Source organism: Balaenoptera musculus, chromosome 4 (genome assembly GCF_009873245.2).
Source record: "Balaenoptera musculus isolate JJ_BM4_2016_0621 chromosome 4, mBalMus1.pri.v3, whole genome shotgun sequence".
Lineage (NCBI taxonomy): Eukaryota > Metazoa > Chordata > Mammalia > Artiodactyla > Balaenopteridae > Balaenoptera > Balaenoptera musculus.
In genome coordinates this window covers 46,339,904-46,484,082 of record NC_045788.1, presented here as the reverse complement: position 1 = coordinate 46,484,082, position 144,179 = coordinate 46,339,904, and the positions used below count along the sequence as shown (strand labels likewise).

The 144,179-nt window shown below is 39.0% G+C and overlaps 1 protein-coding gene and 1 long non-coding RNA gene across 5 annotated transcripts; one reads left to right on the top strand and one right to left on the bottom strand.

The window, feature by feature from the left end:
• Positions 1-20,010: 20,010 nt before the first annotated feature.
• On the bottom strand, positions 20,011-29,321 carry LOC118894183. Its single transcript, XR_005019664.1, has 3 exons — positions 29,194-29,321; positions 21,608-21,682; positions 20,011-20,226 (listed from the first exon to the last, which is right to left on the bottom strand). It is a non-coding gene; the product is annotated as an uncharacterized LOC118894183 (long non-coding RNA).
• Positions 29,322-43,917: 14,596 nt separating this feature from the next.
• GOLIM4 (golgi integral membrane protein 4) lies at positions 43,918-124,470 on the top strand. 4 transcript variants are annotated; one of them, XM_036850068.1, is made up of 16 exons: positions 43,918-44,140; positions 91,455-91,529; positions 92,811-92,860; positions 94,572-94,625; positions 95,961-96,111; positions 99,886-99,968; positions 100,812-100,895; positions 104,095-104,253; positions 106,460-106,792; positions 108,640-108,884; positions 109,355-109,434; positions 111,290-111,399; positions 114,112-114,279; positions 114,608-114,676; positions 122,241-122,321; positions 122,661-124,470. In XM_036850068.1, exons 1-16 carry the CDS (start codon positions 43,954-43,956, stop codon positions 122,808-122,810), a joined length of 2,079 nt encoding a protein of 692 aa, XP_036705963.1. In that variant the 5' UTR covers positions 43,918-43,953; the 3' UTR covers positions 122,811-124,470. The 4 variants fall into 4 exon arrangements, with proteins under 4 accessions (XP_036705963.1, XP_036705962.1, XP_036705965.1 ...); XM_036850067.1 differs by having other exon boundaries at positions 109,355-109,437; positions 122,661-124,355; XM_036850070.1 differs by lacking the exon at positions 100,812-100,895 and having other exon boundaries at positions 122,661-124,355.
• Positions 124,471-144,179: the final 19,709 nt, after the last annotated feature.

The window sequence follows — 144,179 nt, the reverse complement described above, 5'->3', positions numbered from 1 at the left end:
CATCTAAAGCACTTAGAGAAAGAAGAACAAAAAAAAAGCAAAGATCTATAAAACTGAAAGCTGGTTCTTTGAGAAGATAAACAAAATTGATGAACCATTAGCCAGACTCATCAAGAAAAAAAGGGAAAAGACTCAAATCAATAGAATTAGAAATGAAAAGGGAGAAGTAACAACTGACATCACAGAAATACAAAGCATCATAAAAGACTACTACAAGCAACTCTATGTCAATAAAATGGACAACCTGGAAGAAATGGAAAAATTCTTAGAAAAGCACAACTTTCTGAGACTGAACCAGGAAGACATAGAAAATATAACAGACCAAACACAAGCACTGAAATTGAAACTGTGATTAAAAATCTTCCAACAAACAAAAGCCCAGGACCAGATGGCTTCACAGGTGAATTCTATCAAACATTTAGAGAAGAGCTAACACCTATCCTTCTCAAACTCTTCCAAAATATAGCAGAGGGAGGAACACTCCCAAACTCATTCTAAGAGGCCACCATCACCCTGATACCAAAACCAGAGAAAGATGTCACAAAAGAAGAAAACTACAGGCCAATATCACGGATGAACATAGAAGCAAAAATCCTCAACAAAATGCTAGCAAACAGAATCCAACAGCACATTAAAAGGATCATACACCATGATCAAGTGGGGTTTACTCCAGGAATGCAAGGATTCTTCAATATATGCAAGTCAATCAATGTGATACACCATATTAACAAATTGAAGAATGAAAACCATATGATCATCTCAACAGATGCAGAAAAAGCTTTCAACAAAATTTAACACCCATTTATGATAAAAACCCTCCAGAAAGTGGGCATAGAGGGAACTTACCTCAACATAATAAAGGCCGTATATGACAAACCCACAGCCAACATCGTTCTCAGTGGTGAAAAACTGAAACCATTTCCTCTAAGATCAGGAACAAGACAAGGTTGCCCACTCTCACCCCTATTATTCAACATAGTTTTGGAAGTTTTAGCCACAGAAATCAGAGAAGAAAAAGAAATAAAAGGAACCCAAATCGGAAAAGAAGAAGTAAAACTGTCACTGTTTGCAGATGACATGATGCTATATATAGAGAATCCTAAAGATGCTACCAGAATACTACTAGAGCTAATCAATTAATTTGGTAAAGTAGCAGGATACAAAATTAATGCACAGAAATCTCTTGCATTCCTATACACTAATGATGAAAAATCTGAAAGAGAAATTAAGGAAACACTCCCATTTACCACTGCAACAAAAAGAATAAAATACCTAGGAATAAACTTACCTAAGGAGACAAAAGACCTGTATGCAGAAAACTATAAGACACTGATGAAAGAAATTAAAGATGATACAAACAGAGGGAGAGATATACCATGTTCTTGGATTGGAAGAATCCACATTGTGAAAATGACTATACTGCCCAAAGCAATCTACAGATTCAGTGCAATCCCTATCAAACTACCAATGGAATTTTTCATAGAACCAGAACAAAAAATTGCACAATCTGTATGGAAACACAAAAGACCCTGAATAGCGAAGGCAATCTTAGAAAGAAAAACAGAGCTGGAGGAATAAGTCTCCCTGACTGCAGACTAAACTACAAAGCTACAGTAATCAAGACAGTATGGTACTGGCACAAAAACAGAAATATAGATCAATGGAACAGGATAGAAAGCCCAGAGATAAACCCACGCACATATGGTCACTTTATCTTTGATAAAGGAGGCAAGAATATACAATGGAGAAAAAGACAGCCTCTTCAGTAAGTGCTGCTGGGAAAACGGGACAGCCACATGTAAAAGAATAAAATTAGAACACTCCCTAACACCATACACAAAAATAAACTCAAAATGGATTAAAGACCTAAATGTAGGCCAGACACTATCAAACTCTTAGAGGAAAACATAGGCCAAACACTCTATGACATAAATCACAGCAAGATCCTTTTTGACCCACCTCCTAGAGAAAGGGAAATAAAAACACAAATAAACAAATGGGACCTCATGAAACTTAAAAGATTTTGCACAGCAAAGGAAACCATAAACAAGATGAAAAGACAACCCTCAGAATGGGAGAAAATATTTGCAAATGAAGCAACTGACAAAGGATTAATCTTCAAAATATACAAGGAACTCATGCAGCTCAATATCAAAAAAAGAACAACCCAATCCAAAAATGGGCAGAAGACCTAAAGAGACATTTCTCCAAAGAAGATATACAGATTGCTGACAAATACATGAAAGGATGCTCAACATCACTAATCAGTAGAGAAATGCAAATCAAAACTACAATGAGGTATCACCTCACACCAGTCAGAATGGCATCATCAAAAAATCTACAAACCATAAATGCTGGAGAGGGTGTGGAGAAAAGGGAACCCTCTTGCACTGTTGGTGGGAATGTAAATTGATACAGCCACTATGGAGAACAGTATGGAGGTTCCTTAAAAAGTAAAAATAGAACTACCATATGATCCAGCAATCTCACCACTGGGCATGTACCCTGAGAAAACCATAATTCAAAAAGAGTCATGTACCACAATGTTCATTGCAGCTCTATTTACAATAGCCAGGACATAGAAGCAACCTAAGTGTCCATCGACAGATGAATGGATAAAGAAGATGTGGCACATATATACAATGGAATATTACTCAGCCATAAAAAGAAACGAAATTGAGTTATTCGTAGTGAGTTGGGTGGACCTAGAGTCTTTCGTACAGAGTGAAGTAAGTCAGAAAGAGAAAAACAAATACCATGTGCTAACACATATATATGGAATGTAAAAAAAAAAAAAAAAAAGGTTTTGAAGAACCTAGGGGCAGGACAGGAATAAAGATGCAGACATAGAGAATGGACTTGAGGACACGGGTAGGGGGAAGTGTAAGCTGGGACGAAGTGAGAGAGTGGCATGGACATATATACACTACCAAATGTAAAATAAATAGCTAGTGGGAAGCAGCTGCATAGCACAGGGAAATCAGCTCGGTGCTTTGTGACCACCTAGAGGGGGGGGATAGGGAGGGTGGGAGGGAGGCTCCAGAGGGAGGGCATATGGGGATATATGTATACGTATAGCTGATTCACCTTGTGATACGGCAGGAACTAACACACCACTGTAAAGCAATTATACTCCAATAAAGATGTTAAAAAAAACCAAAAAAGAAAGCATTGGAAATAGAGCAGACCATATGGAAGAGAATTAGTGAGCTCGAAGATAGAAATATAGAAATGATTCAGGTAAAAGAGGAGAGAGAACTATGATTTTAAAAAGTGAAGAAATTCTACAAGAACTATCCAACTCCATTACGAAAGGCAACAGAAGGATAATGGGAATCCCTGAAGGAGAAGAGAGGGAGAAGGGAGAGAGTTTATTTAAAGAAATAACAGTTAAAAACTTCCCAAACCTCATGAATTAACTAGATTTACAAGTCCATGAAGCTAAGAGATCATCTAATTTTCTAAATGCAAAAAATAACCTTCTCCAAGACATATTATATTAAAGCTGTTAAAAGTTATTGATAAAGACTTTTCAGTTTGGGGGTGGGGGGAAGGCAGTAACCTACAAAGGAACCCCATTAGGCCATTAGCAGATTTCTCAGCAGAAACTCTACATGCCAGGAGAGAGTGGAATGACATATCCAAATATTGAAAGATGAAAACTATCAGACAAGAATACTCCCTCCAGCAGTTATCCTTCAGATATGAAGGAGAAATAAAGGCTTTCTCAGACAGACAAAGGCTGAGTTCATCCCCACTAGACCTGTCTTACAAGAAATGTTGAAAGGAGATTTTTTACGGGAAATGAAAAGGTAAAAGTACACAAAACTATTAGTAAGTTGATAAATAGACAGAATCAGGAAACTGCAATTCTATATCAGAATAGATTGTTAAACACATAATTACAGCATAAAAGATAAAGGGAAAGAGGCAGTAAAAATACTTTAATTTGGTAACAAATGCACAATATAAAAAGGGATAATTTGAGAAAACAAAAACTTAAAGGGGGAAGAGTTAAAAGACAGAGCCCACTTGCCAAATGAATACACGATACTATCTGCAGAAAAGGGACTATTTTATCTATGAGATGTTTTATACAAACCTCATGGTAACCACAAAACATGAATTTAGAGCACAGACACAAAACATAAAAAGAGGAAACTGAGAAAAACATCATGAGAACCACTAAACTAAAAAGGCGGACAGAAACACAAGGAAAAAGAAACAATGGAGATATGGAGCAACCAGAAAACAAAAGATACAATGACAGTACTAAGTCCTCATTTATCAGTAATCACCCTAAATGTAAACAGCTTGAATTCACCAATCAAAAGACATAGAATGGCCGTATGGATTAAAAACAAGACCCACCTATATGCTGCCTCTAGGAGACTCATCTCAGCTCTAAAGACAAACATAGGGTCAAAGTAAAGAGATAGAAGATGATACTCCAAGCAAATGGCAGCCAAAAGAAAACAGGTATATCCATACTCAGACAAAATACATGTCAAGCCAAAACAGGTAACATGAGACAAAAATGGACATCACACAATGATAAAGGGGGCAACCCATCAAGAAGCCATAACATTTATTAATACATATGTACCTAACATGAGAGCACCAAAATACATAAAGCAATTATTAATAGACCTAAAGGGAGAAATTGACAGCAACACAATAATAATAGAGGACTTTAACACCCCACTTACATCAATGAATAGATCATCCAGACAGAAAGTCAACAAGGAAACAGCAGCCTTAAATGAAACATTATACCAGATGAACTTAATAGATTTATACAGAACATTCCATCCAAATGGAGCAAAACACGCATACTTCTCAAGCACACATGGAACTTTCTCAAGAATAGACCATATGTTGGGACAAAAAACAAGTCTCAAATTTAATAAGATTGATATCATATCAGGCACCATTTCTGATCACAACAATATGAAACTACAAATCAACTACAAGAAGAAAGCTGGACATTACACAAGTACATGGAGACTAAACAACATGCTATTGAACAACTACTGGGTCAATGAAGAAACCAAAAGAGATATTAAAAAAAATACCTGAAGACAAATAAAAATGAAAACATGATATACCAAAAATCTATGGGATACAGTAAGCAGTACTTAGAGGGAAATTTATAATAACAGGCCAACCTCAAGAAATAAGAAAAATCTCAAATAAACAATCTAACCTTAAACTAGAGGAACTACAAAAAGAAGAACAAATGAAGCCCAGTGTCAGTAGAAGGAAGGAAAAAATAAAAATCACAATGGAAATAGATGAAATAGAGACTAAAAAGACAACAGAAAACATCAATGAAACTCACAGCTGGTTCTTTAAAAAAAATAAACAAAATTGTCATAGCTTAAGCTAGACTTACTAAGAAAAGAAGGGACTCAGATAATAAAATCAAAAAAAAAAAAGAGGAGACATTACAAAGGATACCACAGAAATACAAAAGATTATAAGAGAATACTATGAACAGCTATATGCCCACAAATTGGACAACCTAGAAGAATGGATGAATTCTTATAATCAACCAACCTCTGACGACTGATTCATGAAGAAATAGAAAATCTGAATAGATCAATCATTAGGAGATTGAAACAGTAATCCAAACCTTACCAAAAAACAGAAGTTCAGAACCAGATGCCTTCACAGGTGAATTCTACCAAACATTCAAAGAAGATTTAATACCTTATTCTTTTCAAACTCTTCCAAAAAAATTGAAGAGGAGAGAACACTTCCTAACTTATTTTATGATTTATAACAAAATCAAACAAAGAGAACATGAAAAAAGAAAATTCAGGCCAATATCTCTGATGAACATAGATGCAAAAACCTCAACAAAATATTAGCAAACTAAATACAACAATATATTAAAAGGATCATACACCATGATCAAGTGGGATTTATTCCAGGGTTCAATATCCACAAATCAGTTAATGTGATACACCACATTAACAAAACAAAGAATAAAGATCTTATGATCATCTCAATAGAGGCATTGATGCATTTATGATAAAAACTCTCAATAAAGTGGGTACAGAAGAAATATATCTCAACCTAATAAACGCCATATATGACAAACCCACAGCTAACATCACACTCAAATGAAAAACTGAAAGCTATTTCTCCAAGATCAGAAACAAGATAAGGATGCCCACTCTCACCACTTTTACTCAACATAGTATTGGAAGTCCTAGCCACAGAAATTAATCAAGAAAAAGAAATAAAATGCATCTCAATTGGAAAGGAAGAAGCAAAACTCACTATCTGCAGATGACGTGATTTTACATATAGAAAAAAATCTAAAGACCCCACCAATAAACTATTAAAAATAATAAACTAATACAGTAAAGTTGCAGGGTACAAAGTCAATCTGCAAAAATCTGTTGCATTTCTATACAATTACAATGAACTAGCTGAAAGATAAATAAAGAAAACAATCCCATTTACAGTCACAGCAAAAATAATAAAATACCAAGAATAAATTTAGCCAAGGAGGTGAAAGACCTATACACCAAAAATTATAAGACACTGTTGAAAGGAACTGAAGAAGACACAAATAAATGGAAAGATTTTCTGTGCTCATGGATTGGAATAATTAACATTGTTAAAATGTCCATATTACCTGAAGCAATCTACAGATTCAATGCAATCCCTATTAAAATCCCAACAACATTTTTCACAGAAGTAGAACAAAAAATCCTAAAATTTGTATGGAATGATAAAAGACCCTGAATAGCCAAAGCAATCTTTAAAATAAAGAACAAAGCTGAAAGTACTACACTTCCTGCTTTCAAATTATACTATGAAGCTATAGTAATAAAAAACAGCATGGTATTAGAAGAAAAACAGACACACAGATCAGTGGAACAGAACTGAAAGCCCAGAAATGAACCACACATATATGAATAATTAATTTATGACAAAGGAGCAAAGAACATACAATGGAGAAAGGACAGTCTCTTCCATAAATGGTGTTGGGAAAACTAGACAGCCACATGCACAGGAACAAAACTAGACCACAATCTTATACAATACACAAAAATTAACTCAACATGGATTAAAGACTTCAACGTAAGAGCTGAAACCACAAAACTCCTAGAGGAAAGCATAGGCAGTATACTCTGACATTGGTCTTAGCAATGTCTTTCTAGATATGTCTCCTCAGGCAAGGGAAACAAAAGCAAAAATAAACAAATGGGACTACATTAAAATAAAAAACTTCTGCAGAGAAAAGGAAGCCATCAACAAAACAAAAAGACAACTTACTGAATGGAAGATTTTTGCAAATCATATATCTGATAAGGTGTTGATATCCAAAATATATAAAGAACTCAAACAACCCAACTAAAAAATGCACAGAGGATCTGATTAGACATTTTTCCAAAGAAGACATACAGATGGCAAACAGGCACATGGAAAGATGTTAATCATCACTAATTATTAGGGAAATGATAATCAAAACCACCATGAGATATTTCTTCACACACGTTAGAATGGCTATTATCAAAAAGTCAAGAAATAACAAGTGTTGGCAAGGATGTGGAGAGAAGGGTGCCGTCATACACTGTTGATGGGAATGTAAATTGGTTCAGCCACTATGGAAAACAGTATGGAGATTCCTCACAAATTAAGAATACAACTACCATATGACCCAGCTAGTTCACTTTTGGGTATTTATGCAACGAATATGAAAACACTAACTTGAAAAGATATATGCACCCCTATGTTCATTGAAGCATTGTTTACAGTAGCCAAGATACGGAAACAACCTAAGTGCCCATCAACAGTTGAATGGATATAGATAGGTAGGTGTTATATATACATATACACACACACACAATGCTACTTAGCCATAATAAAGATAAAATCTTGCCTTTTGCAGCAACAGGGATGGACCTTGAGGGTATTATGCTAAAGTCAGATGGAGAAACACAAATGCGGTATGATTTCATATGAGGGATATAAAAATAAATAAATAAATGAACAAACAAAATAAAACCAAATACATAGATACAGAGAGAATATAGTGGTTACTAGAGGGGAAGGGGAATGGTGGGGGAGGGTGAAATGGGTAAAGGGGGTCAACTATATTGTGACAGATGGAAACTAAGCTTTTGGTGGTGAGCACACTATAGTGTATACAGAAGTCTAAATATCATATTGTACATACGAAACATATAACGTTTAAACCAATGTTACCTCAATTTAAAAAACTGTAAAAGAAAATCTTTTGATATTCTATTTATTTGGGGGAGAAAATTATGACGTCTTATACTGTGGGTAGGGCTGCACACTAGTTATAGAGATTGGGTGGGTCTGCTCTCAGGCAGCTCTAATGCTAACTTCTCTGAGAGTGGGCTGGCTCTGGCCCCGACATGTGGTGACTTACAGAAGAAGCACTCCATGCTCACGGGGGGGTCACATGAATACGGCATTTACCGTCAGACTTAGTTCAGGATCCAAGAGGTAACAAGTTGCGATTCATGACAAGAGTGGGTCTGAAGTCCAGGGCCGGAAGCTGGGTCAGGAACCAGATGAAATGGTCAGAAAATCCAGAGAGTATAGAGGGAAACCAAGCACAAAAGAACTATAATAGCCTTGTGTGGACACTAGAGTTATCTGCAGAACATAAACAAAGAAACAAATGTCCAGATCTCCTCCCAGACTAACTAAATCAGTAACTCTGGAGGTGGAGCCATGAATAGGCATTCTGAAAGCTCTCCACATAATCTCGGCTATGTGAAGCCAAGTTTGAGATTCACTCCTCTAAACATCTCCTTTCTCTGAATAACTTGCGGCGCTGAATGATGATGTTCATTGGCCTAGTTGCAAATGAAAAGGCTCAAATTCTAGCGCCTTTGGTTAATACCTATTAATCTTTCAAGACTCAGCTCCAATACTATGTCTGTAATAATGTCTTTCCTGATCCCCATCCCAACCTCTTTGTTCCTCTGTGCTCTATTATACACAGTATATATATATATGGTTGTATCATAGCACCTATAAATCGCATGCACTTTATTTGTCTCTTCCATTTGGCTCCCAGGGGATATGATTTATGTGTCTTTGTATCCCCAGCCCACTTGGCATATAGTCTGGCACGTGACAGACCCTCAATAAATGTTTATTGAACTCTTAAGAATTTATTTATTCTTAAATACATATTTAACCGCCATGTAACTCATTTTCAACAATTATAAAAGGAAGAGATTGAACTGCATTGTCTTTAATCTTAATCCCTTTGAGATCTAAAAATCCTGATTGTTTTCCTCCCTATATCACACAAAAAATATATATATGATCCCAGAAATAATGCTTTAGGCTTGTGTTTCCCAAACTTTAATATGTATGACACTTACCTGGGGATCTTCTTAAAATGCAAATTAAAATTTGGTAGGTCTGGGGTGAGGATGAGATGCTGTATTTTTCATAAGCTCCCAGGTGATGTCGGTGCATCTGGTGAGTAGCACAATTTTAGGAGATGGAGACTGATTGTAGCCCTTACTGGTGTGTTCACATCATACATTAGAAGGCGGATAAGGTTCTCCTCAGCACCAGACTCCCTGGGTTCAGATCCTGGCCCTGACACTTCTGGAGACAAGGAGTCATCTTAGCATATTTGCACCTCAACTTCCTCATCTGTAACACAGGGACAATGAGAGAGTTTTTGTGAAAATAAATGAGATGATTCATGCAATCCTTACAATGGTGCTTCAAGCATAGTAAACACAACACATGTGAACTCTACACTTTCACTCCTTTTCAGTCTGCTTGTTTCAGTAGTGATCAGTTCTATAGGCTCAGGAGCCCTGATATTTTTTAATCTTGAAAACAGTAGAGAGAAAATATTTTCCCTTCCTTACATTGAGTAAGTAAATACATCCACATACCCAGAAAGGATCAGAAGACAGAAGAAAATTTAACTTGTCATTCTCCAGTAACATCATTCTCTGCCTTTTTACTCCATCGCTGCCCGGTTGCAGCATTGAAAACATTGTGACATTTTACCATTTCAGAAAAGATAAAATGCAGGGATTAAGATCCATGATAAAAAGAAATTTTGGCCAGAATATATGAACTGACAGTACAGCATAAATATCAGCACACGCACACACACACACACACACACACACAAAGACACTTTTAATAGCAAGAGGCAAGGCTCATTTCCTGACACTAAGATATAATTTAATAGCAAGCATAGGGTTCAGTTTCAGAGACAGAGGAAAGGAGAATCAGAGAGAAAAAAGTAAAGAACAACAAAAACAGAAAATCTGGCATTATTAGTAGCCCTCTGTCACCTTAAAAGGGAGAAAGAGAAAAGGAAGAAAGAGGTTCAGAACAATCATTATTGAGTCCTTACTATGTGCCAAGTGCTTCAGTATATGAGTTTTAAAAAACCAGTAACACTCTCCGTGGAAGATGTTAGGAACCTCATTTTAGAGATGAGGGACTTGGCGTAGGAGGGTTACACCTGCCAGACCTAGATTTGGCAGAGCTGAGATTTGAAACTGCTGCTAGTGGATACTCTATGACTCTAGTTAGTCCCTTCTCCTGAAACAAACTTTGAAAGAATCTCCAGATCTGAGCTTTCTCAAGTTTAAATCAAGTTTAAGGTCACATAATAAATCACAAGCTAGGACAAAATGAAGTAGGAATGAATACATAAAACAGCTGAAATTATGCCAAAGGTACATTCCACCTTTTAATAGCTTTCACCAAAAGAGTAAGTTCTGAGACCCAAACAAGTTAGTCAGCCTTGTTACCAGTCGGGTCAGCTTGGTTTACATTTCCCCTGGATTCCAACCAGGTGCAGAATGGTATGCACTGTCCCTTCTTTTGCTTTAAAGTATATTTTGGAGAAGAATGTCTGCCCTGCTGAGTGGTCCAAAGTACAAGACTCACCAGTAACTTGTATTCTGCCCCTGGCTTCTTGTATTGAAACTGAGGCTGTTTGGTTGCCGGCACTGCTTTGATTAGTGTAAATTCCATGGGGCCTCTGAGCCCTTGTTAAGTGAAGGAGGTTAACCCGGTGGGGAAAATGAATTCAGGGGCTTGAAAGATGGTTGATTTACACCCAGAGGTTGGTTAACCTAAAGTTCAGCCTATTTACTTATTTCTAAGCAAAACAGAATAGAGAGCCTGCCCTATTGGTTTGATCTCTATCTCACTATGAGTCAAGATCCTATTTATATCCTGATTTATATACATTCACTGATTATATTACCTGCTTTTAATGCTGAACCTAACATGTTCCTTTTGGTTTTCACTACATTGAAAAAAAAAACTTAGCCCTAGTTAAGATTTTCAGAGAGTCTATTTTTCATACTTAGAAAAGTCCAATTATTTCTTATTCAATTATAAGCTCCTGGATTAGAAGAAAGTCACTAATAGTGATACTGTTAAGGGGATCTAATAACTTGAACAATATTTCATTATTTGGGGTTCTCCTAAATAGAAAACTATTCAAATCTTTTCACTTTAACTTTGTTTCCCACAGAATATATGAATAAAAGGAAAATAAGTTAGTCATATTCTATAATAATTAGTATGTCAGGAATTTCAACATGCTGTAAAGAAGTACTTGAAATGGAAAATGACTGCAAATTCCAGGGTTTCTTTTTTTAACATATGCTAGGAATAAGGTATTCTAATGTATAGAGGATTATTGTCTATATTATATAGAGAGTAAATATTGTCAAAGAATTACAATTTTCTAGATACTGAAGTGCCTTGGAAAATATAAATAATTAAATCTTTCTTTGATAAGTCAGAGGGTATTTAAAACTCTTACACATTTTGGGGGTCACAATAATAAATACCAATTATCACATTCTATCCTATTACTGCCAAAACACAAATGTCATTATTAAGAGAAATGCCAGGTTAATAGAGTGGCCAATAAACCATATTTTACTGTAACACACAATATTTTGGAAGATGTGTCCACTCTTTGTATTTTCATTTAAACTGTACTGTTAAGAAATAACTATTTTAGTGGTCATGAACCTCCACACTTTAGAACTAATCAAATGCAATTGCATATGATTTCTTGCCCCCTGCATGTTGTCATTACAAAAGGGGGATTTGGGGACTTCCCTGGAGGTCCAGTGGTTAAGATTCCATGCTTCCACTTCAGGGGGCATGGTTCGATCCCTGGTCAGGGAACTAAGATCCCACATGCCGTGTAGTGCAGCCAAAACAAAAACGGCGGGGTAGGGGGAGGATTTGGCATGACAAATATATTCCTTATTCTTTACTAAGACCCATGTGACATGAAGAGCCAAACCAGTTAAAAACCACGTTTCAAATATACAAATGCAAATCTAAGAGATTCAACGATTTCTCATAAACCAATTCTCAACCTAAGAGGAAACTTCCCATTCAACTTATAATTTGTAAGGAATCAACCAATTTTTCTATAGAAACTGGAAACAAACAGGTATACTTTTTTTTTTATTTTTATTTTTTTTATTTTTGGCTGTACTGGGTCCTCGCCTCTGTGCAAGGGCCTCCTCCAGCCGCGGCAAGCGGGGGCCCCTCTTCATCGCGGTGCGCGGGCCTCTCACCATCGCGGCCTCCCCCGTTGCGGAGCAGAGGCTCCAGACGCGCAGGCTCAGTAGTTGTGGCTCACGGGCCCAGTCGCTCCGCGGCACGCGGGATCCTCCCAGACCAGGGCCTGAACCCGCGCCCCCCGCATTGGCAGGCAGACTCTCAACCACTGCGCCACCAGGGAAGCCCAAACAGGTATACTTTTAAAATTATTTCAAGTCATTATGACTCCTGAGAGAAATGTGCTTTTGCAATATTACAAAAGGAACCTCAACTTTCTCATTTGGAGGATTTGGAGGATTTATCTGGTAACTAATATTGATATATTGACTATAAAGGGCAGCTCTTTTGTAAATGGACTGCATTAATGCAACCGGTAGCATTCGTTGAATGCATTAAACATCCACCAAACTTTAAAACAGAAATACTAACTGGGACATGCTCATCCATTATTTTCACAATAAAAACAGGCATAGTCTTAACATTTCAGTCATAGAGAGATTTCTAAAATGTTAAATGCCTTTGTAATAAAAAATAATTGGGTGGGAAGCTGTTTTGAGGGTGGAGAATAATAAAAACATTCTGCACATCAAATGGACCAAAGGGAAAAACTCTTGAAAACCACAGCCTCTAAATTATGGAACAATGATAACAAAAATCAGAATTGCTACATAATCATGGAAGAACTTCATGAAACCAGCTATCTGGAAAGTAGTTCTATAACTGTGCTCTCAGCAAGGTCTTCACAATTTATACAAATGTGTACTGGTTACGGTTCCATCATCCCCATTGTCATCTACACTACTTATTTCTATCTTAGCTTCCTGAAGCCAATCTTCAAAATATATATATTTAAAAGTATGTTTATAATTTCAAACATCATCTCTAAGAATATAACAATGTTTATATAACCAACTTAAAAAGATGTATTAGTTAACCAAAAGTTAAAAATAAAGCATATTAATATTATAAAGTTTTCCCTATTCTTAGTTTTATTTTTGAATAAGCAATTCATTCACATAGTATAAGATTTAGAAGTTAATAATATTTTACAAACTTCTATATATTGTTGAGAGACATGACTATGCCCCAAGCAAGTCCTAAAAATAGTAAACTTCCACTAATATCATGTCTTGCTTTTCTTCCACATCCTGTTATAATATTTCAGCCCTCTAGTTTTAACTCTGCATCTGTATCTTCAGTATTTTGAGGCACTGCTTTAGCCAATATGCAGAATTTCATTATGACATGCTTTATAAACTGTGTAGCATTTAAATTTATATTTACAGACTTTATGCCATCTCTAGGAACTAAAATGACTATCAAAATAAATTGCTTCTCCATCTCATTTGTGGCTAGAGGACAACAGAATGGATAGTACAGCTCTACCACATTTGTTGATTTGTTTGGTATTTGGCGTATGATGGCTTGAAAAGTTAATTACTTTTCATGAGTAGATGACTAGACTCTAGACTGTCAGCTCCTATGTTATGGGAATACTTGCATAGGAGAACAAGTATTCAGTACTGGGGCACAAACAATTTGATAGAAAAAAGCATCATGTACAGAGGTTATCATAATACATTGTTATTAGGGTTAAAATAGAAATGCGAGCCCAATGCTGGGTCAGCTCCACAGTGCTCTATTCCTCTCATATATCTCAGACCTGCTTCTAATTACATTGCACCCAAGGAAGAAGGTAAGATACTACCCAAATAATTGAGAAATTATTAATAATTATAAATATGCTAAGTAAAGTAGAAGTGTATTTGGGAGTTCATAACTGAGAAAAACTCACCTAGTATGCCAGTGAAATTTAAAACAAGACCTGAAGGGAATGTAGGACAAAAGGAAATAGGGGAGAGAGGAATGTTCTAGGCAAAAAGAAGAGCCTGTGCAAAGGCCCTCAGGCAGGAAGAAATGAAGAAAGGGCCCTGAGAAGCTACCTAGGAGCCTAAGGCTTGGCATATCCTCAGCGCAATACACACGGCTTCATTTAGAACCTAAAGAAGTGAAACGCAGTGAAAACGTACCGTGTGCCTATCAGGGAATTTGGCCACAGAGTCCGGGTCTGAGGTTTGACTAAACCTCTGGGTCTGGTCTTAATGAGTTTTGGTGGCGGTGGGGGGTTATACTCTCTTCAATCCCATAATCTTTGGGAGATGTGACAGAGCTAAAATCTTCTGCATTCTCTCCCTAAAAATAGGATTTTATGAGCAGACATCTGAGGGAGAGTGAGGTCAGTCCCACTTGCTTCATGTTTGAGAAGTCAGAGGTGCTAGAACATCATGTTTAATGATGCAATCATTGATGAGCAATTCCTTGATTAACTGTCTTGATATTAAGATTAAAACAAACTGAAGGAGAGCTACCTTCTAAATAGGAACAGGAAGCCTAAGAATAGAATGAAAGACAAATAAAGCAGCTATATCAAAGTCCTAAGTTGTCCAAACTTCCAATTAATTAAATGTGACAGAAAAAGTCATGGCAATGCTGTTACAGTTATTTATTTTTAATTTGTGTCTCCTACACTCCCAAAATCAATGGAAAAATCTCTAACGGCTGCACTGGTGTGATTACAGCAGAAAGCAGTTTCTAGTTTTGAGTTCCTGCTTCCTATTATTCAGACATGCTTTGGAATTTTTCTCCACAATTTCAACCTTGGTCGCTGCCCTGTTACTTAGCCAACATTGCATGATTTTAATTGAGTATGGCTGTATCTAAGAGGGAAAGGGCACCAACTTTGAAAAGCAAACATCATACCAGCGTGGCTCAAGATTGCTAGCTGTTCTGCTGGCTGATATAAAATTTCTACAGATGTCAGAAACTGAATTATTATGGAATCAAAGTCCCCATTAAAATGCTCTATTTATCATGCTGAATCAATAGGATGCAATAAGTTAATACTGGTTTCCCAATGCAATGAATCATGAAATATTTTGAGGTTATATATTTAATTTCTTGTTCAGTTGAATTGTGAGTTTATCCAATGACTGCATAAGCACTCAATTAGCCTACTATTCTGCGTCCAGAATTCCTGGGACACTCTCCAACACATTTTTCTCTCCCATCAAAATAGTTTATTACTAGCAGGTTATATAACCTAACAGCTTAAGTGATTATTGAAACAAATTTCTTCTTTATGGAATTTAAAATATAAAAATATTTAAATTAAAAAAACCTTTTCTTTTCTATAAATAGGTCAGCACCAGTCACAACTCCAGTACTGTTAACAATAACAACAGTGACAAACAAACCTATATTGCATGGGATTCAAGAGCTTGCTACTGAAAAGCCCTTCTCTCATTCTTCTTTGCCAATGGGATCCCATTTTGGGGGGCTTGCCAATGAGCCTAAAAGGACACCTACTTAAACTCCCTTGCACCTGGGGGAGACTGTGTGACCGGATGCTGGACAATAAAATATAGGCTGAAATTCTTGGTGTGGTTTCTAGGAAAGCTACTGTTTTCTTAAATGTTAAAAGAACAAAAAGGGAAAGAGAGGGGTGGGGGAGGAAGGAGGGAGAGGGAGGAAGAGTGAGAAAGAAGGAAGGAAGGAAGGAAGGGAGGAAGGGAGGAAGGGAGGAAGGAGGGAGGGAGGGAGAGAAGGAAGGAAGGAAGGAGAGAGAGAAGGAAAACAGACTTTTCCTTCCTGCCTGGTGCCCAGAAGTGGAGGCTGGCTATGAAGCAGCCATTCTGCAACATTGAGAGGAAACCTCCTATTACAGAAGACTGAAACAAGATGATCCGTGTCTTTGATGATTCCCTTTGAGCAGCTGTACATCAGTTCTGGACTGCCTCCTCCCAAATTTCTTATTATCTGAGAAAAAAAGTAACCCCTTTATGGTCAGGGAAGAGTGGCCAGGATTTGTGACATAGCTAAAAGAAATCCTCACTGATAAAATACCACTCTATGTGTCCAGTGTGGTTGGGTTACACAAGTCCAGTAAGCATCATTTATTTGTATCCTACACCAGAGGTCCCCAACCCCCAGGCCATAGACCGGTGCCGGTCCATGGCCTGTTAGGAACCAGGCCACACAGCAGGAGGTGAGTGGCGGGTGAGTGAGTGAAGCTTCATCTGTATTTACAGCTGCTCCCCATTGCTCTCATTACCGCCTGAGCTCAGCCTGCTGTCAGATCAGTGGCGGCATCACATTCTCACAGGAGCACGAACCCTACTGTGAACTGAGCATGCGAGGGATCTAGGTTGCATACTCCCTATGAGAATCTAATGCCTGATGATCTGAGGTGGAGCTGAGGCAGTGATGGGGAGCAGCTGCAAATACAGATCATCGTTAGCAGAGAGGTGTGACTGCACAGAGACCATAATAAATCAATTGCTTGCAGACTCATATCAAAACCCTATCAGTGAGTGGCAAGTGAAAACAAGCTCAGGGCTCCCACTGATTCTGCATTATGGTGAATTGTATAATTATTTCATTATATATTACAGTGTAATAATAATAGAAATAAAGTGCACAATAAATGTAATGTGTTTGAATCATCCGGAAACCATCCCCCGCACCCCCAGATCCGTCGAAAAATTGTCTTCCACGAAACCGGTCCCTGGTGCCAAAAAGGTTGGGGACCGCTGTCCTGTACAACCACATGGCCCTATAGCTGTCAGATGCTAAGCATGTTCTGAGGATTCAAAAATTAGTGAAATATGGATTCTGCCTTTCAGACGCTTACAACCTACTGAGACGAATTTGTAAACAGATAGTTAGAAAATAATGTTACCTGTGAAGTCAGGGTCTCATAAAGGGTGTTCCCTGGGACAGCACTCAATTTAAAAAATGGTCTGTCATTATATCAGTTTGGGAAATGTACTATATCTTCCCAATGCACTCTGGCACATTAAAGGCTCCGAGGAGTACTGTAAATAGCCTGTAAGGACATTTAACTTTCTTTGACATACTGTTTCTTAAAGCTATTTAATAATAAGACCCTTTTTCCCCCCTAAGCAGTACTTCCTATTATCCCACAGACTAGTTTAAAAAACACACTTGAGGAAATGTTATACTAAGTGATTTAATAAAGTTATAACCTTAGTCCTATGGCAAGTGTTACTTGTGGAAATAATTCAACCATATTTAAATTATTCACATATTAGTCCCTTTTTAAAAAATCATCTGTTGTAGTTTGAATTGTGTTCTCCCGAAAGACATGCTGACGTCCTAACCCCTGGTACCTGTGTATGTGATCTAACTTGGAAATAGGGTCTTTGGAGATGTAATTAAGATACAAGTTAAGATGAGGTCACACTGGATTAGAGTGAGCTCTAAATCCAGCCACTGGTGACCTTATAAGAAGAACAAAGGATACCAGACGCATAGAATAGAAAGCCATGTAAAGACAAAGGAAGAAATTGGAGAGATACAGCTGCAAACCAAGGAATGCCAAGGATTGCTGTCAACCACCAGAAGCAAGGAGAGAGCCCTAGAACAGATCCTCCCTCTGAGCTCCCAAGAAAGACCCAAGCCTGCTGACACCTTGATTTGTACTTGTGGCCTCCAGAACTGTGAGAAAATAAATTTCTATTGTTTTAAGCCACCTAGTTTGTGGTACTTTGTTTCCTCAGCCCTAGGAAACTAACACACAATCATACTTCCTATTTGGCTTCTATCAATTCTATTTGTTTGATAAATTTGTTTTCGTATTTTCTCCGCAGTCTAGCGGCTGGATTGCTTGAAGTCCAAAAGAGTTTGAGCCCTGACTCAACCTATTTTGAACTCTGAATTTAGGCAAGTTACTCAGATGTTCTGATTCTCGGTTTTCTCAACTATGAAATAGGGATAGAAACTTTCATTCATTCAAGTCATCCATTCCTTTGGCAAGTACTGATTCAACAGATACTGTCTGCTAAGCACTGTACAAGGCACACAGATAGATATTAAATAGGCAATTACTAAATTCTGCAAAGGTAAATCAGGTGCTAAGGGAGGGCATAATTTGACCACATAAGCTAACCATGAGGTGGTTATGAGGATTCAATGAGAAGTATGTGAATGTGCTTTATAATCTGTACTTTAAATATAAACAAAGGTATTATTATAAGTATATAATAATATAAGTAGGATCAGATGGATTAAAGAGAATGCGTATCTCTGTTCCCTCTGGTCAAACTGGTAAATATTAAGTAAAAAAAAAAAAAAATGTGTTGGTGGGATTTCAGAGGACTGGCCGGAGAAACTGTTGGAGATCATAAGAGGGAATCAAAGCACATGAGAGATTTGTGAATTTATTCATCACTCATTCAACAAAACAGACCCGGTCATGCTCCTCATGGAGTTTAGCCAAAGCCCACCAATCATGTATTGCAATTAAGTGAGATGGTTGATAATTGATCCTTTTTCCTTCCAAAAGGAGATAAAATGGATGTTCATGTTGACTCATTAAGTGGTATACATATAGGAAATAATATCAGTATATCAATAATAGGAAGGTAAAGTAGCTATTGGTGTTACATTGTGAAAACGTGTAATAGAACAGAACAGAATAAATTGTCTTATATCAAACATCTCTGAAGTCAGGCAGCTAAATATTTGAAAGTTCAAGCCACTGGTACCTGCATGATGATGGTGCAAAAATCTCCTCAGTAAACATGTCAGGGGTCGTCGTCTGATTTCTTTTGAAATCAGCCAGCCACTGGAAAGACTCCCCCCTTGGCATTCAGAACACGTGACTCTCCCACTCTCATAAAGTAAGTAGCCAAGAGTTTTCCATGCAAGCACAAGTACTGTCCTATTAAAACTTTATGAAGTGACATACAGTCATCTTTCAGAAACCAGTCATGTAGCTACTCTATATTAAAATTCCCAACACAAAGGTTCATCCTCTAAATGAAGATGATACTGGAGTACAGAAAGAGTCACAGAGTCGGGGCTCTGGATACAAACACTGAGCACCTCAATCTACTGGCCCAACTCTCGGACTTTCCAGCTCAAGGGTCAATAACTTATCTTTCACTTTTTCCCCCCAAAGTTAAAAAAAGAACACAAGAACAAATACTAAAACAATGATAATATGTGTTGGTGTAAATAAATATGCAAAAGTTTATATTCCTACCTATTTCAAAAAAGGCTTTGGAGCTGGGTTTTTTTTTAATACTTTTGATAATAAAATACTTAATTCTGCTATTAGAGGACTTATATTAAGTCCTATAATATATTATAGGTTTTATTAAGAATATTAAGTTTTTAATATCACATATAAAAGTTTTAATATTACAACTAACATTTTTTCGTGTTAATTCATGGTATAAATTTCATTTTAAAAAACTCATATTGGATTTCTTTTGTCTATTCAAGGTTCAAAGAAGAGTAACTGTAGCTCCAAGCCTTGTCAGCAATAATTCAAAATAAACTACCTAATCAGCAAGAAGAGATTTGTTTCATGGACTCTGAGGGAATTCTAGTTAACAAGGCTCATACCCCTAATGGGCATCAAAAAATTGTAAGGAAAATATAGCAGCATGAATAGCATTTTTGTTATAATTATATCTACCTTAAAATATCTCAATTATATTTATTAATTACCCTAAGATCATCCATACTTCTGAAGCTCTTCTGCTATCATATATTCTGGCCTCTAGATCCTTTTCTTTAACACTTCCATGGCACTTCTCATAGGGTTGACTGGTCCAGCTGAAACTGAAGTGGGCAAATGTGGTTTGAATATGGGAAAGATATGATTGAACAACAAGAGACAATCTGAGAGCCTGAACATTCTACTCAGAGATGGCAAGTGTGTATAAGAGAATATGGACATTTAGAGAAATCACAAGGAATCACAACAGGACCTAGAAGGATCTAGAGACATATGTATATACATATACACACACATATATACATTCAGCTAAGAGGCAAAATATGATATCTAATTACTGTTTCAAACCTCTAACTTCAGTTATAAAATGTTAGTGTTGAAAAGGTATAAGAGGTGATCTATATACCTCATTTTTCTCATTTTACAGTTGTCTTAGTCATTTCAGGCTGCTATAACAAACTACCATAAACTGGTCACTTAAACAACAAACATTTCTCATAGTCCTGGAGACTGGGAAGTCCAAGATCAAGGGACCTACAGATTCAGTTCTGGTGAGAGCCCACATCTCGTTTGCAAAAGGCTGCCTTCTCACTATGTCCTCGCAGGGCAGAGAGAGAAGGCTCTGTTGTCTCTTCCTCTTCTTATAAGGGCACCAATACTATTGGATTAGGACCTCACCCTGATGACCTTAATGAGCCTCCTCACAGTCCCTATCTCCAAATACAGTCACGAGGGGGGTTATGGCCGCAACTTATGAATTTGAGGGGATACACACATTCAGTCCATAACAACAGGTGTGTAACCAAGAACAGGAAAGGTGAAACTGCTTATTCAAGGTCACAGAGTACGCAGTTGGTTGGAGGTGGGCAAGCCAAAACCTGAATAGCCCATGGTTAGGACAGGAGCCTAGACGTCACTGAGCTTGGAGAAGAGGGACTGACCTGGAAAGATTATGCTCCTGGAGAAAATCCTCCCCTTCTGTTTCCTTTTCTCCCTTCCATGGTCTAGGTGCTCCTCTAAAACTACATCACCAGCCACTTAGTTTCACTCCACATTGTACTTACTGACAGTCCAAGGGTTCATGTTTGTGTTTTTTTTACTGGAAACTAGCACGTCAATTAACAGTAAATCTCAGCAATTCTTTACTCATCTGTGTATGTCCAACAATTATGAAGACATGCTCTTTTATTTATTTGATTGCGTGATGAGAATCTAGAGGTTTTTCATTTCCTTTTTTTTCCTCTTGTGCATTAAAATTGTGCACTCTTCAAGGGGAAACGTAACTGAGAATGTATGTGAACAAACTAAAGTTTGATTTAAACACTACCATTAGTTTTCTTCTATCCACTACCCATAGCTGTTTTTTTTTTTTTTTAAGTAAGTAATTTTTGAACTCAGTATCATCAATATAATAAAATAAAGGCACAGGGCTGGCGTGTTTTGTGGCCCTTCAGCTGGAAAGGTGTCTTGTCTTCTTACTTCTTCTCCTGAGGCTCAGTCTTTGAAGAGAACAAAGTAGTTCTGGAGTCTCTCTTCCTTCCCCAAAGTCATTATCTGAAGAGCAAAGAAAATAAAGCAGAATGTTGCTTCACCAAGGCACTCCTCAATCTTTCATGCTTGTTTCGTCTTGTGATAGTGGTGGCATTGTTCCAGGCTATGGGGAAAATAGGCTCTTACATGAAGTGCTTAAGCAAAGAGTAATTTATTAATACTAACACAGATGAGTACATAGGCACTAAAAGAAATAAACAAAAGGAAGAAGCCCTTTAGGCATGCTTGCAACAATAAAGCACTATTCCCTCAAGGGCCACCCTAAGAAACAGTATTTTCTCTCAGGCCCTTGTCTCTAAAATTACACACCTTCTACTGCTTTTTCTCAGTGCCCCAGTTTATTCCTAGGTGAACTAGCCAGTCTCTGGTCAGTCACAACAGAAGATTAGAATTAGAAGTATGTAAGATAGGTTATTTACTGCCTCACCTCAAAATGACATAATTGCTCCCTGAAGATTATCAAATTTAAAACTGGTTTAGTTTTTCAGCTTGCAATACAAATTCAATATAGAAATGCCTATCTGGTGATTTGTATCTCATCAATCACCAAGGACAGAAAATTAGCCCAGCTATTTTTTTCTCAGATATCGGACAACTATAATTTCCACACAAAATTTTCTATTTCAACACATTTTAAGTGGAAATCTTTCTAAAATGCATAAGAAGTTTTCACAACTCTACCAAGAGGGTAAATACAACGTAATTTAAGTTGTTACTAATCTCAGGATTATCCAAGTGGGTCTTGGTCTTCCAGATTAAGACACTGCTTTGTCAAAGAGCAACATGGCCTCTCCTAAGTGAACTGCAGCAAGCCAGGCAGCTGCTAGGTAGAAAGGACTCCTATGAGTCTAGGCCAGTGGTTATCAGATACTTGGCATCAGACCTTCAACTGACATGACTATTCTCAGAAGTTCTGGGAAAGAGTCCTATTTAACTCTTCCAGAGCAAAGACTTGGCATGAGACCACAGCTACCCCAGAGTTACAGATGGGGCTGTCTCGTGATTCTGTGGGAAATTTGCTTCTTTACTTGGCACGTGCTGCACAGTATGTCATTTTCTGCCCACAGTTGGGTGAAAAGAGAACTTCTCTAAGCTCCTCTTTAAGCATGTACATGCAATGCAAAAGCTAGGCTTCTGAGTGCCAAGTATAACTGAATAAAGGACAAAGGAATAAGATCATCTATTCTCTAAAAATACCTTGTGTAATACAACCCAAAGAATGCACTCTACTTTCAAGCCTATGGCTAGTTCAAATAAATGTAATCATCACTACCCTTGAATTAAATGGATAATAAAACATTATAAACATGTTGTAAAATAATTCAAACTCAGTCATAGCAATGATTTTTCTATGTTTTGGGCAAAGGGTTAATCTCTGAAGAATACCAATAGTATAAATGGTTAAAATATCTGTAAGAAAGATACTAATTCAAACCCCTTCACCTCCTTGGATATAGTTTGCTAGAAATAAGTTTTGTTGACAGATGTTGATAAAGATACTTAAGAAAACATTATGAACAAAAAGAGATGTATAAATGTTATAGTTCAAGTATAATTCATACACTTCCTTTCCCAAGTTTCTTCATTATACACTAGCTTCAATTTTTTTAAATAGTAGGTGTATTTTACAATACTTTGATCCTCTTCAATATTCTGGCATGACTCCCTTTTTCCTAATGAAGCCCATATTTTAGCATTCTTAAGTTTATATATTACAAATGTAAGAGTCAGGTCTCTCAGTTGCAAAATAACAGAAACCCTCCCAATTCAAAGTGGCTTAGTTCCTAAACAGGGAATTTATTGACTCATATAAACGGCCAATCCAGGGGTGCAGCAGACCTCAAATATAAAAGGATTTACGGGCTCAAAGAATTTCATTACAGTTCTCTCTCTCCATCTCTCTACTCTTTCTATATTTCTCTGTCTTCATTATTTAAGGAGATGTTTTCCCCATGGCAGTCCAGAAAGGCACCAGCAGCCTCAGGTCACAAACTCCAGGAAAGATAAACCATTGGCTCTTCTTGGGTTTCATAAAGTCATACCAGATACAGAAATAAAAGCATAGTTTCCTAATGGAACTCAAAGACAATAGAAGCATGCTGGACAGTAAAAAAAACCCTATGAAATTACACTGCAAATTACAAATTAACTTTTTAAGAATCTTACAGACTAACATAAGGGTTAGCTTTATCATTTTTAAATTTTAGTGAAAATATCAAATCAACAAGCAAATATTATATGACTGTGTATTATGCTCAAGGGATATAAATGTTATAAAAGCCAAAGTTTCAACCACTGAAGAATCATAGTCTAGTTGGTGGTTGACAAAATTTGATGCATGACAAATGAATGAATGGAAGATGTGATTTTAACCAAGTGCTAAATATTACAGCACATATTATAACCTTAATACTAATTCAGGAAAGAAAGGATGATTGTGGAGTAGAACAATCATTGAAGGTTTATAGAGATGGTGAAAACTATTTTGTTTCATGAAAGATGGATTGTCTTTGAATTGTTGGAAGAGGGTGGGAAAGAGTGAGGGTTGAAGGAAAAAGAATGAAATGGCTCAGAGGTGGGCATTCTATATGTAGAGACCTGATGGTAGACAACAGCCCACTCATAATGGAGAATTCATGTTGAGGATAAGGTAAGAGGGTTACAGAGAAGTTAGCTGATGGAGGATTTTGAATACTGGGTTTGAATTTGAATTAGTTATAATTTCCCTATATGTACGTTTGCAGAAGAATAGAGAGGGAAATCCAGAGGCAGGTCATGATATAATTGGAGTTCATTAGTTGGAATAATATTTCTGCTCTGTGACAGGGGCCATCACATCCATTTATGCAGGTTGTAAGCTGTACAACGCTAGTGGGCACCAACCACGTTGCAGTGTGAACGGTGCTTCTGAAAGTTGGGAAATACACAACCCTTATAAAAATATACGGTCCAATAAAAAAAAAAATACGGTCCATCTAGATGACTTCAAGAAACAAAACATATCAATTTGAAGGGGGTGGAAGATAGGTAGGTACTAGGTAGAAGTTAGAGAGAAGGTTAAAGAGAAAAGTGGAGACCAGATTATGGAGTGCCTTGAATTCCAGGCTAAGAAATACAGACTTTATTCTGCGTTTAATGCAGGGAAATTGGGGAGCTATTGAAGGATTTTGACTAGAATAGTGAAGTAGCAATCAGTGTTTGAGGAAAATTAAATTTAGGCTACAGGTCCAGGATTGATTCAAGGGGGCAGAAATTAGCAAAATAGAGAACTATGAAAAGATCATTAGAGCAGTGCAGGAAAAAACTGGACCATAAGATAGAAAGCAAAGAAGATCTTTGGGAGGTATTTTAAAAAGAAAAAAAAGATAAAAAGAAAGAAAGTGGGATTTTGTGAACCTCTTACAAAAGGAACATATGCCCTGGGACATATTATTATTATTTAGGTAGAGAATAAAGAACAGAAATTACGTTTCTTTCAAATCGCTCCCAGTGACTTTACTGCTGGCAGTTATATAGTTCTTTAGAGTTTACACAGTAGTTTCAAATATATTATTCCATTTGGATAAAGATATTTTTTGAAATCATGAAACTAAGCACTGTACTAAGGTTATATATAAAGGTAACATCTAAAATACAGAAATTTTTATTCATCACCTATGATAGAATGCAATTTAATATTGTAATGACAAACTTCCATGTGTTTATTTGGACCAGAAAAGAATGGGCAGTAATACCAGCATTCCTGAAACCAAACTTTCCATGTATTCTGGGTCTTATTTCTTTCTGATCTCCTTCTTCTTCAGGGACCTTGTTCCCTGTCTTTCCTCTTCCCATCCCTGATCTTCCCTTCAGCATTTTAGAAAAATATTCTTTAACCTATTTCCATCCTGGGTCATCTCTTCACTTTCCATCAATCTAAGCTGCTGACAGCGTAAGTGTATGTTTCATGTCTCTACCTCCTCTGTATTGGCACTTCTCAATCCATTCCACCTCTGTAAGGTTTTCTCCCTGGAGATAACACTAACCTCCTATTTGCTATTTCTGTTGGACGTTTTTCAGTATTTACCATATTTGACCTCTTGGCAGTGGATGATAGTTTTCCTCTTCTTCATTCCTGAAACTCCTGCCTTGGGTTCCTGGTCTCATTCTGTTATCTTGCCTCTGTGACTTTGACTTTCTCCTGTCCTTTCCTATTTATAATCCTCCAGGGTTCCATCCTTCACCCTCTACCCTTTCTTTTTATACACACTTTCTCTGGGGAATTTCATCCTCTCCTTCTAAAGCTTATATACTGACCACTGTCAATTCTGTATCTCCAATCCAAATCCAAAGCAGTTTATTTACAATTGGATGCCCCATATACGCTCCACAAAACATGTCCAGCACTAAACTTCTCACCGGTACCTCAAGTCTGTCCTTCTTTCCATACTCTCTTCAGAAATTATGGACCCACTGTTCACACAAGGATCTAAGGTAGAACACAGAGAATTGTCTTTGATTCCTTTCTTCTTCATCCTCCATGTGATGGTTAATTTTATGTGTTAACACAATTGGACCACAGGGTGCACAGATTTTGATTAAATATTATTTCTGGGTGTGTCTGTGAGGGTGTTTCTGGATGACGTTAAAGTTTAAATTGGTAGTCTGAATAAAGCAGATTGAGCAAAATTACTTTCTATGGGGCTGCATGTTTGCCATCCTTCCTGAAATTATATTGATTTTTCACAGGAATTCTTCCTAATAACACTCTTGCACACAAATCCTTTTTTCAAGGTCCCTTTCTGAGGATTCCAAGTTAGAACAACAAGTTTTAATGGCTGGTTAATATTTTTTTTATACCATTTATACCAGAATTTTACTACTTCCCAATAGTTCAGTGTTTAGATTGTTTCTATTTTTCTCTACAATAACTAGCTTTGTAATGATTACAAATAGTTCAGTGTTTAGATTGTTTCTATTTTTCTCTACAATAACTAGCTTTGTAATGATTATCTTTGTATGCAAAAATGTTCTCATGTGTTCTAGATTGCTTTCTATGGATATATTCCTAGAAGGGAAATTACTACATCAAAAGGATGTGTTCTAGATTGCTTTCTATGGATATATTCCTAGAAGGGAAATTACTAAATCAAAAGGCATGAAGGCATATTTTACAGTGCTTGATCTATCTGTATTGCTTTAAAAAATATTTTTACCACAATAAGCCAATCTTAATGTAAACATTTTAAAAAACTTATTTTATTAGTTATGAGATTATTAGCATTGTTTTCTTTGATCACTGAGATTAAATATTTTCTTACATATTTACTGGTTGTTTACCCTCTGTTTATAAACTTTGCAATTTTAAATTATCCTAGTGTTTTTTAACAATATACATACAATTATACAACTTAAAGTTGTTAAACCTATACAACCTTAAAGTTGTTTAGGTTTAGCATTTATGCAATCTATTTAATCTATGCAAATATTCTGTTTGCTTTTAAGTGTTTAAAAATTGTTTAAAATACAACAGTTTTGATTTTTGGGTAATCCAATCTATTTATTTGTTTTCCTTTGTGATTTCTTCTAATGGTTCCCTACTCAGAAAGTTGTCCTGCAATTAAAATCAGATAAATTTTATCTTACATTTTTTTCTCGAATTTTTTCTCTCTTTCCTATGTCTCTCTTTAACATTTATCTTGTGAATCCCTCTGTTATTTACTTTGACATATGGCAGAGATCGAAAATAGATTCCATCTTGTGTGCCAAGTTTATTCACTCACTCAATAAAAATATATTCAATGTTTACTATGTACCAGGCACAGTGTTAGGCATCATTGTTAGAGACAAATGTTGAGAGGGATACTGAAGTCACATTTGAAGTCACTCAGTGGGAGAGTGCACTTAACTGATTGCCAATGGGAGAGAGAAGAGGGAGGGGAAATATGTGGCCCCTTAGCCTAGTGCTAGGGATTTTGCCCTCTTTTTGCATGTTATGCTATCAACTCATTACTTGTAGAGAAACAGATCTTATGATCAGGGGATATGCTCAATAATGTTAAAAAATGCAAATGAGTCAAAAGCATACTTATCCTGAAAAGAATAAATAGGTTTTCAGGAGTAAGTAAAAATATCTGCTCCCCCCCACCCCACTGCTTCATTTAATCACTTAAAAGTACTAAGATATAACAAATTGCCTTTTATATAAGTATTTTAACATGGTTGTAATCATATTGTTTGTACAATTTTACATTCTACTTTTCCCATTTAACATTATAAAATATTTGCATATGCCATAAGCTTCTTAGTAAACATAATATCTGATAGTGATACCTAACAGGTTTTAATGGACCAATTACTCTTTTCAAAGCAGAGTTAGTTTCTTTTCTTAAATAAATAGACATTTTTACAGATTCTCTACTTGAGATATTATCAGACAACCATGCCCATTTTTTCAGGTGTACACATTTAATCCAAGTGAATTAATATAAGCACACACTACCTTACATCCTCAAGCAAATTTCTTTTTCTATTAGTCAGGCAGTGTTTTCAATTTTCTTCTTTTTGGTAACTCTGAAGACCATTCATTCCATAATTTATTGAGCCTCTAAAATGGAAAATGATCTATAAGAGGGCACTGCCTTAAGAAATCATGTTCCATATATTCTAATATATTTAAATGTAGCCCTTTACATTCTTAACCTACTCCTCTCTACTAGCTCCTTTCCAAAATGTTTAAGTGTATGCTAATCCAAAAACAAAACCCCAAACTCCAAAACCAAACTTTTTCTCAACCTGGTTTCTTCCTCAAACTCCACCCAATCTATCTTCCTTCTCAGCCAAACATAACAAAAGCAGAGTCCACTCTTACTACTTCCCTTCCCTTAATTATCTATCACCCATTTATTCCCCAAGTACTGCAATCTTCCACCCCACCCCTAATCAGTTAACTTTACTTGACCTCTCTGTAACTCCATCAGTTAAGACTCCCCTCTCTCTGCAAAGTACTCTCTTCCAAACACCTTTGCTTTCACTGTCACTCCTCTCACATACCTTGTTCTTAATCACCAATTCCTCCTTTTATCTCACTAGCCTTTGAATGTACAGTAGAAGCCCTTAACTCCAGGTAACTAATTCACAGGATTAGGGGAGGCTCTTCCCCTCTCTGTAAATGGGTTCCTTCCCCACCACACTTCAGGGCTGAAGGCTCCTGGCACAAAAAAATGAACCTCCAATCCATCTGTGTATACTTACTGACCTATATGCTCAGTCAGTAGAGACAAATAGTTTATTCTAAAAACTGTTTGTGCAATTACACTTGCTGTTTTTATTATGTAATTTAATCAAATGTTACATAAACTAACAAGATATGAGAGTAAAAAAAGAGTTGTTTCTATGAAAATTAATATGAGTGGTTTGGAAAAGCTTCATAATGGTTGGTAGCTTAAAGAAAAATTGCAGTCAAATTAGGTGAAAAACAAGGCCAAGAAAAATATTTTTCAAATCTTGACATATTTTACATTGAGTGACCTTACCATGCACGTGTCTTTAAGTTCTTGCACCACTCAACAAAGCTAAAACTGGAATATGAATGATGCTCTATGGTTTAACAGACGAAGGTGAGCTCCAACCAACAACAGATCCACACACAAAGCAAAGACCTTGACCCGGCATCAAGAGAGAATTAAAGGAAAGTAGATTTATATGTTTTAAGATGTTTATGCATCACTTATTTTTCCCAGCTGTAACTGACTCTACTGATTAATCTGTCCCAGTTGCCTTGTCTAAGAGGCATTCGTCAGAAATATCTTGATTACATCATGAGGCCTCTTCTTTCCTTGCTTTGCTGTCTCCTTGAGAAATTTAATTTCCAACCAGAGCTTCAGTGTAGCCTTTAAACAAATAACCACCACATCTGCAAGCTCTTCACAGAGGGGTCCAAGGTTCATTCATCATCAAACCCTCACCTTCTGCTGCCCTCCCTGCACTGTGCCTTGCCCACAGTAACTACTTCAAAAATTATTGAGATTTAAAACATAATGAAAATGTTAGTCCATAAGTTACAACCCAAGAATTAGAAATCTGGTTGAAATTGGTGTATTACAAGAAAACTCCTCTGTTTTGAAGTCATAATTTACCCCCCTCTCAACAATTAAAGGAAAGAAACTCAATCGACAATTATAATCGGAAAACTATCAGTTTTAATTGGGTAGCTGAAGCTAACTTTAAAAATCAACTATAGTTTCCCAGAAATGTACAAATTTAGGTGGACAATGGCAAGTACCACTACAGCTTTCAATTTTATCTAAATGAAGGCTAAAGTTTTGCTAATCTCTTGAATCCTGTGGGTTTATTCTCTCTGAAGCAATTGCCTCTAAGCTAGATAGGACAGATATGATTATCTCTTCCATTTGACAAATGAGAGAATTAATGACTCCTGACTTACCCTTGACCTTATAGATGGTTTGTGACTTAAATGGGATCTGTACCCAGGCATTAGGCATCTTGAGTCACCTTTTAATTTTTCCTAAGCTCCTTCACAATTGGGCAGGAGAATCAGGAACTAAATAGCGAAAATCCAAACTTTTCTATCCACAATTATCACTCCTCTTTTTACCAGGCTGTCTAGGATTATGCCTTTAGAGTTCAGCCCTTTAACACATTTTCCCACAAAATTCCTGGGAGGAATAATAAGTTAATAATGCATTCTTTAACATCTTTCTATTAATTAATATATCCAATTTGCTTTCCTTTGATTAAGTAATTACCTGAGGAAAAGGAAAGGAAAGGAATGGGCATTTTGAGAAAGAATTTGTTTCTTTTTTTTTTTTGCATTTTTAAAAATTGAGGTTTCTTGTCCCATTTCTTTTCAAACCCTCATCCTGATCTCCTGTTGAAGACGGAGCCATCTTTGGCTTCCAGGCATCATTCTCCATCTAAGATCGACAATGTGTTTACTAAAAAGAAAACTAATGTTAATTGAAACTGTTTTTTGTTTCGTTTTTTTTCCTTGCTATTTACATTTTGCCTGTACCTGTTTGTGACTATCGTTCTGTCCCTAGTCCATGAACGTTTTTCTTATGCTTTCAACAGGGAACTCTCATCATCATAATACAATTCCTAGTCACATATCGCCTTTTTTCTGGCATTCCTTTAATCCAACTCTTCCCCATCTCATAAGCCTAAATTTACTTATCACTTGTGCTAGAATAACAAATACATCACACAAGCCAAAACTTAATTAGCATATTTTCTGAAATAATGTGATGTTGAATGAAAAATTCTGCTAATGCACATAAAAATTAGTATAACTATTCAGACCACGAAGTTGTTTATACACATTGTCTCAGAAATAGCATTCCTGGGAATTTATCCTTAAAAAATATAATTAGCAGATGTGAAAACAGACAAAAAACCAAATACAGCATTTATAAAATATTCAGTTAATTATTTAAAAAAAAAGCTATCCAAATGTCCAAATATAGGAGACCAGCTAAGTACATGTTACATCATTGAACAGGATAGATAGGTAGACATTTAAAAGTATAATGATTAAGACTATATAGGAAACCAAAATATTATAAATGTAGTGGTAATTAAAAAGCATTATATAAAACAATATGCTGTTTTATAATTTTAATTAAATAAAATATAACTATGCAGATCAGAAATAGATCGTAATATGCAAAAGTGGAAATAGTTGCTGTGCTAAATGAAGGAGTTGTTAGTGAAAATTTTTTTCAGATATTATTATTGTCACTACTTTGTTTTCTGTTTGTTTGACTTTTAGTTTTATTGATATTTTAAATTAATAAACAATGTTAATTTCATGTAAAAAATTGAGGTTTAATTGACATATAATATTAGGTTCAAGTGTACAACATAATGATTTTATATTTATATATATTGTGAAATGATCACTGCAATAAGTCTAATTATCATCCATCACCATACAAAGTTACAAACTTTTTTTCTTCGTTTGATGAGAACATTTAATATTTACTCCCTTTGTGATTTTCAAATAAATAATACAATATTGACTACAGTCATCATACTGTACATTACATCCCCATGACTTATTTATTTTATAACTGTAAGTTTGTACCTCTTTATCCTCTTTACTTACTTGCCCCACCTGCCACCCACTTCTGCTCTGGCAGCTACCAATCTGTTCTCTGTATTATGAGTTTGGGTATTTTTTCTGTTTTGTTTGTTCATTTGTTTTATTTCTTAGAGTCCATGTGTAAGTGAAGTCACGTGGTATTTGTCTTTCTCTGTCTGGTTTATTTCACTTAGCCTAATACCCTCAAGGTCCATCAGTGTTGTCACAAATGGCAAGATTTCATTCTTTGTTAGGGCTTAGTAGTATTCCATTGTATATGATACCACATCTTCTTTATCCATTCATCTATCAATGAACACAGATTATTTCCATATCTTGGCTATTATAAATAATACTGCAATTACAGTGGGGTTGCCGAGATCTTTTTGAGTTAATGTTTTTATTTCCTTTGGACAAATACCCATGAGTAGAATTGCTGGATCATATGGTAGTTCTATTTTTAACTTTTTCAGGAACCTCCAAACTGTTTTCCATAGTGGCTGCACCAATTTACATTCCACCAACAGTACACAAGTGTCCCTTTTCTCCACATCCTCACCAATACTTGTTATTTCTTGTCTTTTTGATAAAGCCATTCTAACAGGTGTAAGGTGGTATCTTATTGTGATTTTGATGTGCATTTCCCTGATGATTAGTGATGTTCAGCATCTTTTCATGTGCCTATTGCCCATCTGTATGTCTTCTTTGGAAAAGTGTCTGTTCTGGTCCTCTGCTCATTTTTTAATTGGATTTTCTTCTGCTCTTGATTTGTATGAGTTCCTTATATATTTTCAATATTAACCTCTTATCATATATATGATTGGCAAATACTTTCTCCCATTTCATAGGTTGCCTTTTTCTTTCGTTGATGGTCTCCTTTACTGGGCAGAAACTTTTTAGTTTGATGTAGTTCCACTTGTTTATTTTTGCTTATGTTGCCTTTGCTTTTGGAGTCATACCCAAAAAATCACTGCCAAGACCAATGTCACTTATGTTTTCTTCTAGAAGGTTTATGGTTTCAGGTCTTACATTCAAATCTTTAATCCATTTTGACCTAATTCTTGTATATGGTGTAAGATAGTGATCTAGTTTCATACTTTTGTGTGTTGCTGTCCAATTTTCCCAACACCATTACTTAAGAAATTGTTTTTCCCCATTGTGTATCCTTGGTCCTTTGTCACAAATTAATTGATAATATATGCATGGGTTTATGTCTGAGGTCTCTATTCTGTTCCACTGATCTATGTATCTGTTTATATGCCAATACCATACTGCTTTGATTACTAAAGCTTTGTAATATAGTTTGAAATCAGGGAGCATGGTGCCTCCAGCTTTGTTCTTGTTTCTCAAGATTGCTTTGGCTATCTCAGATCTTTTGTAGTCCATACAAATTTTAGAATTGCTTTATTTCTGTAAAAAGTGCCATGGAATTTTGATAGGGATTGCAATGAATCTGTAGATAGCTTTGGGTAATACGGACATTTTAACAATGTTAAATGTTAACATCGTTAACATTTTTATCTTTTATCTATTTTTATCTTTTTATCTTTTTGGTTAAATTTATTTGTAGGTATTCAGTGCAATTGTAAATGGTACTGTTTTCTTAATTTCTCTTTCTGATAACTCATTTTAGAGTATAGAAATGCAACCAATATTTGTATACTGATTTTGTTCCCTATAACTTAGCTGGATTTGTTTATTAGTTCTAACAGTTTTTTTGGTAGAGTCTTCAGGGTTTTCTACATATAAAATCATGTCATCCACAAATAGTGACAGTTTTACCTCTTCCTTTCCAGTATGGATGCCTTTTATTTCCTTTTCTAACCTAATTCCTGTGACTAGGGCTTCCAATATTATGTTGAATAAAAGTGGCAGGAGTGGGCACACTTCTCTTGTTCTGGATTTTAGAGCTGAAAGCTTTTCACCTTTCAGTATGACGTTAGCTGTGGGCTTGTCATGTATATGTTTAGGAACGTTCCCTCTATACCTACTTTATTGAGTTGATTTTTTTAACCATAAATGGGTTTTGAATTTTGTCAAATGCTTTTTCTGCATCTATTGAGATGATCATATGATTTTTATCCTTCATTTTGTATCATGTTGATTGATTTGCAGATGTTGAATCATCCTTGCATCCCTGGAATAAATTCCACTTGATCATGATGTATGATCCTTTTTATGTATTGTTGAATTCAGTTTGCTAGTATTTTGTTGAAGATGTTTGCATCTATGTTCTTCAGGCATATTGGCCTATAATTTTCTTTCTTTGTGGTGTCCATGTCCATTTTAGGTATCAGAGTAATGCTGGCCTTGTAAAATGAGTTTGGAAACATTCCCTCCTATTCAATTTTTTCAAAGAATTTGAGAAGGATAGGTATTAAATCTTTTTTGAATGTTTGGTAGAATTCATCAGTGAAACTGCCTAGTCCTGAACTTTGTTTTTTGAAAGGTTTTTGATTACTGTTTCATTCTCCTTACTAGTAATCAATCTATTCAGATCTTCTATTTCTTCATGATTCAGTCTTGGAAGATTGTATGTTTCTACAAATTTATCCATTTCTTCTAGGTTATCCATTTTAATGGCATACAGTTGCTTGTAGTAGTTTCTTATGATACTTTGTTTATTGTGGTATCATTTGTAATTTCTCCTCTTTCATTTCTGATTTTATTTATTTTGGTCCTATTTTTTTTCTTAGTGAGTCTAGCTAAAGGTTTGTCAATTTTGTTTATCTTTTCGAAGAGCCAGCTTTTAGTTTTACTGATTTTTTTAAATTGTCTTTTTAGTTTCTGTTTAATTTATTTCTGCTCTAATCTTTATTATTTCCTTCCTTCTACTAACTTTGGGCTTCATTTGTTTTTCTTTTTCTAGTTCCTTTAGGTATAAAGTTGTTCGTTTATTTGAGATTTTTGTTAGCTGAGATAGGTCTGTATCACTATGAACTTCCCTCTTAGAACTGCTTTTGCTGCATTACATAGATTTTAGTATGTTGTATTTCCATTTTCATTCGTCTTAAGGTATTTTTTAAATTTCTCCTTTGCTTTCTTCATTGACCTATTGGTTGTTCAGTAGCATGTTGTTTAATCTCCACATATTTGTGATTTTTTGCAGTTTTTTCCTTGTAATTGGTTTCTGCTTTCATATTATTATGGTTGGAAAAAATGCTTGAAATGATCTTCTTAAATGTATTGAGACTTGTTTTGTGGCCTAAAATATAATCTATCCTAAAGAGTGTTCCATGTACATTTGAGAAGAATATGCACTTTGCTGCTTTTGGATGAAATGTTCTCTATACATCTATTAAATTCATCTGGTCTAATGTGTCATTTAAGGCAAATGTTTTCTTATAGATTTTCAGCCTGGATGATCTATCCATCGACATAAGGGGGTATTAAAGTCCTCTATTCTTATTATATTGCTGTCAATTTTGCCCTTAGGTTTGTTAATATTTACTTTATATATTTAGGTGCTCTGATTTTATGTGCATAAATATTTACACATGTTATATCTTCTTATTCAATTGACCCCTTTATCATTATGCAGTGCTCATCTTTGGGGCATTAAAAAACTCTATTTTGTCTGATGTAATTATAGCTACCCCAGCTTTCTTTTAGTTTCCATTTGCATAAAACATCTTTTTCCATCTGTTCACTTTGAGTCTGTGTGTCCTTACATCTGAAATGAGTCTCATGTAGGCAGCATTTAGATGGATCTTTTTTTGTTTTTTAATCCATTCAGCCACTTTGTGTTTTGATTGGAGCATTTGGTCCATTTATATTTAAAGTAATTATTGATAGTTATGTACTTATTGCCATTTTGTTAATTGTTTTCTATTTTGAAGTTCCTCTCTGTTTTGTTCTTCTTCTTTTGCTCTATTCCTTTGTGGTTGGATGACTTTCTTTAGTGTTATGTTAAGATTCCTTTCTAATTGTTTTTTTGTGTATAGGTTTTTTTCTTTGAGGCTCACATATGACAGCCTGTGTTTGTGTGTGTGTGTGTGTGTGTGTGTATATTGAGATATATAGATAGATAGATAGATAGATATAGATATAGATATCAGTCTTTCATAAGTTGATAGCAAGTTTGAACATATTCTAAAACTCCACATTTTTACTCTCTTCCAACACATTTCGTTTTTGATGTCACATTTCACTGTATATCCCTTAACTAATTATTGTAGTTATTGTTATTGTTACAACTTTTCTCTTTTAAACTTCATACTAGCTTTATATGATTAATCTACTACCTTTACTATATATTTACCTTTACCAGTGAGAATTTTACTTTCACATGTTTTCTTGTTATGAATTAGTGTCCTTTTTTTTCAGCTTAAAGAATCCCCTTTAGAGCTGTTACAGTGGAGGATTACTGGACTGAATGTCAATATTATGACATAGTATGAGTGTGTTTCATGTGTGGTAATTGCAATCATTGTTGCGGTCATCCATGTACAATGCTTGGTGTCAGTCTATTTATCTCTTGTAAAAATAAAATACAGTGTGTGTGTGTGAAAAAAAATTTTACAAGAAGAAAAAAAAAAGGGAATGACAAATTTAAAAAAATAAAAAAAAATTAAAAAAAAAAGAATCCCCTTAAAAATTTCTTGTAAGGTCAGTTTAGTGGTGATTAACTCCTTTAGCTTTGCTTGTCTGAAAAACTCTGTCTCTCCTTCAATTCTGGATGATAAATTTGCTGGGTAAAGTATTCTGCTTGGAAGTTTTTTTATTTCAGCACTTTGAATATATCATGCTACTCTCTTCTGGCCTGCAAAGTTTCTGCTGATAGTCTTATGGGGGTTTCCTTGTATGTAATAAGTATTTTTATCTTTATCATTAACTTATGATATCTTAATTATAATGTGTTTTGCTGTGGATCTCTTTGGTTTCATCTTATTTGGAACTCTCTGTGATTCCTAGACCAGCATACCTGTTTCCTTCCCCAGGTTAAGGAAGTTTTCAACCATTATTTTTTTCAAATAAGTTTTCTGCTCCCTTTCTCTCTCTCTCTTCTCCTTCTCCGACCCCTATAATGCAAATGTTTTTCCACTTGATGTTGTCCCATAGGTCCACTAGGCTATCTTCAATTTTTAAATTTCTTTCTTTTTTGGGGAGGGTGCTGCTCTCTTTAAGTGAGTTCCACTGCCCTGTCTTCCAGGTTGCTGTTCTGTTCTTTGCTTCATCTAGTCAGCTGTTGAAGCCCTCTAGTGTATTTTTTCAGTTCGGTTGTTGTTTTCTTCAGTTTTGTGACTTCTGTTTGGTACTTCATTACATTTTCTGTCTCTTTGTTGAAGTTCTCACTGTGTTCATTCATTCTTCACCCCAGTTTGGTGAGCATTTTTATGACCAGTACTTTGAACTCTTTATCAGGTAGATTACTTATCTCCATTTCTGTCCTTTTTCTGAGGTTTTATCTTCTTCTTTCTTTTGGAACATATTCCTCTGTTTCCTCATTTTGCTTGACTCTGTGTTAGTTTTTATGTATTAGATGCAACAACTACCTTTCCCAGTCTTAAGGATTGGCCTTGTATAGGAGATGAACCTTTCTAGCTCAACCTTGTCCTAGCTCTTGGCTTTCTCTCAAACATTTTGATTGTCTGAGCAGCCTAATTTATTCTTGATAGGTCCCATTTGTTGAGCATGTGTGAAGAGGAGAAATCTCAGTCAGCCTGTTGGAAGCCAGACACTCAGGCAGCATTTTTTTAAGTATGCCAACATATACAGTCCTATGAATGGCACTTCATTCGTAAGCCCTGCTGGCCTCCAGACCAGGTGATCTGCAAGTGTCCCATGGGTTACAGTTGCAAAAATTGGGGCTCTAGATGAGTGTATAAGCTCCTTTCTGGGATGTACTGGTGAGCTGTAGTGAGGCCAAGGGAGAACACAAAGATGGCTCCTCCAGCCTCATTCCTGAGAGCACCTCTGTAGCCTCTAGATGTGTGGCAAACATGAAGCCTGACCCAAAAGCTGATGCTCTGGGACAAGTAAATAGGCCTTTTTCACAGGCAGACTTGGGGTGTGTTTCAGTCTGATGTCTGTGCAGTGCCCTGGGACTGGTAGCCTGCCAAGAACTGTCTCTCCAATTGTTTCGGTCCTGTGGGGCCCAGAAATGCAAGCTCCAGCTACCAGAGCCAGGCAATCAAGGAACGTTTCCTGTGTGGATCACGTTTGCCTACAGCCTTAAGGAGGCAGCAGGGGAGTGCAGGGTCAAGGCATGCCCACCAGCTTTATCGAGGCAGTGAGAGAGCACAGGGTTGGGGAGCACCCACTGTTTTTTGCAAGGGAGTGGGAGAGCACAGGCATGGGGCACACCCTCAGGCTTTAGTGGGGAAGCTGGAGAGGGCTGTGATTGCACATGCCTGCGATGCTAGCAAGGTAGAGGGAGAGTGCAAAAAGAGAGAGCTGCGGGTCAGGCCCCTGACCCTAATGCTTTAAGATTAGCAAATGAACCTCCTTCACATTCAGCCTACAAGCTTTTCAAGCTGCTGCTTTTGCGTTGGGTCCCTGGGAACGTTAGTTTGCACACAAGCCCTCTAAGAGAGGAATCTCAGTTCCCTGCAGCCCTTTGGGTCTCCTGGATGTAAGCCCCATTGGTTTTCACAGCCAGACGTTTGGGGGGCTCTTCTCTCTGGTGCAGGTCCCAGGGGTTAGGGTGCCTGATGTGGTGCATGAGAGCTTCATTTCTCAGGGAAAAGCTCCGTATTTGTGAGATCCCTACAGATTGGGGCTCTCTGTGCAGGGGGTGGGGTTTCTGGTGAGAATGTGTCTCTCCCTCTCCTACCTGTCTCGATGTGGCTCTTTTATCCTTTGTTGTGGAGGAGCTGCTCAGCTAGTTTTCAGGTCTCTTTCAGAGGGACTTGTTCCATATGTGTGTCCATGGGAGGAGGTGAATTCAGGATCTTCTACACAGCCATCTTGAACTTCCTCTCAAGACTGGTGGAAGGATTATTTTAGATTAGTATACTTTGTCTTCAAGAAGGAAAGTCCAATGTATTATATGTACATGGGTGGGTGGTGAGGCGTGAAGGGCACAGTCAAAGGCAAGGATTCTGGGAAACTAAAGGCAATTATTAGGATGTTGGATGCCAGGAGTTGGAGTTGAACTAGAGAACAGAATGAGAAGGAGCAGAATAACACAAGACAAATGTTTCTATTTCACAATTTTTATTTGAGCTGAACTTAATCCTGAGGTAACTCGATTCTTCCTATTTATTTGAAAATTTGCTCTACTTTATTTCTAAGTAAAAACATTGATAGTCCCTTTGTTTTGACTCAAAATGTTCCTGGAAACTAGAGCATAAAGAATGTTTATGAAGCAGGTTATGATTTCCTTTAGGAACAGTTCTGAAACTGAATAGAGAATATCTGACCCAGGACTCAGCATTAGATACATCATAAATATGACCAGCCATGTCTCATGACGATTAAGAAATTACTATAAATACCTATCATATAACATATAAAATTATAATACCAATTCTATAAAATGGTCATGGATAAACCAAACACCTCTTCAATACAAAGGACTCCAACAAACTATACGTTTAGAGGGGAACGTTTAAAGATGTATGTTTCATTGGCCACTGATCTTTTCCGTGGTCCACCTGCTTATCTGAAGTGTTTGAGTTACTGAAGGCAGTGAGCTAGTGAAAAGCTGCCTGAACCAGGCAGCACAAGATTCGGGAAGTTCGCTTCACTTCTGAGTCTCACTTACGGTCCCTTTCCATTCATTCTAACATTCTATGGAACTAAACTATTTTCTAAAATTAATATGTTAGCTATAATAAACATTAAGCAACAAATTCAAAATAATTTCTTGTGCCATCTTAGAATTTGGAAGAGTTTAGAGTATGCTGGATGGTCCTGCTTTAGAAGGTTAAAGAAGTTTGAAATGATAATTTCTGTTTCTTTAGCTACACATCCGGTGGCAAGTAGAACCTTCTAAATCATTTCCTCCATTATCAGAGTGTGCTCACAAAGTATTTACCAGTGGTGCTGATGGTGTGGTTTCTGTTATTGAAAAGCATTTTACTTTTCATCTAATCATCTACTTTCCCCTTTACTCTCCTCTAACTCCTTAAATAGTTCAAAGTTACCCACGTGGCAGCTTAGAGACAGACCAAAGCAAGGCACCAAGACACATTGAGTGGGGTTTCAATTGCTTTGTTAAGCGTTTAGCCACAGGCTTACCTTGTTAATCTGCTAACAATTACCACCAGGTCATTAGCAAAATCTTGCAAAAAGGAGTTATAAAAACATCTCTCACAGAATCCTCAAAAAGACAGAATACCTTGAATGTAGCTTCCTTTACCCCTGGAAACAGGCAGGTACAGGTGGCATGCAGGAAGCCTGTGTGCTAATTAGGTGCTAGCCAAAAGGCAGAGATAAAGAGTGAAGTTTCCTATAGAGAAAAAAAGATAGTAGATTTCAGCAGTTTTCATGTGAAAAGGTTAAAACTCGTTTACTAATACCGAAACGCCATTTAAAATTTTATTTACTTATTTTTAATTGAGTATAATTGACATACAGCATCATATTAGTTTCAGAGGTACAATATAATGATTTGATATATGCATTTATTTGAAATGAGCACTACAATGTCTAGTTAACGTCCATCACCACACCTAGTTATATATTTTTAAAATATGATTTAAAATTCATCACCTTAAGTGTTGATTTCTCTTGCAAATTAAAAAATATTGAATTCAATTTGTAAAGAGATTTAAATGAAAAATTTGCTCTAGGATCCTGAACATTATTAATTTAAAGTCATCTATTTTTATAAATTAGCTGTATCTCTTGACTATAATTTTCTTGCCTTCCCCTATTTTGAAAATGAACAAATTTTGTTAGAATGACAAATTTACTAAAACTGGAGAGAATACTAAGGCTCCCAAATGTTGCCTTAGCCCTTCTTAAATGTAAGATCTTGAAGCTCTTTAATTTCTTCCTGTCTTAGGAATAAAACATTAAACTGGTGAAATTCCTCAAGATTTACTTTTTTTTAAATTTTACATACTATATTGTTAAATATATGGCATACAGAAATATAATTACATACTATTTTTTAAATGCTAGAAACAAAAATAAGATAGAACTTAAAACAGAGCTAGCAAGACCAGTATGAATAGCTCATCTATTTCAAGCTCTGCCCAAAGGCAATGTTATGTAAATTCAATTTATAGACCTTGAATAGCCTCCCCAATGTTGGCCTTTGAAAAGCTCTACACTGATATTTTCAAGAAACTAGCAGCACACTCCAACCTGAAAAAGTAATACTGTGAAGACGTTGCCATTAGTGATTTTATGTACTTCTACATACACTTCTTGAATTTGAAATAATGGATAAGTTCAGGTAATAATTTTTGTTCTCTTTCAAATTTTATGACTGCAATATTGAGTTGTGTTTTATGACCTACATTTATTATATTCTGTAGAGTCAGCCAGCAGCTTTAGGCAAAGAATACCTCTGGAGTCTGAAATCAGACTTTGGGAAGAAATCAGAGGTTTAAAATGAGTAATCATGTATTCTGGAAGCATAGGAATTTTCCAAAGATTTTAAAAAACAACCAAATACTGCATACTGTGTAATATATGAGCAATAATTTCCCAGTCCTCTAGACAGTTTCTTTTTCTTTTGTGTCTAGGATAATTATCTATTCATGTATGGGCAAGGATTGTTGCTATAAAACTTAATTTCTTCCAGAGCAGTTTGGGTAGTTTTTTTTGGAGGAAGAGTTTGTTTAGCAAATTGTACACTGACAACGGTGAGGAATTTTTAGTTACGAGGAATTCTGACCAGGTCACAGGAATTACCCAGTCTCAGTTTCCAGTCTCGAGTCACATTGAAAGAGTGAAATTTAAACAATGGTAAATTCAATAACAAGTAACGTTACGTAATATTTACATGACAGGACAAAAACTAAAACTTCAGACCTTTTTCTCTTTAAATTAGGTTCTCACGCTAATGGACCAGATATAATTTGTTTATATAACTTGCTTAAAAAGAATGAGAACCTGGCTTCTATAGGAGAAAGAGATCGAAAGAAGAAGATTGTGACCCGGGTTATAATCCTGTTGCGCTCCTAGCTTTCTAGAAGGTCCTAGAGCTATCACAGTACTTTGATAAGCTTTGCTTTCTTTATTTACCAGTATGTGAGCCAAATACTTAACCTGGCTGTGATGACATAGTAAATGAAAGCATTTAAAAAATATAATGTAAGTTATCGTTTATTAGGGAAAAGCACATGCCAGGCACACTTAGTTTTCATGGTAGTATAAACGTCACAGGGTAGCTAGGTTGTAAATTTGGTTTCTTTTATGGCTTTTAACACTAAAAAATTTCTGCACCGGGGGCTGTCTTTAAGTTGTATTTGTGGCTAAACAGATCTACCCTCATTTTGAGTACTCACTGGCCATTATTGATAGTGATAACTAAAATCTGGTTGAAGTATCTTAAAAAGTATGCAGTATGTGATAAATTCCATGACATTACTGAGGCACTTAAGAAATAATTTACTTTTTTAGAATTTAGGTCAAGAGCAGAAGCAAAATTATCATTTATGCATAACCTCAATTTTTTTCCCTCAAGTACATAGAAAGAACAAATGTACTATGGATTTTCTTTGAAGAGGTTTGTAGTTATTATGTTCGTTTTACTTGTTTTTACATAGGGAACCTTTGTTGGCCTTTAAAATGTAACTTAACAGTGTAACTGATGTATTTTTGCCAACAATAGAACAAATACATATGACAAAATAAATGCATACTCATTTCAGCCTGTAAGATTTGTTTTAAAATTATTCTATTTGCAGCCAGGGAAAACATATGAGATCATTTCTTTCCCCTCTGCCAAAGACAAGCTGATTTCCCCAACCCACGTGTACACTTGAGCGGTAAGTCTAGCATGCTAGCGCGCTCGAGTCTCCGGACTTGTGTCTTGCCATCTGTGAGGACACACGCATCCGCGATAGTACACTGGATGGGGCAAGACTCAGTAGACAAGGCACCTCCGGTTCACAAGAAAATCGTGCTGACCTTGTAGCTATCCCGTGTGCCTGCTGCATCTGCCCACTGGACAGGGAAGGAAAGGGTGCTTGGTGGAGTGTACACAGCTGTTCCTATCCACTCTCTCCCACTTTATACACTGTACTCCTCTCCCCACGTGCGTTCCAAGGGCAGGACCACAAACACACACACACACACACACACACACACACACACACACACACACACACACCCGTATCTCTCCCAGCCGTCAGCCGGGACGCGTCTCCAGCGCACTCCGACCTCCCCGCCGCTGGCTCCGCGGCCTCTCCCCGACACCAGCACTCCACGTGGGCGTACCCCGGCGCCAGGCGGCCGCGCGGCCCACGGAGCCCCTCGCCGGCCCCCGCGCTCGAGGGAAGGCGCGGCCCCGGGGTCGGACGGACAAAGCGGACGTCCAATCGAGCCCGGCACTGCCTCCCCGAAGGGAGGGAGCGGCGGCTCTGACGGGCCCAATGAGCGGGGAGCCCGAGTGGGACTTCCTCCCGGAATCCCGTTGGCCAGAATAGCGGGGCCGTGGGTGACACGTAAGTTAGGTGGGAGGTGGCGGCGGCCGAGGCTCCGCAGCCCCGTCAGTGAAACCGGCCCGCCGTCCCCCAAACCCGGCCGGGGCAGCCGGCCCCCACCCAGCTACTCACCCCCGCGGGCCGCGCGCCGAGGCGCCGCCTGGAGCCCGGCTCCCTTTGTTGGGCGCGCACCCCCTCTTGGTGGCAACAAAGTCGCGCAGTGGGAGCCGCCGCGAGGGGGCGGGGAGCGGCAGAGGCGGGACTCCGAGCGCCGCCGGGGGCAGCCGGGCCAAAAAGTGGGGAGGAGGGAACAAGGCAGGCGGCATCTGCGGACCGGCGCGAGGACAGCCCGCTCAGAAGTATGCGGAGGGCCCCCTCCCGGGCCCAGGCACTCGCGGAGACACAGCCTCGCCAAAGTTTGGCGGCGGCGGCTGCCCCGGCGGCGTCGATGGCTGCACGCCCCGCGGCGCGCGGAGGCTGAGCGGGCGCCACTTCCCCTCCGGCCCAGCTTTTGTGTCTCGTGTCTCCTCCTCATGCTGCGTCCGGCCACCTCCTGCGGCGGCCGCTGCTGAGGCGCCCGCTCGGGCCGAGGGGAGGAAGGGACGGCGGCGGCGAGGACGGCCGCGGCGCGGGGTCCCGACGGGACTATGGGAAACGGGATGTGCTCCCGAAAGCAGAAGCGGATCTTCCAGACGCTGCTGCTGCTGACCGTGGTGTTCGGCTTTCTCTATGGCGCGATGCTCTACTACGAGCTGCAGACACAGCTGCGGAAAGCCGAAGCGGTGGCCCTCAAGTACCAGCAGCACCAGGAGTCCCTTTCCGCCCAGTTACAAGGTACGGTTAACGGGACGCGCGCGGCCGGTGGCCAACTTTGCCCCGCGCCTCCCGCCCCGGCTGGAAAAGTGGTTTTGATGAGCTCTTGGCACCGCGGGCACCACCTCTGACCTTCAGGGACATCAGAGGCAAGCCCCGCCGGACCCCGGAGTGTCAGAGATGACACATCCGCATCCTCCCGCTTCCTCCAGTGGTTACATTTGAAATTGGCAGCGCCAGCCCAGGTCCCACTGGGCGATGGATGGGCGGGCACACACTGAGTCTTTTACCCCAGCCCTTGTCAAAGGCCCAGCTGCAATCCGGGCAGACAAGCCAGGATCCCTGCCTCCGCTCCTGCCAGCCCATCCGGAGGGGCACGGTTTCCTGGTTTCTAGGCATTTGCTTTCCAGTTGACGTTGTCAGTAGCCTAAGAAATGGGGAGTTTGGCCGAGATTTCTCAAACTGTGCTGTTTCTTCAAGGGAAATTAAGCCATGACCCGGTGGTCCAAACTAATGGCCCAGTCGAATGGAGCCTAGACCTGCTAGTTTCTTATTTCTGTTAACTCACTAGTGTGACTTTAGAGATGTTGGATGTGTTGGAAAAGTCCACGCTACTGTTCACCATCCTGCAGGTATGTTTTTGGAAAAAGAAAAAAATAAGTTTTATTAAACTGAGTAACTTTCAGTTTGTCCCGGAGAGGTAGGGGTGGGTGTGTGTGTGTGTGTGTGTGTGTGTGTTAGTTACAGCTAGCCTTGAGAAGCGCAAGAGGAGAAACCTGGTTTTTCACTTTGCCAGACACACAGCAAACACAACGTGAGCAATACCTGCAGAAAGACGGAAAGCTCCTATCCTTCTATGTTAGAATCCCATTTAACGTAAATTTCGGGAACATAAATGATGCATGACTGCAAAGTAAGCACCATGTGGCCTTCTTAAGAGCAGAGTCGTCCTTTACATATTTTTTGAAAGCTTTTTCTTGTACTTGTGGTTAGTTTTCAACACTTATGCAGCCCTCTCTCCACCAAAAAAAGTAAAAATAGTAAAGGGCTGTGAGTAGTGAAATGTTGACAGTCCTTGCTGATCATGCAAATATAGCTTATTTCATATTACTAGGAAGATACAAGCTGCATGGACAGTATCTGTCATTGTATATTTGTACAAATATAAAACAGATACCTTTTCGTTGCTTTAGCTATTTTGAATGTTTTCTAGTAAAAAAAAAATATGAGAGAAAAGGATACACAGCTGATTCTTGGTCTTATTTGCTTTTCCCAATTTAGAAACAAAGGAAGTATTTTTAGCTTACTGAAGCTGTGTAGCCACAGGCAATGAAAATACGTGAGCTGGGCTTTGCGCAAAAGGAAAATCTGTTTTGATTCAGTCTTACTTTAAAAATTTTTTTCTTTAAAACTTGTTGAAATTTATCCATGAGTTATTGTTGGTATGCAAAATATGGATATTTATTTATTTACTTGTTTACTTAGAAGACACCAGCAGCAGTTAGACCAAGGGAAAAATTTGCCATCCAGTAGTACAATGGCAGGACTGGGTTTTCACACACGTGACTGGAAGGGTGTATATGGTGGATTATGCAAGGTTGATGCCTTGTTCTCTTAGTTCAGGAGAGTCATGAGAGCAGGTACTGTCACATTCACCAATACATCCTCAGCGCTGCACAGTGCCTGACACTCAGGAGGGGGTCAATGTATATACTTATTCAGTCAACAAACAGATTTTAACTGTGGTGAGAAAACTAGTCCCAAGCACTTTTGTCTGCTTTCTCAGACTTCACTTCCTTGTCTGCTTTTTGAAAAAAACCAAGTAACAACAATGAAATATTTTGCCCAAGTAGCACATTTGCCTAAACTCCCAGTGCTGGAACTCATTGACTGAGGAGGCCCTGATTTCTGAGTCATGGCCTTTATTTGCAGTATTCCATTTAGAAAATCCATCTCAGTTTTTTTTTCTCCTTTTATTTGCCTTCTTTTGGTGGTGGTAGTGGGGGAGAGGGGTGGTAAGTGGTAATACAAGACCATTAAAATACACAACATTTGCTTTGCTGCAGTAGATGAAAAAAAAATGTTGTAGCTAGTTTGAACCAGTGGCCTTACAGTCCATTTCTTAATTTAGTCTTTTGCCATTTCCTCTTGAATTGTGGTGCTGCACAGTTGCAATATGATTATGTGTGAAGAATTATTTCCCAAGCAGGCTACAGTTTCTTCTTCTCCTTCTTTTTTTTTTTTTTACAATTCTTCATTTTTCACAATTCTATTCTGTAGCATTTATTTTGGATTTCACATCTGCAGGCCATTTAATGAAGATTTTCTGATGGTACGCAGCTTTTGCTTCCCTTTTCCAATGACAAATGACATTTTACTCAGCGGTGCTATGTACACGTATAGATTTGTTTTTAGGACATTAAACTCTCCATTCTTAAGACTTGTTTAGTTATGTGAGATCTCTTGACCTGGCTTGGATTAAAATCAGAGTTAATTATGAGTGGCCTTCTTTTTTTAAAAAATGCCTCTTGAAAAACATTAAGTAATTTGGCCATGTAATCTGAAGGTATACATTTGTTAAATGAACATATTTAGGTCATCTTCAGTTTAATAATGGGTTGTACACCAGACATTATTCTGAAAGTAGGTTATGTCTAACTCCAAGTGTATTTTGGAGTAGAACAGTTCCATAAATAGGAAATGGCAGGGGTTTACATGGGGAAAGTTCCAGACTTTGGCAATGCTCCGTCCACTAAAAACAAATGTCTGTGTCTGCCAGCCTCTCTATCTTCCATCCATAGTGTTCCTTAATTATATTGAGGAGTGGGGCAGAGGTTACCTCTGGTGGCAGAGGCAGTAGTAACAACCTTTGACCAGCTCAGTGTTTAGTTAACTTAGAATTTTTTTTTTAAAAAACTGCTTTTGGGACTTCCCTGGCGATCCAGTGGTTAAGTCTTGGAGCTTCCACTGCAGGGGGCGCGGGTTAGATCCCTGGTCAGGAAACTAAGATCCCACGTTCCTCGCCAAGCAGCCAAAAAAAAAAAAAGCAAAAATGCTTTTGGGGCCATGCACCATTTTCTGTGTCTATAAACAGTGGTTCTCAGCTTTGACTGTCCATTAGAATCACCTGGGGGCAACTCTCAGTCCAATTAACTCGCAATCTGTGGGGTGGAACATACCTGGCAATCTCCCCAGGTGATTGCAATGTGCAGTCAAGGTCGAGAACCACAGCTCTGTAATCTTAAGACTGAGCTGATTCACACGTTTACTTCGCTGGCTTGGCTGCAAAGACATTTGAGGCTTTTTTCTTTTACCCCAAGCATGTGATTCAAATTCTAGCCCTGCAACTTTTTGTGTGATCTTGGGCCTCATTTTTCTTATTTATATAATGGAGATTAGAGTGACCTATTTTATAAAATACTGTGAGGATAAAATAATTAATACCTGTGAAGCTCCTAGCACATACCTAGCACATAGTAGGTACTGCTCATTCAACCTTAGCTGTTGTTATCATAACAGTCCCTGTTTGAGATATTTGATCATTTTCTCTTCCCAGGGTCGCCATGGGTAAAAATTTTGAAATTGGCAGAATTTGTTTTTATAATTAGCTCCTTTTTTGTTGTACCTAAATGAACATCAAAGAAAATAGGCAGACTGGAATAAATCCAAGTACTTTACTCTGGAGAAGGGACCCTCCCTGACAATTTAAATTTAGAATTCAAGTCTGGTTACTAATTAACTCTCTTTATATCATGTCAGATTAGGAGAGGGTGTGATTGCTAGAGGTAGGCAGTAACCTTGTGCAGTAAGATCTGGGAGAGGGATGTAACTATTTAAATTTTTTTTAAAAAGTAGGGGCAAACAGTCCCTCATTCTTAAAACATTGTATTACATTATTGCAGTGCTCCTGGTCTTCCCAGTGATGACCAGAAACCATCAAGAAAAGGTTCATATGATGTCTTCTATGCTCCTATTCCAGATAAGTGTATTACAGTTATTTAAAACAAACACGTTTGGTGCTTCTAAGGGTGACATGGTTATTCAAGTTAGTTGTCCTTTGCATTATGTTCCCCTGAGACGTAGAATGGCCCATTTGCCTGAGCATGAAAACATATTGTATCTGGTTTCTTCTTTGTTTTCAACCTACCCTGAATTTGCTTTAAAAAAAAAAAAAAAAAAGTTCTCCTTCAGCTCAGGACCAGCCTTTTAAAAAATTCTTTCATCTCCAGTGCTAAGTGCTTGGCATATACTGTAGTAGGTGATCAATAAATATATAGGTCTATACCTATATATTCATTGGCTCTCTGCCAATGAATGTGCTTATATATGGTGAGCGGTGAAATGTACTGGATGTGGGCTGAGGAGTCAGAGCTCTTGGATTTGATGTCTTGCTATCTTTTTTTTTTTTTTTTTTTTAACCAGCTGGGTAATCTTGGGTTACTTAACATCTCTGTGATTTGCTTTCATCATATGTAATAATCAGGATAATGGTGTTTATAATAGTTTGTCATAGGATCAATAGTGTTAGTGGGTATACAGTGCTTAGAAGGGTGATACTTGCATTTTGGAGTACTGGGGAACTTCATGTACAACAGAGTGGTTCACAGACCTCAGTAATTTAGCCCCACGGGTATAGGCAATGCATAGTAGGGATACTCGTTTTCAAGCGCAAAGTTAGGACATACAAACATCAATTAGATGTTGTCTATTAAATGGACATTTTCACTGAAGTACATACATCGTGCAGTTGAAAGGTGAAATTTATCAAGCTGTTTTTGTTTAATTCTGTTCTATTTTAAAAATGGAACAGACATAAAAACTCTTTATGTAAAACCCTGCCTTAAGATTTATTTCCTGAATAAAAGATAGATAACTTTTGAAAATATGACTCAGTTAAACATTCTGTTAAATATATATGACATGCACGAATATGTGTGATTCCACACATTGTACCTGCCTTAGTCGTCCCTGTAAATTAGAACTCCCCAATATTGGTTCACCAGGGAAGAGAATTGCTCAGTATCTGTGAGCCTTTTGTTTAAGTCCGAGGTAGAAGACCCAGGCATGTTATACAGTTCACTACATCCAAGTAGATTGGAAAACTTACCTTGACCTTTTAAAATTCCCACCTGCCTTACCAAGAGCTGGGACACAAGACCAGGTTTTAGAGACTTAAGTAATGAGTGAATTGGAGTTTGAGAATGACGACTGAAGCCGGGAGGACGAAAATGCAAATGATTTGAGAGAAAATAGAAGACGTGAGAGAGAGAGAAGGGGACTAACATCAGTTTATGACATTTCAAAGCATTGGGAAAGATTCTTGCCCACATCTGCATGTCCTAAAAAGAAAGAAATGGGGACTAGTGAAGGGGGAGTGGGTTTGGCATCAGATACCGTTTGAATGCAACTCTGGTGTTTACCAATGGAGTGACCTCGAGCAGGCAGGTAACCTCTCTGAACTTCGGTTTCTTCCTAGTTCGCTGGGGATAGCAATGTCTATTTTGCACACTTGCATGGACTAGAAATAATACATCTAATGTGACTGGCACAAATCCCAGAGCGCATCACTATGACATTTACTAGGTAACCAGGACTGCTGTTGCAGGATTAATATTGGGCTACTTTTTATTTTGCCCGCCATGTATTACATCTAGTAGGTAATAGAGTCATTATCTGTGGTCTAAATGTGGTTCTTTTCAGAGCCATATGCCCACCTTGGCTGAAACTTTTACTTGATTAAAGACACTCTCACTCTGTCTTTTCTACCATATTGACCCTTTTTTGGTGAGACAGGACTTGAGAATGCTTTGCATGGTAGCAGCTAAGAGTTGCTGTTTTTCATTTTGACAACTAAGTGTTCTTATTTTATCACTGAGGACAAAATGTGTTTGCTACTTTTGCCAGTCAGTGGTTTATGGGTTTTGTAGCTTTGTTTGGAAGTGAAAGGTATGTATAATATAACTTTACTGTAAAATAAAAATGGCCAACTGTATTTTTTCTTTCAAGCCACTCTTATTTGAAACGAATTTATTTTGATAGAAATTTGAAAATTTCCTTGAAAGAATTAAATTATGTTAAATACATAACCATTTATTGAGTGTCTGCCACATTCAGGTGCTGGGCTTAAGCACGTTACATGCATTTTCTCACCTAACCCTGACTGAGCACTTTGGTGTGAAGGAGCAGTCTGAGACTCAGAGGGGTAAATTCACTTGCCAGTGTCAAGGTCGAATCTAATGACTCTGAACTTGGAACCCCAATGTGACTTCCTAGCCTGTGTTCTTTCCACAGTACTCCATTGCCCTCAAAATTATTTTAGTGTCTCTGCGACAATATTACAGGTTTTGAGAAAGTGGGTTAGGTGGGTCGTGTGAGGATTCAAGGTAAAATTTAGAATCAGAAGTAACAGGTGTGATTATTTGATGCAGCATTTCCAGAGTGTAGGACATTCGGTGCTGTTGAAAAAGGTGATTTTAGTTGATACTGGAGTTGATTTTAGGTGATCTGCAGATGCTGCATAAAATAACATCAAATCACATGAGAAACTTCTGCCCTTTTGAATTCCCTTTCAGTGTTTTCTTGACAAGTCAAGGAGACACTCTCGGTTTGATACTAGAGCCTCTCTCCTAGATATAGTTGCTCATTTGTTTTCAGAGAGCAGACTTCAGGCAGCCAACAGCCTGACAAGTAGACTTTAATAATTGTTTTGTTGTTTTATTGTATTTAAATATTACGGTTACTACCCATTAATGGCACGTTAAGTCAGAGTTTTCATTTACAAAGTAGTAGTGTAAAGTTTCCTTTTTAGAAGTTTATGTCAGGGTAAAAAGTGAGCATTTGGCAACCCATTGTACCTAGACAGGTTTTGCATGTGTAAAATAAGAACTCGTGTTATGAGTACCTGCATGTCTTGACGTTTAGGAACGCATCACTTGGTGATGCAGACACTGAATTCTACAGTTAAGAAAACAATCCCGAAGAGGATGGATCACTTAGCATGTCTCAAGCTGAGCCCAGAGCCCACGTACGCTGATTTCCAGAACAGCGTAGCACTCCTCACGGCGCCCGGCTGGAGACCGGCAGCACCCGCCTCTCTGTCTGAGCAGCATGGGTGTTGCTATTTTTAAACAATGCTATGTATTTCTGAATGGCACACTTGTGTTCTTTGTTTTTATTGGCCCGTGGGTGCTTTTCCAGAGGACATGCCAGCCACTGCCCTACACTAATAAGGCTCACTAAATAGGCTCATAGCCTGGAGGGACATGGGCATGAAATAAATTGCTCGTTATAATAGTATGACATTTAAAAAAAATACTGCTTTAGCTATTTTTCACATATAAAATGTCACAATATGATACGTAGTGAATAGAAAAGTGAAAGATGTGCTGTCATTCTGAAGAATGAGGCATTTTAGAACATTTGAATGACACCATTTCCTTTCCTTTGAGAGTAAGTGAACTTAAGAAAAATATATAATCATTTTAGGAGAGTCAAACATTCTATTTCCCATTTCACCTCTCATTTAAAGCCCTTCTTTAAGTGGAATTTTTGTAAAAAAAAAAAATTCTACAAATCAAGGTATGTAAGAGAACTTTGACGTTGCTTGTATGCTGTAGACAATAGCTATGATACTATAAAATAAGTATTCTAAATGTAGATTAATATTGGGCAGCTGATAAATTGCTTGATTAGTTTGGTTAGTGTAGAACAGTTTATCAAGTTTTACATTAGTGAGATTTAATATTGTAAATCTATGCTTCCTACTGCAATAATCTCTCAACCTATTAACAAACATTTAGAGGTAAGTTTTAAAAGGACTTTATATCCTTTTTAAAGGTTTGATTCTGTAAAACATGTTAAATAGTCCTGATGTCAAACATCACTTTTATTAGAAGATGAAAAATATATCCTCTTTACTAGATAGGTGAGTATCAGCTCAAAATCCAGAAGTCATCTAAGTTTTATCCAGGTGTGGGTATGGCTCCTTGGATATAGTTCCTCAAGTACAAATTCTCAAGTATAGTTCCTCTTCATTGGTAGATCTGTGAAACTAAACCTCAACATAAGCAACATACAACAGTGGGCCAGGTATATGATACCTACATATTCTTATTCAAAATAGCGGAAAGTGCAAGGTGTGTAGGAGTGGCTGGTCCATGAAAATTCTGAAATCCAGTTAGGCAAATGTTCCTCAACTAGGTCCAGGCCCGGGAATAATTCTCCATGGTTCTTGATTCTACCCTATGGACTACTGAGTCATCCTTCCTTTTTTCATGAAAGGTAGCATGTGTTGGCAGCTGAGTTTTCTCAGTCAGCTTCCTGCCTGTAGAATTTTGGGGATCTATGGCCTTTTTTCATTTAGGACCAACTGCATTCCTTCCAGTCCAAACTGGCAGTGTATCTGCTGGTAAAATCCTCTCAAAATTTTTGTGGGTCTCCTGTGAAACTTGTTGAGGTTTACTCTGTTAGACAAAAAACCACACCCATCTTGGAGATGATTCCTTCTCTACCTTGAGTTTCTGCAGAGGCAAGGGAGAGACAATGCCCTTTAACTTACCAAAGGCCTGTTGAGAGTATCTGTGAGTCACACCCTTAAAGTTGTAGGAGATCCTGCGGTCTGACTGAATAGTACTCTGAGATGCCATGTTTCCCAGGGCTTACCAAAAGGATTTCAGAAGCTACACCGTTGATCTCACTTTAGACCATGTTTTCTCAGACAGTTCCCTAGAAATGATCTTTGCTTGGAAACTATTTCTTAACTTTAGCATTGTTTGCTGTCTAGAGAGACTGAGGATTTTCAAAACCTTCAGGTCCTGCCTCCTTTTTTGTTTGGTAGTCCCTCCCCCGATTTATATTCTCATAGTTTGCTATAAACAGCAAGAAGGAACCAGGTAGCATCTTCAGTACTTTGCTGGGAAAGCTCCTTAACTAAATCACCCAGTTCATTTGGCACTTTTTAAACATCTCACATAAATGCATGGGTCTGCAGGTCACGTAACTACACGTAAGTGTCGTATTGTTAAACCTTTTGCCACTATGTAATTTCTAGTTTCCAATAAGATTTTCCTCACCTTCATTCATACCCTTAATAGAAATCTCTTCAAAGTCCAATATTCTGTGAACAATGTGTCCAAGGCACTTTACACTGTCACTGGCACTCTTCTTAGGCCCACTACTTGGTTCCAAAGCCTCTACCACCTTTTAGGTTTTTGTCATGGCAGCACCCCACTTCTAAAATCTGGATTAGTTATCCTGTTGCATAGCAGATTACCCCCAAACTGAATCGGCTTAGAATGACAAATATTATCTCACAGTTTTTGCTGGAAAGGAGTCGACTTAGCTGGGTGATTCTCTCAAGATCTCTGTCTCACGATGTTGCAGTCAAACAGCCGATCAGGGTTGTAGTCATCTCAAAATTTGACCGGGACTGAAGGCTCTGCTTCAGAATTCACTGATGTAGTTGTTGGCAGGCCTCAGAAGATCCAATTCCAATCTCGCTCATCCGGGCCTTTCTGAAGGAACTTCCATGATTCCAACCTGGAACTTACAACTTAATAGCTGGCTTCCCTCAGGGCAAGAGATCCAAGAGAAAGCTAGAGAGAGAGAGTGTATGAACCCAAGATGAAAGTGAAAGTATTTTAATCACCTAATCTTGAAGGTGATAACTCATCACTTTCTGCCATATTCTGTTCATTAGAATCTAATCACCAAGTCCAGCCTGTGCTCAAGGGCAAGAATGACAGAAAGTAAGGATCACCTGGGGTCATCTTAGTAGCTGCCTCCCACAAGGTGAGAAGGACATCGTCATTGTTGGCGTTCTTCGAGCACTTGCTATGTGCCAGGCACTGTTCTAAATTATATTCTTGGAATATCCAACATAATACTTTGGTAAAAATGTTCTACTATATATTAAAATGTGATTTACCATTCAATTTGACATATATTAATAAGAAGTGGCATTTGAAGTCATGGGACTACTGAGGGAAATTATCTGCTGTTTAAACTGTCTGACCTGGAAGAATTAAAATTAAAAGAGATTTCCAGGTATCTCTCTGAAGTATAAACCTAATATCTAGGAGGCTGTTAGGGGAAATCCCAAAGTGGAAGCCATCCTGTCCTTGGGGAGTTTCAAAATCCATTGACAATTTGTGAAAATTTCCCACTCCTACAAATGACTGTATTTCTTTGGCAAGTAGATAGGAATGCAGTGCAGTGTGTTTGTTCATATAGTATTTTCATTTGCTTCTGAATGTTCCTTCTGGCTTCATATAGCCTGCAGTCCTTGGTGAAGATCTCATTATTTGATAATCAGAAGATATATTTTTTAATGGAGTTCAACTAGTCTTAGAAAGATAAATATCTTTGATTTAAAGAAAGAGCATTAATTGCATGAGTAGTAATTTCAACTTGTTCATTCATCCCTATTTTGAAAGTCAAGTTTTAAATATTGCAATACATGAGATATTCTTATGTCGATAAAATAAAAAATAGAGCATATGAGCATATTATGAAAAAGTCATTAAATGTTTTATGAACAATTGTAATTTCAAATTCACAGTACCGCCTCACTCTTCCAAACATACTTTTAATAATTAGAGATACATGAGATGAATATTTCTGTTTTCCATTTGACTTCCATTGTACTTTCCTAAACATATTTCTGTAAGAGATTAGATCGGGAAGTGGGTGGAGAATATTTTGTCAAAATGTTTGAGGCCATACTCGATTCACACATCAGGGAGAGTTCTGTTATTGTCAGTGAGAAGTTGCTGTTGAATTTCTAGGAAATCAGTGATTCTCTTCCTGCTCTCCTGCTATCTATGTGGGTGCCAGATTGCTGCCGTAATCCTCTCTGTTAGGCTGGGTTGCTGGGGACGTCTCTTGGTGATACTTTCAGTGATTGTAAGTCCTTTGAGACATGTGGTCTCTGTTCTCTGTCCCAAAAACCAAAATGGGAAAATTCCCCACGTGTTCTACAGTATAGTACTAACATGTGCAGTGTGGTTCTTAGGGACACCTAACAGGCTGCAGATTGTCTTTTTCTCATTTACCTTTTGCTCCCTGGGTTGGTCAGGGTCCATATGGATTAAGCTAGCAGATGCTCTTTTCTGTTGAAACTGCCCAAGGAAGCAGTAGCTACTAACCCAGTTAGCTAGAACGATGGTATTTGTGAATACATGTGATACCCCGTTTTTTAGCCCCCGAGAAGTGTTCATCTGAGGGTCCCACAGTAGCAATACTTTGAGCAGAGACCGAGCCTTTAAAGAAAGACTGCTTTGTTTTTATTGCAGGCCTCCAGCTGTTCTCAAAACTGCCTCCTACCTGGAGGCAGCTCAGTCCTAAGACCACGTCGTGGGTCTTGTCTGTGACCCTCTCTTCCCTGAGGGTGGCATTTTCAATTTGGGATCTGGGGGGTCTATGAATTTTCTGAAAATTTATGTCAATTTTGTATAAGTGCCTTTTTCCAAGACAGACGCTGTATCTTTTATCAGATCCTCAAAGCATCAGTGACCTGAAAAAGGTTAAGAACCCCTGCTTTTGGGCGAATTCCCCCTTCTGAGGTTTTTTTAAGTCCATCTTGGAATTTGACCTCCCCTGGTTCCACGCCATGAACCCTCTAGAAAGTGGCCAGGTTTGTAATGGAGTCATCGGTGCTGACTGCTATTCCTCTAAAGCCCAAACCCACTGCACCTCCCTCAAATGTAAGAATCCTGATTAGAGATTTAAATGACATCTAATAAATTGCATTCCTAGAATCCACTAGTAATTGCTTAGTAAAAAATAAAAAAAAATGCCTTGCTATCACATGAGACATTTATGCTTTTCAAATTGCTTTGTATTCATGATGTCATTTGGTCCTGAAAACGCTGTGATGTTGAGTAAATCAATACGCAATATTATCACCATTTTGAATTTGGGGAAACAGAAGTCACACAGCAAGACAGTGGCACACTTGGGATTAATGCTCAAATTGCTTGAATCGTAACTCAGGACTCTTACTAATCCTCAGTCTCCAAGGCTCCCTCACCCTGGAGCTAGAAGGAGGTTTGGACAGTACCTATTCACAAAGCAGAGTTTTTTACTTTGCCTCCTCAGAGTTAAGAGTATTCCCAGATGGTGCCGCAGCTGGACTTGAGAACCGGCCTCCTTGGGGTCCCCTGCCATCCCCCACCACTTCCCATCTCCGTGTCCTCGGAAGGTGCTGCTGGCTGCTCACGCTACCGCTTGCTGCTTCACCTCTGCAGCTTTCTACTGTCAGCAGCATGTTCAGCGTGTCCCTCTCTGCATCTCGTGCCCTGAAGGATCCATCCTGAGGCAGGCTCCACAGGGTTGGGTCCCAGGGTAATAAGAGTGATAGTCGGTGTGGTGAACTTGGCTTCACCGCCCTTTCCATCTCTCTCCGGCACATTGTCCTTGATCCAAAATTAGCGGCTTGGGCCGTCCCTAACCTTCAGATGATTCTTTCTCAGACTCCTCCGCAACCTGGGGTGTAGACATGGCACGGGCCCACACCGGGATCCTGCTAACTTTCGACCACAGGCTCTGTAGCTTCACCTTGACTTCACAGGGGGGCTTTGAAGCTCACCACTCAACTGATTCTCCAGCTGTGTTTTTTAGTTTCCAGATGTAGAAGCCAAATCACTCCTAAATAAATCACAGATTGGAAAAACAGGAAAGAAGCTTTGCAGAACCCAGGTTGCAAAGAGCAGCATATGGATATGTTTTGGTTTGGCCCACACAGTGCTTGGAAAAATTTCACGGTAGTTGTCTACATGGAAGAAGAAAGATATTTCATGTGAGCATCCGGATTTCCAACTTTGTCTGAAAAGTCATAGGATCCCTCGACACTGTGCTGCATTCCTGCGTGGCTTGTGTTTTGAGTGCGGCATGTGGGCTTCGGTTGGCAAACATTTCCGCTGGGAATTCTTCCTCTCGAATACCTCCTTTAGTTTATCAATGAAGAAAGCGAGCCTCAGAGAGATCGAATGACTTGACAACTATGCTGTCCAGTGTGGTAGCCACTGGTCCTGTGTGGCAGAAGCACTTAGAGTGCAGTTAGTGTGTGACTGAGGAATGGAATTTCATATTTTAACTAATTTAAGCTTAAAATTTTTAGCGGAAGCATTGTGAAATATTTTTCTGTTAAACACAACTTTATTGCTTTGGTGGCACTACATTTCGATGAACTCTTGGGTCGCATTAGATCTTATTGGTGTATTGCAGTGCACATATACTTCCTACCTTTTAAAATGTGGCTGCTAGAAATCTAACAATTACAAATGTGGTTCACGGTGTATTTCTGTTGGACAGTGTTGACCTGACAGAGCTCACACAGCTTGTTGGTGGAAAGTCTGGAATTTGTCAGCTGATATCCACGGTTCTAACCATTCTTTTCTCTGTTACTACACTCTTGCCCAACTTTCCTTCTAATTCTCAAAACCTTTTCATTATACCAGACAATCTCATAAACCCCTATAGGAGTTTATTTTTCCTCATTTTTGCATGGCACATGATACAGAAATGATTCTATGTAAATGAAAATTTAGCTTTGTGTATTATCAATGATCATATAATAAAGGTAATTTTAAAGATAATATTCATGATACATAAAGACTAAAATTACTTTTCTCATTTTAAGTGACACTGACCATTTAGTTGTCTCTGAATTATTTGTCTAAGAAAACAATTTTCAACACATTCAAAATAACATTGTATTTGATTTTTGACACAGATGTATATTAAAATGTAATCTAAAATTAGTTACATATTGTAGCTCTTAAAACTAGACAAAATTACTTTTACACTTAATATATTGAGTTCCTATATTTGACATGAGAAGAAAGAAATCAAACACTTCACAAATAAAACACTGGGCATGTGAATAGCCCAATCAAGTCTAGCGTTTACTTTCTTTTTTTACATTTTAGTTATTATGAATTGTGACATACATACATAAAAGTGTACAAATTGTAAGCAAGGCAGTTTGATGAATTTTCACAAACACATTTGTATAATCAGCAACCTGATCAAAACACATAACAATACCAGCACCCCAGAAGTTTCCTTGAGCCCCTTTCAGTCACTAACTGTCCCCCACCCGCTAAGGATAATTGCTGTGAATTGATTTTGCCTGTTTTTTTACTTTACATAAATGAAATCAAACAACATATAATCTTGTTTCTGACTTTTTTTTAAATATTTATTTATTTAATTTATTTATTTGGTTGTGCTGGGTCTTAGTTGCGGCAGGCGGGCTCCTTAGTTGTGGCTTGCAGACTCCTTAGTTGCAGCATGTGGGTTCCTTAGTTGCGGCATGCGAACTCTTAGTTGCGGCATGCATGTGGGGATCTAGTTCCCTGACCAGGGATTGAACCTGGGCCTCCTGCATTGGGAGCATGCAGTCTTAACCACTGCGCCACCAGGGAGGTCCCCTGACTTCTTTTTCTTAACATTGTTTGTGAGATTCATCCAAGCTATTACATGTAGTTATAGATTGCTCACTTCTTTTAGTGTGCTATCTTATATGTCAATCACAATTTATCCATTCTACTATTGATAAGCATTTGAGTAATAGATCTGCTGCTATGAATGCTCTAGTTCCTTTTGACTTCTTTTTTTTTTTAAGGGCTAGTGACTTCTTGATGTGCTTGATGACTATTTTGAGTAAGATAATGCAACTTAAGGACTATTTTGAGTGCATTTGCAAAATTGTTATTTTATTATTTCCCTTCTACTAGTGCTAATTTAATATCCTTATGCATCCTGTCTGTATGCACTGGACTATTATCAGTACAAATTTAAAAATATGAGCAAAAATAAAAACAACTAAAACCTAACATTCAAAATGCAAGTATTGGTGTCATTGCTCAGCCAAGGATAAGGATAAGCTGCCCAAGGGTCCGTCCAGATGTGAGCTGACTTATCTGTTTTCCATTCACCATCATTCCTGCTCTTTTGATACATTCTTTTCCCATTTGTGTTGTGTAAAAGGGTCATTTTTAAAGTAATTATTTTATTTAAAAAGTGGAAATTAAAATAGGCCTGATTACCGCCTTTTGTTAATTTACTGAAACGGGTTCACAATCCCCCTGATTTGGGAACACTGCCTCTCACTGGAAGGGTCCAGAGGATAACTGAGCATTTGGGAGCAATGTTATAGAGTTAACTCAAATATCTGGTGGGTGGTTGAAGTAGCCTTAAGAATCTTTCTAAGCTAAAATATTGTTTTTATATTCTGTGATGCTAGCTTTAGTGAACAATAATGAAAATAAGAATTATTTGTAGTGACTCATGCTCAGCCAATTATTAATATACAGTTTTCACACTGTATATTAGTTTTGCTTTATTATATATAAATGGTAAAAAGGCAATGATGTTCTTGGAATTGATTCATGAAAATCTCATTACTTTTATAACTTGTCTTAATTGAATTGTGTTAGGCCACAGTTTGTCTTCATACAAATTATGACAGAAAAAAACTAATAAAATATTTGTGTAAACAAAAATCTACCCTACTTTTTAAAAGAATAGATTTCTAAATCACTTAGCATAAAAAGGAAAGACATCCTCCTAGCCACAGAATTAACAGATGATTCCTGTCTTGTGATTCAGGCAGACGCTAAAAGTATTATTATTCAAAAGTAACAAAACTGTACTTTCTAAACTCTTCTTTATTTATTTATTTATTTATTTTAGTTGTTTTGTTTGTTTGTTTTTTTATACTGCAGGTTCTTATTAGGCATCAATTTTATACACATCAGTGTATACATGTCAATCCCAATCGCCCAATTCAGCACACCACCATCCCCACCCCACCGCAGTTTTCCCCCCTTGGTGTCCATGTGTCCATTCTCTACATCTGTGTCTCAACTTCTGCCCTGCAAACCGGCTCATCTGTACCATTTTTCTAGGTTCCACATACATGCATTAATATACGATATTTGTTTTTCTCTTTCTGACTTACTTCACTCTGTATGACAGTCTCTAGATCCATCCACTTCTCAACAAATGACTCAATTTCGTTCCTTTTTATGGCTGAGTAATATTCCATTGTATATATGTACCACTTCTTCTTTATCCATTCGTCTGTTGATGGGCATTTAGGTTGCTTCCATGACCTGGCTATTGTAAATAGTGCTGCAATGAACACTCGGGTGCATGTGTCTTTTTGAATTATGGTTTTCTCTGGGTATATGCTCAGTAGTGGGATTGCTGGGTCATATGGTAATTCTATTTTTAGTTTTTTAAGGAACCTCCATATTGTTCTCCATAGTGGCTGTATCAATTTACATTCCCACCAACAGTGCAAGAGGTTTCCCTTTTCTCCACACCCTCTCCAGCATTTGTTGTTTGTAGATTTTCTGATGATGCCCATTCTAACAGGAGTGAGGTGATACCTCATTGTAGTTTTGATTTGCATTTCTCTAATAATTAGCGATGTTGAGCATCTTTTCATGTGCTTCGTGGCCGTCTGTATGTCTTCTTTGGAGAAATGTCTATTTAGGTCTTCTGCCCATTTTTGGATTGGGGTGTTTGTTTCTTTAATATTGCGCTGAATGAGCTGTTTATATATTTTGGAGATTAATCCTTTGTCCGTTGATTCGTTTGCAAATATTTTCTCCCATTCCGAGGGTTGTCTTTTCGTCTTGTTTATGGTTTCCTTTGCTGTGCAAAAGCTTTGAAGTTTCATTAGGTCCCATTTGTTTATTTTTGTTTTTATTTCCATTACTCTAGGAGGTGGATCAAAAAAGATCTTGCTGTGATTTATGTCAAAGAGTGTTCTTCCTATGTTTTCCTCTAAGAGTTTTATAGTGTCCAGTCTTCTATTTAGGTCTCTAATCCATTTTGAGTTTATTTTTGTGTATGGTGTTAGGGAGTGTTCTAATTTCATTCTTTTACATGTAGCTGTCCAGTTTTCCCAGCACCACTTATTGAAGAGACTGTCTTTTCTCCATTGTATATCTTTGCCTCCTTTGTCATAGATTAGTTGACCATAGGTGCGTGGGTTAATCTCTGGGCTTTCTATCTTGTTCCATTGATCTATGTTTCTGTTTTTGTGCCAGTACCATATTGTCTTGATTACTGTAGCTTTGTAGTATAGTCTGAAGTCAGGGAGTCTGATTCCTCCAGCTCCATTTTTTTCCCTCAAGACTGCTTTGGCTATTCGGGGTCTTTTGTGACTCCATACAAATTTTAAGATGATTTGTTCTAGCTCCGTAAAAAATGCCGTTGGTAATTTGATAGGGATTGCATTGAATCTGTATATTGCTTTGGGTAGTATACTCATTTTCACAATGTTGATTCTTCCAATCCAAGAACATGGTATATCTCTCCATCTGTTGGTATCATCTTTAATTTCTTTCAGCAGTGTCTTATAGTTTTCTGCATACAGGTCTTTTGTCTCCCTAGGTAGGTTTATTCCTAGGTATTTTATTCTTTTTGTTGCAATGGTAAGTGGGAGTGTTTCCATAATTTCTCTTTCAGATTTTTCATCATTAGTGTATAGGAATGCAAGAGATTTCTGTGCATTCATTTTGTATCCTGCAACTTTACCATATTCATTGATTAGCTCTAGCAGTTTTCTGGTGGCAGTTTTAGGATTCTCTATGTATAGTATCATGTCATCCGCAAACAGTGACAGTTTTACTTCTTCTTTTCCAATTTGTATTCCTTTTATTTCTTTTTCTTCTCTGATTGCCGTGGCTAGGACTTCCAGAACTATGTTGAATAATAGTGGTGAGAGTGGACATCCTTGTCTTGTTCCTGATCTTAGAGGAAATGCTTTCAGTTTTTCACCATTGAGAATGATGTTTGCTGTGGGTTTGTCATATATGGCCTTTATTATGTTGAGGTAGGTTCCCTCTATGCCCACTTTCTGGAGAGTTTTTATCATAAATGGGTGTTGAATTTTGTCAAAAGCTTTTTCTGCATCTATTGAGATGATCATATGGTTTTTATTCTTCCATTTGTTAATATGGTGTATCACATTGATTGATTTGCGTATATTGAAGAATCCTTGCATCCCTGGGATAAATCCCACTTGATCGTGGTGTATGATCCTTTTAATGTGTTGTTGGATTCTGTTTGCTAGTATTTTGTTGAGGATTTTAGCATCTATATTCATCAGTGATATCGGTCTGTAATTTTCTTTTTTTGTAGTGTCTTTGTCTGGTTTTGGTATCAGGGTGATGGTGGCCTCATAGAATGAGTTTGGGAGTGTTCCTTCCTCTGCAATTTTTTGGAAGAGTTTGAGAAGGATAGGTGTTAGCTCTTCTCTAAATGTTTGATAGAATTCACCTGTGAAGCCATCTGCTCCTGGACTTTTGTTTGTTGGAAGATTTTTAATCACAGTTTCAATTTCATTACTTGTGATTGGTCTGTTCATATTTTCTGTTTCTTCCTGGTTCAGTCTTGGAAGGTTATACCTTTCTAAAAATGTGTCCATTTCTTCCCGGTTGTCCATTTTATTGGCATAAAGTTGCTTGGAGTAGTCTCTTAGGATGCTTTGTATTTCTGCGGTGTCTGTTGTAACTTCTCCTTTTTCATTTCTGATTTTATTGATTTGAGTCCTCTCCCTCTTTTTCTTGATGAGTCTGGCTAATGGCTTATCAATTTTGTTTATCTTCTCAAAGAACCAACTTTTAGTTTTATTGATCTTTGCTATTGTTTTCTTTGTTTCTATTTCATTTATTTCTGCTCTGATCTTTATGATTTCTTTCCTTCTGCTAACTTTGGGTTTTGTTTGTTCTTCTTTCTCTAGTTTCTTTAGGTGTAAGGTTATTAGATTGTTTACTTGAGATTTTTCTTGTTTCTTGAGATAGGCTTGTATAGCTATTAACTTCCCTCTTAGAACTGCTTTTGCTGCATCCCATAGGTTTTGGGTCATCGTGTTTTCATTGTCATTTGTCTCTAGGTATTTATTGATTTCCTCTCTGATTTCTTCAGTGATCTCTTGGTTATTTAGTAACGTATTGTTTAGCCTCCATGTGTTTGTCTGTTTTACGTTTTTTTCCCTGTAATTGATTTCTAATCTCATAGCGTTGTGGTCCGAAAAGATGCTTGATATGATTTCAATTTTCTTAAATTTACTGAGGCTTGATTTGTGACCCAAGATGTGATCTATCCTGGAGAATGCTCCGTGCGCACTTGAGAAGAACGTGTAATCTGCTGTTTTTGGATGGAATGTCCTATATATATCAATTAAATCTAACTGGTCTATTGTGTCGTTTAAAGCTTCTGTTTCCTTATTCATTTTCATTTTGGATGATCTGTCCATTGGTGTAAGTGAGGTGTTAAAGTCCCCCACTATTATTGTGTTACTGTCGATCTCCTCTTTTATAGCTGTTAGCAGTTGCCTTATGTATTGAGGTGCTCCTATGTTGGGTGCATATATATTTATAATTGTTATATCTTCTTCTTGGATTGATCCCTTGATCATTATGTAGTGTCCTTCCTTGTCTCTTGTAACATTCTTTATTTTAAAGTCTATTTTATCTAATATGAATATAGCTACTCCAGCTTTCTTTTGATTTCCATTTGCATGGAATATCTTTTTCCATCCCCTCACTTTCAGTCTGTATGTGTCCCTAGGTCCAAAGTGGGTCTCTTGTAGACAGCATATATATGGGTCTTGTTTTTGTATCCATTCAGCCAGTCTATGTCTTTTGGTTGGAGCATTTAATCCATTCACGTTTAAGGTAATTATCGATATGTATGTTCCTATGACCATTTTCTTAATTGTTTTGGGTTTGTTTTTGTAGGTCCTTTTCTTCTCTTGTGTTTCCCACTTAGAGAAGTTCCTTTAGCATTTGTTGTAGAGCTGGTTTGGTGGTGCTGAATTCTCGTAGCTTTTGCTTGTCTCTAAAGCTTTTGATTTCTCCATCCAATCTAAATGAGATCCTTGCCGGGTAGAGTAATCTTGGTTGTAGGTTCTTCCCTTTCATCACTTTAAGTATATCATGCCACTCCCTTCTGGCTTGTAGAGTTTCTGCTGAGAAATCAGCTGTTAACCTTATGGGAGTTCCCTTGTATGTTATTTGTCGTTTTTCCCTTGCTGCTTTCAATAATTTTTCTTTGTCTTTAATTTTTGCCACTTTGATTACTATGTGTCTCCGCGTGTTTCTCCTTGGGTTTATCCTGTATGGGACTCTCTGCGCTTCCTGGACTTGGGTGGCTATTTCCTTTCCCATGTTAGGGAAGTTTTCGATTATAATCTCTTCAAATATTTTCTCTGGTACTTTCTCTCTCTCTTCTCCTTCTGGGACCCTTATAATGCGAATGTTGTTGCGTTTAATGTTGTCCCAGAGGTCTCTTAGGCTGTCTTCATTTCTTTTCATTCTTTTTTCTTTATTCTGTTCCGCAGCAGTGAATTCCACCATTCTGTCTTCCAGGTCACTTATCCGTTCTTCTGCCTCAGTTATTCTGCTATTGATTCCTTCTAGTGTAGTTTTCATTTCAGTTATTGTATTGGTCATCTCTGTTTGTTTGTTCTTTAATTCTTCTAGGTCTTTGTTAATCATTTCCTGCATCTTCTCAATCTTTGCCTCCATTCTTATTCCGAGGTCCTGGATCATCTTCACTATCATTATTCTGAATTCTTTTTCTGGAAGGTTGCCTATCTCCACTTCATTTAGTTGTTTTTCTGGGGTTTTTTCTTGTTCCTTCATCTGGTACATAGCCCTCTGCCTTTTCATCTTGTCTATCTTTCTGTAACTGTGGTTTTTGGTCCACAGGCTGCAGGATTGTAGTTTTTCTTGCTTCTGCTGTCTGCCCTCTGGTGGTTGAGGCTATCTAAGAGGCTTGATGGGAGGCTCTGGTGGTGGGTCTAAACTCTTCTTTAATTCAAGATTTTTACTAATTTATACTGGTTCCCCCTCCTAACACTGCTTAGTTCACACCTGCGAGGTTTTGAAGGGAAGCTATTCAGGAACTGCTCAAAAAACCAGCGGTTTTTGAGTGGTTCTGGAGTATTTCAGATAGTTAGGGAGATGGGTTACTTTCAGTTCACTTAGAGAACTGCTTGGTAAATTGTAGACATATCTGAGGTTACAAAATTATAACTTGGGTTTGTTAAAATATAGTTTATTTGGCATATCGTAGTTTATATCTGAAAATTAGACTTCATAGAATATCTTTCTATGACAACTTTTTCTTTAAAAATTCCTTTATTAAAAAGATTTGTAATTCTGTTTTCTGGAATAGAAGATAGCCAAAGAAAATTAGTATTATTAATTTAGGATAGGTAATCCAAGGAGGTGTGGTTTGATGCAACTAATGTTACATGAGTAGCCATATAAAGATACAGAACATTGATATATTTTTGCTTTGTAACAATTTCAAAATCTCAGTTCCTTAGAAGAACAAGCATATTCATGGTCACAGGTCTGCAGTTTGTTTGTGATTTGACCACTGTCGACTCGGCTTGCCTGGGACTGATTTGTCTGGATCTAGGCGTAGACAAGCTTGGAACTGACTCACTGTCATTTCTATTATCCCATTGACCAGGTAAGACACGTGGTCAATGCCAACATTGATGGACTGGGGCATGGAAGAACATTCTGCGCACAGCTAGGCACTACTGCCTGGGTGGCAGGGTGTGAGTATATAATTACAGTAGTGAGGGGTGAAAAATTAGGAGTGATGACCCTATGTACCATAGTCAATTTCAGAATTGGTACAGTGTGAGATAAAAGAAGAAAGCTTCCTTCATTGAAGAATTATTTTACAGTGATTTGACGTAGACTTTTAAAAAGGTTAACATAATTTTAGTCATATTTGAGTTTTCTTGGCAAAAGGAATGAGTTCATAATGAAAAGGCATGTAGCATAAATTATAAACAAAAGGCAACGAGTATATATGTTCTTTTAATCAACAAACTTTTTCTGAAGCACCTGCTGTCCACAGGCTCTCTTGGGGGATATAATAATTTTACTGGTGCTGCCATTAAGAGATAGAACGTAAATGAAGTATCCTTTAAAGCTGAAGGCTTTTCTATCGGATTTTTATGATTGCTCTTTCAGTGACATAGAATAAGTAGAACTTCTCCACTGAAGTATTTCAACATTTAATATGCTGATTTTAGCAGCAAAAACAGATGTGATCAAATACAGGATTTAATTTAATACACTGATTTATGTGGGTTAAGAAAAAACTAGAACAGTATAGAACATGGACCCATGGATAGGCTTGGGCATTTAAATATTTTTGTAGACTTCTCATGGATATGCAAGTAATGCTTGGCTTTTTAAAAATATTCATTATATATTCACTGGGATTCTTTTCTTTAAAAAAATTAAATGAAAAAATTATGCCAGGGCTTCCCTGGTGGTGCAGTGGTTAAGAATCCACCTGCCAATGCAGGGGACACGGGTTCGAGCCCTGGTCCAGGAAGATCCCACATGCCGTGGAGCAACTAAGCCTGTGCGCCACAACTGCTGAGCCTGCACTCTGGAGCCCACGAACCACAACTACTGAGCCCACGTGCTGCAACTACTGAAGCCCGTCTGCCTAGAGCCCAGGCTCCGCAACAAGAGAAGCCAGCGCAATGAAGAGTAGCCCCCTGCCCGCCACAACTAGAGAAAGCCCGCGTGCGGCAACGAAGACCCAAGGCAGCCAAAAATAAATAAATTTAAAAAATTATGCCATTAGTATTTACTTGAAGGTTCTAGTGCCTACTATGGCAGCTATATATTTTTATACCCAAGGTCTTGGGAAAAAAATATGGAAAATTTAGAGAGATGGGTGCCCTGTCTTTTTGTCAGTCTTTCTGTCTTTTTAAAGATTTATCTAATTTTAAGCATTTCTTTAAAACACCCTTATTTTTCAAGTTGCATATTTATTAATTCCTTCCATTTAATGTGAGATGTACATATATGTATATATATATATAGTATATATGTGTGTGTATGATTAGTAAGTTAAGAATTATATTGGTCTTCTGTAGTAAGATAATCCTAATAACAATTTGTTTATATTTTTACTTTTTAAAGCTTGATTCTTCATGTCTCAGCTTGAGAATATCAGAACTTTTTTTTTTTTTACTAAAAAAGGGAAGCTGAAGGCTGGTCCCCAGGTACAAAAATATGGCCTTGATTTGGAAATAAATATTTCCTGTGAGTCGTCCTGACATGCTTTTTGTGTATACAATAGAAGAAGCAGTAAGAAAGGCAGTTTTTTTTGACAAATTCACTTCTGTACTTCTTGTGAACAATGCCTGCTCAGAAAATTTTCAGAGTAGGAACATGTAGATTCTTGTTAAGCCCCAGTAAGTAAAACTCTAATACTCTATGAAACCAGTGAATAATTGGCCAGTTACCATGTATTTGTTCTTTAACTTAAAGAAATACTTCCTGTCTTTAACTTTGTCCCTTTGGAAATATGTCGATGTGGAAAGAAAGTCTGACTTTATTTTTGGTTTTCTTTATCTCTGTTTTATTACCTTTTTTTTTTAACTCTGCTATTTGATTGCTTAAATACTTTTTTTTTTTTAAACACTCTGGTTGGCACCAATTGGACCAGATGCCAAAGAGAACATTTCTACTGACTGCTTAATTATTTTGTAAAGGGAAGAGTCTTACCAGGCCCCACAGCATTTTAACTGCAAGAAATTACAATTTTTAACCATCACACCAAGAATTATGTCTTGAATTTTGAGTTGTGTCTCATTCGATCATATCTAATTTCCCCTCTTTCTAGGTCTGTTCTGGTGTTATCCAGGTGACTCAAAAACCTATTGGCATGGTGTAGACTACGTGCATGCTTTTTATATAGTTGTGTTGCCTTCACTTTGAAAATACATTTCCTGAATCTTACCAATCTGTGATATTTCTGTTTCTAACATCCTAGTCTGATTACCTGTCATCTCTTGACTGGGCTAGTTGCAGTAAGCTTCTACCTGGTTTTCTTGCTTCCACCCTTACCTCCCACATAGTAGCTCAGTAGTTTATAAAGATTATACATTGTAAAATATAGGGTAGGTAATGTTATTTCCTATCTCTCTTTAAGGAAAATTTCACTTTTCTCTTACCACTTGGTTGTGCTTCACCAACAAGTTTCCAACCACATGGGCCTTTTAGCTGTTGCAGTGACACCCCAAGCTCACAGCCTTCTCAGAGTCTTTAAACCTGCTATTCTCTCTACCTGGAATCTTCTTCCCTAAGATCTCTTCATCATTGACTGACTCCCTTTTATTCAGGCCTCAGCTCAGATGCCAACTCTTACAAAGGCAGCAGTGTTAGCTGTCTATTGCTGCGTAACAAATTACCCCCGAACTTAGCCCTTTCAAGTAACAAACATGTAACCATTAACTGTTTCACATAGTTTCCTGAGGGTCATGAATCTAGGAGCAGCTTAGCTGGACAGTTCTGGCTCAGGGTCTCTCATGAGGCTGTACTCAAGCTGTTGGCTGGGCTACAGTCGACTCAGGATGGGCTGGGGGAGGATCCACTTCCAAACTCGTTCACGTGGTTGCTGGCGGGCTTCAGTTTCTCACTGTTGGTCAGGTACCTCTGTTTTCCACTACAGAACGCTCTTCCATAGATTGCCTGAGTGTCCTCATGACGTGCCATCCCCCACAGAGTGAGGGATCTAACAGAGGAAGAGCCCAATACAGAAACCAGGCTTTTATAATCGAATCCACTTGCTCTGGGTGCTATCAATCACACAGACCAACCCTGGAACAGTGTAGGAGGGAGTGCACAAGAGTATGAGTACCAGGCGGTGTGGGGATCATAGGGAACCATCTGGAAGGCTGGCTACTACAGCAGCCCATGGGAATTTCACTGGTTACTTTTGAGAAGCCCGCATCTTTCATATTTTTTACCTCTGAACAATCTTTAGAAGTCATAGCTGCGTCTCTTCCTTGATATAAGGGAATAAGCTGAAAAATGATGATAGTTCATTCACCTAAGTACTCTCTATCCCATTATCCTACATTGTTATCTTATTTGCACTGATGACTATCTGAAATCCCGTATTGTATCTCCTTGTTAATTGTATCTTGTTTGTCTGTCTTCCTCTATGAGAGTATGAGACCTTGAATTCAGAAAATGGGTATTTCATGTCCACTATTTTAATCCTTGGGCTTAGAACAATGCCTGAAATGAAGTAGATCATATTGTGATAAATGAACACATAGGTTACCTTTTCAACCATTTCATATGGAAGTTGTTTCTACAGGCATCCCTGTATTCTAAAATTGAGTGTACTGAACATAAATTTCATTAGTTTAAGTAATATTTGCTGAGTTTACCTTATGTAGAAGGCACTGTGCTAGATACTCTGAAGTTACAAACGAAATAATCTTACCCCCAAATGGTCTTTACCCCCAAGGAGTCCTTTAAGTAAGGAAGGGTATGTGCCATGTGAGAACAAGTGAAATAACAAGTAAAGTAAAGAATGAGTAAAATAAAGAAGAGGGGAAAAATTGCAGTGCGAGAGGCAGGGTGAGAATTGGAGGAGGCTTCACAATAGAAGGCCCTCTTGATGTCTTAGGGTCAGTATGTTATTTTGTCGTGTAATATTGTGTTTCTTTTAGCATTCTCAGAATGTAAGAAGGAAAGAAACCATATTTCCTGAACAACTAAAAAGTCAGGAAGCCTGGTCTACAAGAGTATTATAGATATGGTAAATTGTTTAGTTATGTATTTTTAAAGATCACCTTGCTGAAATGACTAAAAATAAAGGAAATCATGTTTCATAATGTGTGGTTGTCATCATATATAGAGCAGTTGCCCATACTTTAAATAGCCTTCGATCAGTGTATCTTTGCAATTCGTTCTCCGAGTAACAATTGTATTCTTGTATTGTATAGTATTCTTCACTGTTATCAGCTTCTTATGGTAGTCGTTCTGTCTCCCTCGCCTTAAAAGTTGCTTCATCTAATTTTGCCGTGGACTTGAAAGCCCAGTAACCACGCTTGATAGAATTATGTATAATAAGAATAAACGAGACTATGAAAGAGTTTTCAAGTAATTAAGTTTTTTTTTTTTTTTTTTTTAAGTATTTGCTTTATTTATTTATTTTTGGCTGTGTTGGGTCTTCGTTTCTGGGCGAGGGCTTTCTCTAGTTGCGGCAAGCGGGGGCCACTCTTCATCGCGGTGCGTGGGCCTCTCACTATCGCGGCCTCTCTTGTTGCGGAGCACAGGCTCCAGACACGCAGGCTCAGTAGTTGTGGCTCACGGGCCCAGTTGCTCCGTGGCATGTGGGATCTTCCCAGACCAGGGCTCGAACCCGTGTCCCCTGCATTGGCAGGCAGATTCTCAACCACTGCGCCACCAGGGAAGCCCCCAAGTAATTAAGTTTTAAGGGAGGTTTTCTTTTTAGTTTAGCTCTTGGTGGCTCATTTTTTCATCTTTCTGGTACTCACCTGTGTTTTAACAACTTCTCTTAATAGACAAGATGCTGTTTTACCTAGGTTTGCTGTTGAACTTTTTGTCTCTGTTCAATATATCACAGTTGGCTCTGAAGTCAGACTGACTCATAAGTCTGCCAAATTTTAGTTTTACGTCCTTAAACAAATTGTTGTATCTTTCTGAGCCTGATTTTTAGAAAGTTGTATCTTACCGTGTCGATGTAAAGAGTAAATATGTTAAAGGCCTAGAACGTTACTGGCATGGATTTTCTTCCGTCCTCTCTTCCTTCCCCAGTCATCCCCACCAGGTTGAATGGGCTTCACACTCTACCACCTGGTGCCTGGCAACAAATGCCTTGGTAAGCAGCATCCATATGCATGCCACTTTGACAAGGATGTCCTAGCTTATACCCAGCGGTGTAGAGCTGGACTCGGAGGACCAGTCCTGCAGACAGCTTTCTTTCCTAACATTGTCAGCACAACTTGGGGAGCAATCCAAGATTGAGTTTCATGGCAGACTGGTACCAGTAACTTGGCCCTATGGAAAATTCACAGCCCAAGATTGACTGTAAAATTAAACTCACTCTCTAGGTATCCTTTAGAGATTTGATACCCTGAAGCAGGTATTAGCTGCTACATGGTATTTCAGTCCCTGCCTGGGGTTTACAACAGTGGAATTCAGAGGCAGCTCAGCCCTTGAGAAGCATAAGGCCGTGGGGCTTTCATGGGGGGATGTATCAGTCCCTGTACATACTCAGAGTTAACAAAACATTCAGAGCAAGGAATTTTTTAATTAAGTTCTACAGCATCCATGTAATTACTTACATTTTTCCACTCCCTCACATATTTTCTCAGTTTATCCACCCTTGTGACTCATTCAGTAGCAAAATCAGTGAAATCAGCATTCTCTTCTAGTCATCAAGCAAAATGGGTCATCTCCCTGGCCTGCTGGATTATCTGGTGTGCCCCAGAGACTCTCATTTCAGTTTAGGCCTCTTCCTGCTGCCCTATTTCCTTGTTTCCTCTTGGGTGGTTTCCACTGACCGTCAGAAACTTCGCACCATGACCGGTTTCTTCACTCCAGGTTGCTCCCTTCTGAAAGTTGCATTTCTTGCATTTATTCATCATTCATGCCTAGAGAGTCCTGCCAAGATTCTGCCCTTTTCTTGCTTTAAATTCAGCGGAAATTCACTGAGTACCTATTTTGTCCCGTACATAGAAATAGGCCCTAATACTTACATTATGGAATAGAAGAGTGAGCTTCAGAAAGGTTTTGTGTTCAGAATGACAAAGGTGGTATACGAGAGAAGGAATTTGAATGAAAATCTGCCCACTCTAAATTCAGGTTTCTTTCCAATTTAGAACAACTCCCGTTTCCTCTAGGTGTGCCAGGGCATTGAGAAACTCTGATGATGTGAGCTGGAAGGCTTCATTAGGTCATGCTTAAGTCTGTGCCACTGGCCATCATCCCTTTTCTGACACAGGAGGCTGCTGTAAACACATGTGGCAGATGTGCCCTGGGCACCATTCTCTGGGTCCACCTTGAGTCTGTAATGCCAGCTCCTGGCCTGCAGGATGAAGACAAAGCTGCAGTTTTCAGTGTTGATTTTTTTTTTTTTTTTTTTAAGAACTGGTCTTAAAAGTAGATTTAACAATTGAGGGTAAAAAAACCTCCACTTACTAAGAGGAGCGAACTTATTAAATGTAAAGAAGTCGGGGGAACTCCCTGACCTCAATTTTTTCAGAGTATGGTTTTAATCTTTAATCAGAAAGGTGTTACATTGAATAAATAAGCTTTCCCTTTCAGGTTATAAAGCCACGTGCCTCTGTCCAGGCAGTCCGCAGAAACTGTTTTTGTTTTTTTAAATTACTTCTTTAATAACCCTAATGAAAATGAAGGTGGTTTCCATGAGTTGAAAATTAGGCCATTATTGATTAATTTTATCATTGGAAGAGAATATTAAAAATAATTCATTTTGAGTTTTATAATGTGTTTTTAGAGGTCCTTTGAATCTGTATTTGATGAGGCAGATGATTACGTCAGAGACTTTAATGAAGCTACAGTGTGAACACCCAACTCAAGAAGATGAGGAAACTATGCACTTTCCCAAAATTTGGAATGAGTGTAGACCAGGGTTCAAATCTGGACTCCAGAATTAAATACTTGGATGATCTTTGACAGGTTACCTAGCCACTCAGCCTGTTTCATTGCCTATTTGAACAAAGATTATACTTGCTCTCTGAAGTTATGAGTCTAATGAAAACATCTGTTCTGTGCCTGGTACACGGTAGACGTTTTGAAAAAGGTAGTCAACTCCACCCCACTTTAATTAGTTGATAAATTACGACTTCTAGAAAAACAAATTAAAATACTCCCCTTACTGTTGGTGAGTTAGTAACTTCATCTTTCTATACAAAGGCTTCATAGTTGAAAACTAGCTACGTTACATCAAAGTTTTCATATAACACCAACTTAGAGCTTTATGTCCTATTTTTATTTTCTAATGACACCCTCTTAAGATCTCCATTAGGGAAAGTAAGTTTAGCATATTAAAAGACATGATGTTTTTAACAAGCATTTTTATTTCTCTCATGAAGCATATTTTGGAATGATCTTTGAAAGGCTGCTGCTTCAATCGTTAATTCATTTTACTCAGAGACTGTGAACATCAAAGCAATAAAACTCAATTAAGTGGAATAGTCAGGAAATAGAATATTCTGGTGAATTCAGTTGTCAGTGTTAAATAAAAAACATATTACCTTCTCCACCCATGTGTTTTCTGGTCTCTGTATTTAAATCATTCTGTTGAATTTGAGGTTGTATTGAAAGCTCCGTACCAAGTTTTTTTTCTGGTAAAAGAGAAATCAATTAAATACTTTTTGTTTCATGTTATATTATTGAAAAGCATTTCAAACTGTATTAGTTGCTTTACTTCATTGTTAAGAATGGCCATCATGGCTTCCCTGGTGGCGCAGTGGATAAGAATCCGCCTGCCAACGCAGGGCACACGGGTTCGCGCCCTGGTCTGGGAAGATCCCACATGCCGCGGAGCAACTAGGCCCGTGAGCCACAATTACTGAGCCTGCGCGTCTGGAGCCTGTGCTCCGCAACAAGAGAGTGAGAGGCCCGCGCACCGCGATGAAGAGTGGCCCCCACTTGCCGCAACTAGAGAAAGCCCTTGCACAGAAACGAAGACCCAACACAGCCATAAATAAATAAATAAATAAATAAAATTAAAAAAAAAAAAAAAAAAAAAAAAGAATGGCCATCATTAAAAACAACAGTTCTCCTCTAGGGATGAAAATGTAGATCAGATATGAAGAAGATTCAACTAAATGTATATTGTCCCTTGGACATGGCAATGAACTTATCAACAGATTTTGATCTTTCCCTTTCTTTTAGAACATGAATACAATAAAAAAAAATTCCACTTAAGTTATGGTAAAATGAGCATTAGCATAATTAATTATTATCATATAAACTTGAGTAGTTTATGTTTGTGTAGAAATTTGAAAAGTGCAGAAAAATTTTGAGACAAAAAGTCACTCATAATTCTTAACAACCAGAGCAATCTCTAAAGTTTTAGTGTTTAGTCTTTATTTATAGAATCAAAGGCAAATGGATGTGCAGTTTTCTTTGACTAGTTTAAGCTTTTTAGAATCTGTTTAACTTGATGTTTTGCTTTGTCTAGTCATATTTCCACTTTAAGTTTTAGAGAAATTTACAAACGGATGAAAAGAACAGAAATGAAACTTCCCTTTGTGGCTTAAAAACTCTGTCCTTAATCAGTATTGCATTGGGGAAACAGAAAAAAAATAACAGATTATTTTTAAACGGTTTTTATTCTGCAAGAAGTTGATATGTAAAATAGTAAATCAGGTACCTGCTTTCAGAATTCGGGAAAAAAGTTTCTCTGAAAAATAGAACCATTCAGAAGCCAAATTTTAAGAGGTTTTTTTCCACTTATTTTCTGACTTGGAGTATTGAAAGAAAAGTTTTAATCACAGTAATTTTTTGTTGGCTTGCTTTCAGGTTTTTCCATCACAATAAGGAATGTAAGCCTAACAGAAAAACGCAGCCATGAATTATCAATATTTTCTTTATCTTACATGGGTTAATTTCTGATAATTGACTGTAAGGAAAATCTTGTGAAAATTCTTTCAATCCTATAATACAGTATTATCAGATACATATTTTCATCAGATATATATCATATATAGTGATACTTTATAAACTCATTTAAATTCAGAGTGAGAAATTAAGCTCATAACATCTTTTATTTCTTAGTTATGAAGTTAAGGAATTAAAAAGTTATTTTTGTATATTCCTAGTGAAACACCAGGCCAGAAAATATGAATGTGCTCTTGTTAGATTTTTATCTATGTTCTTTTCAAATTCATGAACTCTGAAAGACGAAATGATGGAAATACTCCCTTTTTGCACCTCAGATAAATATCATGTATATTTTGCATGTTGATAATGTAGAATTGTCCTTTCTGCCTTACAGGAATCGGTAAGGGCCTTTTTTCCCCCCTCAAATGCCTGTGTTGTTTTCTCTCATGCTTTTAGTATGGGGATGATTTACTGAGCTCTGACAGTACATTGGCAACAATGTTTAGATCAGAGGGTTTTTTTGTTTTTTGGGGGTTTTTTGGTTTTTGGTTTTTTATATCGTGTGCTTGTGTGTGTGTATGTGTGTGTGTTTGATAGCCTCAGAAGAAAAACTTTAATAACTGTTTAGTGCTATTTTTTTGTTTGCTTACATATACTGCTAAATGTATTTATGCCTAATGTGTATTTGTAGATTTATTGTTTTGGATCAAGAGCTACAATTCCTAATTCATAAATTTGTGGTGTTGAAGGGATAGACTACTTGTAAGTACTGTAGTTTTTATTTCATCATTGAGTAAGTAACAAAGTAGCACAAAATTATCTTCATTAAAAGTAGAACTCAAAAGTGGGTTCTTTAAAATGTTAAAAAATTTACCTAGTGAGTTCCCAAGATTCTGAAGCAAAGATGAAAGAACCAAGCATGCATATTAACTAAAAATTGTCCCAATTCTCCTATGATAATTCATATTCAGCAGTAATTACAAAAAAAAAACCCTTTCTTTTATCTATATACTTAAATTCATACAGCTTTATGGTGGGGTGGTGGGCACGTTGTATCAATGATTTAAAGGTGAATTTAAAGATAATAATTTCTTTCTCACAGTCTCTTGAATGACAATCAGGAAATTACCGTAATAAATGGATTCCTTTTCTTATGAAGTATCTCCCCAGAAATTCAGAATAATGGAACAAGAGTACACTAAATCACTAAAAAGTTTAATGCTTCTTAAGTAAATGCCTTTTCAGTACTAAGCTAATGGCTAAAGAAAGGTCACTGGATCCTCTAATGAATAGATAGGAGTAATTTCTTATTAGCACCTTGTTCCCCCACAAATTACATGTGAATTGGGTGTAAAAAAGCTCTTTGTATATAAATTGTAAAGGACTATAAAAGCATAGTTTTGCTACCAAAAGTGGTTCTTAAAGGACACTTTTTTCCCCTGAATATATGAACACTCATCTGCAAATGTATTTAACCTCTTAGTGACAGATTTATCTCCAAGGTGGTAAAGAATAGAACCGAGATCTTTAGTGGAATACCTGTTTGCTCTTCCAGAGAAATTCTGATTTACACTTTGTCAACGGGGAAATAGCATCAGAGGTGAAGTGTCTAGTATGCTAATGAATCTTGTTTTAAGTTATGGTTATAATTAGTTTTATGCTATATTACTTGAAAATCAAAATGTAGTATAATAATAAATGTCAGCTACTCTTGTCCAAATTACTATAAATATTGAATTGTCAGAATCTGGAACCAGTGAGGTTATTCTGTGCCTGCACTTCCTGTTTTCACCCACCTCCCAATTACTTGCAGCTGTCAAAATAATTTTAATCATTTTCAGATACTTTGCAGAAGAAAAGGGACTTAAGCCCTTCAGCCAAAAAAGATGTTGCCCCTCCTCTTGTGGTCTTCTTTTATAACCCCGCTGGGTCCCCCTAGTCTAGTCAAGCCAGCATTCTTTCTGAGCATCGCTATTATGCTGTAAGATCTTAAACATTTATCCAGGTCATTCCACAGTTCTGATTCTGTGTCCTTGCTTGCTAAACCACATCAGAGAATCAGAGAATCTTAGAGCTGGAGGAAGCCTCAGAAATCAGTTGCTAAGCCCCTTTATTTTACCAGTGATGAAACGTATGACATTAAATAAATACCTTTCAGATTAAAAATTAAACCCAAATCTCTGGACTTCTAGCCTTTGGCCTGTTCCACCAGGAAGTGTTGCCTGCAGATATGTGCAAGTAGACACATGCAAAAATCTGCCTATTCTGAAGGATACCTGATATTTGCATTCTCCCACCTCTGTGTCCAGGCTGTTCACCAGATATGCTTGGTTATGCCCTAGTATGGGAAAGAGCAAATTGAAACATGAATCAGGCAGGGAAAAAAAAGGAGCAAGGATGTATGTACTTTACTGCTTTTGTTAGTCATTCAGTATCAAAGAAGGATAATGTGTCTGTATCTTTTAGAGTTGTACCTATAGAAAAGGAGAGCCCCACCATAGAACACATTAAGTATGACAAAAGGTCTTAGTTTATATATAATAGTTTTCAATTTATTGAAAATCATAGGTGACAGATAAATCTGAAATGGTATTCTTTTGTCAAAAACTTTTTCCTAAAAAATCAGAGCCTTTCCCAGCATTCTGCTAAATTGAATCTTTCCTCTCTTATTCAAATTTATTTATATTTTTTAAAGATTTTTTTTGATATGGACCATTTTTAAAGTCTTTATTGAATTTTGTTACAATATTGATTCTGTTTTGGTTTTTTGGCCATGAGACATGTGGGATCTTAGCTCCATGACCAGGGATCGAATCCACACCCCCCTGCATTGGAAGGTGAAGTCATAACCACTGGGACGGCCAGGGAAGTCCCCAAGTTTATTTTACTGAGAATATACAAATCCACTTTGAAATGATTAGTGTATTGCTGATGCCACCTACTCTTCTCCTTTGCTTTAAATATGCATATTTAGAATTTTAGCATTGGAAGGACCTTGATGACTCAAATGTCCAACTACCTCATTTTATTGCTGAGGAAACAGAATTTGAAAGGTGAAGTTTCTTAAATGTGAGCACAGAACTGGTTAGTGTCTGGTAGCATGGAGCTCAGGAATCTTGGCTCAGGCCAGTGTTATTTCCCCTAAATTACTTGAAAAATTCTCATTAAATTGTCTCTTGGCTCCATCTGTTTCTGTCTATTTCTCTGTCAGTCTGTCTCTTTATTCCTTCTCTCTCTTTTTTTCTTCTTCCAGGTTAATCCATCTCAGTTCTACTTAAGTCATTTTCAGTGGATTTAATGTGAATACTAACTATGGAATGGGTTGAAAAGAAAAACTGGAAGTTTAATTAGAATGCTGGTATCATCAACGATTTTTTTCTTTCTTTTAGCATCCAGTTATGTATGCACCTTTCTACAGATCTGGACTGTCTGTTGATTTTACTGTGCTTTCAAAGATCCCCATGTACTTTGTCAATTTAAACAATATAGATATTAGATATATTGTCTCTACCTTTCATAGAAAACCTTGAGAGGTTGCCAATGAATTCCTATGCTTATATTGGTATAAGTCAGCTGTATCAAATTTAAAGTTTCTTAAAGTTGGACTCTTAGGAATCCATCTTGATATGTAACCAAGTACAAGTTTTATATGTAAATTTTGTGAAATAATTGGTATGAAGAGTACATCGTTAACGTCATGTGCTGATTATCTTGGTTCAGTCATTTAATAAACCATCGGCAGCTATCCACTTTGTACCAGACCCAAGGCTGGGTGACAATTTGCACAGATTTGACTCTCTCATAAGTAATTCCACAAAACAGTAGGAGTGACAAATCTGTATGTAAAGTATGATAATAAGACCACGGATAGAGATTTGCTTAGGCCCCCACGGAAGAATAGACGTGGGGCATCCGTACTGCCTGGAGAAGCCTCTGGGGACCACAGTGAAGGTGGGCACTGATCTCACATGTCGGGTTTCACATCGTGGGTGACTGTGTTTACATGACGGAGGCCGATACAATTGCAGTACCTCAAGGGCGACTCACCAGAATTTCACAAAGCCCTCTGCGTCCTCCTCATGTCACATCATCATCACCCTAAAACCCACACGTCCTGATACGTAATATACCCTTTCTTAAAGCATGAAGAAAAGATAATGTTTTTATTTGACCTTGGAGGGTCTCAATCAGTGAGCTCAGCCTTCTACTCTTAAGGGCTTTGATGGGCCCGTGCAGTGAGTGGAGATTAAAATATGACCCTTGCCCCGAATCAGGCAGTGCCCAGGATTTCAATGCAGGAGATATTCTTATTTAGAGTCACATATGATCTTAGCAAACTGAAAATATTCATTGTTCTGTAGCAAATATAAGGAAAGAAAAGAAATCATACCTAATTATACTCCTATCTCAAAGGAGAGCTTAAAATGTCCAAAAATGGAAAGAGAATGCAGGATATCACTAAGAATTCTAATCAAACTGGTGAAGCAGGTTTTAGACATCTGGTGTTGACTTTGTCCCCACAGTATCTTATCTTCTTAAGTTCCCTCAGTGGTAATTGGTATAAGTAGTTAAGCAGTTTAGTTGTGGGACAAAAAAAATGTCAAGAAACGTACAAGGTGGCTGTGGAGGGTAGGCTGGGGTTTACCTCAAAGGGGTCCTTGTGTTGGGTCTTCTTAGACTTGTAAGTGATAATGAAATAGACCTTCCCAGCAGTGACCTTCTGGCTACTAGCAACTTGAGTGTTTCTTAGATTACTCTTCCTACTTCCCTGCACTATCTTGGTATCCCTCTCAAGCATTAAAGGTGTCCAACGTGGGATGCAGGGTGCGTGATGCCCTGCTCCCGCCCACAGAGCTCCCACTGTCCTCCTTGGTCCTGGACCCTCCTTTCACGCAGTAGCATAAGCCGGAAATCTTTGCACCATCCTTGGATCCACTTTGATAACGTACTTTGAGTCAGTCACTGAGGCATTTTGCATTTATTGCTTAAATACATTTTGCTTCTGTGCATTCCCCTCCCTCCATCAATAATTACTGCATATACTTGAATATTACAAAGCTAGATTCCCTTCCTCCTGCAAAACTACTCCTCAGAAAAGAGGGGGTCTCGTTGTACTGGAGTGAGCATAAAGCCTCTGCTATTTCTGGGAGCTCTCCCAATTGCTTTATTTTAAACCACAGAGCACTGTGTGAGGGAGACACACTGGCCCAAAAGGGCCTCGTTTAATGCGACTAGATATTTATGAAGGGCACCTGACAAAAATCTTTTTTTTGTTTTTAAAGGATGTGGCAACATTTAAGATAGTGTGGGTATTTATTCCCAGGAATGTGATCTCACAATGGTAAATGCAAAATATCTTTATAAATAAGCCATTTCACTACCCTCCCCACCCCTGCAAAAACAAAACAAAACAAAAACACCCCCAATACGTTCAGGAGTTAGGGCTACCAAAAGCATGAATCTGCACCTCCAAGACAAATGGAGATGTCAGCTATCCTAATTTTTACCAAATATATGTGACTTAGGACATTTCCAGTGACCGCATCAGACAGAGATTCCACTAATGCTGTATTCCAGTGAAGATGGGTGTGCTTCAGAAAACTGTCAGAGGACTAAAATGCTGACCTGAGGTGATGCAGACGCAGATGTCAGACATGCCTGTGAAGAGTTTGAATCAAATTGGGGAGACGCGGATGGAGGGACAAAAGTGACCTATCTAAATGTTTTATATTTCCCTATTAATTTCACTTATGTAACTGAAAATAACAAGGACCATGATCTTACGTAAACACTTGTACATTCAGAAAAGTACATGAATCCTACGTATGGAGCTCAGTGAATTCTCACAAAGCAGACAGTGTGGAATCAGACCAGGAATCAGACAGTTGCCAGCACCCAAAAATGCGCCCTCCTGCGGTCTTCTGGGAACTGCCTGTGCACCTCCCACTGCCAGTAGGCACGGTGTGAACAGGTCCTTCCTCCTCTCGCCACGGACTAGTTTCGCTTATTTTTGAATTTTCTGTAAACAGACTCATTCAGTAAGCGCCACTTTCCTGTCTGGCTTCTTTCCTCAACATTATGTTTGTGAAACTCAAGTGTCGCTTCATTCGGTTTCTCCACGTTGCTGAGTGGTTATTTCATTTTATGAACAACCACACCTTATCCATCCTCCGGTGATAGATGTTTGTGTTGTTTCCAGTTGGGGAGGGTTGTGAAGAGTCTTGTTCTTCTGAGTCTCCTCTGTGACTTCCGGTGACTGCATGCCTGCATTGGCTTGGGTACCTATGTGGGAGTGGGATTATAGACCACACGGGATACCCCTCGTCAGCTCTGATGGGTGCTGGCAAACAGGTTTCTGAAGTGGTTGTACCAAGCTCCACGCCCATCAACAAGGTAGGAGGGCGCCTTTCTCCATATTCTTGCCAGCTCGGTACTTTCTGTCTTTTTTATTTTAGTCATTTTGAGGGGAGAATAGTGGTATTACGTTATGATTTTAACTTGATTTCCCTGATGACTTAACCCAGCTGACCAATTTTTCAAATATTTAACCACCATTAGGATATCCTTAAGCGTCTGTTCATATTCTTTTTCACTTCCCACTCATTTTCACTCCTCTAAAATTTTGTATATTCCAGTTGGAAAAGAAATCAACTTTTTTTTAAAATCGGATTATCTTCTTGGCAGAACTGGACATCATCTTATATTGGGGCAATATGGAAGTTATTGAGGTGACCTCCTAACTGATCCATCAACCTCTCCTCTCTCTCAGATCCTCTACTCTGTCTTCCGTGCTACCCATAAAGTTATTTTCTATACGCAGATCTGATCAAGTCAATTGTAGCCCTATCCCATTCATTCTCTCCCCTCCCTGATTACCTACCTTCCTATCGATGCTATGCTAAACAGAGTGTTTCCAGAACTCCCCTTTGAAGGGTCTTGGGGAACAGGCGTTGGGCGGGTGTCGAGGCACACTTGCTAAATATTCAGATTATCAAGGCTCTTCCCTGGAAATTCTGCTTCAGTAGCTTCCAGTGGGGCCCCAGGAATCTGTGTGATGAACAAGCACTCCAGGTTATTCTTATTTTCAGGGAAGTTTGAGGAATACTACAAACAGGTTGATTTTGTTTTTGCCTCAGTGCTCTTACATGTTCTCTGTCCACTGTCTGGGTTATTCTCCTCCATTGGAAGGAAACATCCGCACAAATGTTGCCTCTGGGAATCTAGACTGACTCCTGCAGGCTGAGTAAACCACTCTGTAGTCAGTGAAGTCTTACTCCCGATCTTCCTCATAAACCTAGTCCACGGTGGCTTTCCCCATCTCAGCTGATTACATGTGCTGGTTTTACCTTCAGTTTAAATTCAGAATCGGCTGCAGCTTGCACACGGTCCTACTCTCCCGTTACACTCGGGCCTGCGTGACTGCAGAAGCTTGCGACTAGCTTTCCCGCTTGCATCTTGGGTCAGAGTGATCATTATTTTAAAATCTAAGTTAACATCACATGTTCCTGCTCAAAATGCTCCAGTGGCTCCACATTTCTCTCAGAGTAAAAGTCAAGTCTTCATGAGGTCCTACAAGACCCATCGCCATCTGACGCCTTCCCCACCTTCACCCTTTGACCTTCTAGGCTCACTCTGCGTCAGTTGTTCTGGCCTCCCTGCTTTTCTTAGAACATCCCAGGTATGGTTGCACTGTAGAGCTTTTGCACTTCCTGTTCTTTCTATCTGGAACACTTGCCCTGAGGCGTCTGTAGTACTAACTCCTTCACCACGATTTTCAAGTGTTGGCTCAAACGTCTCCTTCTCAGTGAATCCTGTCTTGACCACCCTATTTAAAAGTGAAACCTGATCCATCCTTCCCACAACTCCAATCTCTTATACTCCGTTCTTTTCTCCCCATGGCATTCACTGACTTCTAATGTACTCTTAATTATGTTTATCATTTACATCTTTCTGCAGAATATGAGTTCCCCAAAGGCAATATTTTCTACTGTTGTGCTCACAATATATTCTCAAATATCAGAACAATGCCTGGCATATAATAAACGCTCAGTGAATATTTGTTTGATTTGTAGAATGTAATATTCAGGATGCAATAGAGAAGAGGCCTTACATAGTATCTCTTTATAAGCCAGGTTTTTTATGAAGCCTTTTCCAAGATATGTTGCATACCTTCACATTTTGAAGTGAAAACTTGACACTGGCGTTTGGATGAAGCTGGGGTTGCTTGTGTACTGCTTCATTGGTTTGAAGGAGAAGCCAGTTGCAGCCCAGCTCATCCTCCCTGAGTTGTGTGTATTCTCTGAGATACAGGTGTTTTTTTAAAAAATTTATTTATTTATTTAATATTTATTTTTGGCTGCGTTGGGTCTTTGTTGCTGCACATGGGCTTTCTCTAGTTGTGGCGAGTGGGAGCTACTCTTCGTTGCGGTGCGCGGGCTTCTCACTGCGGTGGCTTCTCTTGTTGCGGAGCACTGGCTCTAGGCGCGCGGGCTTCAGTAGTTGCAGCACATGGGCTCAGTAGTTGTGGCTCGCAGGCTCAGTAGTTGTGGCGCACGGGCTTAGTTGCTCCGCGGCATGTGGGATCTTCCCGGACCAGGGCTCGAACCCGTGTCCCCTGCATTGGCAGGCGGATTCTTAACCACTGCACCACCAGGGAAGTCCCGAGGTGCAGGTTTATACAACAGGGTTGATACTTGAGTCCTGGATGTTAGGTTTTTCCCTAAAAAATGCCAGCAAAGTTGCTGGCATTACTTGAAGTGTCCGTAGAGGCAGGTTTCCATGAAGAAATCAGATAACTTAAGAAAATTAAATGTCTTTTATGTTTGGTTCAAGCACATCGATTTTGAAAAGTTTATGCATAAATTCTCAGTCCCATTATAAAACCAATGTGCTTTTGCCTATTTTAGCCCATCTGAAGAGCATTCTTATATACCCTTGCATCAGTTTTGGGTGACCAGAAACCTAATCTTCTCTCTCATGCATTATTTCTTGAAATGCTGTGATGCAGTCCAGCTGAAATCTGATTGCTAGATAAGCACATTACTCTAGAGGGTCTATTTATATACATCTGATTTTAGAATAACTTTTACTTCTATTACTGTGAATTCGTAAGTTTCTAATGTATACGCATATGTACTTATTCATGCCTTTGAGAATGTAACTTTTACTTTGTTGGGTCCCGCATTTTCATGGGACAGGAGGATAATTTTTCTCTTAGCTTACCAAGAGATTATATGTAAAAATCTGCTGGCTCAGCAGGTCATTCTGTCATCCTGGCTTACCTAACCTTTGGTGAGCTCTGATTGTCTTCTTACTGTTTTAACTGTCTTAGCCTCCTCTCACAACCCAAATTTGTTGATTAGAAGCTTTTTATAAGAGTAATGCCTGTACTTTAGTGTCTCCCAAGGGGCCTGGAATACTGCTGGTGCTATGATAGCTCTGAGCAGCTAAGAGTAGAATTATTAGTAGCTCACCACTCAAAAGAATGCCAAGAAAAAGACTTGTGTGAAGACATATATCTTAAGTCAGCTAATATAATACTTGTTTGAAAAAGCCGAATCTCAATTAGATAGTGTCATGAGGGAAAGCCTTCGTATAGTTTTATCCAAAATAAGAAAGGCAGTTAGGCACCAATTCAAATCATGGTTAAAATTCCATTTAAATGACTTCATAAACTGTATGCATTAGCAAACTTAAAAATAGACACTTCGTGAACTATTATAGGAACTTTATTGTGCAGTAAAAAAAAAAAAAATACAGCAATTGCCATGAAGTGGAAAAATACCTAATCAGACTGTCCTTTTTTTCTCTCAGCATTCTGAAAACTTCTATATTTCAGGGCTGTGATTTAACTAATGCTAATCTTATGAGCCTATACATCAACAGATAAATTTATATTTAATCTCTATTCTGTTAGCTGTCTATTCTCTGGGATATGTGAGTACTAATGAGCCAACAAATATGGAAATTCAGTTAAAAATGCTGGGACTTAAAGGATGGCAGGCAAATGAGGAAGAGAATGAAATAGCTTCTAAATGCATTCATTTATTTCACAAGAATTATTGAATACCACTAGATATTAGGAGCTGGGGGATTGGAACTGAAGTGGTAGTGAGGGTTGGGAATATAGAAGAGAAGGAAAGAGGAGCTAGCCAATCCCAGCCTTCATGGCACCCATAGTTCATTCATTCATTCATTATCTGTTGAATGCCTATAACTCACTGTAACAGGGATACAACACAGAAATAAATCAAACCAGAAATTCTTGCCCTGACTGAGCTTATATTCTAGTGAGATAGAAAGGCAAAAATAAGACCCCCAAAAGTAAAAAATTTAGTAGAAAGAGTTAAGGACTAAGGAGAAAAATGAAGTGGGCAGGGAGCCTGGAAGTGTTGAGGGTGGGAAGCAGGTGGCAGTCTCAGATAGGTTGTCCAGGAAAGGATCTGATGAGGAGGTATCTTTCTAGTAAAGATCTGAGGGAAGTGAGGGAGCTAGTTGCACAGATACCTGGAGGAGGAGCCGCGGGGCTGCCAGGAAGCGGCAGCGTGAGGTGCTGAAGTGAGAGCTCGCCTGGCATGTTCGGGGAATAGTGAGGAGGCCGCTGGGGCTGGAGCAGGATGGACGATGGGGTGAAGCCTCGTGAGGGCTGTGGGTTTCGCCCAAGGCGTGACGGGAAGCCATTGGGAGGTTTTGCCCCCAGGCCTGCAATGTGACCAAGGGAACTAACCATAATTCAATTCAGCCATCAATGGTTGAGCAGACCGGAAAGGTTGACTTGTACTGGAAGTTGTAAAACCGGAATGGGGTGAGAAGCCAAAGCTGGACTTAATGTTTTAGGAGTTACCTGTGAGAAAAACGCTCCATGAGTCAGGAGGATGGGGCAGACTTTGTGGAAAGAGTGGGGTGGAGACACCAAAGAAGAGCCTTAGGGGCACCTTTGCCCACTCACAGGGGCTGGAGGGGGATCCGGTGTGATCCTCAAAATGGTAATAGGTGTCCCCCTTCTTTTGTCTTTTCACTTGTTTTATATGGGTTGTTTTCTAAGAAGATCTTTGGTATTCTTTCTCAGACCTCTTATGAGGTGAAATTATGAAAGAAGGAAGGAAAGATAATTGCAAAACTGTATCTATGATGTTGTCTTCATGTTAATTACCCACTCATGGTGCAGTGGAGGAGGTGGGTGGGCAAGTGGCTGGCCTCCAGCCCACTTCTGGCCAGTTAGAACCACAGTTGAGAACTGTTCGTAAAGACATAATAAATATCTACGATTTTAGGCCTAAAAAACCAAAATAAAGCAAAACCTCAAGGGTATTATCTTCTGAGAACTATAGCGATTTCAATTTATTTTCCTTTTTTGTCATCACTCTTGCTATCCTACTTAAAGATCTTCAGCCACAATTATTAAAACACAAATTTGTTCATTTTAATTTTTATCACCTGTAAAATGATAAAGGTACTCGAAAATCAGTGTTTTCACAAGTTGAATTGTGTGCCTTTCATACCAAGACTCGGTTGTGTGTGTTTTTTAAATAAAGATAAAACCCTGTGTTGTCGTCAGGACTGAAAGCAAAATTTCACAGGCCGTTGCTTCTGCCAAAGAAACCTTGCCCTCTCTTGGCTTAAGGTGTTAAAACACTTAGCAGTGTTTTCTGTCTAATTTTAAACTGTTGTTTTCTAATTCTGAATTGGAGCACTTTGTCATGGATGAAATGTCATAGATGTATATTTTACCCCTATGTGGATGCATGCACCTAATTTCTCTGTGCCTTTCGGATGGAAGTCAGAGTTAAAATGGAAAATTGCTGTCGGAAGCTGGCATATTTTTAAACTCTTGAGTGAGTTAAGGGGGAAATAAAAACTCTTTCCACACTTGACTGCATGGAAAATATTAAACTCCTTGTCAGTAAGCAGGGGAGATGATGAGTATTGTGGATTTTCATCTTTCTCTCATGAGTTCTTATGATTCACATCCTATCCCCGTTGTAGTGTTGGTCTGCATTAATGATCTTGAATGCCGAGATTGAACCATTATTTTTATACTTATTTTTTTCTTGAACCTGATGGGTGCTTTGAGAATATTAATTATATACCTTTTTTGTTGCAAAGGTTCTAGCAGTTTGGTTTCATCTTGACTGATGCCCTTGACTTCAGAGTATAAATAGAAAAATAGAGATAGGTGACAGGGATTGATTAGCAATCTTCCTTCTAAGCAAAACAGTAAATAAACCTATCTAGATAAATCACCAGCCCCAGAGCCTGGAGAATGCATGCTAAAGAATTAAGGGTAGTGTGTGTGTGTGTGTGTGTGTGTGTGTGTGTGTGTGTGTGTGTGTGTGTGTGTGTTTAATTGATAGGGAAATTTTCTAGAAGAGCCACAAGAACACAAAGATTCTATCTGGTCCATTTCGCTGTTCTTCAGTTTTTATTAGAAAATAGGCTTATAGGTTTTACTAAGCTATTAGAATGATTATTTGCAACCCTCCCCCCATTTTAAGGGAATTTTTTTTTTAAGTAACAGAAAACTGAGATCAGTATTTCATTGCTGTTTCAAGTCTCTCTCTCAATATATATGTGTATTACTTTGTTATTATTAGACTTTAATTGTAGGGTTGAAAGAGCTCAGGGAATCACCTGATTCATCCTCTGGCACTTTTAAGCCATCACAGATAGCTGAAAAAATATTTTAGTATTTTTCTGGCATTTACTCTGTGCCCTGCCATGTTTGAAGCACTTCACGTAAATTAACTCATTTAGCCCTGACATCACCCAAAGGGATGGGCACTGTTTTTATTCCCATGTACCATATAAGGAAACTGAAGCACAAAGAAGTTCAGCAACTCTCCCCATAAGGAATGGATCTGGGACTTGAACCCAGACACCAGAGTCTGTGCTCTCAACCTTTAGGTACCGCCTGCCTCTTTCCTTCTCCCATTCTTTCTAGAGTTTCCAATTCTAAGGGTTAATTTTTACTCTCACTTTCCTTTACCTAACGTGCTTTCCTCAACCTATAGTTTAAGGTTCCTTTTCGGTTTTGGGTTTTTTTTTTTTTCCTTTTTCTGAGCACTTCTCCAGCTTTCCGTCAGTCACTGCTGCCCCATTCTCTCACCTTCCTCCTCGGTGATATTCTCCATCCCTCAAACCATTGCTGAATTCTTAGGTTGTATATCAGGACTAAAGCTGGTGGCTGTCATAATGGCCAGTTCTGAGTAAGATAATATTAATCGTACAGTTACCTCACGGTTCCTCACATTCAGCCTCTATTCCTGTTTACCACATCTTTTTTCTGCTGCATTTGCAAAAGCACGTTATTCATGCCTTAGGTCACGCTATGAGTGATGCCATTTTATGGATTCGTGACTAGTCTCAGATTTCCCAAGACCTTTGGATGCGGACTGTAATCCATAAACATGCTCTCCTCTTTGTGGACATTGTATAGCATCTCTTTAGGTGATTTAGGAAAGTTTCTAACTGTGTATCCTAGGATCTTCTAGCTCTTGAGACACGCTGCTCTTAAGATGTCGAATGTGTAAATCCCCATTATACATACAACTGTAAAAGACAGTTTGGTCGATGGGGACTTTGGACCAGCTGTTGGCACATTATCCTCCTGGCTGAATCGTAGGGAAGAGAGTAAAGCATGGAGCACCGTCTCCCCTACCCCCCACATAGAGCACTCCTCACCCCAGTCCCCACACCCCCTCTCCGCTAGGTGGGATCTAGTGGACCCTCTGCCCTTATCGAAGATGAAATCCTGCAGATGAGTTTTCTGCTGCCTAAACCAAAGGTAAGCGTTCCGCCGTCACCAAGTACCACGTGACGTTGAGTGACTGCTGCCGTATCTTATTAAGTCAGGAAGAATTTCACAGGATTAAAAGTTGTAACTACAACGTTTGCCGCCATCCTTACCCTTCCATGATAATAGTTAACATCTAGAGTCTAAGGTGGCTGGGGATGGTGGTGAGCAGTCCCCCACATATGTTTTCTTGGCTGTGCTGCTGCTGGGTTTTGTTGTTGTTGTTATCTTGGGTGTTGCTAGGCTGGATTGTCTCCCCATAATGGTCCTGACCCCCATTCAGGAGCCCCCTAGACTCAGGACCCCTGCTGCCACTTTTGACTCCATTAGAGCAAGATCTTGACTACTTTGCCTGTTGACCCTTCTTTGAAAGTGATGTACATGCTTGCTGAAATTGTCTGCAATATGTCCAATTAGTGCACCCAGATTCCCTATTACCCGGCATGTTTATGTTCCTGTGACCTTCTTCCCAGACCGTGGGAACTTTGGCCAGTGGATTGGAGATGAGGGAGTGTTTTTTCTTCCAGCTGGGGAGCTTAGGTGTTCCCATGGCATCCTGTTCTTGCCTGTGTATATCATGATAACATTGTAATTTATCTATTCCCCTGTAAGCCTCCACTACCTGACGGACATTCTCAAAGACTGTGAGCAGGCAGTTCTGGGTTTGGCTTGGTGAGGTTCCACAGCACTAGTCTTTGTTTTCCCTCCCTCATTCCAAATGTCATTCAAGATGGTAGTGTTAGTACCAATCCAAGGAACCTCTTGGTTTTAATAGGCTTTCAGGAATTGGCCGAGAGACTTATATACTGTACACCTATATGGTTGAAAAAAGTCTAATTTCTCAACAATGGACTTGGAACCAAGCTTTTTGGAACACAGCTGCCTTTAGTCCGATTTCAGCACCTCTGTGTCTTTGCCCCTGTGATGTGTCTTCCAGCAGTGCCTTTCTCCTGTGGTGCTCCCATCTGCCAACTTGTTCTTCACTCTCAAAGCCAGCCAAGAGATTGTCGCCTCTGAGAATCTCCCCTCGCTCCTCTCCCATCCAGAGCTCATCCCTCTCTTTCACTGGGTGAAAGAGTCCCGATGGGCTTCTGCCTGTTTTCATTTCATTATGCCAAATGCATTTAGCTCTAATTATTTAAAATTACCTAATCTATCTCCTGTGTTGGACTAGAGCTTCTTGAGGCCAAGGCCCATGTCTATTCATTTTGCATTTCTACTCATAATATGGTGCCAGGTCCATCGCAGCAGCTCAATAAATGTGGAGCTGGATTAGATCCCTTTGTAATAATAGCACTGGGGGAGGGGGAGGGATCATCTGGTGAATGGAATAGGAACCCAAGTGGAGAAAGGGAATGGAGCAGGTCATTATTTCAATGACTAATGGGACGCTGAATTGAGGGGAAAGATGAGTTTGGGGCAGGCATGCCATCAGGGGACGACACCACACCAGTTTGGGTGGCGGCAGGCCTTCTAGGAGTTCTAGGCTGAGATGTTAGCAGAGGTGTGAGGAGAGCGAGGGGCTGTGGGAGTCGTAGATGGAGCCCTGGGAATGTCAGGTTTCTATGGGACGCCAAGATGAGAGGTGCAGTGTTGGGAGAAGGGGAAGGACCCTGGAGATGATGGGCGTGTTGGAAGGAGGGCAGAGATAGCTGGTAACTGGCAGGGGTGGCAGTGGGGAAAGGGTGGGGGGAGGGACGGGGCAGGGGGTCCATCGGCAACAAGCAGATGTCAGGGAGGGGAGTTGCTGGGACCACGGCAACTTTAGGCGGCCAGCAGTGTCGGGCAGTTGTATGCACTGGACGGCGGACAGTCAGTGACTGGTGATTGAATTGTATCTTTGGGAGTCATGGGGAGCTAGGGATGGTAAAAGAACCAAGTGACGGGCTTGGCTGAGCTTGCAGGGAATGAGATCATTTGTGACCATAATGCTGAACAAACAGGATTAAAGGGCGCGTCAGAAACGTAACTTTGTTCTCTCTGCCTCTCCCCTCCTCTCCCCTATTCCAACCACTCTGCGGAGCTGGGTTTTCTGTCCCTGCGTGAAATCTAAGACAGACTTCACTACTTTTCAGCTTCTCTCAGGTCAAAAAAAATCTTCCAGTAACTTTTATCCATAAACACAGTCTTAGTTTAGTAAGGATCATGTCTGGTCTAGTCCAGTGCAGTAATACATATTTTTTTCATTTAAAGGTAAAGCTTCTAGCACTCTTGCAGCTCCCATTTGCTGTAGATGTGAAACCTGTAGTGGGGGAGAGAGTCCCGATGGGCTTCTGCCTGTTTTCCCCCTAACACATCTGCTCTCTCTTCCCGACTCACCAGGCAACTCCAGCTAATTCAGAGTAGATGGGGGAGGTGGAGTTGGTAAAGTGCAGGAAGGTTCTACAGCAGGACATCAGTTTGCCTTGGGTTTCCTGCCATGGCAGATGTAAACCTGACTTGTTCCTTTGTGGGCACTTGTATAGGTTCCTTAGTGGGGAGAGTCTTTCCCTCCTTCATCTCTGTGGCTATCTTACCTAAGTTTTTCCTGACATGGTGGAATCCACCTCTTCTTTCAGCAAACCTTAGTATGCTGCTGAGGTTTCCTCACCCACCCAGGCATCTTTAACTGAGACTCACTCAGCTCATGTTGACTTGGCAGTACTTATGGGATATCTGGCTGGAAATCCTCTCCTAGCACCTGAGAGAGAGGTGGGAGCTGGACACACAGATGTGAGGGTCAATGCTGTGTAGATGTTGGCTGAAGTCGTGAGCGTGGACACGCTTGTCCGGGAGGAGACCTGGAACCTCACAGAGACTCATGTTCCAGAAGCAGGAGGGCAAGGAGCTGGCCAAGAAGGTGGAAGCCTCTTCCAGAGTGCTGGTTTTACAGAGGGGCAGACCGCATAGGAGTCAGCCCAGAATTATGTCTATTATCGTTTCCATCTTCTACCAAGAATGTGGAACTTAAAATGCATACATTTTAATTTTAACTGTGAAAGGACTCTAAGCTGTCTTCTTCCTGTTTTGAAAATTGATGTTAATTTTACCTTAGAATTTCTAATTCTTTGAAGATAAGTTTTAACTTTTTTTTTTCCAGTTGTGTATGAACACAGATCAAGATTAGAGAAATCCTTGCAAAAGGAAAGACTTGAACATAAGAAAGCGAAGGAAGGTAAATAAATAATGTAATTTGTGTTCTGTGTTTTTAATCATACTCTTCTTTGAAGCCTCACGTACTTGCTTTACTATTTTTTTGCTAAGAAATTTTTCAAATCACCCAAAGTCAGTTTTATTTGGTGGATGGAGAAGGAGATACCAAGCAATATGCTATACGTTGTGCGACAAAATAATTCCTGCTCAAGACTAGATTTAGAATCTTTCATTCAGTTGGTGTCACTTTGAGGTCATTCATATATTGGTTATATGTATTGCTTTGGAAATAACACACAGTTTTTCTTTGAATATTATCAGTGCATACGTTACTAACACCTGAAACTTCTGTCCACAGGCATCCAGGAAAGTAACAGCATGCATTGTCCAGAATATGACAAACGTTATATAAACATATACGTATACATGTACATTTAGAACGTAATGAATTGATCTTATCGTATGATGTCTTTTAAGTTATACACCTGTTTTCATCTTGTGCTAAAGGCTTTACTGGCACAACTGATTGGTTTGGTTTGAAAAATTAACATTTAGCACAGGTATTAGGCAATGCTGTTGATTTTTATCAGAGTTTTTCTATAAAGCATGGAGCTTATACAGGTTGTGATTTGAAATTACCTGCATTCTATTTTTATTTATTCATCTTTTTGGTAAATCTTGAGATTGAAGTGAGGTGTTCCGTCTGATTACCTTGGTGTGAGGTAGAAGGAGGGAGAACAGAGGAGGGCAGTGTGGGCTAGGATGTTTTACTGAGATGTTTAAGATCATTAAAATGCTTTGATAGGATTTGGATTTCCCTTGTCTTGGAAAGCAGGGTGATTTTATAGAGCCATCTAGTGGATAATAAAGCTTTAAGAGCATTAAAGATGGTTTGCACAGCTTGATTTCCTTTTCAGGTCCTGAATGATTTTCGTGTGCCATCTAGTGGCTGGCAATAAATCATCTCTGTCCTTAGGTGCACTTCATTTTTTTTTCTCCTTAATTTCATGGACAGTTCATCACCAAGTACACATTCTAAATGCACTTTTAATCAGCTGGTTATAGTGTGTATTTTGTTGATTCAAGACTCACAACTTTAAGGTAAAGAGGAAAATTATATAACAGTTTTTTTCAACTCTTTCTAAAGCATTAAAAGACAAAGTATATAAGTCACCAAGTAGATTGTTTTAAACCTGAAACATTTTTTTAGGTCTGAGTAAAGTACGCCTATGTTCTTTTAGATGTCTAAAAATGCCACAGTGAATTAACTTTTACTCTCTTTTCTCCATTTTGTATTTTCTAGATTTTCTGGTTTATAAATTAGAAGCACAAGAAACACTAAATAAGGGAAGGGTGAGTTTTTTTTTCTCCCTTAATTTTTTATTTCACGAAACTTGAAAGAGGGGGAAATACAGCGCAAAACCTTTTACTCTGTTGATCATTAGGATTGAAGGGCTGAAATACATTTCCCTGCCTCCCTCCTTCCCTCCCTCCCTTCCTCTCTCCTTTCCTTCCTTCCTTCCCAAGAGATTCTCAGAGGAAGACCTAAAAACTGTTCTTTTAAAACCTACCTTCCTTTGTTTGTCACATTACTGTGATAGTGATAAATTGGAAATAACCTTAATGTTCAACCATAAAGAGATTATTTTTATTCACTCATTTATTCATTTGTAGTCTCTCTTTTCTACAGAATGTGATATTTATTTTCATTTGCCTTTGCACGACGTTACTGTCACTTGCATAGACATTGCTGTGTAATGTCTGGCACGGTACCTGGCCTAGAGTTCCCATGTTCAAAAACATTTGTGGAACGAATGAATACATAAATGATATTGGCAGTTTAAAAAGTTTTTAAGTCCAAATTAACTGGAGAAAAACAAGTTTTTCTGTTACGCTAAGAAAAATATGTAAGCATTGGTTGAATAAAGCATTGGCGTTTTGGGGTATTAAAACTGAGAAGAGCCTGTCCCTTGAATAGCTAGGAGGCTGTCAGCTTTCAACTCTTACCTGCTTTTAAAAGCCCTAGCCACAATTGTGTGTGTTCTGTTGTGCATTTTGTAATGTAATTTATTACAAATTAAAATGGTAAAGTGATCAAATAAAATGATAAAGCAAAAATGCAGTTCATTTAGAAGCTGCAAGAATATGAAAGAAAGAAGTAATTGAGGCTGTGCTTGTACCGGTGACGGGTAAAGCAAGGAGTGGGGCACATAAGATAGAACAACACAGCAGCCTGGGGAGAGAAAACTTTCAGGCGGTTTGTGGTTTGCACACTCACTGGTTATGGTTGCCCAGGACTGCACTTGTGTGAGGTCCACATGTGAAGATACTCCACTCGCACACAGAGACACACTCCTGGAGCGCGTGCTTCAGCCATAGGCGTAGGCTCAAGTTTCGGTCCTGGCTCTGCTACTAAAGGAAATGTTTGCCCTGGCCTGTTCCTTAGCCTTTCTGTTTCTCACTCTGTGAGCTGGAGTCTAGTTGGGGTAAAGTCACATATGTAGAATTTCTTAGCGCTGAAGCTCAAGGCAGGAAAGTGCCTTTTCTCTCCCTTCCCGGAAGCCATGCGAAGCTGGTGAGGCCTGGTTTATCTCCTTTTCCCCTTGGAGCACCGGGCACAATATATTGCGCCATATCAGCCATATGCGGTGCTGCATCTCAGGACAAGTTCCCCTGTGCCTCTGGCATCAGTTTTTCTTCTCAGTATGAGAGTGGAAGTAAATCACCTCCAAGGGCCCTGTCAAGCTGCTGTTTGTTTCTTTGTCCATGTCCATGATTTTTCCATGAGGGGAAAAAATGGATGGATCTAATCCGTGGATCCATCAGGATCCATGTCCTGATTTTTCATTATTAAAGTCTAGCAAACTTAGAGCAATGAGAAAACTTCATTTCTGCTATTAAGTAAGGAGATGGCCTCAGAATTGTCCTGTTTCGAGCTTAGAGTTCATTTTCACTTAACACAAGTGAAATGAGTGAAATCCTTCCATTAAGACCTTTAAGCTCTGGTTAGCAAAAGAGCCAAATTTGTTACTTTTGTGTTAACTGTTTGCTTTTCAATTTACAGCAAGATTCTAATAGCAGGTACAGCGCATTGAATGTCCAACATCAGATGTTAAAGGTGAGTAATTTAAAGTTGTTCTTCGTGAGTGAATCAAAGTATTAACTAAGTAACTTAAGTGATCAAGGAAAGTTTACAGAAAGTTGATTTGTATTGTGATATGGTATATTAAAGTCATTTCTGGCTAAAAGCGATACATAATTGTAATGCTCCATCATGTTTATCACCTGATTACAAAGAACATATTTAGCTCATTACACATTTTTCTAAATCAGGCTCTCTGGTCACCTAATTTTTAATTTTGTTCTCTATCCTTTAAGGATTTTTGTTTGTTTTTTAAATCTAATTTCTCAGAGTGGTTTTTCTTAGGTATTTTCTTTTATCTTAGTCGCGCTGGAGGCAGTAGAAGTATTAAAATGCTGCCTTCCTGTTACTAATGTGTAAAAAGTGTTCTGCCTACCACAGGAGCACAATTTATGTTTAAAGATTCTCCTTCCTTTGTTCTTGGATAAAACTCATTATTGTGTCAGGAAAATTGAAAAAAAGAGAGAGAGAGAGATGCATTATTTCTGTTCAGGCCAGAAGAGATGAGCAGCAGACATTATGCCACCCTGCACAGCAGGGAAAAAAACCACGCCACTGTCTCCAGCCCCTACCCCCTAGCTTTTTGTTTGGTGTTGTCTTTTCTCCTATATCAGTAGGGCATATGCTTTTTATTGAAACCAGCATCTTTCCTATTATCAAGAAAGCAATACATGAATTAAAGCAGACCACCCTTTCACATTAAGCATTTGGAGACTGTAGAATTTATCTAGATTGTGATTACAGTATTATAATCAGGAGTAATATACGTAAGAATCATTCTATAAGCAATAGATTTATTACTTCCCCCAAACGGAAAAAAGTCTTTTTTTTCCCCCCTTCTTTAAACTGGGTTACCAGGAAGGCTGAAAATCAAAGAAGGGAAATAAAAAATGTTGCTGGGAAAACATCAGATTGAAAGAGGCAGTCTAGAGTATCCACGGAGGGGTAATTTTTTTCGTTAGCTTTACCCTGTTTCCACTGTAACTTGAGTCCCTGGGAATTTCCCCAGATCCCTTCCTTTTCCATCTCTCATGCAAACTTCCAACTTCTTGTTGTACCCATTAATGTTAAAAATTCAGGAAAAAAAAAAAAAAAAAAAAAAATTCAGGAGAAAATTATTTTTGGCCATGATCGCAAACTATTCATTTGGAATGGAAGGGAGCTGCACAAATTCAAAGCAAGCTGAGGAAAACTAAGTCTACTTCTTCATTTGTGCTTACTTTCTGGCAAGAGAAAGGCTACGCTATCGAGAGACAGATTCTGACACAATTTAGAGAATGTACATCCCTGCTAAAGTTTTCATCTTTGCAGAGTCAACATGAGGAGCTAAAGAAACAGCACAGCGACTTGGAAGAGGAACACCGCAAGCAAGGAGAAGACTTCAGTAGGACATTTAATGACCACAAGCAGAGATACCTGCAGCTGCAGCAAGAGAAAGAACAAGAGCTTTCTAAGCTAAAAGGTATTTGGAAACCTAATTAGTCAGTGTGCATGGAAATGAATACTCATATTAACGTTTGAATAGAACAATAGACTTTTGTTTTATTTTGTTTGTTGCTTGGTGATTGATTACCTTACATGTGGTCCTTTACCAGTTACTTCTTACTTCTTTATGAAGTTTCACACTTACACTTATCTCTTTGGGTTTGTTTAGGGAAACAGAATAGAATACTTAGTGTTTCTCAGCGGGGCACACTGACCATGTTGGGCAAGACAGTTCTCTTTTTAAGTGTGTTGTGAGACATTTAGCATCTCTGACCCCACCCACAAAATGCCATCAATGCTCCCCAGTTACAGTGACACATTTCCAAATCTCCACAGGGGCATAAAGACTCCCTGTTGATCGCTAATAGTAGCTTCAAAAAGCTCAGGCTCTGGAGTCAGACTGCCCTGGTGAATCTTGGCCTCTTCAATGACTAGTTTATATATGACCACAGGCAAGTTGTGTAGTGTAAACCGTCCTCATCTGTAAAAGCGGGATATTCATAAAAAGTATCAACCTTGTAGAGTTGGTATGAGGATTACATTATGCAGAGCACCTAGAACAGTTACTGGTACATGGTAGACCTTCAGTCTATATTAACCACCATCAGCATCAGCATCAGGTATTTTCATAGTAATATGGAACAAAATATATCACTTCTAAGTACATGTGAGTTCTGGAAAAGGGCAATAGCATATTCTACAATCACCTATCCAGGTACTAAATAAGTTTGAAATGTAAGATTTGGTTTAAAAACATACATGGTGCTTGCAGAAACACGGGTGAAATCCTGGTGCTTTGCAAAAACACAGGTGAAATCCTGGTGCTTGCAAAAACACGGGTGAAATCCTGGTGCTTTGCAAAAACACGGGTGAAGAACAATTTCCTGGTTTTATATAAAATGTCATCATAGAAAGAAACTGTGTGAAGGGTCCTTTGGACTTTTCTGCGCATTTTTTTGCAATGCTTTGTCTCGAAGTATTCCAAAATAATAGGCTAATAACAGTATTCCAAAATAATAGGAATACTTTGTAAGTATTCCAAAAAGGCACCTGGGAGTTAAATAGCCACTGAGGCAGTTTACAAAGGGCTGAGGCGGTCTTGATGGAGCAAGATGTCAGCAGATGACACCCAAGAGATGTAGACATGTAGGGGCCTTGGCTTGTTGGTGGTGAGCCAGGTGGTGAGGAGTCAGTAAGATAACAAAATAGAGAAAGGAAGAGAGTAAACACTGCAAGTCCTTACAAAGGTGGTAAGAGGAAGAGAGAACCAGAAGACTCCATTGCGCAGACAGCACTTGCCACCCTGGGGATGCTACACCTTTGTGTGGTGAAGGAGGACATTTGACTTGTAGGATCCACTGTTTAGCATTTTCAAACCTGAGCCAAGCTGAGGAAATATATTTAATTATATTGCTATTAAGGAGATCCATTAAGGAGTGAGAAGTAAAATTTTGTAGGTGTCTGACCTTGGCATGCTTTACATAATTTAGTTCATTCAATTTTAGTAATAGCCCTAAAAGGCATATTATCTTGTGTCTACTCTATAGTTACTCCTTTCTTTGAAACCAAGTCCATGTATAGTAAAATTTTAACAAGAAATCAGAACCATGGAAAATAAGAGGATACTTGTCTGTGAGTTCTGCATACTCAGATAGTTCAAGCCTGATGGCCTGGTCTGAGCTTCCTAGAACCCAGAACAAAAGGAGAAATATAGTAAGTGATAGGGCTCTTGTCATCAGAAGAGAGAATCTACCAATACCTTGGTGGGTGAGGGAGCGACAGAGAGAGACAGAGATGGAGACAGAGGGCGAGAGAGAGAGAGAACAGTATTTTTGGTGTCAGTTAATTTTTGGAAGAAGTTTCTCAGAGAGACTTCAAACAACTTAATGTGACAGTGCCTTTGATGACACTTTGATAAGTGATTTTCACATCAGCACTTTTGTTTGATTATGGTCCCTGATAGTAAATTAAAGATAGACGCATCGTGATAGACGCGGGTCTGTAGCGGCAAACCTATGACATGTGTAGTCCGAGTAGTCTTTGGCAGATTACTATGACATGAGGAGGGAGTTTAGAATTTAGAATATGGATAGCTATGAGCTGATAGCATATAAACTTAGATGATTATTCTTCCCATTATCGTTACAAGAATAGCTGACACTTAACAAATGTTTTCCATGTGCCAGTACTGGGGGAAACTCTTCGTACAGGTATCTTACTTAAGTCCCATAACAACCTGCAAGGTAGGCATTATATTTAGTCTGATTTAACAAGTGAAGAAATTGAGGCCTGCTCAGGTTAGGTAACTTGCTCAGGGTCACACAGCAAAGGCACAGGAGACACCGTCATTAAGGTTATAAACTGAATTCCTTTAAAAGTCAGCCAAGTTCGGGTATTTCAAGTGCATGTGTGCCTGTGTGTAGACTGAGGGCCCATCCAGCCGATGACACGCTTCTGGTCCTGTTCAGTTGCCACAGTGTCCTGTTTTGACCTTTGAGAAGATCTGGTGTGACGTGTAGGTGGACAACCCAACCACTGGCCACAGTTCCCACCTTGTTCTTGATCTCTCCCCAAACCCAGTCACGAAGCCAGCGCCCAGGGATCAAGCAGGGACTCGAGTGGAGTGAAAGTGGACAGAAAGTACGAGGCGGGATGGTGACTGGCACCTTCCCTCTGTGCTGAGGGCCACCCTGGAGGCATAAAGTTCTGCCTGCAGCGAGCGGCTGCCACTCTGGGGACGGTTTGCCCGACGTAGTGCAGGTCCACACCTGCTGCTGTCCCAGCGTAATTCTTAACAGCACCCCTTCCACTCTCAACAGTATCTCCCGTTGGAAATGAGTCATTATGGTCACCCAGCCACCATTTAACTTCTGCTGAGTGCTGGCTCATGAGAACCGGCCTAATGTTGCCAGAGTCTTATTAGACCCAGATTCTTGATTTTTAAATGGTGACAGCTCTTCAAATGTGGAAGACACTATGTGTAGGCCAACACTGCAGGGGCCAAAAAAAATGTTTGTGTGTTGGATTTGGCCCAAGCACTGCCAGTTCATTGCATCCAGATACAGAAAATGTGGGAAAATTAGCAAGAGGTTGTTCCCTGAACAGTGGAGCTTGTGGTTCAGGAGGTTTTAAGACTTTACTCTGATTGCTACAGTCTCACATGGTAGCCCTGGAAAGAACTGTCCTATAGCTATCGGAGGGAGAATTTGGATCAGTCAAGAACTCAATGGTGGGAGAAAGAAAATATATTTAGAATTTTTGAGCAGATGGGGTGTCTCTCTGTCTCTTGTTTATTTCTTGAGTTGCTTTTGTAACTGAAATACCTTTTGGGGACTGTGGAAATTATTCATGCTCTGAGAAATGTGGTTTTGCTTTTTGATAGCCCTGTTTTTAATTTGTGAAGAGATCAAAATCTTAGATGACTCCTACCCATTACATTTCATTCCTAAGGGTTTGCTTCTTAACAGAAACATTTCATTTTCAGCACAGGAGTAATTAAAAATCCTTAACTTCTGCGACGTGTAGCTTGTTTAAATGTATTTAAACCACTGAACCAGATTGTATTGGGTTGTCCAGCTGAATCCATGCCACATCCCAAAATGGTATAGGTTTTGTTGATTTGGAATATTGTACTGTCAAAGTTCAAAACAGTCCTAGAAAAAGTTATGTGAGGCTTTAGATGTGAAAATAATAGAATCAAGAGCCCAAAAGGCCCAGGGCTTTACGCATGATTTTCCTTTTTCTAAAATAGAATCCGTGTACAATTTGAGAGAAGAGAACAGACAGCTGAGGAGAGCGCATCAGGACATGCACACACAGCTGCAAGATGTCAAGGTAAAAAAAAAAAAAACCAAAACCCCCAGCATTTGACTGTTTAGTGTTTGCCTGCTTTACTTTGTAGAGTGACCTTAAAAGTCGTTCCCTATTTGACATGCTTTACAATGCACACTGTTATTTTGGGCTTTGCATAAACTGGACCAGGCCCAATACTTTTACCACTTCTGCATCATAAGCTAAACGATGATCTGGAAATCCCAACATTTCCATTAGTACTGAAATGATTCTTTTGCTAGATGGCTGAATCTTAATAAGCTTTTTTTTTTTGGCAATATAGAAATACCTTTAATATCTTAAGTGAAAAATAAGTACATGAAATAGAATGCAGGCTATTATGATAGCTATATACAATTATGTAGAGAAGACCGAAAGGAAACATATAAAATCGTTTGTAACTTATTTAAGGATAGTGGGATTATATATTTCCCCATCTATTTTTCAAATATTCTGCACTACTGTTATAATGTTTTAATAATAAAAATGTTAATTCTAATATTATTAATAATATTTTTCACTTATTTCCAGTATGGCTGTAATGTTGCAGGTTTGTTAGATTAATAAGCTTTTTTATTTACAAAGGTTTATTAATAATGAGAGGTATTTTTTTGTGTGTGTTGATTTCACTGTAAGTGATTGTGATATTTGGGTAGCACGTTTTAGATTGTGGAATACTACATTAATCATAGTCTTCCCTCTACAAAGATTTTGGAACTTAACAAATACTGCAAAAACAAACAAACCAGCAAGCAAGCAGCATCTGGGTGCTCATGCCACTGTCTGCCCAAGAAGAGTTTGTCCTAGAATGTTAAAACTCAACCTGTAAAATTCTTTTCTGTGTAGCAACAGCATAAGAATTTACTCTCCGAGCATGAACAACTTGTAGTGACTTTGGAAGACCACAAGAGTGCACTAGCTGCTGCACAGGTTAGAAGGGTAGCGGCCTCTCTGGGTTCTTTTTAAGTCTGCTTAACATTTCTGAATTCCTCTTTGCGTGTAGTCTCTTAAAGGCCAGGCTTCACTGAGTTCCTTAGGACAGAGCTTTCCTGATCCTGAAGATCATGCATGCTTTCAAAACTTGATCAAGAGAATATTAAATAAACCTTTGATTTTTTTTTTTTTTTTTTCACTGGCAGTGTGGTGCATATTACTTTTTCTACCCTCCTCCAGCCCCTGCATGCAGTAGTCTAATACTTGTTTCAGTCACAGAAATTATCCCACATATGTGGTCTTTTGCCACCGTATGACCTGTATTGACGCCCGCTATATGATCTGTAGGATTTTATGATGCTAGCTACCTAAATAAATTATTGTCAAAGCTCTTATATTTTATTCCTTCCTCCTTGCTCCCAGCTTTACAGCCCTGCACACACTGCTTTTGGGACTAGGCTTATGTGTTGTTTGGTCAAATTACAGGAAATAAAAAGAGCTCTCAAGTCAATAGAGGAGGAAAATGAGAGTCGTAAGCTTCATTTGTTCAAAGCCTAGAACAGTCCTCGGCACAAGGCAGGCCCTCAGTAGACACTTACTGAATGAACAAATGAACAAATACAAGTGTTGGAGAGCTTATTAAAGTATATATCACAATTGAGTGTTTTAAGCTTTCTAGTCGAAGCAAAGAATAGGAATGGCTAGTTTAGTTGCTATGTCTTCTTAATCACCGGTCTTCACTTTTCTTCTCTTGGAAGAATTAAAAGAAAAGGGCAAAGGAAAACCAACTATCTGTGCTTACCAGGAGACCATGTATTATCTTTTGTCTTTTTAAAATTATTAAAAGAATCATATGCTGGGCCCTGATTCATCTCAGAGGCTGTAGCATCTGTGTCTGTGGGGCCCTTTTTCAAGGCAGTCATTGATTATCTCCCTACAAAACTGTAGCTGTGTGGTAATTTTTTCCATGGTATAAATTAAATTGACTTTAGAGGATATTATTACATTCAAAACCTTCTTTATAAAATTTTTACCAAGTATTATTATTTTCTCTGAGGCTGCTTTTCATACTGAAAAATGTGACAAACCAATTTGAATACTCTGTGTACTATAATAGCCATAAATATTAGACTAAGCAACAATGTGAAAATTCAGAAAAATATAAGTAAAATAGTTCATTTAATGACCAAAACCAGATTCTGTCGTAAGCATCCTGGGAGTATTGCCAGCAAGGTTTTGCAACAGAAAAAAATTTTTTATTTAACTTACATATGATTTTCTATTTCTTTCAATAGCTTTTTGGTTCTTTTGGGTGGGGCCTCCAAGTTTCTCCTGCTCTTTTACCCCTGTATTAAAACTTTCCCCAGATCTGCTCAGAAAACAACTGCTATTTCAGGCATCTACGTCTCTCATGTAAATCATTTTGTGAGATTCTGTCTTGACAACCTGATTTTTAAATGTAATAATTAAGGGCAGGAGAAAGCAGGAACAGAGTAGAATTTGAGAGTTTACAATTTATCAGGGATTATCATAATAACTTTATGTACAGAATTTTATTTACTATTCACAACCTACTGAGTTATAAAATATTGTATCTTTTTTATATCTAAATAAAGTAAGGTCAAAAGGAGTACTGTAGCTGGCCCGAAATCATTGCCCAGAACCAAGCTGGAAGCTTAGGTCATCCGGACATCAAAGTCACACTTAACTCTTCAGCTGGAATTTGTGGAGACTCCCTGTATCACAGTTACCTGGGCCTTGCTCCAGACCTACTGAATCATCATTTCTAGGGTGGGGGGGTCCAGGAGCCTGCATTTTTAACATGATCCTTCCATAATTTAACATGATTCTTAATGCACGCTAGTATTTGAGAACCACAGCATTACTGCTTTCAAAGGTTATGTATCTAGGAGGAGGAGAAAGAAGAAAGACTAGAATATTTATCTTATTAAAAGTATCACTGTGTGGATGTCATCTTTTTTTCTTTGACCTCCAAAGTTGGTTTGCAAATGTTTTGGTAGATTTCTGGGCTAAGGGCCACTGTTAGCCGTATGGCACTCCTTTGTTCAAATGATAAAGCAGCACTCCCCTGAGACAGATTTAGCAAGCGGACTTCTGCACCTCTGTGTGAATTAGAAAAGGCAGAAAGAAGGGGGTGGGAGAGCACCATGCAGGTGCACAGCTGTGGCCGCAGGAGCACGACTCAACCAGCCTCGACTCCCGCTCTGCTGTGCACACTGAGGGCGGCGGCCCTGGCCAGCAGGCTCTTTCTTTCAGAAGAGATTTCTGGGTGCTTTGTGTTCATGTAAGTGTGTGTTTACACACACAGTATTTCTGTTTTAGGGTTACAGTGTTGGTGCATATGATGAGCTAAGTATAGTCTCTTGGTTTTCCTACTTAAAGTGTCTGATTTTTTCCGTCTTTCTAGCTTCTTGTATTAAAAATATCACAGACACACACACACACACACACCCTATCACATATACACACAGGTACACACATATGAGTATATGAGTATATTCTAGACCTATGCCTTCATTAGTGCCTTTGTTGCTGTAGAAGAAAAGGACATTCAGAATTGAAGAATAAAAATCCAGCCTCATTTCATGCCTATGCTATTGCTTTCCAAAACTGCACAGCACAATACAGGAAGCGTTCTGGAGAGGAAGGGACCCTATGTGAGCACATATTGACTGGAAGAAGAGGGTGGTCTGAGTGATTTTACATATATATTCAGTTAACTTATTTGAAGCCTATGGTTCTTTTCTGCTGAAAAGTGTTACTCAGACCATATTGGTAAAAGATAATCTGCACTTATATTTATATAATTGTGGAATTTTAAAATAGAGTTTAATGTCATAAAACTGATTGCATAGCTTTCTTACTTTTAATAATGATATTTAGACTAGAAATTTATATATAAAAATCCTGACTTAGTTTAATGTAGCATGGGAAACTAACATCTGTCTTAGATACTTTTTCTCTGTTCCCTTTAACTCTAATTTGCATGTGCTTAAAAATGGTTGAGCATGTCCAAGTAAGTATAGCTAATGCATGGAAGCAGTCTGCATATTTATCCTTTCTTGCATTTAGGTATAATATTTTTGTCTAGTCTTCCAGTGAACTGTCTATGAATGATATCCTTTTCCCTCCTCAAATTGTGCAATTTGCATCCAATTGTGCAATTTGTATGCAGACTCAAGTTGCAGAATATAAACAACTGAAAGATACTCTGAATAGGATTCCAAGCTTTCGAAAACCAGAACCAGCAGAGCAGCAAAATGTTACCCAGGTGGCACATTCTCCACAAGGTGTCAGCGCAACAAGGGACAAGTTACCCGGAGAGCTTCGGGAGGTAAGAGGCATGAACTGGTCATCTGTGGTCAGGTCAAGCTGACCTGTGCTTTCCCTGTCAAGCTGTGCTTTCCCTGTCAAGCTGTCCTCAGGTGAACGGCTCTAAATATTGCCAGCTCTAACTGCAGAACACCGGTTCTCACATTTTAGCATATATCAGAGTCCCTAGCAGGGCTGTTAAAACAGGAATAACTGGGCCCCAGCCCACAGTTTACAGTTCAGTTAATTTGGGGTGAGACCTGAGGATTTGCATTTCTAGCTGATTCGGCTGGTCTGGGGACGCACACTTTGAGAACTGCTGTTCTGTTTCCTGGAAAAGACTGAACTAGTTTTGTCTTTCTTCATGTGGGTATATTTGTCTGAAAGGAGCTGTTATGTCTGAATATTTTAGGGGTTTTTTGGGGGGGGAGATTGGGGATAGAGTGAGACGGTTAAATGATCATGAGGATATTATATGACAATCAGCCCACTTAAGTATTAAAGCTGATAATATATTTGAACTTGATGCTGTGCTTGGTCCATACAAAACATGTCAAAGTTTGTATTATATAGCCTTCATAAAACTACAAGAGTATAAGTGCTAGTCACAGAATCCATTTTTTGTATTCTGTTCTTGATAAAATTAAGCCTTGTTGCTTAAGAATATCTCCCAAGTGAAACATCAAAAGTGATGTCGCCCATATGATTAATTCTTACAGAGGTGTTTTTGCAATCACACCTGTAATAAAAATGGCAAGTATGATTATCTTTCCCCCGACAAAGTCGTTTTAAACAATTAATGTTTGAGAAGACCTTCCCCAACTCACCTTCTTATCACCTTATGGGAATAATTAAGTTGAAGTGAGTGGACTTCGTTTGAATCTTCAGTCTGAGCAAAGCATTCCTTCAGACAGATTCTGTATCCTCCTGGATGCTTGTTCTTTGTCTGGGTCTTCTGTTGCTCCTAACTTAAGAAAGCACAACCAGAGCCCTGGTGTGGAAATTGGTTCTATTCTCTATCTAAGTTTAACTACCAGTTTACTGGATTAATCTTTTAATGACTCAGACTTTTTAGTTCTTCCATCTGGGAGGTGGAGATAATAGTCATCTGCTCTAACCTTTCTCACGGGGATGTTGTGGAGATAAGTGACAGGTGTTGGAAAGCACTTAGGGCCCTTCAGAGAAATATTTCCTGTAAAGCCAGGGCAGTATCAATTCAAACTTGCCAGGTCTGCAAGGACTTGGTAAAATGTACACCTCCAAAAGCTGTCCTCAGATGTCTGAGAAAGGACTTTTTTCCTTGGCTTATTTGTTTATGTATACAATCCAGTTTCTAAGTTATGTTTCTGCTAATTTAAGAACAGGGCTTCACATTTATTTCAATTACGGGACAGCAACCTGACCAAAGAAAGTATTCTTTCTGCTAAAGAAGGTTGGTGGGAGGGAGGACAGTGACACATTTTCCTATTGATATTATACCATCTCTCTTTTGCCTCTCTTTTCTAAGTAATGAAGACCATATAGAAATCTCTGAAACTTGCAGAGAAAACTGATTTAAATCAACCAGTTTTAGAAGAGGAGTTCTCTGTAAAAAGACACATCTTTTTTTTTTTCTTCAGGGTTTTCTGTATTAATAATATAAAATACTCACAAAAGACTTGCTCTGGTTTACAAAGAAATACCACTTTAATACGTCAAAAATGTTTAATTATGGCACTATTATAGCCAACATGGATGTCCATTAGTAATGGCATTCTTTTTTTTATATTAGCTAACAAAAAAGCTAACTCATCCTCTATTTGATCTTATCCTTTTCTTTTCAAATAATTATTGAAAACAAAATTTACCTTGAAGAAAATTATGTAAGTATTTGATCACTTGAAGTATGAGGGTTTTTCCCTTTCTATTCTAAGGGAGAACAGGCGTTAGATTGCTTTCGAGGGTAGGGTCTACTGAGATGTGGTCACTTGTAGGCTTTACTTTTAGGTTATTTACGGTATTCTTTCCACGATGAAATTTTGCTTATGTTATCTCTATTTTGTAGGTGAGATCACACAGTGAGAAGAGTTAAATGACTCCATTGCAGCCATACTTTTCAGTCAGGACTCTGTATTGCTAGACTCCAGGATTTTGCTTATGTTGTAACCCGGTAGACAATGGTAATAAAGAAATTCTGTCACTACTTTCGAAATAGAAGAGTGTCATTTCCAGTGATGTGCTTGGCCTAGGTGTCTCGAAACGGCCAAGTGTGGCAGAACCGTGAAGCAGTCCCTGGAAGAACGGAGGAAGCAAAACCGTACCCCCCCACCCAGAAGGAGGCAGGATCCCAGGCTCCCGCAGGACTGACCCGGCAGGAAGCGGGAGGCGGGGAACCCGAGGAGCGCCAGGTGGAGGAGGAGCACCGGAGGGCCCTGGAGGAGGAGGCAATGGAGCAGGTCGGGCGGGCGGAGCGCCTCGAGGAGGAGCACGACCCGCCGCCGGAGGAGCAGCGGGGCCGGGAGTGGACGGAACGGCGCGAACAGAAGGAGGCCAGACTCCCGCAAGGGCAGGCTCGTGCTGAGGTATGAGGCCACCCAGCCAGCTGGCTGGGATGAGGGGTGCGCCGCTGTTTCTACGTGCACTTGACCCTTGAGCAAGGCAGGTTTGAACCTCACGGGTCCACTTATACCAGGATTTTTTTCAGTAGTAAATACTACAAGATCCGTGGTTGGTAGAACCTGCATGTGGGGAACCGCCCAGAGGAGCCCCTACAGGGAGGCTACTGAGGAACCCTATAAACAGGGGGCCGACTGAATGTTATAAGAAGATTCTCCACTGCACGGAGGGTCAGCGCCCCAACCTCCCACGCTGTTCAAGGGTCAGCTGTGTTAAGGGAAAAGCCCTCATGTATAACAGTCTATAAAATTGGGGTGATCTTGCTAAATGTTACATGTACGTATTTAAATGTTCTATTGTGATGTTAGTAGCATAGCTTCCTTATCCCAGAAAGATGGTTGGGGAAAAGAGAAGGTGCTGTGCATGTGTGTATGTGTTGTCTTTGTCAAGGGTGCGCAGTGAGAGAGACTCAGGCACATCCCTTTAACAGCGTAGGAGAGTAGACGGGCACCTCGTCCCGCACCTTCCCCTCTGTGCTCGAGTCCCGTGGGCATCTTGAGGCCGAGAAGTGACTCAGTTTCTGTGATCAAGGGTACTTTTCTCCCTGTTCACTTACTGTCAAATCCTACGTTGGCTTCTGCACGCTCGCCTTCAGGGTGGTTAGCAAGTCATCAGAAAGCTGACTTAAGGACACGCCACCAGGTGAGTGTGTCTAACCAGTCTCTGCTCAGGCTCCACCACTGAGCACTCCCCTCTCACATAAGTAAGACTCAGAAAAACATCCATTATTATTATAAATGACACTTTAAAAGAACTGAAAGCAACCCTGAATGCAGCCAGGTGTACCTTCCTTACACAACCTCGAAGGTGATACCTGACGGTAGGCTACCTGGCCCTTACGTGGATGCCGGTCACCTTTTATTTATAGCTCTGAAGCTTTGTTTGGCCTCAAACTTTCCAAGACTTCAAGCTGCTAGAGGCTTTGGCTGGGCAGGTGTGAAGGCCCCTGCAGATGCACTCTTAAATTGTTGCAAACGTGGCATGAAGAAGCCTCTCTCCCAGTCTTGGGTCCTTCATAGCCTTCCTCAAAGGTAATTCCCCACTAGGTTTAATTTCCCTCAACCATGCACCCTCTTTCCTTCGCTGAGAACTGCGTGGACTTGTATTAGTTGAGGGGGTGGAGGAGGGAGTGGTAGACGGCTTAATGGAAGCAGAGTTTAAGAATTCCTGTATCAGGTTTTCCTTTAATCCGAAAGTTCTCTCTTCTTGTCCATTTTTGGTTTCTTTGAAGAGAAATGGTTCTCTGCTTTTCCACCCTAATCTGAAATTTGACTTGTTTTGGCTCCGCTTAGCCTGAGATTAGTGTCTGCATTGCTAGAGTTAATTAGCTTCACTAGGTCTTTAGCGCTTCATGGAAAAGCCTTAGCCTCAGCCTCAGCTCACAAATCGCCCCATTTAGTCTGAGGTTATTAAGTGCCCACATATACCAGAACCTTTTGAGCATAAATTTAATTAGGGTTGAAACATTTCTTCTGTTGCGTCCTCCTCCATTTGAGAGGGAGCAAAAATCTGCCTTAATGCCAACAAATGGAGAAGACCAGCTGCCGAAAGAAGCCAGGGGTGATTCAGAGCGTTGGGAAACAGGAGTGGAGTCCAGCCGCGGGTGGCTTTGGACCGCTATGACAGTTGACCTGACAGATAGGTGTTCGTAAACCAGCCCCGCCTCCTGCGCGTGTCGCGCGAGACGGACGAAGGGAGGACCCAGGGCACCCGACAGACAGCTCTTGCTCAGCACCGACTCTCTGCTCCCCAGGTGTATCCTTCAGGCAGGCCGGTCGCCAAATTCCCGTCGCCGTACGAGGAGCGGCTGCAGCAGCAGAGGCTGGCGGCGCGGCGGGCGGAGGAGGCCCAGCGGCTGAAGGAGCGCCAGGAGGCCCCGCCCCAGCAGAGGCTGCAGGGACCCTCGCCGCAGCAGCACCGGCCCCTCGCCGCGGAGACGGCCCAGCAGAGGCAGGCTGGGCTCGCGCAGGGCCGGCCACAGCGCGCAGAGCACACACGGTAGCCTCCTGATGGGCCTAGGCAGCCCGCCTCTGGCGTTCACAAGCAGCATAAAGACAGCTTCCTGTATCTGTTACCCTTGAACTTGAGGGGCTCCTATTGCTCATGTAGCTGAGGCAGAACCACTACCTGAAAATTACATTCCAAACATTGAATATTCAGAATAGTCAACATTTTTTTTCCCCTGCTTAAAAATGGCAGTGTATGTCTCAAAATAACCTATCAGGTTTTGTGCTAACTTCATTTTATTTGATCATTTGAAAGGTATTTTCTCTTTTATAAGGCATGTTTTGAAAGTATATCTGGAATCTTTATTAAACCTAATTGGATAAGCTTAAGAAATATTTTTATGGCTTTTAAAAAAGTGTCGAAAAATTCACTGATAACTCTCTTTAAAGATAAATGACTTATGTCAAACGGTGCTACTTAATTTGTGTCCCTGAGATGATGATTGTTTGTTTCCCTTGCAGGCAGCAAGCTCGTTATGATGCTGTAGATAATGATATTGTTCAGGGAGCAGAGGACCAGGGCATCCAGGAAGAGGAAGGAGGTGGTGAGCTTCTTAGATGATGAATGTTTTAATAAAACTGCTTGGTAATATATAACATCAACTCAGAGTTATATGTGTGTCTGCATACATGTTTCTCCCGCTCTCTGAAAGCAGAGCGTTCCTGTGAAACCTTTTGTAAACGGAAATGGTGTAAAGCAAAGAAGCAGTTACCATAGGACACATCTTGCTAAGGGATACCAGAATAAATCGAGGTAAAGCACAGATGCTCACAGGCACAGTTCAGAGCTCTGGGGGCTGATGCTGAGCCGCTGAGTGTAGGTCCTGGGGAAGGAGCTGGACGATGCCACTCTCGCCGCTCTGCTCTTGGTGTGTACTCTCTCCACGAGACTCTCTCTCTCTCGCTGCAGAACCAACACTAGTCGCTATTTTTGCTTTTCACCTTTTTCCATAAAATTGGAAATCCTCTTCCGAATTCTTTCGGTTACCCAAAACAGGTACTAATGTAGGTCTTTCGTGAAGAAGTGAAGTGACGTAAAACAACTTTCAAAAGTGGAGGATACCTGTACGTACAGAGATTTGCGTACCATCTGTCTTTGCTGGTGGTGGTATGCTTTTCTTATCCTCCCAAACAGTTCACGTTGGTAGCCTAAATCACGCAAGATAGTCTGTTTGTTCCCTGACATCTTAGAGAGGAAATGGTAGTTTAAGCTTTTTGTGTGCTAATACTTATTTCCAACACATTGTCATAGGACTGTTTGCTTGGGAAACTTCTAATTTCTTCTTACCTTGGAGGTGTTTAGATTATTGCCTTGAAAGTTTTTCAAATTGAGTCAATAGTAGCTTTCGTTTGCAGTGCGCATCTATGTGTCATTTATCAAATACCGCTTACTGTGATAATAGGACTAGACAGTAACCGTTTCCCTGGCAACACTAACACTTAGCTCTGTATCCTTTCCTAAAGAATCTAAAGGAAGGTGATTACCCAAACTCCCTCTACAGCCTGTTCTGATATTTTATAGCCCTTATAGTCAAGAAATTGTTTTCCTTATGTCCCCCCATGCAGCACTTTAAGCTTTTTTGTTCCATTATCAGTAAGACTAGAGAACCATTTGTTCTCTCTTTTATTTAATGGATCCCTTGGTGCACTTGAAACCTGATGGAAAGTTACCTGAATCTTTATTTTCTACAGGCTGAATACTCTCCCTATAGTTAACCTTTCCTCTTGCATCTTACGGAAAGAAGTTATTTGTTCCTCTCTTTGTGTGCTCTTATCTATCAATAAATTCTCTTAATTGAAATAATTTTTTTCAAAACGTAGCAGGTAATGTGTGTGTGAGTATAGACATGCCATGCTTGTCGCATCATCATTACCCGCCACCTCAGAGAAACACAGGACGGACTGGCTGAATTTGTTTTTTTAGCTCCACAAATGGGGTTGTTATTTCTTTCATTTCCTGAAATAACATCAGTTTCTTCTTTCAGTGCCTTGCCGTTTTCTCTGACGTTACCAAAATTAGTTGATAATTTTAGCTATGTCCAATTGGGCTTTATTTTATCAAGAAAGTTTTGATCGTTGTTTTTGGCATAATGGGGGGGAAAATGCCCCTTTTGTTGTAAACATTTGTTTTTGGAGAGTTAGAATGGTGTCACTTACCCACACTGTCTCTGTAGACACAAGGCCTTTCCACACTATCTCTGTAGACAGAAGGCCTGGGGAAAGGGCATAACTTTTCCAGAAAAGCTGAGACATACACCTTATGTTGAGCTAACCTAGCAGGAGGAGAGAGTGGGTGAAGTGGTCTGTAGGAAAGCCTGCTGGTGACTTTGCTTTGCTTTGAAAGGAAGAATCCTGTCTGGTTTGTTTGGGCTGATATTAGTTCCTTTGATTTGCTAGCCTATGAGAGAGACAACCAGCACCAAGACGAGGCAGAAGAAGACCCAGAGAATGGACATGAGCTTCAAGAACAAGGGCCCCACGAAGCTGACCCAGAATCCGAGGCAGATGTAAGTGTCCTCTCTTCCGGTTGTGACACTTGGGAACTCACAAGGCAGAAAGGAAACGTGAAGGTTTACCTGACACCGTGACTCTGGCTCCAGATATGTCTGTTATTTCATCAGCACAGAAGGAAGGTGGCTTACACAATTATCTGATATGAGCAATGTTGTTAACTGTAAACCACGGGGTGTGTGTGTGATGAGAATGGGTGTTAAAGGTTGCTCTGGAAAACATCCAAGGAGTTTCCCTCTGGGGACTTTTAGATTAGTCAAATTAAATAGAAAAGCAAAAAAGAGGCATTGAAATAATGTAGTAGTTCTGAAAGATGAAAAGAAAAAAAAAAAAAAGCAAGTGTGGGAGTTGGAGAGAGAACCAGAGAAAGGAGATTAACCACTATGGAGCACGTGGAACCGTCTGCTGGGGTGTGAATGTGTGTCATGTGACTCTGTAATCTCCCAACAGTCCAGTGACTATTTTAATAAATACACAGATAAGAATGTGAGGTTTGAGAAATGAAAGAAAAAAATTTCCCAGACACCATGATGCTATAGAAAAATTAGAATATTAGCAGGTAGAGATATAGTAACCAGAAATGTTCTTTTTGTTTACTCAAAAAGGACCAAGACTCCCAATTCAGTTGGGTGGTCTGGGGCCTTGGCTTTGCCTGCAAATGAGTGTGTCCTTACGCTTATGTGTAGGTAGTTTTCACAGTGTAAAATCCTAGCTCTCCTGTCATCTTTTGCTAGGAAATCCACCACCATGTTCATAAAATTCAGTCTGTGCTATCCTATGGGCCCTGTCCATATTCTTCCTTGATAAACATTGAGAAGGTCTTCCTGATAGATGCTTGAAGCCACCCTGATGGAAACAGCTTTTGCACATAACTTGCACTGAGAGGTGGCAGAACACATTTACCCACCCGCCCCTGAATTGGCATTTCTCAGAGTATGCTCCAGGGAACCCTAGCCCTGAAATATTTTCAGGAAAGAGCAAGAGCTATAGATAGCAGGAGAGCGTGAGAGAGCCAGAGGATGTGAAAGAGGAAGAGAGTGTCCATGAGAGAGCAAGAAAGCGAGTGTGCAAACGCCTGAGAGCATCCTGAGAGCGATGGAGGGGACAGAGGAAGGGTGGGTATTCCAGTCACTGACTGTGGGAAACGCTGTGTGTTTCGATTGCTTACCTGACTGCATAATCCTTTACTGTCCTTTCATCAGTTGACTTGCTCTAGATAACACGCTGGGAAACGTTGGCCGTCCTACCATGCCTTCTCTTAATTAGAAATTATTAGCCTGTTTGTCCCTCTCTTTGTCTCATACTTTATCCATTTATTTTTAAAGTAAAAACAAACTGAGATTTAATTGATCAATCTAACTATTTTTTTGAACGTAACAGCCATGCCTATTAAACCTTTTTTACCACTTGGTTAGAGTTGGAACTAATGTGTACATTTTCATGTACTTTTGCAAAAGACATCTTGTACTTTTTTTCTGAAGAAAATGTGTTACATTTTTCCTATATTTCCACACAATTTATTGATAACGTACAAAAAGTGATCCATGTAACAAGATTGTGGAGTAACTGGAGTTTAGTGTGAAGGTTATGATTTGTCACTCTCATATATCCCAAGAAAAGTGTCATTTGCTCTTGAACAAAGTACATAGCCAGGGATGTGCAGATAATACATCAGCTGAGACTGCAGTGAGCTCTTGTACATGTTCAAGGCTCTGAGGTGAACTGAAGTAGAATTTTGTGGTCTGGAGACTAAATCTCACTCTGAGGCTTCACCGTCTCTGGGAAGCATTTGCTGCTTCCATGAAGTGTCCTATTGATGACCCTGGTGTGATCAGGGAAGCTCTTACAAGCATCGCCATTTCTGCCCGGCTCAGGCTCTAAAATCCGAATCTTTATGAGGGCATGTATTATTTTGAAAGGTGCTTTGGGAGCATAAGTGGGACATCCAGATAATTCTAAAGTTGATAATGTGAAGGGCATTCATTGAACACAATAACAGAACTACTACTTGAGAGGTGGGGCGGGGAGGGGGAGGTATTTTTCAAAATATGTTGCCGGAGGCTGAGTTAGCCCGGTCCCTTTTCTCCTGTCTCTTGCCAGTGCAGCCTCTCTCAGCTTCACGGTAGTGTTCATTATAAAGAAATATGATCCACACTAGAACGTGATCATCTACATGTGAATTAGCCTCCTCTCGTCTCCTCGTGGGCCCTCTTCTTGGGTCCTTTCTGGTGTGGGCTTCCTCTCTCCTCAACTGCTTTTCACTCACTTACGTGTAACAGCTGGTTTTGCAAAGGATAACTCGTCTGTAAAAAATCAACATACCAGTGAAAGAAGTTACTATTCGCCTATCTAAATCTCTCATTTTAATTATTTCTCCTACTTGGTCCTTTGGCTTTCATTAACTGTTTTTCTTGTCATCTAGTTATGTTCATATTACTTGTGATATTAGAGTTTTGAGAACTATTTTGGAATCGCTTGCAGGAAAGAAATGCTATTTGAACTTAATTCTGATGCATCAGTCTCTGACAAATAAAGCAGAGGCTTTATCTTTTGACAGTGGGATGAATACTTGTGAGTCTTGGCAAGGATAGATCTGAACAATCTGGTGAAGGACAATTGCATTTTCTGCCAGTGTGTGGCCTTTCAAATGAAATTAGACTTGATCCTGGAATTTGAAGTGGTGGTTGCTTTTCATTAAAATTTTACAGAGGGCAGCTGTAGAGGATATAAACCCAGCAGACGACCCTAATAATCAAGGGGAGGATGAATTTGAGGAAGCCGGGCAAGTGAGGGAAGAAAACTTGCCAGATGAAAATGAAGAGCAGAAACAAAGTCACCAAAAGCAAGAGAATGCAGAAGTGGAGGAGCATTTGGTGGTAAGCGGATGCCATGATGGAGGGTGGTTTTCACTCGGGTATTTTAACAAATGCCTGGTTTTACGCAAAAGGTTAGCCATAACCTCGTGGACAGGAGGTTCACCTCTTTGGGTTTTTTTGGGGGGTCATCATGTGAAATGCCCACCCTCAGAGAGAGCGGGTGATGGGCATCCTGGGCTTTGTGTTGAGAGTGGTTAGTCATCATTTCCTGGCCACTGATGCGTTGAAAGTGTACTGTTCATGGTGGCCTGCCTGTTCTTTGTCCCAGAGGACTGGACAACCCATCTCCAGTGTTCAGTGACCTGAGCCTCCCCTTTTGTTTCAACAGATGGCAGGGAATCCAGACCAGCAGGAGGACAATGTGGATGACCAGTACCAGGAGGAGGGGGAAGAGGAGGTAGGAAGGGGGAGGGCAGGACGCCAGACTGCTGGGGGCCTCACGCTCACCTGAAACAAACCTCGGCCGCGAGGGCTTCTGTAGAAAGGTCCAGAGAGCCGTAGGCTGGATAAGGAAGGGTGGTTTCGAGGGGAAATGGACCAAGGCCATGGAGACATGTGGTTAGAAGATAACAAAAATGGGGTGATAAAATCCTCCTCTCTGGTTTTCCCTAGAAATTTTGAATTGGGAAGACACTTGGCCTTCCAGAAATGGCGGACTTAGGTTTATGTGATCTTTGTAAGAATATTTCCTCCTGTCTCTTTCCCTCACAGGAAAGAAGAGCAAAGCTCTGCACACTGAGGGTCTGGACTAACCCCAGAGACTTTCCCTGTAGACACGGCCACAGTGCCTGTGTCACAGGGGCACCCCATGGTGTCTATCAGAATACACTTGACACCCCCAGACACTTAAAAATTTTTATAGCCTCTCCTTTTAGCCTCTGCCCTTCTAAGAATTTAGCATCTTAATCAAGTTTAACAAAGAAGAAAAGGAAAAATATGTAAGGAGCTCTGTTGAGTAAAATGCACTTGGGTGGAATTTCTTAACATTTCATTTTAGTTTGCTTTTTATTGTAAACCTCTGGCCTATCATTGTTAATTAGGTTTATAGAGCATCCACCTTGGTGCCACAATCATGTAATTGACTGATGAACGCTGTTGGTTGTAGCTGGTTAGTCATGGCGGGGTACTGTGTGGACCGCTGAAGCTCAGTTCTCGGGAATATGATACGGGTGAGGCCAAGGCCCCATGTTTAGTCTCTCTCTGGACCAGCAGAGGGACCACCAAATTAAAGCCCTGGTTCAGAGGCACCTCTCAGCCAGGCCTCTTGCAGACGTGTGGCTCTTGACCCTAAGGGGAACAGCAGGAGAGGATGGACAAATGGCGGCCTGAACAAACCCCCCCAACCCCTGAGAGCCTGCTCAGAAGGCACGAGCTGCTACACTCACGGGCATGGTTCCCTTGACCAGGTCTGCCGTCTCGTTTAGATTGCATTTATCAGCTTTCAGAGCTGATGCTGAAATTTGTGTTTATCCCGGGAAAACAGAAAAGAACATCATTCTTTTTTTTTTTTTTTTTTTTAATTAATTAATTTTATTTATTTTATGGCTGTGTTGGGTCTTCGTTTCTGTGCGAGGGCTTCCTCTAGTTGCGGCAAGCGGGGGCCACTCTTCATTGCGGTGCGTGGGCCTCTCACTATCGCGGCCTCTCTTGTTGCAGAGCACAGGCTCCAGACGCGCAGGCTTAGTAATTGTGGCTCACAGGCCTAGTTGCTCTGCGGCATGTGGGATCCTCCCAGACCAGGGCTCGAACCAGTGTCCCCTGCATTGGCAGGCAGATTCTCAACCACTGCGCCACCAGGGAAGCCCAAGAACATCATTCTTTGCAGCCATTGGCAACATACACCTCTAGTCACGTGCAGTCTACCTGGCTTGATCTTCTTATTCTCTCTCCTTTTTCTCATCCTGCTGTTCATCCTAATGAAGCCCCTGAGCTGTGTTATCAGAAGAGAGCGTTAGAGAACCCAGCAGCCTTGAATATTAAGACATTTGGCAAGAGAAAGATATTCATCTCGACTCCTCTTGTAACAGGATGTCTAGACTAATATGACTTTGGTTTCATTATGTCAGATGCTAGGAATCTTTGGGACATTAAAAGAGAAGAGATTGACCTTGGCTTCTTTTTAAAATTCAGAAGGGTAAACATAAATTTTAAATCAGTATTTACTGATTTTTTTTTTTTAACTTCTATATTCTATCAGTTAAGGTGGAGAGAGAAATCCCGGGATCCAGAGGGATCAAAGATAGAAAGAAACAAAGGCAGAGAGGCGGGAGGAAGGAGGATGGTGCCAGGCAGAGCCTGGTGCCCGATGCCAACCGTCCCTCCTCCCTCAGGTGGGCTGACGACTGGAGCCCTTCCCCCCTCCCCCGCCCGACCCCTGGTTCCCTGCCCAGAGCTCCTAGCTGTGGCGCCCCTGTCCCCACTTCCTAACCCTCGCACAGAGGCTCCAGGTCAACACGCCCTCTCATTTAGGGTGGTTGCCATGTGAGCTCTCAGCGGAAGCCCAGCGTGCCTCTCTTCTTCCCTGGGTACCTTTCCCCTCTGCCCCCTAAGCGCCCCTTGCTCAGGCTGTGTTATATTTTTCTGGTAGTTCCTGTGGTGATTAGTTATTGGATTTTCCCACCTCTTTCCATTGTTCTCAGCTCTTGCCTTGAGGAGGGAGAAGCACTTCCATATACCAGGCATGGACTAGTAACAGAGACGAAGTTCTCAGCAGACTGCAGCAAAATAAGAAAAACAAACAGGGATGCAATACGTGAGAACACATAGCGTGTTGTTTACAAGTGCTGTGTGTGTGAGCACTGAAAACCGTAAAACGCTGTGTGATTTGCATCATTCTTATCTTCCTTAAGCCTCAGTCTTCCACTGCCCCAGCTGACCCCTGGGATGTAAGGCCCATTGCTGCCGTGGGGTCCCCTCCCTTCCAGCCCACAATCAGCCTGACTTCTGTCACATTTGCCCTTAGGGAGGAGTTGCATCTTGCCAGGGTTATACCTGTTCAGAGGTACAGCCCATCAGACTGATAGAGCTCTGAGAGTAGAGGACCCAAAACAAGTGTGCATTCTCCCTGCCTTCTCTTATCTGAGTGCAACAGTGTTATCCTTCTGAGACATAAAGACGATGGCTATTAACACGCATTCATTGTTTACTGTTTGGGATCCTTAGAGTGAAAGACATTCATATGGTGTGCCCATCCTCATGTTGCTTACTTTACAGATTTTTTATATCCTTATGAGCAAACGAGACGAACTATGACATTGCCAAAAAGTACTATGTGTGCTTTAAAATTATTTAAATGTTTAAAAATATATAGAGACTAAGTGACCGCTTTGAAAAACCCGAGTGCTCAGTTTCTCCCATCTAACTGAAAACAGATTGATCTGAACACTCACGTAAGAGCAGGTACAGGGTTACCTGGCTCCCTTTAGTGGTTTGTCAGCCTGTGAATCACCACATCAAGAAGCTGTCCAGATAGCAGAACCTCTCCTATTAAACATTCGCCGGCAAGCAGGGGTGTTCACCACCATAGTGGACATTGTTGGAAGGCCCTTCCATTGTCACATCCCATCCACTTCTTTGGATTCCAGGATTCTTGACTACTTAAGGTGCAGCCTTCTGGTTCCTGGCTCATCCCGTAACATCTTTGATGCATCAGAGAAAGGCGCGAATACATACGGGGACTGGGTAGCTAGCCAAAGCCCATTTCAGATTCAGAAGATCTGTTTTATCTTGTTTTGTTTTCGCTATTTATTAAACTTTGCCACATCACATAGGGACCATTTCTAAAATGCCTAAAACATTAGATTTCAGTAATGAGTAATGAGCGGTGTAGGGAGATATTTAACAAAATGTTTGCGTCGGCTTTAGCAGGATAATAAAGAGGGTCAAGTGTGGAAGACATAATTGGCGTGTCTACATTGTAAAAGAGTCACATTTGGCTTCTGGTTATTAGTGTAAGCATATTTTAAAATGAGAAACTCCATATCACTTTGTCCCATTTCAGCAGTGCCTTTAAGATGGATTTGAATTACTTTTGCCCCAAACATGAAGAATATATTACTAGAATAGAAAAGGTAGATTTATAAATTTGAAAACCTACAAAATTTTCATTTGTGCAATCCCTAAATTAAAAAGTAATTTAAATCAGTGGTTCCCACATCAGATTATATTGACAACTGGTCAACAACCTAAATTTCCTACAGTAGATCCCAAGAGAAGAGAAGACAGAACTCATAAACAGGTGTTTATCTCTCTAGCCAGAGACATTCATTGTCACTCAAGCGAATGGCTTTCAGGCTTTGCTGTGGCTAAGAATCACCTTGGAAAGTGTGTAAAAAATACAAATTCCTGGATCAGACCTTACCCTTGGAGATTTTGATCCTATCTGTGTGGGGTTTAGGAGTTGGAGTTTTTCACAAGCCCCCCAGCTGATGCTGATGTTTCAGGAGCACGCTGTTTAGAGAAGCAGGCATACGACAGGTCAGTTCTGTAGCTAGACTTTGGGAAGTCTGAACCTCCTGAAACTTCCATGCAAAATTATGTGTACCTATGCCCATTTACTAAAGACTTCCTAACCAAAGTGTTAAAAGGGTCCATGACTCCCCCTACCCGTCCCCCCTCCTCCACAGAGAGAGAGAGAGAGAGAGAAAATTAAAAATCACCGCTTTTTGGGCTTCCCTGGTGGCGCAGTGGTTGAGAATCTGCCTGCTAATGCAGGGGACACGGGTTCGAGCCCTGGTCTGGGAAGATCCCACATGCCACGGAGTAGCTGGGCCCGTGAGCCACAACTGCTGAGCCTGCGCGACTGGAGCCTGTGCCCCGCAACGGGAGGGGCCGCGATAGTGAAAGGCCCGCGCACCGCGATGAAGAGCGGTCCCCGCACCGCGATGAAGAGTGGCCCCCGCTTGCCGCAACTGGAGAAAGCCCTCGCACGAACCGAAGACCCAACACAGCCAAAAATAAATAAATAAAAAAAAAAAAAAAAAAAAAAAAAATCACCGCTTTTTATCTAACCCTTTCTTTGACAGATAAGACATTTGAGCTTCAGAGAGGTTAGGTAAGTTTTCAGAGGTCACACAGCTTGTTATTGTTAGAACCACGATTAGACCCTACCCAGGTCTGCTTTTAAAAGCTAACATGATTAAATATACTAAGCATAGTAACTAAATAGCTGATATGGGCAAATTTTTCTTTATAGAAGTTAGTCAATACAGAAGGAATGATGGAATTAGAAAGTCACCAGTTTTGTAACCCCCTAATTAAAACAGTTGATTTAAGAGCAGTCATCAATGGATGATATCACCAGATGGATGGAGGTCAGGGGATTTTACCATGGAGGGATCAGGCTGTAGCTATCTGAGCTCACTGGCCAACCTTAGCTTCACTAAAAGTGGGACAAGCATTATATGCCTCCTGATGTGATAAAATATGAAATCTACAGCATCACCTCTGAAAAGTCCTTGTTTTGCAAATTGAATCTGAATTCATTCAAGCCTTTAAGCTAACTTCCTTTTATAAGAAATGTGGAGGCTAAAAAAATGAGTTAAGTGATACCTTAAAGAAGCAAATAAATCCAGAATGTGGGTCATTTTACTGGACAACAATTCAAGATAGCATTAAGGGAAAAAGAGGGGAGTGGAACTGGTGTTAGATGTGGCCTTTGTTTGGATCATGATTAGAACAAACCAACTATAAATAGACATATTTAAGACAATCAGGAAAATGTAAGTAAGGACTAGACATTAGATGATACCATGGAATTATTTATCAGATGTGATAATGGCATTATGGTTATATAAGAAAAGTCCAGTGTGTTTAGAAATACATTCCGAGAAGAGTAGGGGTGAAATTACATATCTAGAATTTTAAGAATAATTCATCAGAAAATAAAAGTGATAGGTGATGCACGTGTGGCAACATTGAGGTAACCTTTGAGCCTTGGTGATGGCTCTAAGGAGTTTATTGAATTATTGCCTTTATTTGTGTGTGCTTGAAAATCTTCACAGTAAAAACAAATGACCTTGTTGTTCATACAACCTGGAGAGTTGAGGAGCCAAGGTTTTAACACAGGTCTGTCTGACTCCATGGTCTGCAGACTACAGAGTCTGGGCCTGTTTTATCAGTGAAGCCTTATTGGAACACAAGCCATGCCTTCTTGTGTACATGTTGTCTAAGGCTGATGCTGCACTAGAGTTGGGTAGTTGCTAGAGACCTTATGGCCAAGAAAGTCTGGAATATTTACTCTCTGGCCCTTTGCAGCAAAAGTTTGCCAACACTGGTTCTTTTCACCATACCACAGTTTCAAGGCAGTTCCCTCCCAACCCCAACTAAAGCATGTTTAGTGTTCACTAGTATATTTTCATTATTAAGGCTGTAGAAGACATGTCTGTTCGCTGAAATTGACTGGGGACACTTCAGCAATTTTCTATTAGTGAGACCTTAATATAGTCTGAAATAAGTGCGTCACTGTTTTCGTTACAATGTCCTGGGAAATGCTGTCATGAGATTCCATGACTAAGGGCAGAAGAGATGTCATTGGCCACTGATAGAAACTGCAGGTAAGACAGAGGTGTCTTCTTTATAGCTCGCTCTACCAGGACACATGAATATAAAATATACTCTATACCTGTCCCCACAATGTATTTATTTGGTGCCAGCGTGGTGTAGGGGCTGAGAGTCCAGCCAACAATTGACTGGTTAGAAGAGGTTCGTGAAGGCTGGGCTCCGTTAGGGCATCTTTGAAGGGTCATCTTTGTAAGCTCCTAACAGGCCAGGGTCCCTCCGAAGTGAGGCTGGTGGGTTGCAGTTCACCCTGCTGAACCTGGGCTGCACACCTTGAGGCAGCCCTTAATTAGTCGTTCCTTAATTGTAACACCTGCATACTTTCCTTCCCTTGCCCATTTCTGGGATACTTATCACACATACACCCCGCCCCCCAAAATTAGGTAATTTTGTGTGTTATTCAAGAAGACTTCCTTTTATGCCGCTCTCCTCAGAGAGATCAGGGTTCTTTCTGGTACCTGGACACTGCATTATGCTTAATTAGTAGTCAGCGATTTTTTGAAATGTATTCAAATGACTTAAACCTTTTGGCATATGTATAGTTTTAAGAATAGTTAAGTTAGAAAATATTTTACCCTCTATTTGTGTGGAATGTGATCATTAAATAGAGATTATTTAGCAAAAATATTTGGATGCTTTCTTTGATTTGCATTTTGAAAAAAAAACAATCGGAATCAATGACACATGATAGTAGTAGCATACATGAAGAAAACTACTTAAAACAGAAATGTGTTAGAACACTAAAGAGATGTAGGGATTTGAGGTAGCTTAATAACTATTTTATGAAGAAATTGAAATGTGTTCTAGATATTTTAGCCAGAGAAGTTTATTCTTAATGTTAGAAATGTATACACACAGGTTTTCCTCAGTTTTCTACTACATTATATATAGGTAGTGGTGCCTGATTTCTGTGCCTTTACAGAGCAGCTATTTTTTGCATTGATTCATTGATTCATTCATTGACTCATTCATTCAACAATATTTATTAAGCAATTGCAATGTGCCAAGTATGCATCTAGGCATTGAAGGCAGTTAGTTGAGTAAGACAGATGGATCCTGTCTTCGCAAGAACTTACATTCTGTCAGAGCCTTCAGACTTCCAGCGGTTCTCCCATTTAATTTTATAAGGTGAATTTCTTCAGGTGTTATACTTGGAGTGTTAAACAAATCAGAAACTCAAAACACAAAGGTCCTAGATTCTGAATCACGATTTTTTTTGTAGTAGGTGTATTATACATTTCTTCATGGCTAATAGACCAGTCAAATCTCTAACTTTCTTTTCAAATTTATTTTTAGTTTAATTTTATCTCTGCTGCTTTAAATGAACTTTTGGGAAATCAAAACATGTTGTTGCAAGTGTTGAAATGATCAAGGTGTCACCTGATGTCTCTGGTTTGTTTTAGGTTCAGGAAGATTTGACTGAGGAGAAAAAAAGGGAATTGGAGCATAATGCTGAAGAGACCTATGGTGAAAATGATGAAAATGTATGCGTAGGATCTACCTATTTCTATTGCGCTTGTGTGCCTGTGCACTAAAGTATGGGAGATACGTATGTATAGTTGGAAAGATACCAGTGGGTACATCTAAGGTGCCGTAGAGTTTAACAGGCCAACCTAGAACTAGGAAAATTTGTGACAACGTGAAGATTAGAAAAGACTGTAGCACTCGCCTGTTGGAACATTTTTCTTCACTTGTTTTCTTTCTCCAAAAATGAATAACTTCATACTGGTTTTTTGGGGTGTTTTTTTTTAGAGGGAATTATTTATACCACTAACTCTGTGCCCTCTCTCTTAGTTTTCCTTTTTTTTCTTTTTAACTTTAAGGCCGATGAGAAAAACAATGATGGAGAAGAGCAAGAAGTTCGAGATGACAACCACCCCAAAGGCCGAGAGGATCACTACGAGGAAGAAGAAGAGGAGGAGGAGGATGGAGCCGCTGCTGCTGAGAAATCTCGGCAAAGAGCTGAAATGTAGCCGTGTCCGATTTCACAGACAGAGCTCAGCCGACGGATTCTTTTCAAGCTGCTCAATAAATCTGCCTACTGAACTCTAGGATATTTAACTACAAAAATTAAGAATTTAGACTTTTTTTTTAACTTTTGTATTAGAAATGCTCATACATTTATATGAATATATTTTGTTAACCTAGGTTAGAGCTTCTTTTTATATTCAAGCAAAACATGAACGAGAAGAAGAAGAATAAAGCAGACCTTAGGCTCTGAATCTCATTTTTCATAGATTATGTGATGTTGGAGAAGACATTGATTTTGTGTATGTTTCAACTTGTTCCTTCTCTGTCTTCTACGTTCCAAGCATTCTGTTGTTTGCCTTTGATGAAATGCAGGATAGAGAATACTGAAAAATGCTGTACAGACATTGAGGAGAATGGCCAGTTTACTAATTGCTGCCTTTCCGAGGTTCTTATGCATAGTTCTGATAGAATTTTCACCAGTCTGTGTATCTCTAGGATAAGATTCATGGACAGAGTGACATACAGTTAGAAAGACGTTTTTGTTATAAAGACATTTTTTTCAGGCTTTTCAGATCAGTTAGAAGAAATGTTTGGCTTTGCTTAAAATCACAGCTTTTCCTCTTGAGAGGAATTAAATTTAAATGTGAGATAGAACTAAAACTCACTTGACAGTATTCTGGACTTAGATATTTCAGGATTCAAACAAGGTATGACACATCAGCGTATTAACCTTTTTGAAGGACTGACACCTTGTTTAATAACTAATTTAGTGTGTATGGGTGGCGTTTTCCACGTGAGCACCCCTTTTTTTTCTGTAGTCACCCAGTGATAGCTTTGTTTTAGTATCTAATTCTCTACAGTAATATATATTTTCCCTGTGAGCTTTGTGCCTCTGTATGTACTCACTGATGACAAGCATGAATATGAAGACATATCAAATTGTACAACTGAATAGGGTATTTTTCAAAAACTATACGGTGAAATACACATGGTGGTATGGTTGACCCTTATGACTTTTCTGTTTGCTGGGATTGGGTCTGCTTTATGCCCATGGATAGACTTTTAATGATTATGAATTATACAAGTCCCTTAAAATAAAAATATTAAAAATCAAAAATTTCCCATGGGATAGAGACATATTGCAGTCTCCAGTATAAAGATTTTTAACTAAATAGAATTAGGTTACATCATTCTTATGTGTGTGGTTTTATAATAGTACTTTCAAATCAATAAAAACAGATTTCAATTTCTACCATTATCGTATGAATGTAATTTTATTTTTTAATAACCACACTCATGTATGGTTTTGATTATCCCAGTTGAGTGATTATGTATGTATGCCTAGGAATGTTTTGTTCAAATGTATTTTGGATTTTCGGTAATCATGAATCAAATCTTTATGTATAAAAACCCTTTATGTAATGTAAAATGTATAATATTGTACATAATATTCAGAATACAATTATTTTGGTAAATTAGTTTGTATTTTTAATGTCCCAATTGCAGTATTTAATTATTTGAAACTTGGTAATAGTCAATAAAGCTATAAAAAGCAAGTGATAAATCTTTGAAAGTATGTGATTTTTTATTAGTTTCTGATCCTGTAACATTATTCAGTTCTTTGTCATAAAAGGAAAAAATTTTAAGAGGAACCAATGTATATTAATGAATTATAAAATGCCTTTCCCAATCTTTCTTGACTTGGATTGGCACATGAGTTTTTTTTCCCTCCCTTTTCAAAGGAAGAGCTAAGAATTTTTATTTTATTTGAGCTAGTTCTGGAGGAAGAAAAAAGAGAAATGTAAGAGAGTGTCGTGTGCAAACACACAAACAAAAAAACTATTGACTCCTCCCTGGGAAAGCAAACAGAACGATGGCAAACCATTCTACTCTGTATGGCACCAAGTTACAGGGATGTTTAACCTAATGTGTGAAAGAGAACTAATCACCCAGAACTGACCTACATTAATGAGATGAGCAGAAATAAAATGCCACTTGTATTTACCTTGCCAATTAATCTATGACTTTTGGTGCAACCCATATGTCAAAGGATTTGGTACCAGTGACATAACCAGAAGGGAAAAAAAGGTACTTTTTTTTAAGGCCAAGTACAGTGGAGCACAAAAATGCTATATTAGTACAGATGTAATGACTGGATATTTATGAGCGATTGAGTAGGATCTAGGAGTAAGTATAATCTGAGCCACGTGGAGGTCACGGTGACTCTGTTATAAAGGAAAATGATGGACACTTACTGAATGCCTTCATAGTGTGAGAAATGTGAAAAAAGGACCCACTTTATCCCCTCAGTGCTCCTTTAAGTTTGATGGGATTCCTTTCTTATCTTACAACCAAAGAATTTTGATTTCCTGAAGCTTTGAGTTCTTTGTTTTGTTCTTAATTCTCATTACCTTGTGGTACATTGTCATATGGCATGTTGCACAGCATTTTTTTTAAAAAAGTCAATTTCTACTCTTGAATTATCTTCTTTTGGCTTCCCTTCTACTATCTGTTCTTAGTTTTCTTCTAACCATCCTGGCTACTCTTTCCCAACTTTTTTTTTTTTTTTTTTTTAGGTATCTCTTCTGCCTGCCCCTAAAATATCCGTGTTTTTCAGCTTTTGTCCTGGAGCCTTTTCTCTATCTAGCCTACTTCTCTCTCATGTCTTGGACATGTCTCCCAATCCATCTCCTCAACCTAGCTTTCTATGACCCGTCCTACCTTAAATTTATAATTTTCAAAGTTGAATTTGCCTTCTTTCCTTCCTAAAACTTACTTCTCTTTCTAGGTTCTGAATCTCAATTCACTAAGTTTCCCAAAACAGAAGCAAAGTTTGTCCTTGATTCTGTCTTCGCTCCCTATTGATGCTACCAAAATATCTTTACATTTGCCCATTTTTTTCATCCCTACTGTCCTGGCTCAGGTCCTTGTTATCTATTACCTGGACTATTGTAATAGTCCCCTAACTTGTCTCCTCATTTACCCTCTCCTATCCCTAAAATCTGTGCTACTGTGATATTTCTAATGATAACACTAACACTACCCCATTATAAAATTATTTAATAAATCCCTATTGCACATAGGAAAAGTTCCAAACTCCTTAATATGACTACATAGTTCTTCATAACCCATCTTACTTCTTCAGCCTTATAATTTGTACTCTAATTCTGAATCATAATAAATATGACTCATCTTTGTCAAGCACCAATGTCATAGTAACCGACCTTGACTCCTGTCTTTAGGTGGGAAGTTGATTTTGACCAGAGCCAATAATATTACCCCATATCCTGGGACAAAGTGCTTGATCCAAGATGGGCACGTGACCCAAGACACACAAATTCAATTCCTTCCCTGGGATTTTGGTTGGAGGGCAATTCTCCGTGGTGTTTCTACACATCCTGTGACAGCTTTTATCCTGGACTATCTTTTCAAGGATATTTGCCTATCAAACAGCCAGACGTTAGAGATAGTATCTCCCTCTGGGTCAGAGGACATTTTTGTTCCCTGGCTAGAATAATAAAGATAATGTCTTCCCGCAGGGTGAAATTTGAGCAGGTTTGCTAGCAGTCCCTCTCTAAGATGGAAAGTTTCTTAAGATCAGAGATCCTTAGGGGTGACACAAGCCCACTGTGGGTGCAACATCTACCTGGGATGCTCCACACCGTCCCCATGATGCTAGGGGACCAAGGGGGAACTGATGTGAACAGTAAGCTCACGTTGCCCCGCTGTGCCATGAGAATTACATGTCTTTGAGCCAGCAGTCTAGAGTCCTCTACCAGCATCCATGTAACTGTGGCAGGCTAACTTGTTAGCTTGTAAGGTAAATCTCAGACCCTGCACAATTACTGACATTTTTGCAGCCTGGAGCAAATGGAAAATAGCACCTCTCCTTCCTTTTCAATAGCAAAGCTACCATTTGTAAATTCACATCAGTTGGTATCTATTTTCTCAGTTGTGTGGAGAAAATAGTCTACAGAAGTAGAGAATAAACCTCACCTGCAAAGACAAGCAAAAGGCAGGGGCAGGGATGAAGAGAACTGTGACATTTTTTTTAGTCTTTATATCTTGCCATCCCTGATGCCAGCCAAGTAGACCCACAGGTTGATTAATGAGCCAATAAATTCTACTTTTTCAGTTGAGCCAGTTGGAAATGCATTTCTGCCACTCACCACCTGAAGATTCCTGTCTTGACTAACGTTCAGTTCCTTTAAATCACCATGCTCTCCTGTATTATGATAAATTTGCTACCCCCAAACACTGTTCAATCATTATTCACTCTCCTCTCCTTTCCCTGGCTCACTGTTTGAGGTCTCACCTTAATACCAATTCTGGGAAGTGTCTACTTCTCACCCCCCCCCCTGTCTAGGCTGAATATCATTTCTATGTCCCCTTATAGCATCCTGTGTTTCATATCACAGTACCTCCCACAGTACATGGAAATAGCCTATCAATGTGTCTATACTCTCCTTGACATACATGTTCTGTGAGGGTGGAGAACTTATTTCTCTTGTTCATTGTTGATATCGAAGCACTTCAATAAATATTTACTAAATGAAATCTTATAATCCTCATCTATGAAATGAGAGTATTATTTAAAGATCATACAACACGTAAGTCACAGAGCTAGGATTTCTTCCCAGGTGAATCTGATTCCAATGTTAATTCTAAATATAGCCAGGGTTCTATGGATCATTACCCAGTGTCACATTCTGAGTTTCATGTATTAAGAAGATGTGTTTTAAATTTGGCAAAAACAAATGTTACAGAAGTAAAAAAAAAAACCAACAACAAACAAAAACGAGTGAACTCTCAGCTATAGGGTCTTGAGGAAGAACCAAGAAATTGGAATTATATGCCCTGAGAAAGATATGGTCAAAGGAAAACGTAACATTGTATGTCTATCTTCTATGAAGCATCAAGTATAGCATGAAGAATAAAGAATTTCTTGAGAAACAAGTGAATGGAGTTGTGAAACCTAGAGAGGTTTTCAAATCACAATATATTAAATAATTACGATTTTCAAGAGCCATGCCTAAGCCAAGGAAGAGATGGAATATCCTCTTAGAATTTCCTTGGGTCTTGTCACTAACTATTACGGCAGGGCCAGTTGGTACTATGGAGTAGGCTGTGTCCATCCATTGCTTGTCGTTTTGTCTTCACACCATTTCCTCTTCTGTTCTTCATCTGTAGAAAGTCCTGTAACCACTGGAGTGGGCCCCAAACCAATCATTGTACTTCATCTTCTGGGATTTCTATACTGAGGTTAGATAAGAGAAATGCTCTCTTGGCTGCTCTAGTGATGACAGGAATCATATATTTGGAGCTTCCAGGAGTCACACTCCTTATGACATGGAGAAAACTCAGTTGCAGCAGAAAAACTGAAGCCAACAGAGAAAGACGAACAGGATTGGGGTGTAGGGGGGAGCGCAGGAAAGGTGGGAAAGGGTGAGAGACAGAATCATAAAGAAAGAGAAGAATGGTGTTCAAATTCCCAGGTTCTGACTCCCTTTAATTTTATTTGCCGATAAATGTCTCTCCCTCTTTTTCATGAAAATAGTTTAAGGTTCTTTTCTATCAATTACATACTAAAGAGTACTGACTTACTTCCAGATTACATTTTTACTTATGGGATGAGAGGAAATACTCTCATTAACTTTTAGTCATATTGCCCTAAATGTAGCAAGTTTTAATAAATAATGGCATGCTTTTTGCCAGTCTCTTGATCACCATTTTTTCTCTTAGATCTGTCTTTAAGCCCAGAGAATCTATCATAAAAGCTTTGGGATTACTGTAATGAAGTTAATAATGCTCATATATCCCCATCTTGAGTCTGTAAGATTGGCAAACTTTTTCTGTAAAGGGCCAAATAGTAAATCTTTTGGTGTTGTGGGCCATAGAACCTCTTTTGCAACTACTCAGCTTTGCTGCTGTACTGTGAAAACAGCCAGGGTAAATGTGTAAAGGAATGAGCATGGCTGTGTTCCAATAAAACTTTATTTACATAAACAGCAGGCCAGATTCGGCCTATAGACTGTAGATATCTAGTCTAGATGATCCAAATGCTTGCTGTAAAAACTATTATTTCAATAGAAAATAGAGCATTTTGAGATCTTCTGGTATCAAGGCTTTCTAGTTCTTTCCTATAATCCCTTCTATTTTAAGTTGGCAAGCACTCAACATTATCCTAGCTGCTGCATTTGTACACTATTTTAAGTGATTGGAAATGAAGTACTTTTGTCCTTTACCATCTTGGCTGACCTTGTTCTCACCACTCTCCCTATTCCCTTGTTCTCACTAATGGAGCTTGAAATTAAACGTCATTTCTGTTTATCTGTTAACAACATGCATAGCATTCCCCATAAAGTACATGTCTCTTAAGGAACTGATTCACTGTAAAACAGGGGTTTGAGCAAGATGAGATGACTTCTTTTGGTCTGGTGTGTTCTTTCTCCTTCTTAAGACTTAAGGTATGAGAACCAATTGCCATGGCTGCCCATTAATACATTAACAATCATGAAATTTGTGATCTCCACTCCGAGAGTTTTTGCATTCTGTAGGTGTCTGATTAATGTTAAGTTGATGCATCCGAGTGGAATTAGACTTTTTTTTTCATAAAGGCAATGTAAGCACATTTTATATTCCCTTAGCCATATCCAATTATCTTCTGTGGTGGTTTTAAGATTTGTCCACAAGATCTGACAGTTTTCCTTCAAAAGATGGAGTCTAGTTTCCCCTCCCTTGAGCGTGGGCTAGACTTAGTTACTGGCTTCTAGCAAATAAAATTAAAGAGGGTTGATGGTGTGTGACTCAGAAATTTGGTCAAAAAAGACAATGCAGCTTCCTCTGTGCCGTCTCTTAGAAGCCAGCTACCATGTCATGAGGGTATTCAGACAGCCTTATGTTGAGACCTACACCCACGTGGCAAGAAATTGAGGCCTCTTAGCAACAGCCACGTGAATGAGTTTAGTGTGGACCCTCCAGCCCCTGTCAAGCCTTCAGATTACAACTTGATTGTAACCTCATTAGAAACCCTGAGCCAGAACTACCCAGGTAAGTCATTCCTAGATGCCTGGCTCACACAACCTATAAGATAATAAATGTTTATCATTTTAGGTTTTGGAGTAACTGGTTACACAACAGTAGACAACTAATACATCTTCTAAGGGTGTTTATGGCTCCAAGCGGAGAGGCCAGTGGTGAAGGCAATGTGCAGCTGCATGGTATAAATAAGCATCCAGCCAGTTGCTCAGCTGGAAGCCAGGCCCAGATGTGCAGGTGAGGGAAGATGGAGTTCAACTTAACGAGTTGAATAAATTTAAGCCAATTTATTTGTTCAAAATTATTAGATTATTTTTGCCAGATATTAGTAGCCTCTAATACAGTGGTTCTCAGCCTTAGCTACATATCTGAGGAATTTCAAAAGTATCAATAGTGATACGTGGATCCCACTCCCAGAGACTCTGAATTAATTGTAGTGGGCTGTAGTCTGGGTATCAGGATTTAAAATTTCCCCAGGCATTTCTAATGTACAGCTAAGACTGAGAACTACTGCTTTAAAAGTTAGAAGTTGGAAAGCATAATGTTTTCCCCCAACATCTCTCTATCGGATGGTAAATTACAAAGAAATCAAGTCTCATACCAAATTTGCAAAGCAAACATTTAGAGGTAAGCAGAGACAGAGACATCAAACTTCTCTGAAGTCTCAGTGAAGTCACAGATACCTATCCTTTTAGGCACTCTAGACAGCCATGAGGCATAAAGGATTTGCTCATGCAGATCCTATAATATTCTAGGGACAGAATTCAGCTAAATGTCTGGTCAGATCCTGCTCCTGACAATCTTCCTTGACGAGGCCCATGGCCTTCTGCAATGGGTGATGGGCTCACCAGGTGCCCAGTCCTCTCTGCGGGGGGTGGGGGGAGGTGCCTGGGCAAGACTTCTTCCAGGTCACTCACATATTTTGAGCAACGTTCATTTCTACAATGAAAAAAAAAAGTCTTTAATAGCCATGATCCCAACTAAACACATACTGCAGATTTGAGCTGAAGTGAATAGAAGATCTTGTGATAGCAGCCTCAGGAGTGTGGGCTTATGAGGGCACCAGCTTCTCAGCCCTGGAAGCACATTAGAGCCACCGAAGACACTTTTAAATAAAGATCCCAATACCAACCCCACTCTAATTTAATCAGAAACTCTGAGGGCAGAGCCTAGGCATTGGTATTTTTTTAAAACCTCTCAACAAATCAAGATTGGCATTGGACCCTGAAGGGGTTGTAATACACACAAGGGAGTTTTTTGGGTGGAGAAACTCTTCTATGTTCTGATTGTGAGAGTTTTATACAAATCTGTACATGTATTAACACTCATAGAACTATACAACAACAAAGGAAAAGGTCAATCTTATTGTATGATAATTTTAAAAATAAAATATTATACCTATTAAATTCTTTAGAAAAGTCTCAGAGTCTAATGTACAGCCAGGGTTGGAAGTCACTGGCTTAGATTCTTTCAAGGGCGGATCCACCAACTCTGAGAAGAGCATTCACAGTTAGTGTACCACCAGCGTTAACTTCGTAAGTTAATAAATCTCCCCTCACCGTACGTATGCACATGTCCACATATATAAACTCACCACATTGTCTATGCGAAAGTATTTTAAAGTAAATTATAAATACTGTAATACTGAGGTAGAGCTGTCTTTTGCAGATTCACACTGGGGAGTTTCAGAATATTACAGTGGGGAATTACATGAGTTAATAGTTCTATTAATCTCTGCACTTGGAGAAAAAAACTCATAATGCAATTGCTTTGCCTCAGAACGATGTTTCTCAAACGCATAAACTGGGGTCTTTATAGAATAACAAAGAATCCCCAAAAGAGAGTAGTTTGGCAGTTTAATTAGTTTCATTTCTGAGTAGGATCACAGGAAGAAATAAAGATAGTTTATATCACAAAACAGTGTGCATGAATATGTGTGTTTAGATTACATAAATGAAACAAAAGTTTCAAGAAACAACTCATGCCTCTCTTACTTTATTTTATTTCATGGCAGTGTTGGTCATGACTCAGTATCTTGCTATCATGATGCACTAATGGTGAGAAAATCACAGTTAAAACACTCTGGGAGAATATAACCAGGTGCCTATGCTTTTTCCTGCCACCAGGCAAGGAGACAGATAAGAACTTGACCACTGGCTGCACCATTCTCTAGCTTTCTGAAGTTAGACAAAATTCTTTATCTTTGTGTGCTTCCATTTGCCCACTCGCAAAATGGGAATAATCACAGAAAACTTCATGCTGTGGTTGTGATCACTGAATCCTCATCTGACAAACTCAACTCTTAAGTTTCTCTCCCTCTACATTTAAGACTCACTGAAAAAGAGACAGGACATGGACACCCTGAACTATTTCTGAGTTTGGAGGCCAGAAGGCTAAACCTGAATTTATCGTCTTTTTCCTTTGAATGATGAATGATGAAAGTCTTATCAGAGTTTTCAATATGTGAAATATCCAAAGTTCTAAAAATTTTTAAAAGGTCTAAAAATTCTTTAATCTCCAATGATTTGAGACACTCTGGTTGGCACTTTGCTTGGAGGAAGAAGAATAAATTAAGCAGTTGTTCTGGCCAAAGAGAACTGAGCAGTGATCTAAGTTGATCTGTCCCATCCACATCCTTACGTTAAAATAACCAGGAATATTTCACTTCTATGAATTTGCCTTATGGAAAACCAACAGTATATAAGGGAAAATGAGACGATTATCCTAGCTAAAGAAAAAGGCGTGCAAACAGTCTCAATGGAAGGGCATGGCCACACAAAACAGTTCTGGTTGAATTCCTCACCATTCACTCACCCCCAAGGCATCCCAGGGCATCTGGGGACCTAACCGACTAAGCAGAGTTTATTCACATATTCACCAGGGCACTTCCTAAAGCTTTATAGACATGGGAAAATATGCTATATGTATAGAAATATAAATCATGCAAAATGCAAGTGAATACTAAGAAATAAATCACAAGGCAGGCAACCCGGCTACTTCGTTCAGCCTCTCACTTGTTATTTTGGGCAAGGGCTGGGGGGTGGGTAGATGCTTGTTGTCTCACCGGCAGCCAGTCCTGCTCTTAATTCACACCTTGGGCAGCAGATCAAATTCACTAACGTGCTGTTCAGCCTGATGTCTGTTCAGGCCAAGACCAGAAATTTCTCCAAGTCCTGGAGGAAAACAGTGACCCTGATGCAAATTTCGCAGCTAAGTTAGCCTAGGTCAATACATTTAAATCTCCAAACTGGCGTTCAGATTGCAAAAGCTATCAAAAAGATTGCTAATCCTGTGGCTTCCCTGTGGCGCAGCAGTTGAGAATCTGCCTGCCAATGCAGGAGACACTGGTTCGAGCCCTGGTCTGGGAAGATCCCACATGCTGCGGAGCAACTAGGCCCGTGAGCCACAACTACTGAGCCTGCGCGTCTGGAGCCTGTGCTCCGCAACAGGAGAGGCCGCGATCATGAGAGGCCCGCACACCGCGATGAAGAGTGGCCCCCACTTGCCGCAACTAGAGAAAGCCCTCGCACAGAAACGAAGACCCAACACAGCCAAAAAATAAATATAAATAAATAAATTAAAAAAAAAAAAGATTTCTAATCCTAAGAGAAAAGCAGGTGTTGGTTCACAATTCTGGGAATCCCCCCACCCCACCCCCGGGGCGAAATCTGAAACTGGCCCCTGTACACAGAGGGCGGGGAGAGACCGCCACTCCAGATCGGTAGGTGGCAGCTTTAATGAGCAAGGAAACTTACACTGGAGGCTTGTCTCTGGCGGCCGCAAAATGAGCAATCTCCGCACCCAACCGCCAGAATCTTAAAAGTTTATACAGAGGCTCTGACTGGGTTCAGTCACGTTTTCAGTCCGGATGGTCTCAACACCACATTGCTTTCTCAAAGCTGCGTCCTGGAACACAGCTCCTTGTGCGGGAAGGCTGGTTAGAAGGTACATTCCAAGGACGGAGAGGGGGTGAGGAGCCGCCGACTTCCGGGTCCAGCTTCCGGGTCAAACAGCGATCACATCCTCTCCACGACCTCCGCCAAAAGCAGGAGCAATAGGTTCTTTGAAGTGAGACAAAATTACTAAGGGGGCTAAAGAGCCCAAACCGTGCTTAATAAGAATGAAACTGAATTGGGAGGAAAATTAGCTATAACGTACATTTCGAAAGGGAAGAAACGTCAGTGTTGAACCTGAAAACGATAATTTTCAAATTACGCCTGGGGCCGCGCACGAAGGGACTGCAAAATGAAATCTTGGCTTCTCACTTTGAAAAGGCACTTGAGTTTAACATGAACGTACACATTTGACTTTTGCATTCTGCCGGTTGGTTACACCACAGGACAGCCCGGGTCAGCGACATCTGTGTCTGAAAGCACTGGAAACCTTCTCCGGGTCTCTCTGAGTCTTTCCGGCCCAACATCTCACAGGGTTGCTGTAACTTCAATGAACTATACCAGGTAATCCTCACTTGTTCTTTTTCCTTTTCCTCCTTGTTTTCTTCTTCTTCTTTTTTTTTTTTTTTTGCTAACTAGCTTACTAAGATTTGAAATGGCCTTAACTGAACAGGAGGACTTGAAGGCTTCAAGTCCTCAATGAGGAATGAGTGGTGTAGTACAGGGTTCCGTCTGGATGAAGTAGGTTATCCACCTCCAAAATCTCACGTAACTAAATGTGTGTCGCTGAATCCTGGTGGTTTGGGGTTGGGGTGCTGCTAGTTGAACAGCCAGAGAATGCTGGCTGCCTTGAGGCTGGAGAAGGAGGAAGGAGGGAGCAGATCGATTTGCCTAAAGCCTGCTCGCCTTGTTTGCCTTTAGCTGTGAGTAAAGCAAAAAAATAAAAAAATTAAAAATTAAAAAAAAAATTTGCATTAAAGTTCAAAGATTCTAACCCTTTGCAAAGTCTAGGAGTAGTACTTTTATCCCAATGGATTGCAGACCTTGATTTCTTAAATGGGTTGCTTAGTAACTTTGTCCTGCACCCCTACTTTGGTGTGGGTTTTAACAACCCCTGGGAGCCTCTTCTATTCTGCCTCTTCATAATGTCTTGGCTTCCATTGGCTCAGAGCTGTAGGAAGGCACATGGGCAAGGTCAAAGCTAATGGAATGGAGACCATGATTACGATTCCTTTCCTCAGCTTTTTATACTTTCCTCTGCTTTTTACTCCTTGGTCTCCACGTCTATAAATATTCCTGATTTTGAGGACAGACATCTGAATTAATAAAAACCTGTGCATATGCACATAGCACAGCAGGGACATATGTGGGCTTTAATCCTTTGGCATTTCCCTGTTCTCAGCTCTTGAACTGACCTTTGCTTCCTCTTCAGAGGCAAGCTTTGCTGAGGCCCCTTTCCTTGCCATCCCACCACCTATTCTTCTTACCTGGTAGCCTGGTAAAGGCAAGATTCTGTGAGCCAGGATTCAGTGTGACGGACCAGCTGACCACTGGCCAACATCCCATGGTTTCTTGACCTTTTTATTATTTTTAAAAGTTTGATACCATAAGGGTAACAAGACAAAATTTGCATTAAGCCAGGAACCGGCTTCTGGAAGGAATCTTAATGTTATACTTCTTTGTTTTTAGATAGCTTAGAAAAGCAAACCTCCTATGGCTGGAGATCAGTACTAATTTTTATATAATGTCTATGTTCTAGAGAGTTTTCTCATTTAATATAGAACTCTCAATAGCCATTTAAGATGGCCATAGACATTAGTAAATATATTCCAGAAAAACTTCACAGTATAGCATTAATTTTGTTTATATCTGAGAGTCTGATGTAAGCATACAATCTGTTTTAATGAAGAGGTAACTCAGCAAGCTCATGCATATATAGAATTGATGAATTAAGAGGGACTACAACATTTACTTTTGTATATTCCCCAGCCCACAATTTTTTTGAACATATACCACTATTTTGCCTTTTTAAAAACAGTATCGTTGTGAATTATGAATCTGTAAATGGTGATTGTTTTGTTCTACTTATTTTGAGGTTTATTAAAATGATTGTGCATCCTAGTTTTTTGACATGCTTTTTTGGTTCAATATTATACACCTGACATTCATCCATATTGATGTATATAATTGTTCTTCGTTCGGTTTTGTTGATGTATAGCCTGCTTTTAAAATGTATTCATTCATGGCTTTGTCCAGGTATTTTGGAATAAAGGAATAGAAGGGGGAAAAAAGGAAATTCAGATTTTTGAGAAGAAATTTTCAGAGAGCAAAACTTTTGCACATAGGGATGTCACCAGCCCACAATTTGAGATCATTCAATTATAATACTACCTCTTTAATACTTCCTTTACCTTACATATGAAAAATTAATGAACTGTAATTTATATTTTGATGGTTAGAGTAAAGAACTAGTCGTCACCTTCATCTCACACTCTTCTCTCATCACTTGCTCTGTGTTATTTCCCCAGGGATACAGTGCCTGTATGTCTTTAAATCTATAGGTGATGCCAACAGCCAGTAAGCTTTTCTAGTGATTCATACACACTTAAGTCCCAAATGAAAAATTTGAAAAAAATTCCAGCTGTAAATATAACTTTTATACCAATTGAAAAATCATGTATTTCTCCCTGTTGCTTGGAAATGGCACTCAGTCTCTTAAGTGGTAGCTCTTAGAGAGCCAAGAAATTGCTAAAATAAGAAAAAAAATTAGTAATTCTAGGTTTCAATTAACATTGCCATTATTTTAAAGTATATTTAAGTTGTATTTTCAGAATTTAAATGCACTTGCCAAGTAGTATCAGAAGCAAAATCTAAATATGAATAAGTTTTCTTTGTCCTTATTTCAAACTGAAAATATTCCTGGGACTTGTGCAAATAAATAAAACAAATGGTTAAAGTGTTTTGTATAATTACAAATGGCTTCATGTAGTCAGAACTGACTTGAGCAATTTTTTTGTCAACTTAGTTTAAAATAATTGCCAAAAATTCATTATTCAATAATTTAACATTTAATTAATAAATTGATAAAATGTAGCTTTTGAAATTGTTTCCAAAGCTCTTGTATTATCTTTTAAAAACAACCAAGAAGGAAAGGTCATTATTTTGAAGAAAAAATGGGGTAGGTCTGACTTGCCTTTGACTAAAGTTTCTATCGAATGAATTGTAAATATGAGAAGCCCAAAGCTTTATCTGTTAGGCAGGAATTAAACAATCTATTGTTAATATTAATGGAAAAAATATAGAACTAGTTCACATCACTATATAGCAACAAATCATTAACTGGCAGAAATTAAGCTTATTAAAAAACTTAAATACTGCTTCAAAAAGTGGTCATTTTAGATAAATTAAGACCATGTATGTTTACAACAGGAATAAAAACAGTGATATTTAATTATTATTTATTTAGTATTATTTTTTCTTGGCTGTGTTGGGTCTTCGTTTCTGTGTGAAGGCTTTCTCTAGTTGCGGCAAGTGGGGTCCGCTCTTCATCGCGGTGCGCGGGCCTCTCACTATCGCGGCCTCTCCTGTTGCGGAGCACGGGCTCCAGACGCGCAGGCTCAGTAGTTGTGGCTCACGGGCCTAGTTGCTCCGCGGCATGTGGGATCCTCCCAGACCAGGGCTCAAACCCGTGTCTCCTGCATTGGCAGGCAGATTCTCAACCACTGCGCCACCAGGGAAGCCCAAAACAGTGATATTTATAAAATAGTTTTCCTTGCTGATGTCTCAACAATTGAAGCAACAGCAAATTTCTGTCTAATAATGAACAAATACTAAAATTTGACTTTAGTGTCTACATTAGTTCCCTAGGGCTGCCGTAACAAATTACCACAAACTGGGTAGCTTAAAACAATAGAAATTTATTCTCTCACAGTTCTGGAGACTAGAAGTCTGAAATCAAGGTGTCTGCAAGGGTGGTTCCTTCTGGAGGTTCTAAGGGAGAATCTGTTCCTTCCCTCCCTCCTGGCGTCTGGTGGTGGCCGGCAATCCTTGGCCTTCCTTACATTGTAGGTGCATCATTACAGAATCTACCTCTGTCATTACATGGTGTTTTCCTTGTATTCTCTCTGTCTCTGTGTAGGCACATCACCTTCTTATAAGGACAAATCTAATCTAGTATGACTTCATCTTAACTATTTACATCTGCAAAGACTATTTCCAAATAAGGTCATATTCTGAGCGTCTGGGTAAATATGAATTTTGGGGGGACACGATTCAATTATTCAACCCAATATCTCAACAATTGCAAAGAAAAAATTAACAGTTCAAAAAAGTGGCTCAGAATATATTTTTGGTATTCATGTACTTGAAGTGGCAGTTAAATAATTTTATTTGGGAAGTGCGTTGCTTAGTTTTTATTGAATTTTATCAGACTAAAGAATGAGGAAGTAACTTAATAATACTTACTATTTTTAGGAAATATTGGCATAGTCTCCATACACTTTATTAGAAAGAGCCAACACATATTTATTGAACTTTTACTATGCTCAAAGCACAACTTTATGGAATATCAGTCTTTCATTTATCTAAGACATGATTACTATTGATTAAAATATTTATCATATCTCTTCTTGATTGCTTGCAGTATATAAAGAAGGACATGAGGTATGGGCAAAAGGAAAACAAAATATATAGTACTTTTCTTGAAAAGCTTTTAAATAAAGGTATACTATATTATAAAGAGAGAGGGGCAGTTTGGTAAGTTGGGGCATTACAGGCTGCTACTGACTAGCCAGGTGAGTCAACTTCTCTGCATCTCAATTTCCTCATCTGTAAATGAAGGCAGTAATACTTGTACCTGCCTCCCAAGACTTTTAGGAGGATTAAATGAGTAGATGCATGTAGAGTGTTTAGAACCATGCCTGGACACAGGAAGCTTGGTATAAGTGTTAGCTATTGTTACAAGAAAAACTAGTACATATAAATAGTTAAGAATAATGCGGGACAATATTGGAAAGTCTTTTGGGCCCCAAATATTTATCAGAAAATGGTCTCCAGAGAACACTGGATAACTTGGTAGTAATAAACAAATTATTTGTGAAGGTAATTGATTTTCTTATTGATAGGAATCGTATGTCTATTTCAATGTAATGAGTGGTTTTTGCTTGAATAGTATAATAATTTATTCTGGAGTTGAGTTTCCTGTTAAAAGTTGATCAGAAAAATCAGTAAATGGAAAAACTTTTGAAGAATTTGAATTGTATTGTTTTTTTTTTCTTTTTTATATCATGTGGGTTTATTTCCCTGTGTGAGGTCTTCTGACAATGATCATGATAAAAGTCTGGACTTTTTGGTTTTTACCCCACTTAAAAAAAAAACACTGAAGTAGGAAATAAGACAAAATAGGACAGTCACCTTGAGCATACCCTGGTCATGGGTTCTTGTCTCTGACAATGGTCATGATAAAAGTCTGGACTTTCTGTTTTTTTACCCCACTTAAAAAAAAAACCAAAACACTGAAATAGGAAATAAGGCAAAATAGGACAGTCACCTTGAGCATACCCTTGTCATGGGTTCTTGTCTCTAAAGAGGAATCTTCTGCTGCCATCGATTTCTCAGACCAGCTGTATACTTCCTTGGACATCTACTGCCACAGACAAAAACATACCAAACTAGAGCAGTTGAATTACCCTGATTTTAATGTTTTCTTCCCCAGATCCAGCCAAGACTAGTAGGGGAACTGAAATGAAGGCTGAGTGACCGTAAATCTTGTATGAGTGCAACTCCACCACTGACTATTGGGCAGTGCATTTTGTTTTGCATTGACCAGCAATATTTAAGGAGGAAGTGAATCGAGGTGGTTAAGGCATGCAATACCTGCTGCTATAGCTGTCATCCACTCTGTATATTTGTTAAGGTGCCGCTGAGCTGGGAAACCTGCGATAAGCCAGGTTCTACCAGTCGCTGGAGGATGGTGGGCCAGATAATTCCGGAGCTACAATTTCACAATGTCTCCAACCAGAAAAAGGTTGCACGCTGCATTCTTGTCCTATGTGCTTAAATGTGTCTTCATTTTCTTCTACCACATCTACTTCCTGCAGGTGCTTTTTAGAGTTGCTATGAAGAAAAGGACAGGACTAAAGTGTCCAATATTGTCCCAGGCAAACATGAATGTATGGTCACCCAACTTATTGTATGTCATATTAGATCCTTTAGGGTGATAATAAATATTTGCTTAGGAAGGAGATAGTGTATAGCATTTCCAAAAAATGTTTGGAACACATTGAGGGTCTAGGTGGACCACTGTTTGTGAAACGTTTTATGAAACAAAACATATGTTTGTGAAATGGATTTAAATGTTTTCTTAGAAACAATGGATTCTGCATCCGCATCCTCATTCAGATTTAAAAAGAAACTACATAAAAACCAAAGGAGGGAATTATCACTTCTATATCAATTTAAATGCCTGTGGATGATGTTCAATTCTTTAATGAGGACCTTAATTGTGTAATACAAATCTTTGGGATTAAAGGTTTCTAAGGATGACTGATATCCCATTAACTTTTTAATAATGTTACAGTACCTCAGGAGGAAATTAGGTCTGTCCCTAAAGATCATTAGAACAGTCTGCCTATTTTGCTTACATTTTCATCATGGTGACTTTTGATTCTAAGAGTCTTTTATGGTTGTTTCAGGAAAATGGTTTATTGTAAGTCCCATTCATTTATGGGTATAAGATCATTTAAGTGCAGGTTTCCCTGTTTCTGGAAGTACCCCTCGTATAATTCTAGCAAGTGTTCCCAATTTTATAAGATGATAATGAGAGTTTAATGGCTCTCTACCCCCTAGAGGAAAAATGGTTTCTAGCACATTAGAGATATAAGGACTTTGCTTTCTCTGGAAAGACAAAAACCAAAATTGACCCCATTCTCAAACTTTAATCCTCCAGTGGTTAATTGGATATTATTCTTACCATGTTTCAGTCTGTTTTCAATGCTTTCTTATCACATCTGCTGTAAACTGCTTGATGATTTTAGAGATATTAAATTATGGAAAATATACGCATCTTCAAATAAATGAAACTTATTACCTGCCTTTCCAAACTAGAATAGACTCAAAAGGAAGGCAGAGAGGAAATAAACCCTATGAAGGTTCAGGGTCTTTTCCTCATCAGTGTAGGTTATAGGACTCCAGTGGCCTGGGGCATGTTGCGATATCCTCTCAGAAATAAAGAACAAATTGTTATATGTTGCACCTCTCCCCATTTAGAAGGATTCGTGATGCTTAGTAGGCCACTTCAGCTTCTGGAGGCAGTATATTCCAGGGTTGGAAAATGTTTCTAACTCACTTACCAAGTGACAGAAAAGGCCGCGAGCACTGATTGAAACGTGGCCTGGGAAAGGTTTCTGCGGCAGACCCAGGCTGTGGTACAGGAGGTCTGCTGCTGGAGCTACACCACCCAGAGCCTCTTTGGTATTAGAGGGGCCATCTGTGGGAAAAGGTAGTTGGGGTTCAGAAATCTTCTCTAAGGAAACACTACTTAGAAAAAAAGAAAAGAATGAGTAGGGGGAGGGAGAGCAACAGAAGAGGATCCTATACTTAGATGTTTCTCACCATATATATATATATATATATATATATATATATATATTGTTTTTTTTAAATTTCTCTAAGTGTCCACGCATGTGACTCCTCACCATGGCTTTGCCAAAGCTATCCTTTTACAAACTAAAATTTGCAATATCAATCTAGTATGGACACATGACAACATTTCCGGAGAGGTGAGCTGCTTGGCCCTCAGACATCAATAGTACGTCAATTCAAATATGGATGAGAGTAAGAAAGAAGACTTATAGTAGTTTTATTAAGTAGCTTTTCATAGGATGTCTAACAAAAGTAAATTATTGTTTCTCACAATACTAGTTTTTTTTAACATTTTTAAAATTTATGTATTTATTTTTGGCTAAATTGGGTCTTCGTTGCTGCCCGAGGGCTTTCTCTAGTTGCCGCGAGTGGGGGCTACTCTTCATTGCGGTGCGCGGGCTTCTCATTGCGGTGGCTTCTCCTGTTGCAGAGCACGGGCTCTAGGCTCATGGGCTTCAGTAGTTGCAGCACACGGGCTCAGTAGTTGTGGCTCGCAGGCTTAGTTGCTCTGTGGCACATGGGATCTTCCCGGACCAGGGCTCGAACCCGTGTGCCCTGCATTGGCAGGCGGATTTTTAACCACTGCGCCGCCAGGGAAGTCCAACAATACTAATTTTATTATAAAAAATTAAAAACAGCTTAAATGCCAAGGACAGGAGAATGGTTAAGCAAATTGCTGCACCTTCAGACTTAGGGATACTATGTAGTAATTAACAATAGTGTTTAGAAAAAATGCTCATGTTAAAATAAATATATACTTACTATATATAATCTCTATATATGTATCTATATACATATGTCATACTATGTATACAATAAGTGCATAATAAATTATTAACATCATCAACATCATCAACATATTCATGATAGCAACAAAAAGCAAAAATATCAATCATTTATTCATTCTACAGATAGTTTATTGATAACACAATGCCTAGGCACTAATTGTCAATATAATATCCATGACAGTGGAATTTTTCTCCTTTGTTTCCACATTCTCAAAGCCGAGAATAGTGCCTGGCACATTTTTAGGAGCTCAGTAAGTATTTATTAAGTGATTTCATTCAATCTTTATGACAGTATATGAGATAGTTTTTAATTGTCCATAAGTTTCTTTAAAATACTTTATCCTAGGCAGTGGACTGTAAGTGTGTATATTGGTTTTTACTTCTAATCCAAAGACATTTGGTCAACAATTCAATATTCAGATCGGAAATACACAATCCAGAGGTGATTGGTAATATTTGAAAGATGTTAATCAGGAATCTCTACTGCAGGGGTATCTATACCAGGTTTCAGATATCACTATGTGATTGTTTTATTAGAGAGTTCATTAGTTAACATAAGGAATGTTAGTGATTATTTCTCATGGGTGAAATGAGTGGTGTTCCAACTATGTTGATCAGTTAGAAATACTTTATATTCACCTGTAAATTTGCCTGAACGATGTATTAAACCTGGAAAGCCCAGCAGCCTAACACCTCTGGAGTAGTGTTTTAGATGTCATCATCTGTTCCCACTAGGAGGATAGTCGATCCTCATCTTAGAATAGTGTTAACATCTTTGCCTTGGAGTGTAACTTCCAAGAAAACTGCTGGGAGGTTACCTAAAGAGATAGAGAACTGGTATTCCTGGTCATCATGAAATGTTCGTATGTTTGACAGAAATCAGTCTGAGCTTTGCTCTCATTGCTACAGATCTTTTGACAGCCAGAATGTTGGAGAGGAGTTCTAATTATGGTAGATTACCAATATTCACCAAAAAGAACGTGACAGTTGTGAGGACATATACTCAGGTCAGATCACAACAGACAAATGTCAGTATTATCCCCATTTTATAGATGAGAAACTAAGGCTTAGAGAATTAAGTGAGTTGTCAAGGTGACAAAAATAAGTGAGAGGCAGAACTTATTGAGATGGGATTTTAAATATCATTCTAATGTCCCTCTCCTTGTACTTAAAACTACTAAAAAAAAAAAAAGATACCAAATTGTATTATTCTAACCATGGTGGACAAATAACAGCAAACCAAAAAATATTCATTAGAAAAACCAAAAGGAATTATACCAAAAATATTACTAATAGTGGTTTTATGGGCAATTATTTTTCTTTCTACTTTTCTGTATTATACGAAATTTCTGCAGCTAGCATTTTTCATTTATAAAGAGGGAAAAACCCAAACTTTATTTTTCTTTAAAAAAGTTTCTGGCTGAAGCAAACTGTTCTACGATGTTCCTCAAAATAAGACGTGTAGAGCTAAAAATACATTCATAGGCCAAATAAAATTCTTCTTGTGTCATAGTCCTAAAATATACTTATGCTGTTGAGAGAATTTTTGAAACTCACACAGAATCCCAGCCAATGTATTATTTTTTCTGTTGTTAGAGTATTTTTAAATTTTCTAAAATTCATTTCTTAAAAACAGAATATTGGTTTTATTGACTAAAATATAGTGTTACTCATTATTTCAAAACCACATCGGAAGACAGTGTTGAAAAGGAGTAGAAATAAATCAAACCTCTACGTTCTACTTTAAATTTCCTTTTGCATAGTTTATGTGAATATAATAATAAAATGCATTGCAAATCTTCCTAAGGACACCCTGGATGAAAGAGAGGGTTATATTTATGTTTTCTGTTGTTGTTAATAATGTGAGAGCTCTGCTATGTTTCACTTAAATGCCGTTTGGAATTTCCAAGCTGATGAATTGGAACATTATAAATATGTGTGTTATTGACATGACGGGTAAATAACACCATTATAGTGACAATCATTTTCCAAAATTGTTTTCAGTAGAGCA

Coding starts and splice junctions, on each gene's coding strand:
- GOLIM4 (XM_036850067.1), top strand. CDS start 43,954: ATGGGAAACGGGATGTGCTCCCGAAAGCAGAAGCGGATCTTCCAGACG. Junction 44,141..91,454: donor CCTTTCCGCCCAGTTACAAG/GTACGGTTAACG, acceptor TTTTTTTTCCAG/TTGTGTATGAACACAGATCA. Junction 109,438..111,289: donor CCAGGAAGAGGAAGGAGGTG/GTGAGCTTCTTA, acceptor TTGATTTGCTAG/CCTATGAGAGAGACAACCAG.